The following is a 144,179-nucleotide window of genomic DNA, read 5'->3' as shown; positions in this document are numbered from 1 at the left end:
TATGCTCAATTCAAAAGTCACAGATGATGATGAACACAAAGTTAATGAACTATATCACTAAAAAAATAATTTTTAATGAAAAGATAAATGGAATGGTGTTCCAAAGACTTTAAAAGAACACGAGTTATTTATATTTGTGGCATAGACTTATAGTTGAAATCCATGCATATTCACTCCAAGTATCACTTTTACTTAGTTATCCAATAAGCAAACACTTCTAACACTCTTTAAACAAGGAGAGGAGAAATAAGACAAAATATGTTTACATTTTCTAATATTTTTCTAATAGTTTTTAAATTACTACAATGTTTTTTATTTCTGAAGGTATTTTCTGAGAGAAATGTTTCTTAAAATATCATGGATTAATTAACTTAAAGTTTATCTTAATTCCAGTTACTAAAAAACAAAATAAAAATTTCATGCTAAAGTTAAGCACTCATAACTAATTTTAGGGCAATTAATTTTCTCGGGAGAGTGGAAAACATAAGGCAAAAGTATCAGATTTCTAAATAAGATTTCCCAGATACTTTAATGTATACATTTTTAAGTGTTTTAATACAAGAAAAAATTAATCACCATTACATTAGTAGACTATGTCTGAGAACAAATATTTTTTTTTGAACCATATAGGGACTGCTAGTTAGGAATCAATTTATCTCAAGGTTAGTGAAAGAAAGCCTGTAGAATGAGCCATAACTGCCAAGATATCATTCAAAATTTATATACTTGTAGAATTCATATGAACAAAAGACAGGCACCACTATGAAATCCTAGAGTTCCTCTATTGTATACCTTCTAGAATTTCTCATAGGGCAGCTCTGTATTCAATGAAGGGTTTATTAACTGAGAGACATAAAGAGAGCCTTGGAGTAATTAAGCAGTTTCACCTACAGTGTGGTCTGGTGACACAAATAAAAAGGTTTATAGTCATGGTTTTTTAAATTTTTTTAAGTCCCAAAACTTACTAATAGTGAAAGAAGAATATTACAGAAGTTTGATCAAGTGCTAAAAATGCATTATGAACACAAGTGGCAAGAAAACAAAATGTAGGTCAATATAGATCCACGTTTAAGGGGAACCTATAATCATAATAATAAAATATATGACTACAAGATTGTACACGGAGATCTGTGGGAAAATATACCATTAAAAAGTGAAAATAAAAATGAAATGCTAAGGAGAGAAAAAAAGTAAAGTCCTCCTACAAACTTAATGCGCATAAAATGCTCAAAGTCTAAAAACACCCATTTGATACCACCTTTAAAAATTTAACAAGTTACCATGCAAGTAACTTGCAAGACAATACTGCAAGAAACACAGCTTGAAGCAGGATACACACACAAACACACACATATAAATAAATGGTAAAGAAAGTATTCCTTAAATACAATCATGTAAGCCCACTGTAAATCATGTGAAAAAGCATAAAGAGGGTGAAAATTTTCCTAACAAATAATCAAAATGACAGTAGTGATATTGCCTCTTTAGGAAAGACTCCCAGGAACCAGGTCCATTTAATATGCTTCCTGGGAAAAATTATCAGAGTTACCCTCTACCTGGATGAGGAGTCAAGAAACAGTCACAGGAAAAGGAAGACTTAGAAACAGGTGCTTAGTCTTTTAAGAATAAAAGGCAAGGACAAAAGGAATGCCCTACAGAGGGCAAGTTATAATTGTCATATAAATATTTTGCTAGGTGCTATGCTACAGTGCCTTCTAGTTTTTGCCCAGAATGAAAGCCTAAGCAATGCCCTTACCTACAGGAGAGTCTGACGACATTCACAAAGATCATTTTGATATAAAATGCAGAGTCCACCAAAAGTTGGTGATACCATAGAACTCTAAAACAGAAGATCTATCATATAGCATCTAGGCCTAGCCTAATGCAGATTAAGAAATATAAATGTAAAATGTATTTTAACAACTTTAAGTGTTTTGTTTCGTCTACCTGTTCCCAAAACAAACCAGGAGTCTTTCTAAAAGATAAACATCAACTATACCGTGTCCAATAATAATGGAAATTAAAACAAAGGAAATGTATTTTAACAGATACATGTACACATGCTATATATATATATATATATATATATATATATATATGGACCATCCAAATTAACTGCCCTCTACCATAAACAGAAAATGATTTAAACTAATTATAGGAACATGAATCATGTGCAACACAAACTGTCAATATGAACAATTGAGAAAAACGTTGAGTGTGTCTACTCTACAGCAGCTCTGTATGTTTAAAAATTGCATTTCTTGTTCAAATCTCTCCCTAAAAAAGATTCAAACTGTCTCTGAAAAAAGGCACATTTTTAAATCCATTGAATATGGCATGATGATTATGATGTTGCTGAGTTGATGACCAAGTGACACATCTACCATGGATTTATAACTGGCACACATAGTTTTCAACCACAGTAAAAATCTATTGCCCCCTATTTTTAAATTTGTCCATTCCATTTGAAAGAAAGTAATATTTACCATAGGGAATCTGTCCAATTGCTTTACAACAAAAAGAAGAAATAGAATTCTACAGAATTTAGTACACTGTTGAGCACGGAGGCAATTCCTCTCCACGAACTAAAAAGGTATTCCAGAGCCAGAAGTTCAGGATAGTCCACATTTTAAACCTAAACATATAAATGAAACTCCAACACTAGGCCAAAAGCAGGGTTAACACTAGTTAAGTCCACATGGCATGATTTTTTTTTTTTACCCTGTTTAAATTTTTTTTAATGTCTATTCATTTTGAGAGAGAAACAGAGCCTAAGTGGGGGAAGGGCAGAGAGTGAGAAGGAGACACAGAATCTGAAGCAGGCTCCAGGCTCTGAGTTGTCAGCACAGAGCCCGACACAGGGCTCGAACCAACAAAGTGCAAGATCATAACCTGAGCCGAAGTCAGATGTTTAACCAACTGAGTCACCCAGGTGCCTCTTACTGTTTGTGTAGCAGTTATCTTGAAGAATCACCATGAAATTCTCATTAATTCACTTTGGTAAACATATATGGTTGATACACATTTCTCTGTGCAAGTTTATGGTAACATACACACAAAATTCTAAATTCTTGAGGCTCAATATAATGTTTTTAAAAAAAGAAAATAGGGGTACCTATGTGGCTCAGTCAGTTAAGCGTCCGACCTCGGCTCAGGTCAGGATCTCACAGTTTGTGAGTTCGAGCCCCGCATCGGGCTCTGTGCTGACAGCTCAGAGCCTGGAGCCTGCTTCGGATTCTGTGTCTCCATCTCTCTCTGCCCCTCCCCTACTCATGCTCTGTCTCTCTCTCTCTCTCTCAAAAATAAATAAACATTTTAAAAAAAGGGAAAAAGAATTAATTTAGACTCCTGAAAAAACTTATGAATAAAGGTTTAGGAAAGCATGTAAAGGAATCGAATTCACCTCAAATTTTATTTAGAAAATAAGAAAAATCTAGGGAGCCCTCATGCAAGCAGTAAAAGTAAGTCAGTGTTTTATTTCCAGTACCAAACTCATGCCTTCAGAGAAATATGATAACGCACATTTTTGACCAATAACACAAGTGGTCTACTGATTTTAATTACTAGTTCTTTTTTCTCTTTGCAAAAAAACCCCCATAAATACATACAAGTTACAAGCCCACAGACAATGCTTTTGGTTATTAACAAAATGAAAATGTTTTAAAAGTTTCTAGAAGGGCTTATTTCAACTTCTAAACTTATCTTGCCACAAAGCAAGCACTTTGTGGATGGGCACTGATGTGAGCACCCTACGTGGAGGAGCACTGCCTGAAGACTTCCACGTTCTTAGATATTTGCTTCCCATCCCAAGTTGTCCTTTAAAATCCTCTACATTTACTACTGTTTCCTCCAGCCCATTTGGGAATCTAATCTCACTTGCTCCCCATGTTACTTTCTTCTTCTGATAATGAATGAAAACACACTCTTCTCTCAGTCTCTTCCCACCTCGGGGAGAGCCTTCTCGCTCTCCCAAAAGGTCTTTTTTCTTTCCCAGCATTTCAGCCTGGGTGTTCCACATGGTTCCATCTTTAACACCTTGCTTTTCTTCCTCTATCCACAAAGATCTTATTAATTTTCCTCACTTCAACTATTATCTCTAAAAATCCAATTTCCACCTATAAGCTGAGATAGTCAGGGTCTCTGATCAATTTGCTTCTCTCACATGGACATTGGTACTCAAAGTCATTATTCTTTCAACTCAAATCATGTGAAATATTTACCAAAAGTTCCTACAACGTCAAGTTATGCAGCAGATTAAATTCAAGTAAAACATGTTTTCTTCTCACAGATTTCCCTATACAGTAGTAATGGACTTTGAGTTCACACAGTATTGTGTTTAAGCTCCACTATGAATAATTGTGTGCTACTTAATTTATCAGAAATTCAGTCTCCTTGTGAGAATATTAGGTGTATACTATTATACCCACTTTATAGGACTAGTGTTCAAATGAAGTATAATAACGGATGTTAAATGTCTGGCACACAGAAGAGACTCACTAAATGTTATTGCTGCTGTCATTATTATTAAGATTAACTTCTACAATGACTTTTATATTACAAATATTTTTTTGAGAGTTGATGATGTGTCTTTAGACTGCACTTACAGCAACCTGTTAGTCATTTTTATTATCGCTATGACATGAGATTCTAAACCACAATAAAAGGGAAGAGTGTTGAAAAACAGCTCACTTGTACTGGGAAGTTAAATAAACTCCCATGTTTAGAGTAAGGTAAAAGGTAATGCACACTAAAACATATGTAGTTTCCAGCACAGCAATTAACTAGCTGTATGACCTTGTCAAGTCACCTAATCTGTGTCTTAGTTTCCTCATCTGTAAAACACAAGTCCAAATACATGAGCTATATCCTTGTCATTTCTTATCTTTCTGAGGTACAGTTATTTATTCTTCTAAATACAAACTATAGTGAAGCAAGTTATAAATACCAGTTTTATCTCAAACAGGCTTATTCAAAGACAAAAGACATTGCTAAAATGTTTTAAGTAAAAATTAGCTCATATATGCAAAACCCTACATATGATGTAAAATATTAAGTGAGGATTCAAGAAAATCTTTATTTTTAAAGAAAAAATGGACACATTCTAATTTTTTTCTAGTTTGGCACTTCATTCATAAAATACATCAACACAATATAAAATCCACACTGAAATATTCTCCAACTGCAAACTACTATTTGTTTTGAACAAGGAGCCAGTGTTTCACAGTTTAATATCAACAACTATCACTAGGTACATAGACACTTGCTAGGAACTATGATAAGCACTTTACATTCATTAACTCATGTAATCCTAAAAAAACTATGACGTAAGTAGTATTTCTTGTCATTTAACATACGAGAAAGCTGAGCACCCCAAGTCTGACTAACTCCCTTAAAATCACACCAGTGGGAGGAAGCAAGCTGGAATCTTCAAGGCTCCTAAGTATTTGCACAGTTCACTATAGAGCCCTCTCCCAGCTAAGTTCCATGCACACTATATACACAGCTCTACAAAATAACGAAAGGATAAAAAAGAAACATCGGAAACTTTAAAAGAATAAACAAAAAATGACTTCCATGGAAAAGAGAATGAATGTGCTGAACAAAAAAAGGAACCCACCTTCATGGCCTATGACAGATCTCGAAGTTGTCTGAAAGCTAACAATTCCCGCCACGTTGTCATTGGCCAAAATATTCACTCTAACAGTGCTGGAGCTGGGCAAAATTCTACTTCCCCCTTCAGTGTACACCAAACTAACTATGATGCTTTCATCATCCTCTGGCTCAGAATCATCCAAAATGGCTAAGACGGCCGTCTTTTTGGTTTCACCTATTAAAAAAAAATTAGTACAATAAAAACCGAAGTAACAAAATCACCAACATACAGAATTCACGAAAGTCCCAAATTACTTCCATTTTAAAAAGGTAAGGGGCACCTGGGTGGCTCAGTCGGTTAAGCGTCCAACTGCTGATTTAGGCTCAGGTCATGATCTCACCATTCATGAGACGGAGCCCTGTCTTGGGCTCTGCAATGGCAACGCGGAGGCTGCATGGGATTCTCTCTCTCCCCCTCTCTCTCTGACCCTCCCTGCTCAAGTTCTTTCATTCTCAAACAAACATTTTTAAAAAGTTAAGTAAAAACATGTAAGTGAATATCATGAACAGTATTAGTGCCACTATAAGCAAAAGTTGTATGTTAATCTGTATATCCTTTCACATATAAAACCCTGTAAAATTTTATTAACATGGACAGATTGCGGAGAAGGACATTTTGAATTATTGAAAAAATTTTTAAAGGGTAGAATTATTTCAAAGAATCACAGTTTTATTCCTGGTCTTTGCCTAGAACAATGACCTAGCCAGGGAAAGGATTTCTAAAGCATGTTCTTTCAGAAACACCTCTCTCTCTAGGTGAGTGGAGTCTCATTCTCATTCTGGCATTGCTGTGAATAATTTTCTTTAGGTAATCGAGCCAATACCTCCCTAAAAGACTAGGAACACTTAGGAAATAGCAGTCAAAGAGTGGCAAACAGAAAAGGGATGGCAAATTCTGAGTGAAAAGAACCAGCCTGAATGAGATGAGTCTTTGGATGACTACATGACAGCATCAAATATCAGTTTCCAAGAGGTGGGGAAATGAAGGAAAAAGGCAAAAGAGGAATTCAGAGGGCTGTGTAACAATGACAAGGCTCAAGCAATCTATTTTCCCATTTGCACTAGGATCCCACTAGTGTGCATGAAGCAACACTAAACACCTCTAAACATGACACGGCTTCTGCAGATCAGCCTATTTTCCTCCACCTAATTCTTTACCACTTTCTGGAAAGAGGATGAAAGGGTGAGATGAGAAAAGGCAGGAAAAAGGAGAAAGGGGATACGAATGCATGTTCTCTCATGACCCTGTTGCATTTCATCAATTCACAGTATCATGACTGCCTCAAGAGACTACAGATTATCTAAGAATCTGGGTTAGATATTAAATATAGTCCATTTTGTGTGATGCTAAAATTATAATTCAAGGTAATACTAACCTAAAAAGTATATTACTTTTTAAATTTTGGTGGGGGGAGAATGAGTGGAGGATGGGCAGAGTGAGAGGGAGAGAGAGAATCTTAAGCAGGTTCCTCATCCAGTGCAGAGGTGAATGTGGGGCTCGATCTCACAACCAAGAGATCATGACAACAAAATCAAGAGTCAGACGCTTAATCCACTTAGCCATCCAGGCGCCCCAATGCTATTACTTTATATAACTTTCTCTGTAGTTACTAAAGCTGCTGGAAAATCTAACTTTAAATTTTCATCTCCAGTCATCCTCATTATGTTTTCATTATTTCCTTTGAAATAAGGAGAAATGTTACCAATTACCAACCTGCGGTCCCCACTCCACCAAGCATATCATATTCCATTATTCCCAAAATCATTTACTAGGAAATAACCATTATAGAAATGTGATGTACTATTTTTAAATTTTACTTTTAAATTTTAATAATTTACTTTTAAAATTTATTTTTAAAATTTACTTTTAAAATTTATTTTTAAAATTAAAACATAATGCTTATTAGATATGTCAAAAAGTATGCTACATATGCATCATGATCATAACCTCCAATTACTGTTTCTAAAAACAGTATATGCAAAAAAGTTAAACAACAAAAGATGTAATCAATTGCTCTAATACATGGAATTGTGAATAGTATTTATTTCCTTCTTTTTTTTGTATATTGTGAGGCTTTTTTAAGTGTCCATTTTTTCATTCAGGCAAACTCTATGCTAAAAACTATATGGAATCTATAATTGCCCAAATCAGGATTTAAACAATGATCTTAATAAAGATATCTTTCTCCCACCCAAAGATAATTATTTTAACATCTAAACATTCCAAATCTAAATATCATGATTCAATTAGACCTGAAAAAGAAAACCCATGAATCCAACCCTAATTCTAATGTGTTGGCCAAGTTACCTATAATTATATTGTTCATGAAAATTTACAACAGTTATCCCATCCAAGCCTAAGAACATTATTATAAGTTGTTCTATCACTAGGCTTAATTTAATATGAATGAAGTCATCAAAGTTCATACTGTTTATACTTACAAATTATTTTCATTGAAAATCCTCATGGGTAAGAAGTATTGATAGATAGGAAAATGAGTATTAACTGAGAAGCTTTTTAATATGTACTAGAAAAATCAGGATAAATCTTCATGCCTAAATAGTATGAAATTTGGTAATTTCCCTTACAAAATTAGAACTTGCCTTAGAGTTGCCTGTTTCCTTAAAGGTACTGCTGTAACTATAAAGGAATAAGATACACACATTCCCTGAAAATCTTTTTTGAATAAACTAAAAGAGATACAAGTCACTCTACATATGCCATGTCAACTACTAACAAGCTAACTTCTTTTTTAAACCATACTGCACTTTCATATATTAGCCACAATCTACACAGTAAGAATTCTTATGAACATTACCATAAAAATTGACTAGAATGACTTTACCGGGGGAAACCAAACCTCATTTAGAACCATCACTTACCTTCAGCAAAAGTCAGAATATCTCCAGCACCTACAAAATCTAAACCTTCAGTAGCAGTTCCACCAACAACATGCCATTCGACTGTCACCTGACCTAAGCTGCCCCCCGTCCTGAGGATCATCAGCTCTACTGTGGTTTGGGGCTGTTCCTGAACTTCGACATATAAGCCATCTTCTGAGGTATTGGGACTAATACTGTAGATCACAAACACTCCAAAGGCATCACCATTTAATGCTATGACAACTGTAGAAGTATTTGGCTGTCCTATGGTTGGTTGGTTTTCAAAACTGGCTGTGATGTTCATGAGGTGAACTTCAAGGAGAGAAATTAGAAAACTCTCATCCATCTCTGGGAAATCATCAGGAAGAATAGAAACTGTGAGATTTGCAAATTCATCACCTTCCAGCATTATGGCCCATTGCCTTGTCACAGGCTCATAGTCACTCCCAGCCACAGCCTGACCACTAAACAGAGATGCTACCCTTGTCATGTTTTTCCTGTAGGTCCAGGAGTCTGAGATGTTAACCAATGGACTGATCCATGATGTCATCCAAAAACAGTGGGGGCCCTCAGAAGCACTGAAAAATGAAAATGCCAAGCATGCATGTTCTTTGAGACACAAAGTGGCACAGGTATACTGGGGTTCCTCCATTGCAGAGACATTCACCCAAGTTCTCCACAGTGGGTCAGGCACCCCTTGAATTGGCGATTCATAGTAGGACAGTAAATCTTGACCTTCCTCCACCGCAAGAGCCACTACATCAATATCAGAAGTACTGTAGAACAACAACAGCCGACCAAAGTGCCCTCCGCTAAAACATGGAGTGACAATTAAAAGACAGGTTAAGCACTCAAAGCAATCTGTGGATTAATTAGAAAAGGAAAATACTGACTGGAGTTTTTACTTTTTTTAAGTGTAAAAGTAATAGTACAAATGCAACCATGTTTCTTAATTATATTTGTCATTCAACATTTTACTTTCTCATGTAAGGGAATCCTGCTGGTTTGCAATTAAACAATAGTTACTCTTAACCAAGCTATTCAAAGATAGCCAAATCATATCCATTTCAGAATTATTGAACAGAATTAGAAAATGAATTTTCATTACCAGATTTCACAGAAACAAAGTAATAACGATAATGGCATGAGTTCATTTTAAGGAAATGTAATTACTTGCCACAAATTCCCAACACCTCATTTTTCTATTTCTGAAGGAGCTCGGTGAACTGTATGCTGCCTCACACACACACATGCAGAAAACACAACCACTTCATACAGCATCTGAATATTCTTTAATTTGGAAGCTAGTTGTATTTAAGTTCTAATTCAAAAAAACCAGAGATTAAAGCAGTAACTTTCTGTGGTTAGAAAGCCCAATGATGTATAATCTATTATCCATTTCACTAAGAATAGGTATGATAAATATATTGGGTTCTTCATATTAATAGGCATAATTCAATTAACAAATTACCATAACCTAGAAAATAATTTATATTTTATAATAACCACAAAACCTAAATTATTTAATTGCACAAGAGGTCACTTCCTACCACCCACAAGCCCCATCCCCCCCACAGACAGAAGCCATTAGTTCATATACCTTCGCCTGACAGTTATGTTAGCACAGGAACTTCGCTCCAGAGGCTCTTGAACACGATAAACCGACTGAACAAAGGCTACTGTACCATAAGGATTATCATTGGCAGGAATAATAATATTTGCCACTCGATCTAACCCAATAGTACCTCCACCAGAGGCATCAGTTAGCTGCACTTGGATAACCTAAAAATACAGTGAAAATTTCCTTAACAGAATCCCAGTTCTGAAATTAAAATAACAATGATGCAGTGGGAGAGGAGGGGGAATCAAACATATTATCCATACAAAAACAAGGACAAAATATAATGTAATATGAATGGACTCAAAGAAACTCCCATTACATTTATAAACCCAACATGTAACAGAATAATCCATTATCAACTTTTAATAATAAAGCACAATTATATATAATAAACACAGGATACTTAAATTCCTTAATATTCAGCAATATAATCTTGGGAATCAATTTTTAGATCCTTGTTTATAGTTACCATTTCAGTAATACATTTTATGTTCATTATATACATTTTTTTTATTTAGGGAAAATATTGCATGTATGTTTTATTAAGTAATCTATTATGCTTTATTTTCCACATTATCTTAAATGGAAATTCTCTAACAAAATGTAAAACAAAAGACATCATATCATAATGCCACCTAATTTAGAGAGAAGGAAAGAGAAATGTTTTATCTGTATTAACTAATATCCAATATTTTAGAACTGAATAATGACATAATTATCACTCAAGTGAAATGTTATGGACTTCCTTTCTATAAAAATCTGATTCTATTACAGAATAAATGCCATTAAAAGTAATTTAATGAGACCTAGGCTTTAATAATACTTGAATTTCATAATATAAAATTATCTTTAGCTAATATATATTAATAATGAACCAACTTTCCCACTGAGGCTCTATTTTTATTTGCCACCTAGCTTATTTACCATGAAATATCAGGTAGATATGTCTAACGTGGTATCTGCCATATACTAAATTCTCAAAACTATTGAAGAATAAATAAAGAAGTAGAAAATCAAAATCTAAATTTAATTAACATCAACTGGCTAGCACTCAAGCTAAAAGGGAATCTAGATACAAACAAATTAACAGTTTATATGGAAAAATGTATAAATATACATGTTAAATCTATAAATATGTATATTTAATCATTCAATGAAAATGTTGAAAATACAATGTAATTGCACAAAAAACTTATAAAATTCAATATGTACAAGAACTTTTTCTAGAATATTCTTGCTTTTGTTATCTGTAAAAATCACTACCATATTTTGAAAATTCTTGTAGAAATAATTAACTTGACATTCTCTATAAATGCCACAATAAGAGCCATCTGTTCTAGTCACTATAAGACAAGGTATGATTTACAGTGTCATTCTATACTAGCCATTCCTCTCACCTCTTCGATCTCCGGAACGTCGTCAGCCAGGACCTCTAACAACAAGGTTTGAATGGTTTCCCCAGGGGCAAAGGTCACATTACCTGAGACAACTTGCAGGTCACCAGTAGCAAGCTGTCCATTAATGGTGGCGACCCACTGAACAGTAACATTGCCGAGTGTCCCAGAATTTCGAATTATTGGCAGGTTTACCTTCACTGAGTTAAACTCAGGTTCCTCTACAATAAGTTTAGTAATCTGAAAACCTGAAGGGCAGAACAGAGTTCATTTCAAATACAAAGTGAAACTGAGGCAACACAGAGCTAACCATTATTACCCTATAGTTGATTCTTTTTTTCCCTTAAGCAGTCTTTCAAAATTTCCAAATTATTGTTCTCTATGATAGAAACAGAAACCACAAACTCAGGATCCCACAAGGCCAGGCATATACCAGTCATGAGTGAAGTGGGTCTACTAAGTTCTGTGGCTAATTGCACAGCAGAAGCCTGGATCAAAGAGGCAGCTGTTAGTTTGTACCCACAACTGATGCTATGCAGAAGGAGGCTCAGTGTTGTCAGATTTCCTGCTAATCATGAAAGCCCAGAAATCCAAACTTTTGTGTAAATTTCTGTAAGTTAATTTTTGAAAAAATTGTCTAAGATCCACAAAACACATCTCGAGGTCATATCGGACTTAAAAGCCTAAAAGTTTGTCCCTTACATATTTATGCTAAGACGTTGATTCCTTTTAATAACCACTAAGCACTGCGAGTGAGGGTGTACAGGTATCCTATGTTATCAGTAACAGCAGGTTAAAAAGAGAAACATGATCAAATTAATCCTAAGTCCCTAAAAAGAAAGAAATGTATGATCTATATCAATGAGTTAAAACTAGTTTGGTTACCAAATAATCCATAGGGGTCATCAGAGGCCTCAATGATAATGATCGCCTCTGTTAACACCCCTAATTTGGCTCCTCCTGTTGTCTCATTCAGCAGTTGCACAAGAAAAGATTCTTCCAGTTCAGGGTAGATGTCATTAATGATGTATATTGGCACAGCTTTACTGGTTTCCCCTTCTAGCAAGACCACATCCGATGAAGCTATGCTATAATCTTCACCTATAAAGATAAATAGCAAAATGCTAAGACAATTCCCTAATATGGTAATAAACATGCCATATACTAGTGAAATATTATGATGTATCAAATTTCACAGACATACTTGTAAAGCTTTTTTAAGGACAATGACTACATATACTCTAAACAAAATGATTTTACCTCTCTTCCCAGAAAAAATGGGTTTGAGATCATAAAATAATGAAAAAGACCTCCAAAAGATGTTCAAGTTTATCCTTTCCCTTTTAGTAAAATGCATACATAATTTCTTCTATTTGTCACTAGACATAAATGTCAATACAGACAAAAGAGATGATATGGCTATGGACTCAGACAAAGATACACAGTTATCCATTACCACAAGATAACCCCTTATCTACAAAAGCAAAAGAAAATGTGTACAATACTTTTAAAACGAAAAAGAGAACTAGAATCCTGACCTCACTAGAAAGAAATTATACTGGGTACAGATACAGGCATGTCTGCATTATCAATGTTACCGCTGGAAACTATGGGCTTTCCTATAAAACTGGATTAAAAGCTGCTACTGCATACTGCTCAGGATGGCAGGAGCTTTGTTCCTGGTCAAAGCCTGGGTAGGGAAAGGGAGAGTCCTCTTATGAAGCCTAAGGGCTAATTTCCTAGAACACTGATTCATCCCCACTGTTTGTCAAGATGTAAGGCCCTGTATAGACAGTCAGGTATTCCTCAGTCAGACTACCTAAGATATACATGCGCACATGCGCACATATGCACACACACATGCATACACACACACACACACACACACACACACACACCCCACTTAGGAACTAAGTGGGCCTTGTTTATTACCTTTTCAAGCAAATATCATATCCAAATGATTTATTTCAAAAGGTCAAGCATGTTATCCTGTCCATTCACACGCCCGTTCCTCTGAGTGCATGCTAGAAAGATTCTAACTGAATAGCTCTCTGGCAAATCTCCATCTAGATGCTATAACCGCACCAACAAAAAAGGCAGTCCCCTAATGCTTGCATTTGGCAATGAAATCATTTTGCTTACCCAGAATAGTTAATGCAAGCCATTGCCTCTTCCACTTCTTCATAAATAAATAAACAAGCAAGATAAATGGGTTGAGAGTCAAGACTGTTGCCAAGCACTGCAATCATGTGGCTGCACATTTTATCCTGCATTCCTCAGGATCATTTACACATGAATCCCTTTCAAAAAACTAAAAAGTACACATAGAGAAAGCCTAACAATATTTTCCTTAGTTTCCTTTTCGTTGGTACGTGCATATTTTGGTCATTTTAACTTTAAAGTTCATATATAATTTTGCTAACATTTCTCAAGAATTCTGCAAAACTGGTGCCATAAATGCTAGATAAAAGCTCTACATTTATGCCTTTAAAAAGATGCAAGAGAACTATTGTTTTCTAGTTGATTTTTCTCACTACATCTCTAAGTGGCTTTGTTAATTAAGAATATAATTTCCCTCTAAAACACTTCACTGCTCCTTGGATGTCTCTTCTCACCCGCCACTGCAGTTATTGGCACGGCTTTAAACTTCACAGAAACATCTGCAAATGCTCCTCCTGCTCTAGTCACATTGATAATGGGTCCAACGTGATTTTCTGCCACTCGAACAACTGGTGCCGAGAGCTGAAGAGTTCCAAATGCATCGTCATTGGCAATGATGATTAGATGAGCAGTGGTTTCGACCTTAGGCCCAAGGCGTGGGGAATTTGGAACTGAAAGAAGAAAAGCTAATGTATCAAAATTCTACAAACTGGCCAAAAGTTACCAGGAAGCCTCAGCAGCAAGATCAGCCAAATGAGAGCTTCATTTGGTATTTTCTCTACTATGTATATCAAAAAACATTTACTGACTCTTATGTACTGGCACTCATCTAGACACTAGGGAAACAAAAATAAATTAAACAGAAAGTCCCTACTCTCTTTTAGCTTTACATCCTAGAGAGATTTTTATTATAGAATCTCTAGCAGAGGAATAGTCACCCTGCAGGAATAATTTAATAAGTATTGGAAATTTGTCAAAAGGCAAAAAATGATTCGAGTGTGACTAATCATCACTTTGCATAATATTAAAACAGATAATGATGACACCTACAGAATTATGCTCTTCTAATTAGTTACCAGCATGCCATAAAATTTTTTTAAAAACAGCATTTCAGTTACAAAATTGAGTAGGAAAGTAATTAAGCTTCGTGCCCTCAAAGACCAGCTGCAAATCATCATTCTCTAATTAAATTACTGCCTCTCTGTGTCCCTGTCCTTGCTCACAAACCTGTTCCTCTCTGCCCCCTCTCAGTTAACACTCACTCAACTACCTTGGCCAGAAAGCAGTCAGCCTCAATGCTGTCTAACACTGATTCAATCAATTGTGCTCAGTACTTTCAAGGCTTTCTTCTCACTTGCCCCTGATTTTAAACACAGGACCTTCCACAAACCCTCCCTAATTTATTTTCTAGGTTCAATTTCAACCAGCACCCTTGACAAAACTACATAACAAGAGACCTTTCAACACAAACGAAGCATCAACAAACTCTTATTAGCAGTAAACAATTTTGAGTTGGTAAACTCTCTAACGATTGTAGTACTTGGACATGTGTGATAATAATAAAATTTAACATTTTCTGAGAATTTAATCTAAAAACAATAACACCATTTAATTTCAGTGGTATAGGCCGAGACCATGCTAAATTGTATCACAGTTAAAATCAAAATCAAAAATAATGATTTATTGATAATGAATCAATATAATATAATTAAATTCAACTAGATTAGGCAAGAATTTGCCTGGCATTGTTTTAAGCATTTTTCTTGTATTAAGTTATTTAATCCCCACACTCTATGGGGCAGCTAACATTGTCCACATTTTACACATGAGGAATCAGAGGCACAAAGATGGGGAGGAAGTCACATATCACGCTAGCACTTGGCGGACACATCAAGAGGCATCCTGTAAGGGGCTGTCTAAATCTCTCATTCCCCACAGACAATTCCACATCAAACCAGGTATAAAACCTTCAATTACCCACAACTGTTCATTCTGCGCTATGCTCTTACCCACGTGCTGATCACCTCTTGTCTTACTGCTCTCCTCAAAATTAATGAGTATACGCAGAGCACAGCAAGAGAGACCCTGCTGGGTCCTACACTGATTTTGTCTATTAAAATTTAGTCACTATCACACAGATTTGCATTTAATTGTTCTTTAATTATTTCACATCGTATCTTACACCTATTGTGAGTTGCCCCAAGTACGCTGCCTGGTTCCAGGAACATATCAAACATAAAACACATAGTGATTGTTTCTCCCATCCTACAGCACATTGATATTCTGCATATACCATGCCATTAACAATAATTGTTCATACCTACTGAATGCTTACCAGGTGCCAGACACTGTATTCATTTTCACATACATGATTGTATTTCAGTCCCATGGTATTTCTGTACAATAGGTAAGGAAACTGGGGGCCACAAAAAAATTATGCCCAATAGTTCATTGCTGTAAACTGGAATATAAGTTCTCTTAACACCAACGCCCAAAGCCCTAGCTACCACTGTATGTGATACTCCCTTCCAGGTTTATTTCTATCGTATTCAATAAACTGTGAGTTCCTTGAAAACAAGGCATTTTTTAAATTCTTAATTAATAAGATTAATCACTGGGTTGTATTACAAATTTTAACTAATCTTAAATCTTAAAAAAAAGGGATGGGGTATTGTGTGAGAATTTTAACCTTGACTGTAATCTGAACATTTAATGTGAGCAGTTGTCCTATAAAGTAAATTTCCTTCTATAATCCTGGACTACAATTACTTACATTGTGGACAAGAATGCTGCTCACAATATAGTATACCCATCCAGGTATTACAGTAAGGTGAAGAAATTTATTTATGAGAAAACTTAATTTATATGGCAAAACACAGTCAACATGTAGCTCTTGGAATATTACTTTTGGAATATGTAATTCCAGCTTCCTTAAGAAGGTTTTGTTTTCTTATAAATATTGCCGTAAAACTGATGTTAAATTAATATCAAATTAATGTCACTAATCTTCCTTGTTCCCTTATTCCAGGAATTCTAGATTTTTCTCTTTATTTAAAAACACGTTTCTAAAAGTTACATGGCCGCTTAGAGAGATATTAACACAATAACCACTTTCAGGTCCGCAAGCATCAGGCATGCTCTCTACCAGTAGCCACCAGACTCTCTACAAAGCCACTGAGCCACAACCCCAAGGGGAGTGGCTGCTACTTTTCAAAAGAAGTTGCTGCACCAGATCCTCTGCCCAACGTGCGTCACTCCTCATTCTTATCCCCAACTAGTGCCTTCTTCTCAACTCTCAGTGACTCACAAATTTACAGGATTTCTTACTGCTACACAATCCTGTCCCCCTCCCCTCATACAGTTGCTGGATCTACCTACTCATCACCAAAGAGGCTACATGAGTTAGGGAATCTTCCAGAGTGGATCAAAGTGAGGGAGGCTCAGGATCCTACTTACTACCAGGACTGTCCCTGAAATCCCCAGATTAATTCTAGAATGATTTTGAAGCTGTAATACATAATACAATAGTACTAAAGGTCACTCGCACAGGACTACATAGAGGCTTTTAAAAATTAAGTCTGGGAACATTAGAGACCTGTAGAACATGACTTCTTGTTTTCAAGTGTCCCACTTCCATTTGCCTTATAGATCAACTTTTGTATGATGATGCTTTCAGAGTCAGAGCTTACTATTTTTAGAGAATTTTCTGCTGTACCCAATTCTTAATTTATTATTTTAGGATTCTTACCTCAATAATAATAATAAAAACACACTAGTGGTTACTTACTTGGGCGATTCTGTACTTTCTCTATTAAAGTAGAGTTGAGGAGTTCAACAAACACAGACTCCGACCTTTCTGGTTCATCATCATCCAAAACTGAAATAGTTATGGTTGCCTCACTCTGATTGGCTCTGAAAAGAGCAAATCCAGAAGCTGGCATATAGTCTCTTCCTTGAGTTGCTCTGGCTATACTGGGTGGAAAATAAGGTGGTTTTTCCATATCATCCAGTGTTGCATATGTGACTATGACTTTTCCCATGAGGCCTTTTAACCTTATCACTGATAGTGTGATATTCTGGGTTGCTTCTTCAACTTTGATAGGCCTATTTTTCTCGGAAAAGATGAAGACCCCACAAGGATCATCACTAGCCAAAACTGTTAATGTGGCATTAGTGTGAACTCCCAAAGAGCCACTGGACACACTGATGATTGACACAGAGAAGGCCTTATCCAGTTCTGGATCTTCATCCGGAAGTATTTCCACTGTGATGTTGACACTCTTCTGCCCAATCTCAAATGTGACATTGCCAGAGGTGAAGGCAAGATCGCCATCAGGATCAGAGTCTATGCTCCAAAGCAAAGTCACTTGAGACAGAGCTCCATGGTTTCTCAGAATCTAGAAGATATTTAATGGTAAAATGTATTAAAAGAGGGATTAAAGTGATTGATTTAGAGGTTTTTAAATATAGAATGATAGCAGTATACTCAATTTTTATTTTATTCTTTATAAGTTGTTATCAATAATATAAGATTCTAGGGGCACCTGGGTGGCTCAGGTGGTTAAGTGTCCGACTTCAGCTCAGTTCATGATCTCCCAGCTTGTGGGTTTCAGCTCCACGTTGAGCTCTGTGCTCACAGCTCAGAGCCTGGAGCCTGCTTCGGCTTCTGTGTCTCTCCCTCTCTCTCCCCCTCCCCCTTCTCATTCTCTGTCCAAAAAATAAATAAACATTTAAAAAAAGAGACTATAAGATTCTTGATGGCAGGGAAGAAGTACTACCCATCTTTGAAGACCCTCAGAGAGTCAACTTAAAAAGTGATGTTGCATGAAGCTACAAATTGACTGAATATTTTTAGCTTCTAACTAAACTACCTACAGCTGTATCTTTTCTGCAATATTAGTAATGAAGCAAATGTAATTAATAATTTATTATATATGTATATATTTTTTTACAGTTTATTTATTTATTTTGAGAGACACAGAGAGAGCACAAGCAGGGGAGGAGCAGAGAGAGAGGGAGAATCCCAAGCAGGTTCCATACCACCAGTGCGGAGTTCAATGCGGGGCTCGAACCCACAAAATGTGAAAACATGACCTGAGCTGAAATCAAGACTCAAATGCCCAACCAACTGAGCCACCCAGGTGCCCCTATAATTTATTATATTTAAATACACTCATGAATATTTTTGTTTTTACTGCAAGATGGTATACGCTTCATTGTAAGGAATAATGAATGATATTTTCTGAAAAGTTAGACAAAAACTCATTTCGGAAAACAAATTATTTCCTTTTATCTTCAATGTAATATGGAAAACTCACCAAAAAAAGTATTTCACCCAAGGTTTGATAAAATATATTTAAGAAGAAATGCTTTTGCCAGTAACATGTTAAGAAGAGTAAAGAGGTTTAAAATTACTCCAAGTCCCAAATAATAATTTTTATTTATACTTAAATCTGAATGTTAATCAGAGTAACATTCAAGACAACAATTTTATAAAACTTGATCCCTTCTTTTCTTTTTTTTTTTTGAATAATTAGTTATCCTTTCTAATATTGAATATCTGCCACAAGAGTGCTAAGGGATGTATTTTGAGTGATCTTTCTTCATTATTTACATAAAATTTGAGGAAGGTGAGCAAGCTTCTAGCTCATGCCAGTTGTTTAACAATAGAATTCTGCTTAATTCCTAACTGGAACAAAGCAGTGTAGGAAGTACACCTACACACACACACACACACACACACACACACCCCATAGAGAGTTTTCATTATTAGTGCTGTTCATAAATGTTTTGGATTTTCTTTCTCTTTGGGAGAGAGATGAGATAGGATTGCATCTTTCTACCCGTTAACATTAGGCACTGCCATGTAACTTGCTTTGACCACAAAAGTGTAAATGGAAATGTTATGAATCACAAGAAACTATAAGAGCCAGTATGAGGTTCTCTACATCCACATTCCCACCCCTCCCTACAACCCTCCCACCCCACCAACCACCATGAAGACAGAAGGACTCACTGAGCTGTTCCCTCTGTATCCTTGATCCCTCAATGACTGACAACTGCTAAGTTAAGTTGCAGATATACCATGAGTGGAAAAACAAATCTTTGTTATATTAAGCCACTGAGCTTTAGGAGACATTTTTTACCACAGCCTAAGCGAATTAGTACAACATCTATATAAAATATCACTTGTATAGCTCCACTATATTCCTTAAAGATTTATGATTCCTCAGAATCACAAGATAAATTTATATGCAAAACTACATAAAAAGACAAATCTTTATTCAAATCCCTATTCAATGATCAATTTGTACTGTATGTACCACTAGGCTCATTCCCCTCTACCTAAAAAGGAAAAAAAAAAAAATAACATAAAGGACACCTTCATAATACAATAAAACAACTTTAAAAGAAGACAAAGTGGGGGCGCGTAGGTGGCTCAGTCGGTTGAGCATCTGACTCTTGGTTTTGGCTCAGGTCATGATCTCATGGTTCATGGGTTCGAGCCCTGGGTTGGGCTCTGCTCTGGCAAGAAGGAGCCTGCCTGGCATTCTCTCTCTCCCCCTCTCTCCACTCCTCCCCTGCTCACACACTCTCTCTCTCTCAAAATAAATAAGTACACTTTGGGAAAAAAATAAAAGTAGGCAAAATGTCTAAGGCTGCAGGGAAATAATGTACTCACATTTAATGTAACAGTGCTGTACCCATCTTCTGGTTCAGTTCCACTGACAAAGAGTGACTCAGGGCTAAATTCAAATACACCATGAGCATGGTCAGAGGCTGCAATTGTCACTAGAATTTGTGAAGCCACTCCTAGACTGGCTGCATGAATAAGTTCCAACAAATAGCAAGAAAATGTTAATAAGTAATTTGCAAACCAAAAGAAAAGCCAAGGAACAACTTTTTGAAAAGAGTTGTTCCATTCACTGAGTACGTTCTAATTTGTTTTAGAAAGAAAGGCAGACACAAATGGTTGCCACACATATTCACGCTTTTATGACCTTTCTCTATTTTGGCACCAACGTGATATACAAGTGCTGTATAAGCACTTGGAGATGAATAAGGAAAACTTGTTTTTCTTTTTCTCTCCTATGAAAGAGAACATTCTTCCACACGGAGTATATGAGGAAAGTCTCCCACAACCTTTGCTGACCTCAGAAGAACATGAGCCAAATGACTTTTGCCTTTATGAAAGAGTTTCCCTATGATTTTCATCAATCTGGCTAAACAGATTCTTGGTTTCTAGGACTATTTTTTCAACATATTATAATACTACAGATCTACCTCTCTTGGCCCCAAATATTCTAATCTTGTAACTAAAGAGGTGCCAATATCTAAAGAAGTACTGAATTATTTCCTAAGAAGTATGTTCAACTTTTATGTTGTATTAATATAGGCAGACAAGAAAAAATGAGGAATTCCAAAAGTAACAGAGTAATGAAATACAGTGACTCCACGAGGCATTGATGGAAGTTAGGAATGAGAGGGGTAGGAACATGAGTTCTGACCCTAAAATATAAAACCTGAAATTGTGAAAAGGAACATCTGAAGATTAGAAAGAGTTCTCCCTCAAGAAATATGTATTCTATATGTTTTCTCCCAATACAAAAAAAAAAAAAAATGCTGAATCATGCTGGCATATGAATCTACTTCAAAGGCATGCTCTTTTCAGTATATCCTCCCAATGATTGGCAACTAATTCTCCCCATTTATTGCCTCCTTAATTTCTTTTTCCCATATATTTTGATTAAATGCTACATACAAAGACTGCTGGTTTTTTTTGCAAATAAGCATGATACATTTAACATGAAAATATAAATGTTCTATTTATCTCTTTTTAAGTATTCAAAGCTATACAAAAGATTTTCAAAAATCATTTTATAAATGATATTCAAGCAAAATTTCTATTACAAGTAGAATCAGGAAACCGACTGTATTGGGTTCATACAAAGAAAAGTCTGGGCTTTGGAGGCAGGCAAGAATTTGATTCTGGCTTGATCACTTGCCTAGCTAGGTAACCGTAACACAGAGCAAATAATAGTTCAAAAAGTTGCTGTTATGGTTAATGAGAAAACATGTAAAGGACCTGCACATAGTAGGCGTAAATAATTGGTTAGTATTGTTGTCTCTGCAAAGTTAAAATGCAGACTAGTACAGGGCCTTGGAACAGCTGCTTACCATGTTTGTGAATAGTTGGAAGGAAGAATTCCATGTCCCCGTCACCACTACCACTGCCATCAACCCTAAAGAATTCAGTCACTTCACAAGGAGACAAAGAGACACACACACCCACACAATACACATTGACACAGTGAGAAAATGGAGAGCTCTTAAAACATATCCAGAAAAGAGGAAAATGTAGTAATATTCACCCAATGACATGCATTCTTCCATAAAAAATAAATTATTTTAAATGGTAAAAGTATAATATTAGTCAAGCTACCAATTTATTAAAAATTCATCCAGAGCTTTAGGAAATATTCCATGTAAATAAGTTGTAAATTGGTATTTCTCATTTCTGCCAACTTGACCAGTTTTCTTTTTAAATCACTTACTTAAAGCAATGTATATTGTTTTTAACATTTTAAATATTTTTAAAATATTTGTGGTTGTGTATAACCACAGTTAGGCCTATACGACTATGACAGAGTCACCTTACCATACACAAGAATCAAACTCAAAATTAGGGAAATGCGCCCAACGTTTCCCTCCAGCCATACGTTCAAATTCCCACTTTATTTTCCATCCTCAGACTTGAGCACCCTTTTGCCACTGACATGGTAGAAAGAAGCCTCGGCAAGTGGTGTAAAACCGTCTACTTCACACCTGGCTGTGAGAGATACCCACTGGAAAACCTTCAGCAAGTCATTAAACCTCTTGGTATCTCAGTTTTCTCACCTCTAAAATGTGCTGCTTTATACAGAACTGTTGTAAAGACCAAACAAATAATGTAAAGAATAAAGTACTTCAGCAATATGTAAAGACTATGATAAAGAGAAAGTAGTATTACCTTCACTTCCAATACATCTTATACCCCCCTCATTAATTTATCAAATGTTTACAAACAAAGAAGAAAGGAAGGGTAGTAATGGTAGCAGTAGAAAAGAAGAGGAGTAAGAGAAGAAAGTCCACATCCATACCTATATGCCTGACTGACGTGCTATTTTAAAATCTGCCCTGCTCTTCTGTTCCTCCCCTCAACAGGAATGGGATACACTAGACATGAGAATTTACAACATCACGCATCTGAAATCACCTTAGAGACTTAAGAGACAAAATGAATTTTAGGGAATATCCAGTGCATCCCCTATATTACCTACACATCATGAGAGATGGTGAAGTTCAACACCAATGTACCCTGAATAACATAAAATATCTATGTGGGTGGCTATCAAAAGAATTTAACTCCCCACAATACTGCACTTCTTAGGCAGTCCCTAGCTATGACTCAGAATAGAAGCTGGTACCTAGATCCCTTTACCTCCGATCCCAACTCACTGAGGGGAAAATGAGACTGTCTGCCACTATTGCTTCTAATGAGAATGCAAGACTGGTTTTCAAGTGAGTACCCATGCCCAATTAACATGTAACAGAACAGTGCATATTCTAAACATATGGGGAGAAGTTTCTACATAAAATCACTATGGTGACAAATATTACTTCTGAAGATATTTAATGTTACTTATTAATCAATAATGATCACTAACATTTTCTCTATTAAATACGTACTACTGGCTACAAGGGATACAAAGAACAACTTTTCACCTATTTTATAGTGACCTCTAATTAATGAAGTCCTGTCATGAAAATAATGATTCAGACATGCGAGTAATTGTCTCTGGAGGACAAACAAGGCTGGCATTTTTACATGTCGCTCTCCAAAAAAGGCCATTCAGCATATTTATACTGTTCTATGCAGTCAACCAACCTGTGGCACTATTTAGTCCCTTTCCTGGCTTGGCCTCCTTTGCTTTCACCCTGGGCTTTGTGAACACAGGGAAAGGAAACGTGGGGAAATCCTGCATACTTACTCCAAAGTCTCATTACACAGTAAAAGACAATTTTAATATTTCTATTTTACTCAATCTCTCCCTTTGGATGGCTTATACAGTATTGTAACTTTCTTCACTAAAACATGAAGATAATAACAAGATGATAATACAAGGTTTTGTAACGGAAGAAAATGTCCTGCTGATTCCATACCAACTCTCAATTTCTTACATTTATAAAGGGAATATGATGCACATCATATATATTCTATAACACCCCAAGCAGTACCTGAATATCAAATACATTAACACTTCTGCAAAGAAATCTATATAAATAGTTCATCCAAATGGGATAAAGACTATAAATAGCCTCTCTCCAGTACAGATGGGTTTTGCCACAAAATGAATTCTGACTCCAAAAATCTATGAAAATTGGAGATTTTGAATATCATAATTGAAGACAAAGTACTGCTGACCTGTTTTATTGATAATCACCTCATAATAAATTAACTGAAAGGACTAGTTTTTACCTGGGCTACATGTGGAAATAGCTCTGAAGGAGCTACTATGAAAATCCAAAAGTGGGAGAAAGGAAAGATGTGATTTTAGGGGCACCTACTACAAATGACAACTATGATTTGGTGAATGAGAACAATTATACTACTTCATGCTAAAAGCACATCTACTTTAGGAAAAGACCAATGGGTAATAAAAGGGGAAAAAACAATACGAACAGATGGTGTCCTTACAATAAACATTAGAAATATTAACTCAGAATTAACCAACCTCACAGCAAAAGTCTATGTAAATAAAACTATGAGTTGAATATTGATTTCTAAAACCAATAAATATTCTAACTTTATGTGGAAAGATGGAAATTTTCTTTTTACCAATAAAAGAAAGGGACTCTCCATCAGAAACTGCCTACCATACAATTATTAGTATATTAGTAATTATTAATCTTCAGGGTGCTCTTTCCAAAAACTAGTAATTCACTCATTTAAAAAAAACGTTACATTGATTCCAAGGATTGCATTTCCTTAATAGAATCTACTATCATCAAGGTGAATGGACAAGCAAATATATGACACTTTTGAGTCACCAGCTTACCTCCTCCCTCCAAGTTCAATAACTCAACTTTAAAAGATTTTTCCAATTCAGGGACAGAATTATCAGTGATGTTAACAGAAATGTATTTGTATCTTTCTCCTGGTTGAAATTCTAAGGTACCAGAAACACTCTGAAATACAAACAAAACATTTATCCATTAGATTATAATTATTCTGAATATTAATGTGCACAATGAGTATTTACTATGTCCCACATTGTTGTAAATACTGAAACAGAATAACATAATAAGAATATAAACCTCAAAATCCTTAGGTGGATATGGATAGTGTTCAATACAAATTCTAAACAAATATTCTCCACAACTAAATAAAGCAGACAGATTTTTATTTCTCTTGTTTAGCTATTCATCAAAAAGATAGTCAAGGCAAATGAGATATCTGAATATGTGAAAACCACAAATTCCTAAATTAATTCAATGCACATGTCTCTTGACAAGTATATTTAGAGCTATTCAAATTATATCATTGAGTAATGTAATTACTCAGTGCCTAACAACAGCATTTTGGTGTTTTCATTCTGAGAATTTCTCCAAACAATAAATATCCGTCTATTGGGCATTAACATTTTCTTGATTGTACTTGCAACTGCAATTCGTCATACAGATAGATCTCCCATCACAAAAGTTCACATACTACAGGAAAAACAAAAAGTTATTTAAATTCAAAGTCTTACGGTCCTTTTTTACTCCCATCTTCATTATCTCTTAAAAAAAAAAACACTGTCCCCTCAAGACATGAGAATACACCTTAAAGTTGTTCAAATTTTTCTAGTGTTAGTTTGCATGGACAAACTATATTACATTCTCAGGAGCTATTAATGGCCTTAAAGCTAAATTAAGAAACCCAAGTACCAATTTACTTACTCATTTATTTACTTTTTAAAAATATTTACCAAATGCACAGCATGTACAATGGCACCATTTTAAATGCGTGGAATTCAAAAATAACCAAGACAAATCTCTAGCGAGATGGAGAAGATTCTATCAGGAATGTTAACTGTGTAATATAATAATTCAAATAGAATAACAACAGCTGTAAAATACATATAGTTTGCTCAAGAAGGAAGTAATTAACTTTGCCTAGAGGGTAATCATCAATAGAGTAATTCTACAAGTGTTAACAACAGAGATAATATTTGACTGTCTAAGGAAACCATCTTTTAACTTGACCTTTGTAATATCCTACACAATTAGCCATTAACTCTCCAGAAATATGTTTTTCTCTGGTATTCCATATCACACTCGCCATTTTTCCTTAACTTTCTAACTCATCCTTTTTAGTATTTGTTACTGATTTTAACAGTCTCCTTATGACCTCTAAAAACTGCTGTTTATTAGACTCTCTCTAGACAAGGATACCATAGGCTTAGGCTTTTAATATTATTTATATGCTCCCAACTCTTAAATTCCTCTCTCCAACCCCTATATCTAGACTTAAATCTTAATGCCTACTTCAAAGTTTTCTTATAATTTCTGTCAGAATTTTTAAGTCACAATTTTCCCTTAAAAAAATCTATGCCTTATCCAATCCTCTCCACCATACTAAATTATATAGCAGCAAGTTGTTCATGCCCAGAACTAGGGGGTCACTTTTGACACCTTCTTCTTTTTATCCTTTACAATAAACAACCTTCACGTCCTGCCATTTCAACTCTGACACACTTCTTGAGACCACCTACTTCTTTACATATACATCATGATCTACCTAGTCCAAAATACTAACACCTTTCGCCTTGTTTAGAAAATGGACTCCTTACTGGCCTTTCTGCATCCAGTGCCTATATCTTCCAATCCATTCTCCCCAGTTCAGTTTCATAATCTTTCATAAATATATAACACCTTTCAATTACTTCTCCTTGCTATTAAAATATAAGGCACAAATATAGCATGAGATCTAAGGCCTAGGAAGATTCAGGCCCTTGTTTACCTTATCTTTTATCATGACACCTATCTGTCCACATTCCAGAAACACTGGTCTTCTTTCTGCTCCTCATTAGGGCCATTTAACCATTTTACTCATGCCATTTTACCATGAGATCTCAGGTAGTTCTTCCCTCCCGCTTCACCTAGTTTGCTAGTTTTCTCCTCTTTAAACTTCAGAGCTCAGCATAAGTATCACTTCCCCAAAAAAAGGCCACCTCCACTACCCTATGTCAATATCCACTTCTCTCCCATACCAACCTTGAACATTTCTGTAACTGTGATTCAGTCATTAATTAGCTATTTAATATCATTCTCAAGAGCTGGGAGTAAGCACCTGGATGGTGGGGACCACGTGTACCTCAATATAAGAGAATAAACTTAAGAACAGTGATATCTGATATGCAATTGTCTCCTCTTCAGTAGAGGATCCCTCCTGGCACTTTCCCTCCTTCCCCGACACTTGCATACTCACACACACAGCCTAAAAAGTCTTGCTTTTATATGCTAATGCAGACCAGAAAGAGCTAACCCATCATAGAGAAGTGAAGAAGTTATCAGGTTTTCAGGGAAAAGCAAAGATTACAGTTCAAAGTGAAAACCAGTGACAAACAGGACATCCAAATACCCTAAAAATCATCAGAAATGTCTTCAAGGGTAGTAGTTTTCTGACTGTCATGAAATATAGGGGCATAGGTTTTGCTTTATTTTGTTTTGGTTATTAAAGAAAATGATAATCCAACTGGAGATTGGGGATTTCCAGAATAACTAGAAATTGGAGACCACCAATATAAGGACTAAAGTATTTCTTTAAGAGAATGCAGAGAATATTAAGCTAAGCTGTAATGTCTTGTGGAATATGTTATATATCAAATTAATTAAAGATACAATAAATGTCAAGGCAAGAGAAATAGAACTTGCCCAAGAAAAAGAGTCTAAGAAAGAAGAAATCTGAGAAAACTTTGCCCACTGGACTACAGCCAAAATTAATTGAATTCAATTAGGCAAGGTTTCTGAGGTTTGAACAGAAAACTATATACAAATTACTGAACTCCAAACCATTGTGCAGGTCTTATTAGGAAGAAGGAGGGAAACTAATATTAAATTTTAAATTTTTTTTTAACGTTTATTTATTTTTGAGACAGAGAAAAGAGCACGAATCGGGGAGGGTCAGAGAGAGGGAGACACAGAATCTGAAACAGGCTCCAGGCTCTGAGCTGTCAGCACAGAGCCTGACGCGGGACTCGAACTCACGGACCGCGAGATCATGACCTGAGCCAAAGTCGGCCGCTTAACCGACTGAGCCACCCAGACGCCCCTAATATTAAATTTTAAAAAGAGGACTTTTTGGGAAAATAAAGTTGTTGAAGGATAGAAAATACATCCTGAGAAGTACAGCCAAGAAGAAATCATGAGCATTTGCTTAATATGAACGAACTGGTGATAATAAGAATAGGCAGCGGTAACAATGTCACTGTGTATGTGCCATGTATAGTACATGACACTTAAAATGCTGCCATCCATCCTCAGAGCAATTCTGCCCAGTAGACATGGTCTCCTCTTAATGATAAGGATACTAAGGTTAGGAAGATTTGAGGCTCCCAAGGTCACACATTTAGAAGACCAGTTGAAACCCAGTCTGGTCCAGCTCAAAATCCCAAGCTTCTGTTTGCCAGTGCCACACTACTTCTCACTTGGAGAATAATATAATTCAAATGGAAAAGACATGGATATACAATTTCTTTACAATTTTGGACCTGTTTGATGGAAGCATACAAGAGGGTTTAAAATGTTTAAGGGACACCTGGGTGGCTCAGTCAGTTGAGTGTCTGACTTCAGCTAGGTCATGATCTCACAGTTTGTGAGTCCAAGCCTCATGTCAGGCTCTGTGCTGACAGCTCAGATCCTGGAGCCTGCTTCAGATTCTGTGTCTCCTTCTCTCTCTGTTCCTCCCCTGCTCATGCACTCGCTCTCTCTATCAAAAATAAATAAACATTAAAAAAAATTTTAAATGTTGAAGAAAGACGGGTGCCTGCATGGCTCAGTCAAGTGAGTATCCAACTTCAGCTCAGGTCATGATCTTGCAGTTCTTGAGTTTGAGCCCCGCATCAGGCTCTGTGCTGACAGCTCGGAGACTGGGGCCTGCTTCAGATTCTGTGTCTCCCTTTCTCTCTGCCCCTCCTCCACTGGTGCTTGCTCGCTCTCTCTCTCTCTCTCCCTCTCTCAAAAATATAAACATTTTTTAAAATATTAAAAAAATAAAACGTTTAAGAAATAGAATTTTAAATATATACCCTATATATCAAAATCTGTGACATTAAAATAAGTAATATAAGTGAACACTATGACAAATATAAGACACAAGAGAAATTATCAGTATGAGAGCTACTTAAGTGTCAGGCGTTAAAGGACTGAAGTACTTGAATTTGTAGAAATCAACAGGCTAGAGAGCAATCCATCAGCGCTTATTTTGCTTGTTGAGTATAACAGGGGACCAGTGCAAGTCTCTTCCACTCCCGCAAGGGAAGGACTGAGTCTCTTTGATAAATATGGCTTCCAAATGATCAAGTGATTTACCTGATAGTCCTCAGGACTAAATGCTGTCAGTGACACCGTCCTAAATTCCGCCAGAACCCTCCCCAGGAGTCCTTGTGCCCGGACGACCAATAGTCTCACTTCTCCATCTTCCTCCTGCACGGTGACGTGAGGCATGCTGCTTGAAGGCAGGGTCATCGCGTCCTCAGGCTCAGGGGGCAGCCCTGTGGAGAACTGCAGCAAGCCTGCAAGACACAGAGAGCCATTCTGACCCCAGTGATCTGTGGAAGAATTTCTTCTGAAACATCTTCAGAATTCATCTGAAACAATCTTGCACAATTATTTTGGCCACCAGAATAAAATTCGGAGGGCTTTCATTTAGAAAGACTTCACTGAAGATTTGATTAACATGCTTTTGACACAGAATGTGTTAAGTTTTCAATATAAGTTAAAATTTTCTTTGTCTCTACCCAAAGAATCTCTAGAATATTTGAGTCTCTAGAATTCATTCTTAAACTTAGAGCAGAACATGATAAATGCCTCCCTAAAGGATTTGCAACCCATTTAAGAAAAATTTAACTGTAAAATCTGAGTTCAAGAGCCTCTCAGGTTCCCTACACAGAACTGTTACTAGTTTTTCTTGCTTTATGCCCCCCAAAAAACTATTAATTTTCAATATAGAATAACAGTCTCTATTTGTTAGGACGGATATCTGTGATAACTCCACAATTAAGAAAATTATCACTTTGCAGCACAAAAAGAAATTAATATAAACAGACAGTGATAACTTCACTTCTTTAAGACAGTACAATATAAATTACAAAGTATTTCAATTAATTAGTTGTTAACATATCACTAGAAGATAATTTTTTAAATAAAAAAATTTTGAAAGCCATGAATGAAAGTACTTTTTTTGTTTTAAATAATCCTGTATATACCTTTCAAAATATATTTGTAAACTTCAGAAATTGATCTTTGTATTTTCTTTTATAAACAATGTCCCTCAAAATGGCAGCTTAGAATTTCAAGAGCCCACAGGTTAGAGGACCCAAAGGAGTTCAATTGCAATCATTTGCAAAATCTCCCTTCAGAAGTTCTTAACTAGACCAAATATACCCGGAGAAGAGAGCATTCTTCTTCCAGGAGGGCTTGGTTACCATATGGGTGATCACTAGCTTTGATGGTGATATCTGTTGTTTCCTTTTCAGGGTCTATGCTTGCACCACTGGTGGGGATGGATCCCAGCTTCCCATCTCCAGGAATTGCAGAAACCAGCGTCACACGGAAATACTCATTAAGCTCAGGAATATCATCATCAAGAACATATATATTCAGAACCTATAAATGTAAAAATCCAGAGGCATGAAGCAATGAGGCATACAGAAATGACTTACCACTTACCAGAAGAAAATAAAATAGCCAATTAAGTTATATTTAATTGAAGTTACTATGTAACATGATCCACTTCCTTTTTAAAAAATGTTTATTTACTTTTGAGGGAGAGAGAGACAGAGAATGCAAGCATGCATGCACAGGTGACCAGGGGAGGGGCAGAGAGAGAGGGAGGCAGAGAATCCCAAGCAGGCTCTGTATTGACAACACCTAACATGATCCATTTATTAAACATTAAAACACAGACAGAGAAGGACCAGAGAAGTGAATTCTTAAACAATAATGGGTGTCGAGTATGAACACTTTCTGTCTAAAAATATCATATTGAGGGGCACCTGGGTGGCTCAGGTGAGTGACCGACTCTTGATTTCAGCTCAGGTTGTGACCCCAGGGTCAGAGGATCATGCCCCACGTTGGGCTCTGCACTGAGTGTGGAGCCTGCTTGGGATTCTCTCTCTCCTTCTGCCCCTCTTTCCTGCTCACATTCTCTCAAATAAAAAAATAAGTAAAATAAAATAAATAAAATGAAAATACCATATTGATGTATTAACATCATACCATACATGACATATTAATGTATCAATGTAATATCATATATTGCTTGTACCAACGACAGTGGTATGACCAACCTCAGGGTACAAAGTTCATAAATAAGGAACTGCATGTTATCTGATGGGATGTGCAGGGGGCAGTTGAACGGACAACATATACATGTCTAGTTCCTGCCTAAGGAACACCTGACATTCTTAGTAGTAGAATTTTTAAAAAGAGATTCAAAATGGACTTTGAAAATCTGGTGTAAGTAATCTTTCCAAAAAAGTAGCAATAACTCAAGCCAAGCTCTACAAAATTTAAGTCAAAATCTGAAGTGAAAAAACAATTCCCCTCCCTTTATTAACTGAATAAGCATGCCGTGACACCCACAATGTGCCAAGATTGGAAAATGCCCCAATCCCAAAGAGGCTCACGGGCTATTGTAGGAAAGAGATGACAAGGAAAACATTTAAAACAATGTAAACTGCTAGTTAGTAGGTTACTGGTCTGGTTTTGAATCATTAAATATAGTTATTATAGTATTTAATATATTCCATATATTAAAAATGTAACAAGATATTAATCGATCAAATGCAATGTAAAATGTCATAATAGGGTTATGCACAAAGTACACATAAAAAGAACAACCAACTTTACCTACTAACGATTTTACAACAGACACGTTTTAAGTGTCTTAATGTGTTAGTTGTGGTTGTAAATAATAATGGGAAGGACATTCCGAGTAAAAGAAACAGCACTTGTAGAGGGAGCCGATGTGAAAGAATAAGGCATACAGGGAAACTGAAATTAGACCACCATCACTGGTGTGGGAGATAAGGCTAGACAGATAATTAGCTCAGTTCAAAGGGACCTTTTATGCTAACACTAAAAACAATTTTGACTCTCAGGCCCACAGCACCAGCAGGATGGGCAAGATGGAAGTGCCATATTCAGTACAAGAAAGCCCAGTTGGGCAGAGCCCTGAAGGCCAATACTTTTGAAGACACGACCTGTGCAAAGGGAGGTGTGCTGGAAAAAAGGGGTCGGAGCCAAACAGCCAAATTCTGCCATCAGGAAGTGTGTCAGGGTGTAGCTGATCAAGAATGGCAAAAAAAAAAAAAAAAAAAATCACAGCCTTTGTATCCAAAGATGGTTGAATTTTATTGAGGTAAGAGTTTTAGTCTATTGTAGTTTCTGTTCTTAAGATATTTTCTCCCAGTTTTTTTATATAACAAACGGGTATTTTTAGTGATAGTTGCTGACACCAGAAGTAAACTGTTGATTCTGTTCCAGGAAAATGATGAAGTTCTGGTTGTTGGATTTGGTCACAAAGGTCATGCTGTTGGTAACATTCCTGGAGTTTGTTTTAAGATTGGTGAAGTAGCCAGTGTCTCTCTATTGGCCTTACACAAAGAGAAGAAAGAAAGACCAAGATCATAAGTTTTGATGGTGAAAACATGACAGTAATAAATTTTCAAATGCCAAAAAAAAATTGGGACTTCATTCCACAGGCAGTGGAGAGAACAGAAGAATCATAAGCAGGAAACGGACAAAATGAGAATTTTGTTTTAGACTCAGTACCAGGGCAGAGTGTAAACAGAGTGGACAGGGCAAGAAAGGATGCTAGGGGCTGAGACAGGAGGTGAATGATGAGAGAGAATGAGATTCTGAATAATGCAGTGACAGTGGAGATGAAGAAAAACAGATGGATTTGAGATTTGTTCTAGAGATAGAAGACCCAGACCCTGATGACTCACTTAGCATAGCAAGTGGAGAACAGAAAGGAATGAAGAGGCCTTCCTGGTTTCTCCCAGAAAGAAGGGTGACAACATTCTGACAATGCACTCTCACTCCAAATGCAATCTCCAAAGTACTAATCTTTGGGCTAAAACCATTTGGAGGACTTTTTTTTTAATGTAGTTTTTCTTAAGAGTTTGATTTAGCAGGTCTGAATTTGGTTTTAATGTTCATTTTAATCAAAATTTTAAATAAGAAATTAACATATGGCACAGCCAAAATACTCAAGGGGAAGGGCAAAAATGATACCTACTACCCAAATCATGTCATTGTTCCTAAACTAAAAATAACAATATGCAGTCTGAAGATTTCAGATATCTTGCCCCTACAAAGCAAAGCTAACAAATGTTGCTATAAAAAGTAACACCAAAACATCACGATGTCTTACAAAGCCAGATTAAGTGGTTGGTGTAGATCTAGCAGACATCGTATTATAAACCAACCCCACTAGTCAATGTTACTACTTTGCAATAAAGATCACTTATTGCTTAAAGAAACTAAAAATTATAGAAGAAAATATTTTAAATATAACTTCGCAAGAGCTTATTTTCCAGAATCTGATTAACTCTTAGCTCTTCCAAAATGTGTTTATAAAACAATGGTTTCTGGTTATATTTTCACTTCATAGTTGGTAAATTTCCCAAGGAAAATCTGGGGGATCAACTCTGTTTTCCAAGTAGAAACATAAATAAGTGACTAAATGCCACCATTATTACTTGAGTAAAAAAAAAAAGAATACTTTAAATCCAGAAAAGTAGTGAAAAAGACAACATCAGATTAAAAAACAGTTCTTTAAATAGCATTGTTAGCCTTATGAAAACTTGCTTAGTTTTCATAATTTTCCTCACTTTACCAAAGAATCAGCAAAATATTTACCATGGATCTATCTGCAGCCTGTTATTGGAGAACTTTTGTTATAAACAATTTAATCTCCTTCTTCCCCAAATTATAGAGATTTGATCATTCTTTAGTGTTAACTCTTTAAATCTTAAGCATATTTTAAGTCTTCCCTCAATTTTATCTTTTCCAACCAATTAACTCCTAAATCCCTTAGATATTTCCTCAAAGATTATATTTGCAAGCCTTAAGTTATTTTACTATGTATCAATAATGACATATAAGCTACTTACATTTTTAATGAAAAATTATACTGATGTGAATATTCTAACATGGTAGACTAGAAGAATGTTTTAAAAAATTCTGATAGAGGGGGTGCTTGGTGGCTCAGTCAGTTGGGCATCCAACTTCGGCTCAGGTCATGATCTCACAGCTCGTGAGTTCGAGCTCAGCGTCGGGCTCTGTGCTGACAGCTCAGAGCCTGGAGCCTGTTTCAGATTCTGTGTCTCCTTCTCTCTCTGCCCCTGACCCGCTTGTGCTCTACCTCTCTCTCTCAAAAATACATAAACATTAAAAAAATTTTTTAATTCTGGTAGAGGACACAGTCTCACCTCGATGTCACTTACAAGAAGTGCCATTTATTTCTGGAGCACCTATTCAGAAATGAGACGATAGTTCATGGAAAGTTTTGATAAAACTTGAGATCACTTGTACTTTCAAAACAAAGAAAAACTACCTCATTTTTTCTATGTTTAAAAACAAAGTGAGATTATAGTTATAAGAATTCCTCATTGGCTGATTAGAAGAGTACCATTAAGATCTCTGCAGTTTCCCATTGTATCAGTAGTAATAACAACAACAACAACAACAACAACAAAAAACCCACAATGACAAACCTTCAAGTTATACCATTTTTATTATACAGGAATTAAAGAAGATATAAAACTATAAAACTATAATAATACTATAATCATTCAAAACCTTTAGTTTTTATTTTGCATAAATAAATTAAAAAAACATTTTAGACCATGATATTTACCTAATTACCTGAATACTTTACATCGCTTAAACAGCAAGAAGTTGCAAATAAGTTACAGAACAAACAGGAAAAGCTTTCCAGGAGACTTTCAAGGAAACAAGGTAGGGTTTACCTCAGATCTCTGCCAAGGAAGGAACGTGATAGTTCCACTGGCATTAGCAAAATCATCAACAAGGTAATTAATGCCTTCAGATCCGATCTGTGAGATGGTATAAAAAACATGCACATAATCCAGAGCTCCTCTGGTTCGTTCCACCACACATGAAATGGTGGATCCCTCCTCTGCAATCTGAAATTGAGCATAAATTATTTATAAAAACATACCGATTTAAGTCAGTGATAAAATTATAATGCTTTCATGTAATTACCATAAACTTAATTCTGTAACTTTCTAACACTCTGAGGAAGCTTCTCCATTCCTCCAGACATAGTTATGACTGCTAAGAAATACTCAAAACCATGCATTTTTGTCTCACACTTTTAGAGATTTTATAAAAATACAAAAATGCAAAATATGAAAATTACAACAATTATAATCAGTTAACTGTACATGTAATCCATTCATTGATACTTCATATATGCCAGCCACTTTTCTGGATGCTATGGTACAAAACATCTATTAAAAAAAATTTATCCGACAGTCTCGGATAAATCTAAAAAGGAAGACAAACTCAAAGTTTTAGAAGTTGAACACGGACAAGCCAAATGGGGAATAGAAGTGTGGGGTAGAGGGTAGAAAATGACATGAGGGAGAACATTCTAGGCATGGACATAAAAAGTAATAGAGTGGATTTTATGAAATCATTCTGAGGACAGCACAAAGTGACAAGTGGCGAGAGCCTTGAGAAACGTCTGGTGGGAAGACAAATGTCAGGTCAAGGAGGGCATTTTCTATTATGCTCAATATTTTTTGATAGTCATATATACATATGTATACATATATACATGTATACACATGTCTGTATGTATTTTTCATATGGAAAATATTTTTATCTAAACACTTAAGATAAATGCTTAAAAATTACATGAAGTTAGATCTTTTAGAATAAAGTCTTGATGCTCTTAAATTCTCAGTCTTTTAATTCAATTTTATTTTTATGTTAGCAAGCATATATACAATTCATAGAAAAAAGAACCAAAACTAAAGGAATAGAACTCAAAATACAAGTTCTAATTTAGATGATGTCACTCTTTTTCATGTCAATCATGATCACCTCTGTCAGCATAAGATAGAGTCATTTTGGTGCCAACACTGGGGCTGGAAAGAAAAGATTTAAAATGTATTCACAAAAAGGCAATAGTCAACATAGTTATCAATGAGTGTGGAAGCACCAAGAAATCCTGAGTTTCACCAACCATCAATACCTCTGCTTCAAAGGGTAACAGCAACCCTAGTGCCTCATAGTAAATAAGACTAAGCATTTCTGGGACAATACTATAATTCTTTTATTTGCCTGCAGGCCCCCTGGAATGAGAAGCCCAAAACTACAGGTGATTGTTCAGCAGAGCCTCCAGTGCGACTCCTGGTGGACAGCCCCTCACCCAGACAGAGCCAGAACTTATAATCCAACAGAACCTAAAGCATGAGAATGAGAAACACAAATTCTAGCAATTGGTGACTGGGAGTGATGGAGACAGGGCCACTCTTACTTTCTACCTCTTGTCTCCTGAGCCCATGTAGCCTAGGTACTGTGGACACTGACCAGTTATCAGCCACTGGATACATACTAGATCACCCCCACCCTACAAGATGTGGTCCTTGATATGGCACCTTAGCTGAGTCTTTATCAGGCCATCCCACTATTGTAGTAAGCCAGCTGATTCAGGTGATGTGGTTTATAGTAAGGGCAGGGAATCCTAGGACTGTGTGCCCACTGTTACACCTCCTTCACATAAAACAAGTCCCTCTGAGGCAGGCTTCCCAGTGGACACAGCAGGCATTTTTTCAGCCTTCAGATGATGGTCTGGTAGATCTACTAAGAACATAAACTCATTAGGTAAGTATTAATTCCAATAATAATTCCAATATAATAATAATATAACTCCAACATTAATTCCAATATAATAATAACAATAATAACAACAATAATAACTCATTAGCTAAGGTAAGTATTAATTCCAGTAATTACTCACTCTGGAGTAAAACAGCCAGATTGGGATCAAGCTACCACTAAAGAGCTTATTGGAAAGCAACTACCTTTGGTCTTTGCTGCTTGCTATTTGGGCATTCAGCAACGAGAGTTTCTAGATCCATCTTGTTAAGAGGGAGCTCATAATGGGGTGGCTCAGTTGGTTAAGCATCTACTCTTGATTTCAGCTCAAGTCATGATCTCATGGTTCGTGGGATTGGGTCCTGGTTCATTGGATCGAGTCCTGGTTGGTGGGATCGGGCCCCACACCAGGCTCTGAACTGACAGCATGGAGCCTGCTTGGGATTGTCTGTCTCTCTCTCTCAAAATAAATAAATAAACTTAAAAAAAAATAAGAGGGAGCTCATGCTGTCTGGCACATGCATAGCCTCGATTCCTGCCATCACTCTGTTAATGGCACTGTGCTGGCAGTGAAGAGTCTAGTTGACATCCAGTGGATGCCTCATCCTAATTTCCCAGTTGTTGAGAGTCTTTTGGGAAATGTCCCCTTACACTTAGTGCCCATATCCTTCTATCTATTAACATGACTCTTCCCCAAATTTTCTTGTCTCTAGTCTTGATGAATTTAAGTCCCTGCCAGACCACTATGTCATTAGCACTGCTCAAACATGTACTTCATAACTTCAGACCATTTCTCCCTCCACATAAAATGACTAGCTAAGTGGGCTGGCTGTTTACTGCTCTGTCCTCATCCTTCAGAGCCACTCCTGAATGGAGCAACAGAGTGGTGGTAGCCCACTTTCAGCAAGCACCAATACATCAAGACACGTCAGGCTTGTGTAAAGCAGGCTTGATCTTTCCACCTCCAACAGTTAGTTACAGGCTTTACAGTAAAGGTCAAAGAGTTGACTGCTAAATATGCTCAGTTTGAAATGTCTACTACATATCCAAGAGATGTGTCAAGTGAGCAGCTAGAAAAATGAGTCTGGAATTTTGGGGAGAGGCCAGGGTTGACATTATAAATTTGGGAGGCATCAACATATAAATGGTATTTAAGGCCACATACAAATGGTATATACATATAACATTATATAAATGCTACTTAAAGACTGGAAGAGATGACAAGAGAAGTAACTATAGATGTAAAGAAAAGGATCAAGTATGGTCAGTTATGCTATAACACTGGTTTTGAAATCATAAAACTATTCCAATGCAACTGACCTATCAGAGAGCATAATGTGAATAATCCATAATCTGTTATGTGGACTTCACATTTGCTTATGTGATTTCATCTATAAGAAACATGGTGAACACAGAAAACTGCGCTGACCTGAAACAAGTCATGTGGAAACACACAAACACCCCTGAAACATCAGCTGCCTCAGTGCAACACGTGTGTTGCTAGCCACACTTAACTGCATCTAATGTGGCAACTTTCCCTTGGATGTCAGATAACCCTCCTCTCACTTCACAAGAATACACAACCTGCAACTGTGTACTGCTTGCTTCTTCAAGCAAACAAGGGTTTTTCCCTAGGTATACACCATATTTCTTGTAGTATATGAGTATTTCACATTTATTGTGTGAAACTTTTTTTATTGATTTCCTATCTTTCTTTTTACATGCCACTGACCAAGTTTTTGAGTAGTGTTCTCCTAACCCATCATTTCCTTAAGTTCTGTGTTTTCCTCATCCAGTTTGGCATACTGCAGTGATTTTTAGGAGCCCATCTACCACATGATGGAAGAACTGACTGCTCTGAAGGTGGGGCGCTCCAATCCTGAGGCTGGAGAGAAGGGGAAACAGAAGAGACACCCAAGTGCTCAATACACATCTAATTTAATTCCCACCTGCCACCTAGACATTTACATCAGCATTTTCATCACAGCCACTGGTACATAAATGTGTGATGAAAAGAGTATATGGCTTTAAGGTCAAACATTCCTAAGCCTCTTCACGCTACCATTTATCAAACATCTCAGTCTCAGTGATTTCTTCTGAAAATGAGTATCATAATGTCTAATGGATCTGGGTGATTAAACAAATGTCTTAGAAGGTACCTACAGGAATATATTAAGTACTGAAAATTTTTTATATTTTTTCTCTTTAACAAACATACAGATACACAATTCCAAAAAAAAAATGCTACATTCCCATTTTATCAAGAAATATATATGCTTACGTATTGAAAAAAGTAAATCCCTATACATTTTGATTCCTATCACAATGGGAACACATTTGCCCCAAATTTTAACCAGAATGAACACTCTGAATAAGCTAAATTAATAAGCCATTAATCCCAACATATGAATTTCATATTAATAATTATCCCAACATATGAATTAATTAATCCCAACATATGAATTTCAAATTTTCCCTTTTTAGCAGGAGACAAAAATGAAATGGATCCAAAGATGCACTCAGGACTCTGACATATTTCCTTACAACTACTTACTTACTAAGTCTAAGAGCATTACCAGGCAGCACCCAGGACTAAGAAAGGAGCTTTTTACTTGTAGGAATCACACAGGGAAAAGCTATTTAACCATGCTTTCATTTGGTAAAGCCCTAATCAAAACCTATCAGCTACTATTTTCAGGGTTTTTTTTTTTTAAAGAAAAGGCTATCCATATTAACAATTTATTCAATAAAGTAAACTATAAATCTCCAGTTAGGGAAGAAGCTTCAAATGTCAAAGGTCCATAAAAAAATCACCTCGGATGCTTGGTAAAAATCCATTTTTCATACTTATGAATTTACAGACAAATGACACAATGTCTGAGATTTGCTTTAAAAATGACTTCAGCCCAAAACAAGGAGATGAAATTGGCCAAAGTCTGATAAATGTTGACGCTTAGGTGGTGGGTCACTGGGGTTCATTATTCTGTCTTCTCTTATTTTTATGTATGTATGAAATTTTCCATTTAAAAAGATTTTTTAAGTTCAGGGTTTTGATTCCCATCTCATCTCCCTGCCAGAGATTCTGATTCAGAAATGGAGTCCTCTGGGGCGCCTGGGTGGCGCAGTCGGTTAAGCGTCCGACTTCAGCCAGGTCACGATCTCGCGGTCCGTGAGTTCGAGCCCCGCGTCAGGCTCTGGGCTGATGGCTCGGAGCCTGGAGCCTGTTTCCGATTCTGTGTCTCCCTCTCTCTCTGACCCTCCCCCGTTCATGCTCTGTCTCTCTCTGTCCCAAAAATAAATAAAAAACGTTGAAAAAAAAATTAAAAAAAAAAAAAAAAAAAAAGAAATGGAGTCCTCAATCAGGAATGGTGCCCAGGAATACGCATTAGACATTTCTTATTAAGGTCATCGTGCGCAATCCCTGGGAAATACTGAACCAGATGAAGGAATTATTAATACCAGAAAATAATGAAGATATGAGAATAAACAGTTAAAATAGTTTTTCTATTAAAATATTCAACTAACTGACTGTGGAATCAGGATACGAGCAAACGTTTAGGCCAGTATACGAGAAGCATAACATCAAGAAGTAATCATCAAAAACCACCATCACTCAGTTTTTCACAATAAACAGCAGTAGCCACTACTATTTCCTCTTTTGAATCAGAAATGTGCTCAATCTTCAGAACTACAGAAGAGTAATTACAAAGGTTAACAACCAGAAAAGTTTTTGAAACATATTTTCCCAGAAAAAAATAATGCACTGAGCCATAATTTGGCTTTCTGTATTGGAGTAGAAGATTAAAGCTAACACCTAATAATTACACATCCAATTAATTTTTTATTTTGTTTCACGCTTGGGTGAAGATCTATGATATCAGATTATATCAATATCACTTATATCTAAAGGAATCTATTCACATAACATATGGCAGGCACTTAAAAAGAAACACAGTCCAAGTTAAGTAATATTCTCAGTTCTACAAAGATCCTCTCAAAATATCTCTAAATCTATTCTTAGGCTGAGTTCATAAATATAAAATTTAATCCAAGTATTAGTTATAAAAATAAAATAATGAGACTAGGAAGTTCTATGAATCATTATGAAAAGTAATCTCATTACTTTATAATTATCTGATATACAAGACTGTAGGACATACAAAAATAGTGCCAAAATAAGGTGCAGAGAAAGTAACATTAAAGAATACACAGAATACCAAAATACGGGTGGAAAACATGAGAATGTGGTTGCTATGCTACAGATCCAACAAAACTCAGTCATCTGTTCAGTATAGACAACACCTGGAATACAGAGAACTAGTTGGCATGGCCCCATCAGGGCTCTCCACTACATACAGGTTTATTCATTCTTTCAATTACAATTTATTAAGCACCTGCTACTTAGTACAAACAAGATGGCATACCAGGCTAGGCAGTAACAAATCACAAAATAATTATGATCTCTTTCAATATGCCAAGTATAGACCATGTCATGTTCTACATTTTTTCATTATTTAAGATGTGATTATACTTTCATTTTAACCTTCATATTATTTTATTTCATATGAATCTATGAAAATGTAAAAGCATAACATAACTCATAGAGAAGTCTTTAAAGATCGCTATTGCCTTCAACATTTTTGAAGGGATAAGAAAAAAATTAACTTTTCAATGTCACCACAATAACACAATAGAGAAGAATCTACAGAAGTGACAGTGGTTTTTATTTCTAAAAATGAAGCAAATAGCCATAAAATTTAAACCCTGCAGACAATTCCAAGCATAGAATAAACCAGGGGTTCTCACATAATTTTGTTTCATTAATTCCTGAACACTCATAAAAATTTTTAAGAACCCCAAGGAGCTTTTAGCTTATGCTAGTGAAATCTGCTGATATTTACCATTTTACAAATTAAAATTGAAAAGAATTTAAATATTGATATAGCAACTCATTTTAAAATAGCAATAATAAACTCATTACGTGCTAACATAAGCAACATATTTTATGTGAAACAACTGTATTTTCCAAAACAAAAGAAATTAGTGACAGAGGGGCATTGTTTAAATTTTTGTAAATCTCTTTTAATGTCTAGCTTAATGGAAGACAGCTAGACTCTCATATCTCCTTCTGCAATCAATTTCTCTGTTGCTACTTGTTATTTTGGTTGAAATATATGAAAATAGCCATCCTCACACAGATATGTAACTGAGAAAGGAGGAGGATTTAAACAGTCTTGGCAGATAGTTACGGATATTCCTCCTCCACATTATACCAATTTGACAAGTGGTAGTTTCTTAGAGTTGAGCTGCAAATGTAAAATCGTACTCTAATACATTAGAACCCGTTGATCTACCTGCACTTTGAATTACAACTTCAGCAAGCAATCAATTAGTATTACTGATGATGATAAAAATACTTCATATTACTCCTTAGGAGAAATATGAAAAGATGAAAAAAAGATGAAAAGATGAAAGAATTCTATACTTATAGTCTTAATAATTTCAGAAACGCAAATTCTATAATATTCCTGAGATTCCAATGTTCTTTTAGACTCAACACTTCCCTTTACTGTCTAAATTTTACTCTTTCCAATATAGATATATTCTATTTCTCTCTCCTTTGGGCTTGGAGAATGTTTTCTTTTTCTTTCCAGAAGTTCTAATAGTATACATGTTGCGGCTTACATTGCGAAGTTCTCTCTTCTCCAATTAAAGACTTGACTGGTCCTGTTCAAATTTTGAGATTTCTATGAACAGGCAAAGCTATATAACTAAGTGGGGGCAAACCCACACCAATGCAATCTATCAGTGGGACTTGTAAGACAAGCCAGCATTGAAAACTCCAGCATTGAAAACTCACTATCATAGCCCACAAAGCCAGAAAAACAATCAAAAACTATTCCTCACTTGGGGCAGATTTTTAACATTTATGTATTTTTTTTCCAGTTTGGTTGTTTATGCAGCTAACTGAACCTAAATGTGTTTGTTGTTTGAAGTATATGCCTTTTTAGGTCTTAATTACTAGAATACATTCGTAAATTCAACAAAGACGTATTAAGTACCTACTATAATCCATTCTAGGTGTTGGGAGATACAATAATGAACAATAAGACCTTATTACACTCAGGGTTCTTTCATCCATATGGTGGAAAGGGCTAGCCAATAAATATATGAACTTATAAATAACAAAGGGAATTTAAGAGTGTAATAAATATTATAGAAAAATTAAAACTAGGTGAAGGGATGGAGAAAAACTGGTTGGGAGAAGGAAGGGGGGGCTACTTTAGATAAGAAAGTCTTCACTGAGAAAAGGTCTTAAAACTGAGATTTGAATGACTGATTCTGAAGATCTAGAATGGGAGTGTTCCAAATAGAGAGGCTACAAAGCCCTGATGCCCAGAGACTGTAATTGAAGCAGGCAAGTGTGACTGAAACATACTGATCAAAGAGGAGTCTGACCAACATACTGACCAAGAAGCTAGAGCCATAGGCAGGTGCTGAGTCATAAAAGGAATTAAAGGGAAGCTGATTTTACATGGTACCCTAATGGTTCTCACGGTCTGATGGAAGCCACCTGTCTTTTTAAAAATAGAGATGATAATATTAAAAACACAGGGGGAAAGACAAAGGTTAGAAGTCACAAGACAGATTCAAATTTCAGTTCTTCCCACTGTATCTTAGAAGAAAAAAAAGTAAAACTCATATTTATTTAGTGTTGGTAACTGCCAAGCCTTGAACCAGGTATTTGATCCTGTCTTATTTAATTCAAGTTAGGTTATTTTTTTCAGGTCCTCTAACCCTCAGTTCTTAACCTTATTGGGTGGTGAGAATAATAATCAATATTTGTTGCCACCGTATTATGGATTGTCAGAAAGGCATATCAAAAACTTAACATGTAAAATTCTTTAATGATTGAATATCTATTTAAAACTATTATCATTATAGGGACGCCGGGGTGGCTCAGTCCATTAAGCATCTGATTTCGGCTCAGATCATATCTCACAGTTCACAAGTTCGAGCCCTATGTAGGGCTCTGCACTGACAGCTCAGAGCCTGGAGACTGCTTCAGATTCCGTCTCTCCCTCTCTCTTTGCCCCTTCCCCACTCATGCTCTCTCTCTCTCTCTCAAAAATAAACATTTAAAAAACATTTTTAAGTATTATCATTATAGATAAACACAATTCTTTTTAAATTACAGATTTGTATGACATTTCTCCTCCTTAGTCTAAGATATTCTGGTATTTCTGGTATAGAAAAAGCCCACTATTTGAAGATCTCTTATGATTATCACCAAACTAAAGAGCTGAGAAGGGCAGTAAGACACTCCTCTGAGAGCTAGGCTCCCCAATTTGAGCTAAATCGGGCCTATGACCAGGAGACTGCTTTTCACCTGGTATTAATTCATGGTTTTCTTAATTGCTTCAATTTACAAAAAAGCCCTTCTAAATCTACAAGCATCAACTTGCAAAGGAAAAGACTCTTGTTACTTGGCATCCTTTCATGGGCATGGAGCTGTTGTTGTCACAGTCAACACCTGTGAAGTGGTGTCATGAGATCTCACATTACTGAACAGGAAACCAAGATGATTAGAGATCTTTGAAAACCTGGAAAGAACTGATAAGGACAGTAAAACAGCCTAATGAATTAAAGCTGGCCAAGAAGGGTGATAAGGAAGGCATTACACCCAACATGGAAGAATGTTGTAACTACTCACACATACATTTCACATGTAGAAAAAAAAACTCAAAAAATCATATTTTAATAAAGTTTCAATTACTATTATTCATAGAAGCTTTCAATATGTATTATTTCATTTACCTATGTAGTATCCAAAGAGTAGACAAAGTACATTACATGTGGAGTATTCTGGGCCTTCTGTGAAATACATTAACTTTACAGATAATTGCTCAAGTTTCATTTGTTAATTTCTTATTACTTCTATCAGCTGATAAAGCTTCTAATTCAAACTGTGAACTTATAAAAGCAAGGACCTTATACTTTACTTTTGCAACCACTTGTTCTAGCATACTTCTGGGCTTAGAGTAGATACTTAAGCACATTTACCAAATGAAAGAAAGGCTATCCCCAAACAAATCTACCTACAGTGAACTTTTAACTCCAAAATCCCCCAAGCGCACTACTTACCTCTGGGATACAAGTTCCTGTGAAACCAAACAAGCCATTGGCGTTGTCACTTTTTTGTATTATTAATCTTGCTGTAGTATTCTCTTCAGAAATGCGAGATCCTCCATATACAGAGACTAGTTTAAGAATGAATAATTCCTCTCCCTCCTCTTCATTATCATCTCTTGCAGAAATAATGAATGATTTGTTAGTTTCTCCTTGTCGGAACTCCAGATATCCAGAAACAGGATGTAAATCACTCTTGGCTGGCATAGCATGAAGTTCATAAATTTCTTCAACAGTCAGTTTCCGCTCATAGGACCTCACATCCTGCATCAAACCTGTAAATCTGTCATTGCCATTCATTCCTGCCCCAATCCTCAGCATTCCAGGCCCTGCAATTAGAAATGGGTTTAAACACGACAATATCCACTACTATCCTGTACCAAATTACAAAGTGTGATTCAGAAAGTGGAACAATTTTGTTAAGAGGTTTTATTAGATAAATAAAATACATAAAGCAAATATAATCAAATGAAAGCTCTTTTCTGATATGAAAACAGAATCTAATTGCTGGGATGTAAGATATGTTACACTAAAGGATATCTTGTACATGTGTGTGTATATATGTGTGTGTATGTGTTTATGTATATGTGAGTGTATACTTATATAGATTTTTCTTCCAGAAAATTTTAAAATCTCCTTGCACATCTAAGAATGGAACAATTCAGTCACAATTTTTTTAACTGTTTCTATTACTGTTGTTTGAACAAATCAAGGCTTAATCTGTTAGAAAAGCATCCTGAGTCAAATAAAGCTGTGAGAATTCAACAAAAGTTTTCACAGACCAAATAATTTTACACCAATAATTAATGCAAAGGATATAAAAAAAAAAAAGTATTCCTCCCCAGGAACAATATCATATGCAAGTCTTACAGATTTTTTCATGAAAATAACAACATGAAGCTCCAATTATATTACTATGTATCAATAATCATGACTATTTCTTTAAAGCTCTCCCTTTTCGAAAATTCACTAGTTCTTATTTCTTTACTTATTCCCTCTCCAATAACTCAACTAGGATATTTATATAAGATGACAGCTTGGCAGTACTTTGGGAAAAAAGTACAAGTAATACTGTTTATAAAAATCATCAACCAAGGCAGAACCCAGGTAGTTGTTTTAGGGCAGTCACAAGTATCCTGCAATTATTATCTCAATCGCCCCTGCAGCAGTTCTGGACTAACTATATAGTAAAGAGAGTGAAATATCTATGACAGGCAAAGATATGATGAACACTAGAAACAATACTGGGCAAAAGAAGCCAGGCACTCAAGTATCCACACTGCTCAATTGATTTACATAAAATAAAAAAATAGGAGAAGCTACTCTCATGCTCTCAGAAATGGCAACAGTAGGTGGACAGGGTGGTGAGTCAGTGACTGCAGAAGGGCTAGAGGGGTTCTGGAATGCTATTTCTTGATCTAGTTAGTTACATGGGTGCTGAAATTAATGAATTTAAAGTTTTAAAACTTCATCTATCTGTACACCATATGGAACATATACTTTTATGTATCTTAAAATACCTAACATATACTATAGTTCATTAATATATTTTAAATATATAAATACTTTGAAATTTTGTTTCCAAATTACAAATTACAGAAACAATCTAAGTTCCTTGCAGTACGCTAAACAGAGAAAAGAAACACCAGCTCTTGATCTCCCCAATCCTTCCCACTCTCATTCTACCACCATGCCATCACCAGATGAATCAGTGGTAACAGACATATGCATATATTCACACAATCAAAAGGGGATTGATTTAATGCTACAGAATGCTGTAAGCATAATCCTTGGAGGTGAAATCAGTAGCGTGTGCATGTTGTTTCTTTTGGGCATTTTTTTTCTACTAGAAAAAAAATACAACCAGATACCCAATGCAAGGAGGTTCAGAAGGAAAATAGTCTAATAAGCTACAACCATATAAGCTGTGCTCTACTTCCCTACTAATTAAAAAATAATCACATCCTAGGATGGAGGGGCTGGGAAAGAATTGGTGATTATAATGGAAATAACCAGTATTTCTCAAAGAAACAATACATAATGCAGATTGAAAACCACAAAGCCTATTTCTTCAAAGCTCTCCACAGAATTCACCAATTCACCTACTAAGACTATAAACTTCTGTAATTGCAGGGCATTTTAGAGTAATTTTTCTCTTTCAACTCCTCCTTAACCTTACACCCAACACCCTTCACCTCCAGCAATTCACCAAGCAGCAGTTCCCCAAATTCAATAGGCTGTTTCATGTTTCTATACCTCTGCTCTTTTTTCTACCTGGAATCATCATGCCCCATCCCTCCTACTGCCTATGGGGAGATAAATATTCTGCCTTCATAATTTTTCTTTCATCCCACAATATCGAGGTGATCTGTTTATACATACACATCTCTCTCCCAGAGCCTATTTTAAGTACGTCAAGGATAAAGACTTTCCCTGATTCGTTTCTGCAACACTCAGTACAGAATTTATGGTTTTGGTAGGCATAGCTTTATTACAGAAATTAAACCAATACACAAGCAGATTTTTAAATACCAGTTGGCCTTTGTAAGAAATCAAAATTTTTAAAAATTCAAAATTCAGTGTCCTAGTCAAAGATGACACTCACCATCAATAATGGCTTCTCCTTTCAGACTCTTGATTCCTCTGGGCATCGCATTTCCATCAAGGTAGAATTCAATTATACCATCATCCAGGACAATGAGAAGATGAAGCCAAACATTTTCTTCTAAATATTTTGTGACTGTTGTCTTGGCAATATATGTAGCATTGGAACCCAAAGTTTTGTAATGAAGAGAAAGTGTCACATGGGATTCGTTTGTTTGAATTTTTACCCCATAGTAGATGCTTCCGTTACCATCATCCTTTGCTATAACAAATCCATTTGTATTGGCATCGGGGATTACCCAAGCTGAAAACGTAAAGTTGGCAATTGAGTTGTTCTTGGAAGGATGGTATTTTGGATGAACAGTTCCAAATGCACCCTCTACTCCACTGAAGTACAAAGCATCTGTTCCACTGTGGTGACGCCGCATGTGCGGCTGTAAATGCACAGTGCTGGGGAAAATTCCAACTAGCAAAAAATCTATCATTGGGGGCAAACCATCAGTGAACTCACTGGACAGTATTTCCCAGCCTACTCGTACATCACCAAACACACCCTGCTGCCTCAAAATGGTAAAATTGGTAATATAAGACATATCGTCTTCTGACAGGACATCTTCTGCAACTTCTCTCTCTAAGCACTCTGGATCCAAGATGAAAATTCCAAAGGGATCATCATTAAATGGAATCATTACTGTCACCTGGAGGTTGGTTCCTGCTAGTTGGCCCCCAGGACCTGGAGATCCACCTGTAATAAGATTGACTTATAATAAATAAGAAATCAGAATCTGAAGTACTTTCCAGTATGAGGTGAAGACAAAAGGAATTTGACTAGCAAACTTCTGGTTAAATAATATAGTCATTAATCAATGAACAACAATGTCACCATATGTTTTTAACCACATTTTCAGAGGTATTTTGGCTCAGAATAATTTCATTAATAACCAAAAAAGCATGAAAAGAGAATATTAACTAGAAAGTTTTAATTCCTGTGCTTAAAACCACAAGTAATGGGGAAACTGATTGTCTAAATTGTTTCAATGGCACAAGACCAAGGTTTAAGCTACCATGAATCTGTACTTCCTAACTTCCATTAATATTTTGTTGGAGATACTCTATTTAGTGAGGAAAAAATCTATTTAAGTTTAAGAATGAATATAAGTCTCCATCCATAAAACTTAGCCAAGCCAAGACCACAAAATGAATGTTAAAAATAATGCTTCTATCAAAAAGGGTATTTTTGACATTTAAAGTTGGACAATCAAGATACACTTACTTTTTCATTAATTGTATTTTTGGTACAGCTCTAATTACTTATGTATAAAACATCAAATTTAAGCAATAAAATAAAAAAGGTGGAAAAACACAGCACCTGAAATGTTTACAAGCTTTAAAATATAAAATTCATTGAATTCAGGAATTTTATCTGGAAAAGCATGGAGAATTATTGGTTTGGCTTCTTCACCATCCATAAAGTTAACAATCCCTGAAGTTTCATAGAACTCCTGTCCAGGCTGCAAAGCAGAATCATTCTCAAACAGCTGCCAAGCCACAGAAACATTGCCAAAGTGTCCGCGATGCCTCAAAATCCTACGTAACAAATTAAAGAAAATTAATTTTTATGAAAAATATATAAGTAGTGAATTTAACTCCAGTGATAGCTTTCTGTGTTATCTCAGCAATAGACTTTTTCTATTTACCATCTTTAATATAAACCAGCCAGCTAATCCTTAGTGAGAACCCATGATTAATCTCACGGTAAGAGAATGAGGCAGAACTTTAAACGACAAAGAGAAGCCATCTTAAAAGTCATACTCTTCAAAGTACAAACTGAAGGGTAAATTCTAAACCCCATCGAAAAATATTTACAGAAGAACTGGCAAGAGTTCTTCAAAAGCAAAGGATGGGGTGAGGGTAGTCACATATCATTTGAAAGAAGAGTTGCAGAAGACCTTGGATAACTCAAGTCTCTCAGTCCTGATGATGGAAGCTGAGGTGAGGAGGGTACGTATAATAATTTCTGTTCACCAGCTAAAGTGTTGTTTTTTGTTTTTTTTTAAACAAGTGGCAACACCATAAACAAAGCTTATAGTTCATTTTGAAATTTTGAAATTTTGAAACATTAATAATATTTCAAATTTGTGCATGCTTAAAGGTTTTATTTTATCCAATTATGATTTTACCTTATTCAAATATGCTTACCAAAATGCATTAGTCTTTCCTTCTTCTACTGCTTTGTCTATGGGCTCCAGAGAAAAAATGCCATTTGGGTCATCATTAGCTTCAATTATCACTGTAGCTATTCCATATTGATATACTACTGTATCACCTAAATTAAAAAAATTAAAATAACAAAGAAGTAGTTAACTTGCTATTAAATTCATATTTAAAATTAAGGAAAAGTTTATAATGAAGTTCAAATTTCAGCAAGAATTTCCACAATGAAGGTCATAAATAAAAGAGATGCCTAGATAAGTTTAATGTGACTTGTCTTTGTGGAAATGTTTAATTACAGAAGACCTACTTCACTGAAAAACATAGAAGATACTTTTCTTCACAACAGGAATATTGCTTTAGTACTTTAATTAGAAATCAAAAACACAGCTTTATGTAATTCACATTTTTGAGGTATATTCTTTCTTTTCATAAAAAATGGGAGGATTACCCCATAACATAAAAATATTCCTGTTCAGGGGCACCTGGGTGGCTCAGTCGGTTGAGCTTCCGACTTCGGCTCAGGTCATGATCTCATGGTCTGTGAGTTCAAGCCCCGCGTCGGGCTCTGTGCTGACAGCTCGGAGCTTGGAGCCTGCTTCAGATTCGGTGTCTCCCTCTCTCTCTGACCCTCCCTCATTCATGCTCTGTCTCTCTCTGTCTCAAAAATAAGTAAACATTAAAAAATATATTCCTGTTCATATTAATTAGAATGGTCTGAACATTTCCCTTTTTAATATTAAAAAATTTTTATTTTAGAGAGAGTGCATGAACAGGGGAAAGGAGTAGGGCGGAGGGGGGTGGAGAGAGAGGAAGAGAATCTTAAGCAGGCTCCTTGCTCAGTAAGGAGACGGTGAGGGCTCAATCCCACGACCCTGGGATCATGACCTGAGCTAAAATCAGGAGTCAGATGCTCAGAATGAGCCACCCAAGGCATCCCTTGGGCATTTCCCTTTATTTATATTTATTTTTTTAATATTTATTTTTGGGAGAGACAGAGAATGAAGCCTCGGGGCGGTGGGGGAGGGTGTGGGAGGGGGAACGACAGAGGATCAGAAGCAGGCTCCACACTGACAGGAGCAAAGCCAATGCAGGGTTCAAACTCACAAACTGTGAGATCATGACCTGAGCCGAAGTCAGACACTCAACTGAACGAACCACCCAAGCGCCCCGTGTATTTCCCTGTAAGTCTCTGTTTTCAGGAAGCAGTTTGATCTGGTCATACACAGAACAAAGCAATCTTTATGGTGTTGAACTTGATTCCTCTACTCCAATTCCATCCAAAGTATGTCAGCACTGTTATTGCCAATAACATTCTCATTATTTCCCAGAGATCTAAAGCTCTTTTCTGTTCCTGCTGTTCCCAAAGCAAGCAAAATCCTCCTTATCTTTACACTTGTTACTCCTCAGGACCCGGCTCAGGCGACACATCTTCCAGGAATTCTTCCTTGAATTCCAAAGTTAAGGTAAGAGAAGTTCCACCATGTTCCTACAGCACTTCCCACTTTGTCAGTGTATCATAACAATCATAGCATTAATTTAGTACACACACCCACACACACATACAATTCTACTGTGAGCTCCTTGGACAAATCCTTCTTAATCAATTCCATGCCCTGAAGAGTAGAGTTCCAGTAACTGGTACACAAAAGTTATTTATGAATGTTAGCTGAACTGAAAGAAATAAAACTTTTAAAATCAGATAAGGGCAACATCTAAAACTAAAATTATAGAATCAGAAATTAAATGCAGCAGACCAGCACATTAAAAAGAATTTACATCAATATACAACTGTACTCACACTTACTTTGATAATTAACCAATGGAAATAGGGAAAAAATACTGTCTAGTAAAATAATTGTACAGAAAATGCTGACAATACAGAATAACCAAATACCTCAAAATATCGAATCATAAAAATCTAGGAAAAACAAAAATAATAAAATCTAATTTTGGCAGGATACTGATGCCATGTGCATTTGTCATACAACATATCACACGTGGTACTAAAAACTCATTCCATCCCTCCACAGGGAGAATTGACAGTATTTAACAAGGGCTCTGAGCATGGCCACATCCTTTGATTCAATAATTCAATCTTGGGCCATATACTGTGAACAGTAACTATCAGGGACAAATATCCATTGCCAACACTAGGTCCTGTTAGAGATGCTACCCATCCAGCCCTCCTACCGTTGATCCCTTCAGGGCTCGATGTGTTGACATCATAAAAGAGGAGAGAAGAGTGGAAGAGAAAGAACTAAGAGGAGATGTAAAAGCACAAATTATGTCATCCAAGTCTTCATAGCTAAAGTCACTACGTCCTCAGATGCCATGACATCTGGGAAAATATTGAAAACAAATGCAGTGGCAGTATACCTCAGGCCAGTCATCCAGTGACACCGCTTCCTCTTACTTGTTCTCTCTCCAAATATCAAAATATATTTCCCCAATGATACATTTTACAAAATAAACACAGTCATTTCCTTGCATAGTCATGTTACATTCTCTATGTAAGAGGTTTGGATGTTTTGGGGCACCTGGATGGCTCAGTCGGTTGAGCATCTGACTCTTGACTTTGGCTTAGCTCATGATCTCACGGTTATGGTATCGAGCCCCATGTTGGGCTCTGTGCTAAACATGGAGCCTGCTTAAGAATCTCCCTCTCTCTCTCTCTCACTCTCTCTCTCTCTCCCACTCCCCCATCCCTCCCTCTGCCCTTCCCCCACTTATGTGTGCATGTATGCTCTCTCTAAACTTAAAAAAGAATAAAAAATTAAAAAGAGGTTTAGATATTTTGATCCACCATAATCATAGTGACATTTTGTTCCTGACAATAGTTGAACCCCAGTGACATTTTGACCCCAAAGATTTTGGGGATACAATAATTTTCCACAAAATGACACCAAATTAATAAATGGAATTAAGAACTTATTTCTACAGCAAACTATTAAGACTATGTCATTTCTTCATCACGACAGCAAAACTTTTTCACTTTTACATCACCAAAATTATTTTTATCTATAGCAATTTCTTTCATTTAAATTTTAGGACAATTAATCAAAATGTTTCTGGTCTACATAATACCTGATTAATAATTGTGGGGGTTTTCTGTAACTGTAAAATCTATTTTGTGGACATTACTCTACAAAGTTAATTTTTTCCTCATAAGAATTTTTCATTTTTACTTTTTTGATTTTCTTATTAAGCCGGGTGAAAAACAAGAAGGGAAACAGGAAGAGAGACACAACTGAAGAGAGATAAAGATAGGGAAAATGACAGAGAAACACAGCATAAACAAAAAGTGATCTCTTTCTTTTCCTTTTCTTCTTTCTGAGTATTTCAGTCCAAAAGACACAAGGTAAAGCACAAGGCAGGCATTCACACTAAGGGCAGACGGTTATGGCACAACAGTGACCGGAGGCCATCTCCACAGAAGAAAACCTTGGTGTTAGATGTTGGAATCTGAGGGGAGTGGGAAGGCATCCACACAGGGAATTGGCCTAACATAGGAAGCTAGAACCCTAAAGGGGTAAGAAAGGTAACCTCCTCGTGTAAGGAGGATAAAAGAAGCAACGGGGAAAAGTGGTTACAGAGGGAATTAATCAAATAAGTAAATATATTAATGATAACAGCTTCTAAAGTTAACAGTATCAGAGAAAGAAGGGACAAATATGGAAGGAAAGAAACCTGGAAGCTTATAACAAATCATTGAAATAGAAAAAGAAATATTGGTATGAACTAATGGTTTTCACATAGTTGGATACAGAATTACAGATAGACAAGTGTATGTGTATGTATATAGAAATAGATACATAAATACATGCCTAATTTCTGTACACAAACAGGGCCGAGGAGGAACATACGCTGAGAACAAATATGCCCACCTAATGCCCAGATTCTGGTTTCTAAGAAACATCCTTCACTGAAAGAAACCAGGCTTCTTGGAGAAATGACAAATTTCAGGGTTGTCACAGGAAAAGTATAAGATGAGTTTATAACAGCTTGCTGTGCCAGGAAGTAAGAAAATGCTCACAGAATAATATGGAATATGTCAAAAAGACAAAAAAGTCATCTCAAATAGGCTACCATTAGCCAAATCTGGGAAAATCTGACCACCAAAACAAATAATGACAGTGAAATATAACCCACTGTATTAAAATAAAATCATGAGTCAATACTGATATATAGATCAGTGAAAAAAAATGAAAGTTTGGTGAGTTACAGGATATTTACTAAAGTGTGTTCCCCACAAAAATATTTATTAATTACAAAGAAGAAAGTACAGTAGAGAAGCCTGGCAGTCACCACCTAAATTATGGTCAAAGTAAACACTGACATCAAGGGACAAAAAACAAAATCACGTGTCAACTGAAGAGATGGTTAAGAACACAGTATAACTTCTATGAAATTCCTGCTAACGATGTAAAACCTGAAACTAGTAATGGGGAAATATCAAACATAAAATGGGCGATGTTCTACAAAATAACTAGCCTGTAATTTCTATATTATAACGGTCATAAAAGTCAAGGAAAGACTGAGGAGAACTACTCCAAATTGAAGAGATTAAAGAGACAGGACAACTAAAATCAACGCATGATTTATGAAAGGATCATTTTGCTAGAAAGGACATTATTGGGACAACTGGAGAAATCTGAATGGGGTCTGAGGCAATGACTACATTAATGTTATATTAATGGTTATACTACATTATGGTTATATTGTGGTTATGTAAGAGAGTGTCCTTGTTTGTAGAAAAAATGCACTAATGTATTCAGGGGTGATGGAGTATCCTATCTTCAACTTATTCTCAAAAGGTGCATAAAAAACTAGCTCTTTGTACACTTAAAAGAATAAATGTAGAGGGGCACCTGGGTGGCTCAGTCGGTTGAGCGGCCGACTTCGGCTCAGGTCATGATCTCACGGTCCATGAGTTCAAGCCCCGCGTCGGGCTCTGTGCTGACAGATCAGACCCTGGAGCCTGTTTCGGATTCTGTGTCTCCCTCTCTCTGACCCTCCCCCGTTCATGCTCTGTCTCTCTCTATCTCAAAAATAAATAAACGTTAAAAAAAATTTTTTTTTAAATAAAATAAAAAAAAGAATAAATGTAGAAACAAGCTATAGCCTCACCAATTGACTAAAGGTAATATCAGGACCCAAACAGTGGGGTCCAAACATCCTGCTTCATTTATGGTATAGAGAAGAAGAAAGAGCCTATCTTTTCCTTCTTGCAAAGTACCATTCATCATGGCTATACCTTCAGAGAATTATCAAACAGCCAATTGTATTCAGCCATCTACAGACTGCAGCTTCCTGGCCAGTATGTCCAACGCCATGCTAGAATGGCAAGGGGTTACAGATACTGATTCCCTAAGCCCTTGGGTTACTAAACAAGGCTGAGGGTAGCTTTAACTAGAAGATTTCTATTCCTTACATAGTATCACAATTTTATACATGTGCCACATTGTGAAAAAAATTAAAAATAATGCCACAGAGTATACCAGGCACATGAAGATTCAACATGTATATTCTTCATTCTTTCCCTCAAAAAAGCAATAAAAGAAACAATTCTGCTCTTGAATAGTCATAGACGACAGTTACATACTTAATGTCATCTTGATAAAGGTACTGAAACAACAGATCCGCCATAAAAATGTAATTTATTTACCTGTTGAATTAAAGAGGATTATATAAAAAGACTCATCTGTTTCTGGGATATCATCTTCATTAATGAAGACAGATATCCTCTGCTTCCTATTTCCAACCGCAAAAACGAGCACTTCTCCCTTTTCAACAGGAACAAAGTCTCCCTCTCTTGCGGTAGCCTTCCCATCCATGGTAGCATATTGGACAGTGCAGGCAACATCCACAGATCCATTTCTGACAACTGTAAAGTTAGCAGTCTCACCTTCCTGAACTCTCACCACACGAGGTTCTGAAATATTTATGAAGAAAAGAAGGAACATGTGAGCTTTTCTGATCCCATCTACATATTTTCAAATCACTTTGTTTCTCCCTGCCCAAACAAGAACTGTCCTCCATTGTATCTTTGCTTAAAGATTCAACTCTATTGCCAAGTCCTACATGAAGCCTCTTCTGATTACTTCTAGGTTAGTAACCTTCCCCTTGCCTTCATTCCTACAGAATTCATGGTCTTCAACTCTCAAGCTGTCAGTAAATTACATGCTGAATCCTCTGCCTACTGTTTCATATACCTCATATCCAAATTCAGATTGTAAGTTCCTTGAGAATAAGCCCAGCTATCTTATGTTCTATTTTTGCCACAGCAATTAGCAGAAGGCTGAACACAGGACTAATTCATTATGTACATGTTATCTGAATGTTAAGAATAGTAATCAGTAAAATTCAAGAGCTTTAAAAGGTTCCTGCAGTTGTAAATTGAATGGCTTGCAGAAAAAGGTTTAAGAAAGAATTAGACACCAATTAAGCTCACAAATCAAACTAAAAAAGGTCAACTGCAGAGAACAAACCAATGGTTCCAGGAGACAGAGTGGGAAGGTGGGGACTGGGGATAAAATAGGTGATGGGGATTAAGGAGTGCCCTTGTCACAATGAGCATGGGGTGTTGTATCCAAGTTTTGAATTACTATATTGTATACCTGAAAGTAATATCACACTGTACGTTACCTATACTGGAATTAAAATTACAATGAAAACTAAAAACCGTCTAGAGTCCCCAAAGAGACTTCTAAAGAAAATTAAAATGCAAAAAATAGGGAATCCTTAATTTACAGATCCAGTAAAGATTAGTTATTACAGTAAGTGAGCATCCATTAGGCAAATAATACCCAGACCCTGAACTGGCTACATTGTGTACTGGAAGAAGTTTCATGAAGAGTGCTCTTTACTGCACAAAGGCAAAAGAAATACCTTGGAATCTGAAGGCAGAGGGAGAACAAAGCTAGTAAAAACAGTACTTGTTTTATTGTCTTTTTCCTTCCGACAACCTTTAAAAACATTTCTTAAAATATCAAACAGATTAAATAATGATCATTCAAACAAATCAAGAAATCATATTTAAATAAGCATCAGTTGTGCTTTCTTGAAAATGTTCAGTTAAAAACGTTACTGAAAACATATCTACCTACTGTTTAAAAAGATGTAAAGTCACTCAAAAAAGACAGAAATACCACCTGCAAAATAAATGGGGTCATCATTTCTTCTAATCCTCAGAGTTGCAGTAGTTCTATTTCCTATCTTAGCTCCTCCAGTGGCATTAAGTAGAGTAATGGTGAATTCCTCCATTTCCTCTGGAATCTTGTGGGAAATGTTATACGTGTTTTAAGTCAGGTGATTTGCACAAACAATTCTATACTACAGTCCTAAATTATGTTTTATCTTTTAAAAAATGACTCTATTAATGGCAGTACTAACGTTCACTGCCATCTGAGGCAGAAGCACCCTAATGACTCAAGTAGGATTCAGACCCAAAAAAACATTTTAATATGCATTTCATCCAAACAGCCATTTTATTCTAACTCATAAAATTTAATAGAAATCCAGTTATTTTGTTTTATATATGCTAAAAATATAAATAATACACAGCTCACATTATTTCTATAAGAAGATATGTGTCGTTTACCAAAAAAAAAAAAAGCCAGAAAAATAACTTTTGGATGCATTTAGAACAGAGGTCATAATAGTAACAAGAGTGTGGCTAGCTCTCAAAGGCCTCTCACAAACCTTACTGAAGCTTCACCCATAAAGACCTCATTCCCATGTCCTACCAAGATGAGATTCCCTACCATCTCTGAGTCTATATAAATCCATAGGTGAACACCATTTCTCTTTCATTTCATCCATGTAAGCTAGTGTTCTCTGCATCCTAAAATGGAAGCACGTTGGAAGTCTTTCTCTCAAGGAACAAGCCTGAGGGAAAGTAAACAGGCTTCGTGACTGTTTAAAGCACAGCTCAGCTCAGAAAAGTCCACTCCCATTGTTACTAAGTTCTTTCTCTTCACTACCAATAACATGAGCACCACTCTGGGTCCATGATCCATCTGGTCCTTTGTTCCGATTCTGAGAATGCACCAAGAGCATACTTAATAGATGGTACACCCTTGTCTTCAAAGGCCCAAAGCACAAGCGGCACATTTAACCTCAACCTAACCTCGACACTTGTGCATGTTACTGGCAACCGTGAGTTCTAAGAGTTAAAAATGCCTTCAGGGAAACAAAAAGTATTTCTCTTTTGGTGTCTATTCAGACATTATCATGCCTGCATTCTTTTTGACATATTTTCATGACAAGATGTATTGCCAGATGATTAATTATTAAATAAAAAGTAATTATTAAGCAATGACAACGCATAAAGAGAGTTAATATATGCAACATTTACCTCATCTGGAAGGGAATAAATGGTGATATTTTTCGAAAATTCCTGATCTCCAAAGAAAATAGTCCCTTGGACAGGAAACACATCTTGTGTAAAGTCTGGACAAACCACCCATGATACACTAACAACACCAAAGTTGCCTCGATTTCTTACTACATCATAAACAGCTGTGAAATACAAATGTGTATAATATACATGAATATATATTGAACACTTATAAAATAAGTAAAGAAACTGCTTAAAAAACAAAAGTAAATATAAGACCTCTTTTTAATAAAAGCCAATCATTTGCTTACATGGGTTCAAAGTATGTATCTAAATGTGGTAACCTAGTTTTCTTTCTGCAGGTATAAAATTTGTGCAATAAATGGACTTGATCTTATTTACCACAGTTCGGGGATTTAAAAGTCATTCATCACAGGGAACAAAATGGTGATTAATCAGGTTCACCTATCATAAAGTTCTAAAAGGATATTTGCTAAAGCTGCTAGAGGAAGCTGTACACTCAAAAGTAGTTTTTTCACCTACACAGACGCTGCTCTAAAAATAAGCTCCTTCTCATTTCATGCCACTGCACTTAGCTCCCAAGCACTAATTCTCAGTTTTAAAGTCTCTCCTATTTGAATCCTATCGTTCGGATTCTACCACATGTGGTTAACTGAAATCAAAATATAACTGAGACCATCATTATCATTACATCATTATCATTACAATACTAAGGTAAGAAATAAAAATAGGAATCCTAAACCTCATTTTTAAAAACACCAATGTCTGCACTACATGTAATTTTAAGGCAGATGGACAAGTAAAAATAACTATTTGCTAAAGAAATAAAAGAAAAAGTGGTTAATTTCCTCTTTAGTAAACAATACTAGAATATGAGAAGCAGAACAAATTACCACTATAGGTATCGTCTCCTTTACTTTCATTGATCATAACAATTAGATCATCAGAAACAAACTCTATAATCCCATGAGGATCGTCGTTTTTTAGAATCGTTATGTTGACAACCGTGGCACTTCCCAACTTGCTTTCCCGTTCACCATGGCTGCTGAGGACCACCCAGTAGTGTTCATCCAACTAAAGTGAACATGTCAAATTAGGAAAGATATAAAGTTCAAATCTTCAAAGCAAATAAAATACAGATAATCAGGAACACTACTACTACCTATTTTTCAGAAACATACCACTCACTGAGAAAACAAAAGAGCTAATACTATTTCTAAAACAATTGTTTAACATTCTCCTGTCGGGTAAGGGAGACATCAGATATAAAAGTACATATTGTCCAAAAAGAGAAAAGAGAAGCCATGAGACTATACTGAAACAGTAAGAAGACTTGGACATATCACTGATGATCTAGTCATTTAAACTAGCACATGTAAATAAAATAAAATTAATTTCAAAGCTACATACACACTGGTGTGCAAACATGCTGGAACAATATGTGGTTCCATTAATACAAAACTTAACTTTATTTCCTTTAAAAATGTGATTTTACAGAAACACTTCAAACCCATATTATTACACGTTCAAACAGGTTACATACAATAAGGCTTAACATAAGTAAACTTATGAAAACCAATCACTGAAAGTTTCAGATCATTTGATATTTCTTTATGTAGGACAAACATACAATTCAAAGTTGAATGAATCTTCTTTTGCTTTTTAAACTTGTTTTTCTTTTCTTTTCCAAACATAAATACTTCTCAATCTTTTCTTGCTCACTTCCATTCCTCTATCTCCTTGTCAATGTTCAAAATATCTACACTCATAATGTACTAGATACTATCAGCTTTCCACAAAAGCACAAGAAAAAAAATCCTGTACCTCTGGTATCCCATCCAATCTTGATAACAATGTGATTACGATCTCTCGTTCCCCAGGTTTAAATTCTAGCACCCCTGTGTTTCCGTAGAATTCATTGCTATCTCTCGGCTCTACTCGGTAGTGTAGAAACTGCTTAACCAGAGCTCCCCTGGATCGGGTGATATGGAGCTCTACAGATTCCCCTTCCTTAAAAAAAATGAAAATCCACAAAAGTTCAAATCCATCAAGACTGTTCTCCTCGAGCTGTGAGTACAGAATAGATGGAAGTTTCTTTCATACTTACTTTTATAACATAGGGTCCTCTAGATGTAGGAGAAAATTCAAAAACTCCCCCAGGATCATCATTTTCCAAAATAATTAGGTCACGGCTAGTATATCCAGATTTTAGCACTTGATTTTCCACACTGACCCTGTAAAAGGCAAAGGGGAGAAAAAGGCATCCGCCACCTATAATCTTACTTCTCAATTTTGTAGCCTGACTTACAATATTTACAACACTTTCAGAAAATGAATATGAATGTTACTAGGAGTTAAACTGAATTTAAGTGTATTAAAATCACTTAGGATCAAAATAGTTTTACTCGTAACATTTATGGAAGAATTTCTATTTCTGAATTCTTTATATCTTTCATATTTGACTGAAATCGCATGTTGCCTAAGTACACCAAAAATACAGTAATCAAAGGCAATAAATATATTTTTATAAAGTACCAAATCTAGAAATTTGTTCACAGTTTTAGAAAAATTTAATTTGTAACATGTAGCTAGAAAATATATTTAAATAAAATTGTTTTGACTTTACATACACTTGAATTTTTTTTTTAAATAACTCATGACATTAGATTATACTAACTAAATAAAAGTTGGGTAACTGCATGGGCTAAAGCAAACCATACAGATAAAAAATAAATGAAATTATGATTAGATTTTAGAAATATTTTGTGACCTTTCATATGGTTCTATTCACTTCAATTTCAACCTCATAATTTTTTGTTATTATATAAGAAAATATAGGACATACACCAAAAAATATGGAATAGAATGGAACTGAGATGTATGACTTGGTAAACAATTCCAATACATCTCTCAAAAGAACATATTTAAAACCAGATTATTTTTTTCATTTCTGGTTTTTATGCTCAATGTGTAATTAGAATGATCAAAGGGACTGGGAGGCAAGGCTCTGGGGGTTTAAAAGCCAGCATACTCTGAGAATTCTCAATCCTGCAATCTGCTCTAAACCTTCCCAAATGTCACTGTCTGCTAAACCAAAAAGTACTCATGATCAGACCTCAAAATTACAATGAAGCCACAATTAATACGTAGAAAAGACAGCTCACTTCCAACGTAAAAGAGAATCAGAATTAACATTCTTCTCTAGCTTTTGGATATCGGACAACCAACACCTAGCATACTCATGGCCACAGAAGAGACAGTCCAAATAATAGGAAAGCTATTTGTTATATTGTTAATGCAGTCATATGATTTTCATAACAAATCTGCCCATATTTCATACACGCTCCTCTTACCATTAGAAAATGAAACTACACACAAAACATGCACAGGCATCAAGCAAAATTTCTCAAGACCTGTGGTCATGCAGAACCACGCAGAACCACAGCCTTGTCCAAAACAATGGGTGGAAAAGCAAAAGGTTGAAAAACCAAAACCAAAAACAAAAAACAAAACAAAACAAAAAAAAACCCAGTCATTATTTTGTACACTTACCCAAAAAACACGACAAACCTTTTGGTTTCTACCCTGTCAACACAGAAAGAAGTATGGGAGGGACGAAAAAGGAGACAGAGACACCATTTGCCAAAATCTCACTAATACTGCTAGGAATTTGAATGACAGAGTAAAAATAAAGCTAAAGAAAGCCTTTCATTTTTCCCCCATGAGCCAGTAATGTACACTTTATGGGAATTCTGCACATTGGTTTCTTTGCTATTGACAAACGCTAGCAAGAGGTTCAGCAGTTCCCACTTGGGAAGGATGACCCCATGGCCAGCCAGCATGTCAACACCCATTGAAGACATTCCTTTCCAGTCCTGCTCCAAGGCGCGGAGGCCTGCCAAGCACTGTGCATGCTCACAGACCGCAGCAGCTGAGCAAATCTCATTCAGCCTGACTTATAATTACTTAGTAGCTTTAATGAGGTTTTTAAAAAAACAAAAATCTTTGTCCTCAGATCTGAAGCCAACTGTTCTTTGAAAAAATTAAAACTCTATAAGCAAAGAAATACATACCTTTCCCATTTGCATAGAAATATATTCAAGAAGCCATAAGACAGCAGTTTATCTTTTAATTTTGACAACTATTACTTACAAAGAACTTAGTATCAGGAAATCTAAATACTTTCAAATTTACAATGTATTGCATTTTCAAACAGCCTCAAAAAACACATGTCAACATGCACAACACAAGGGCTTCATTTTTAAAGTCAAATAACATTGTAAGAATGGGGTTATACACCACATATACAAAAAGTTTTCTGAAATAAATTGGAAAAATAATTTCTTTTTCTGATTTGGGGAAAACTAAACAGTAAAATATTTTTTACCTGATAAGATATTGAAAGCATCATAAACTGTTTAACTCCAGAGCAACTTTTATCTGTACTACAGAGAACTTGTATTTGAATTTGACTTTAGAGAAAGTGTATAATGTACCACAATAAAGTGTTAATTATTTTTGTTGCACTATTATATCATAACGTAATAATACTTACTACCATTCATTCTTTCATTTTAGTTTTGTTAAAAATTTGCAAAAGTGAGATGGTTTTGGTAAAATATATTATTTCCAATCAAAGATTTTATTCTCATATTTATTTAATTAAATATGTCTTAGAACACTCAAAGGTACTTTGCTCATTCTTGTTCATGCACAACTAATACAAGTAAGCACTAGTTGCTAATTGAATTAAAACATTTTAATATAAAATTGAAATAATTTCCTGTATTTGAAAAGAGAGGAACTAATAATTCCTGAAATTCTCTACTCCATGATTTGTACTTCTTGTGTATTGTTTTTGCCGATGGGAGACAGAGAAATAAACACATAAAAATTATATTTAATTAAAGGTTTATATTATAAAGTTAAAATTGACTATTTTGATGGAATTATAGTCACTATAAACTTTCAGAGATGAAATTTAAATCATTCTTCAAACATTTGGCCAAAGTGGAAACTCATTAACAATTTCTATGAACTGCTATATGTCTGGCTTATAACTGCTGTTCACTTTCTTTCAGTTTATTTTTGAAGACTGTCTATTGATTTAAGAAGTACTCAAACCTAACTAAGAGAAAAAGAATGTAAGTGAAAAAATAATCATTTTCAGTTTTCACTTACATTACATTTCACTGATTTTCTTGAGTCATTTGAAATACCTTTCCATAAGATTTAATGTGAAATACGTATTTAAAACATAAGTCATTTGGACAGTGTGAGTGTTGCATTTGGTTTTTGCTTTTTTGTTTGTTCACTTTGTTGTTGTTTTGTTACTTTTCACGTAAAAAAGTACACATAAAACGGTTATGAAAACAAAATGCATAGCAGACATTCTGTAAATTTATTCCATACATTCTTATTTTTCCTCAACATAAAAATAAAGAAGAGCTACTAATCAGGTTTATGGAATATGTTTACACAAAATACCTACAAAGAAAAACCTAATGGTAAAATATAGAGGATCAGGGCTTCCATAAAATAATGATTACTATTTCACTCCTGATTCATGTAATATAAGATAATGCCAATTAAATTTATCTGTGAATTTTATTGTTTATAAAATATGAATTTTACAAAGCCCTCCAATCACACTAACCCCCTCTAATATGTATCAACTTTAATATAGGGAGTTACAGTACATAAGATTGATCTTGATTTTTTTTAATTAACTGACATCAATTAAATACAGTATTCTTTTTCATTTTTGGAGATTTTTTGAATTGCTTAAAAAAATTCTCTTTAGGAGACTGTAATATTTTCCTAATACCAATTATCCACTGAGAAATATTAAGTAAATTCTCATTATTACAGAAGAATACCTCTTAAATTTGTACTTTTGATTCTCTAAAAATATAAATACTATTTAGCGTTCACATTCTATGCTAAAAGAGAATTTCATTATATAAAGATTAACGCTTTCTTTTTACTCACTCAAAATAAAGCTCTAATCCTCTCCCCTGTTGAAAATGAAGCCAACAGAGCTGTTTGCTTAACCTAACATTTTAGATTTGTTGCTGCCTACTTTTTTAATATAGCAACATATTAGCTATGCTTATGATGTATCTGATACCTTTCATAAATTTTCCCTGTAATGTTTCCTCATAATGAATAGCAGGGTAAAAGTTCACTATGTCATAACACTCATAGTTGCCATCAACAAAAAACAAAACGTCAGAAGAGTAGCAAAATGTTATCCACTCAGTTTTTTCTTTTTACTTTATATGGAGGAAATAATTAAAACAAAAAATTATTTCAGAGACCTTGAACATATAACATATACATGTTACTAAATAAACATAAACTAAATGGGTTATTACCTGTCTAGAGAAAGTGTTACCGTCTCATTCATTTCCGGTGTATCATCAGCTTTGACCGTAATGTTGATTGTTGTGTCACTTTGCCCAGATAAAAACACAACAGAGCCATTAAAGGGACCTATATCGTCCAGGGTCACTGCTTTTGAATTAAAGCCAGAGAGCTTCAAACTCCAATAGACAGTAGCCTGGCCATCAGTTCCATCTCGATGTAAGGGAATGTAGACCTTATACAAAGAAAAAAAATGGAACAATTTCTTCTGAAACATATGCTAACAAATTATATAAGCTTTCAGTTAGGGCATGCACATGTTATTATGTGAATTATGAATATATGCATTCTGCATAGAGAAGCCAACTATTAGATGACATTAAAAATACAACTGAACAAGCCTTCTGTTTAAGCATAAAAATAATTATAGATATAGCTAATTCTTATTAGTATTTGCTAATCAAGTTTATCTACGAAATTGCTCCCACCCAAAAGTATCCCTAACCTGGGATTTGTCTTAATAAAAAGAAAAATATTTTAAAAGTCAAAAAATCATGAAAAACAGAACAATCTGCCTGAAGAATACATTTCCACTGCAGTTTCTCTGAAAAAAGAATTAACGTAATATCACAATATAAACTGAAAAATGAGCTTTTGTAAGTACAACTAGAAAATTATGTGAGAGGCATCCTAAAATGATGAGGGCAAAAATACAAAGTAATACCATTAATAAATGTTTCTAACCCACACAATAAATGCAGTAGAAACAAAATCAGATACTCAAATCATAATTCTGGGTTACTCTGGACAAGTTACTTAACCTCCCTGACCTCAATTTCCACAAGTGAAATGAAGCTAGAGTTTCCCTATTTTGTAAGTTTGTGGAGAGGATTAGAGTGCCTCTCCATTGTAGGATCTAAATAAAGGATACCTATTATAATAATTCTGAAACAAATTATATTTGGTAGTTTTAAGTGTAGTATATTTCAAATATACATAATAAAAGGATAAATTATAGATAATGATAAAGTTTTTTCAAATAAAGAATATAAATGAATACTTGATGGTAGATATGCCATTTTTTAAGCCACTAAAAAAGGTACTTTCTTTGTTCTTTGCTTTTTTAATACATCTCATCTTGAAAAATGGAAGATATTTTCCTCACTAACCATTCTGCTAATTTGACTAGCAATAGTCAGGGCTGGAGACTAGGGAGCAAAATAAGATATTTAGGGAAGACAAAAAAAATTAACAGAGGGCTGAGCCTTTTAATCACCCTGAAGAATGGGTGTGGCCTGGGCTACAGATGAAACACAGAGAAACAGAACCAAGGGAAATTTCCACCCTTTCTGTTTCCCAGAAGGAGAAGAATTCAGGTTCATAGAGCCCAAAATTTTCCCTCAAAACTTACTTCTCTCAAGGGAAAAATATGAAATGGTACAATGACAGATGAATGAAAGAAAGCAATCCACTCTTTAATTTTTTATTTTTTTTTTTAGTTTTTAGAAGGAAACAGAGTATTAAGAAAAAATATAAAAAACCACAACCATCTTAAAAAATTAGCTTCTCTGCCTATTTATAGAATGAAATATACAAACAAAGGAAGTTGCAGACACCCCATTTTGACATGAGGCTTTGATAACAAAAACAGTTATCTTCTTTTCTGATCTGAACCCCAAACTACTTTAAATCAAACAGAAGTGTGAGAGACTTGGAAAGGGTCTCAGGGATAGACTGTGACTCAGAAAATGGTAAAGCTGAAGGTTAGAGCCATCCCTGGATAGATGGCAGGAAAATTCAATTAGGGTAGGGAGCAGGTAGGGGTGCTGAATGTATGAGTATGCTTTTGTGTGTGTGCGCATACACAAAAATGTACCCATATATATATAATATAAAATTCCTAGGATTTGGCATTCCACTACTTTACCACCATCACTTCCATCACCAAGCAGAGAACCCAAGGCAGCCACCCCAGTCCTGCCCCAGGAGGCAAGCATAAGGAATGCTAAGAAATGGAACAGGCCAAGGATACCTGAGGTACACATGACTTGGCAACAAAAAAATATATTTGGCTATCACTCTGTCAAATGTCATAGCACTATCTAAAAGTAGCCAAGTCAAAATACTCAATTCTGGCCATGAGCGATTAATTCTAATTTTATTTTTTCAAATATGGCAAAAGATGATGGAAAATCACATCCTCATCAGTTATTTATATCAAATGACATATTGAAGACTTGCTGCAAATGCTGGTGCTTTTCAAGATCTGTTGCTTTTGTATGTTAATACTAAAAAAAAAAAAATAGTGTCTGTGCATTATCTCAAGACTCATTAGGCCCCATCAATGAGAATAAGCCTACTTACCACTTCAGCAGCAGAATCTTCTGGTTCATGCAAAATGATTGGAAGGTTGCTAATGAAGCCAATTTCTCCATTTGCAATGTCCGGAGTAACCACTAAAGAAATATTTTGGATTTTCCCAAATCTAGGACTTATAGGTGGGATTGGGGGAATTATGTTCACCAACTCCACAGTTTCCAACTATAATAAACAAAGAAACAAACACAATGAAAAATTTTAAAGAACAGAAATTTTTAAATTGAAAAAAAAAAGTCATAATAGCATGGGGCACCAAAGTAAATACAGCTAAAGTTCACAAATAAACTTGGCAATTTCACCTCCTCTTTCATTCACCATCCTATTTCAATCTCCTGCACTGGCTTCTTGGGCTCTTTTTGCTCTTCAGTTATTATTCCCCAAGGTTCTTCCTAAGCCCTTTATCTTATAATTTCATACACTCTCCTTAAAAATCCCTAGATCTCTCCTTCAAATTCTAAATCTTTATAATCAACTGTCACAGGACATCATCTAAATGTCACACAGACACCTTATAGACAGAATGTCCAAAACAGAAATCAGTATCTCTGTTCCATGTCCCGTCACCACTAACATCACCAACACTGCCATCTTCTTTACCTCCTTATCACTTATACCCAACTATCTTGACTTTAAAGCCAAATAGAGTTGCCCATATCTCATTCTTCTCTTCCACTCACCACACCTCCAATCAGTCACCCACTCCCCCTTCCCTGACAGAGAAAATTCAGTATCAGAAGATCATTCAGAACTCCAAATGTAACTTAACATGTCTTTCTGTTCAAAGAAAAACAGCCTACATATAACACAAATTATCCCTGTATGTACTTAATGAACATGGCCACTAGAATAACTTTCATGGTGTTCTTCTCATCTAGAATGGCCTCTCATCATCTCACAAGTCCAAAGTGTACCTACTCTTAAACACCAGTTAAATCTCCCTCTCTTTCCAGAAGATTTCCTGGTATCTACAGTCATCTTTATTCTATCTCTTTCTGAATTTCTACTATTAACCTCACTAAACTTAGAACTTTATCATAAATTTCACATGTTTCTTGCTCATCATTTTATGCACTCCAGACTTTTACTTTCCAGCAAAGTCCTTGTGAGTCTGTGGTCTTCTCAGCCTTTTCCCAGCCATGACATAGACCCAAAACTGCAGCTGAGACACAGTAAATGTTTGTCGACTCATCCCTCCAACACAGAATGAGCTCTATAGGAATCTTGGTATATTACAAACCTTCAACATCTTAATATTCTAACTTTCCAAAATTCAGCTGATCAACCCATGCAGTGTTCACTTGAGAAGTATAGGAACAGACAATCACTACAAGACTGGAAAAATCATAGAGATTTTAAGTTGAAAAGCAATTTGGAACTTAGTAAGACATTATGGACCACCCACTCTATAGAGCCCTCTGTTAGGCTTTGTAATGTGGAAACGATGTGAGTAAGTACCACCAGAAGAGACTTGCAATTTAAGATGATTTTCCACAAGTGGACAGGACTAATTCTGATCCGACATACAACCTCACATTTTATGATAAACAATATATATTTTATAGAGCAAAAGTAAATGCCTTTTTTAAATGTCATACATTTTGTTTTAAAAATCACATACAGGAAAACAAAGATAGGAAAAATTCCATATTTGGTAAATAAGTCATTTGAGTAAAAGAAAACAAAGAAATCAGATTGACCAATTCTCCCGCAAATACGGTATGTAGACTAATTCAAGTAAAATAGAACATGTAATTCTTTAGTATACTGCATTTACTTTATAAAATAAATATAATGTAAAGGTAAACAGTAAAAGCCACATAACTGTCATTCTTTCTAGAGAAAAGGATTATATATGTGCACATATAAATTACTATTTATCTTAAAAAATATCACAAAGAAGAAACACATAAAATTTATATATTTGAATCACATATAAATATAGGTGCATTGCTTGAAGGCAAAGATGTTTCTAAAATATATGGCCATGTGTGAGTCAGCATGTGTTTGTAATGAACAATCTCATTCCCATACGCTCAGAAAGAGCTAAACTAATAATACTGTTTATATCAAGAAAAAAAAACTCAATGTATTTTTCCTTCAAAACTTTCTAAAAAGAAGGAAAAAAAGTCATAGCTTACATTTATCAAAAAAGCTACAGAATTCATTCTAAATATAATATTTTTGAAAACACAAAGAAAGAAGATACAGAAGGCTATGAAATGAACTGATCCAAAGGAAAATGCTAATTTTCCAAGGCTTATTTCCTAGTCTCTAAGCCTTTTTGTCTGGGTTCCTTAAGCATCTGCTAAATCAAACTGCCCCATTCACAAAGAGTCGTTCTTTGCTTTCAGATGGTTTGCAACTGGGACAGCACATTAGCAAACCCTAAGCCTGCCAAAAGTTGTATCTCAGACTAATGTACTCAGCTGAGAGGGTTGGTGAAGAATGAGGAGCTCATGTCTCAGATTCTCCTTTCTTCACTTTCATTCAACTTTCCACACAGAGTCTGATGCCTCCTATTCTTGAGTTGCTCATCCATTATGTACTATACAAACTATACAACCTTCTCATTTCCACCAGCCTTCCACAACCTACAGCTGTTTTGAACCTTGAGGAATTGTGTCCGTGACTAATAATGTCTCTTTCGCCCTATAGTGTTAAATTAACTGTCTGTGCTGTAAGACCTTTGTTTTTTAACTGAATACAGAAGAGATAAAGAATTGAGTCTGGAATTAGTGGTGTAAACAGATTTCTAAACTGGCATCACCAAAATTCAGACATTATACACTTCTTCAAGCTTTTCCTTACTTTTCAAGTATCATGAAGAAAGGAAATTCTGTCATGTTCGTATGGAAAGATGAAAAATAGCTTGGATAATATCTGATCCAGAGAACGTTCTGAATAAGCTTTTGCTTACAGAGATTTTCTGCAGGTACTTGGATAGAGATATTGGATATTTTCAAAAGACTAAAAGCTTACTAATATTGGCACAGACCCTATATAGATATAGGGTCTATATCACAGTAAAAAACTAGTTTTGAGGAAGCATGAGGAAAAAAATCAGAAAGCTAAAAAGGGCACAGAAAAGTTGTCTACGACTCAAGATCAACTTTACTGCATCATCCGTCCCAAATTCAACTCCTGCCACTACACTATTACCATGATGCCAGGAGGACCAGGCCTCCATGAAAGCAAAAGTAACTGTGTAAAACTTCTGCTCATTTCACTTGGGATAATAATTCGGTTCACGTATCATTTGTGCCCTGTGCAAGACTGGGGGCAGACAGAGGGAGAACTGAATACTGACATACACTGAAACATATGTTATGAATTTAAATGTTTGTATTCCCCCAGAATTCACATATTGAAAACCTAATCCCTGGTGAGATGGCATTTGGAAATGGGACCTTTGGGAGATCAGTGGGTCATGGAGTAGAGTTCTTGTGAGATTAATGACCCTATATGAAGGGACATCAAGGAGCTTGTTTCCTCTCTGTCCACTATGTGAGGGCACAGCAATAAGACACTATTAGTCTGCAAACCAGGAAGAGTGCTCTCACCAGACGCTCACCACGCCCAGCACCCTGATCTCCAACTTCCCAGACTCCAATACTGGGAGACATTTATTTAAAATAAATGTCTGCTGTTTAAGCCACCTAGTCTATGGTATTCTTTACAGAAGCCTAAGACAATGTCTATTAATAAGAAAGCTCTGAATCCAGACAACAACAGCAGAGAAGGCAAAGGACAGAGTTCACCCCAAAAGTGAAAAAAAAAACTCCATTAAATTATGAAATTCTTCTTGAGAGGTTATTATCGCCCAGAGACTCTTGAAAACTCCTGACTTGGGAAAATACTGCCCTAAGCGCAAGCTGGTGAAGTCAGTATGTATTTTCAATTTATTAGGACCAATTTTAAAAAGTTGTGACTGGGGCGCCTGGGTGGCTCAGTTGGTTAAGCGGCCGACTTCGGCTCAGGTCATGATCTCACGGTCTGTGAGTTTGAGCCCCACGTCGGGCTCTGTGCTCACAGCTCAGAGCCTGGAGCCTGTTTCGGATTCTGTGTCTCCCTTTCTCTGACCCTCCCCCATTCATGCTCTGTCTCTCTCTGTCTCAAAAATAAATAAACGTTAAAAAAAATATTAAAAAAAAAAAGTTGTGACATTTTTTATAAGGCCAAACTCACAGCTTTCTAAATGTATCTCTAAATGTGTTTTAGTGACTGCATTCTTGTCACTTTAACTTCTTGTTCAACAGGGCCAGGGCCACAGGCTCAACCATGCACTCAATCCACTTCACAGATCCAGACCCCTCCCCGCAATCTGGCCAGTCATATCACAAAAGCATCCCACAAGCCAAGGGGAGGCAGATACAACTGTATATAAGGCCATGTTCTCTTCACCCATCACTCCAAGAGAAATTCATGGATGCTCCGAAGAATGCGTTATCCTCATAGACAGAAGTATGCACCACATCATAAATACCCCATTTTGAGGGGACATAAAATAATAATAATAATAATAATAATAATAATAATACAGATAAACAGGCAGACTCTCATACCACTAGTGACAAAATTTCTGGGAATAGTGCCAAAAGGTCTCCCTCTGGGTACACATATTACAAAGAGGCATCCTCTATATACTGATAAATCATATATCTCCATAACAGGTAACCTAGACCCCTCCACTAGGAATCCTCAAGAAATACGCAAACAATGGGGTGCTTGGCTGACTTAGTTGGAGGAGTGTCTGACTCTTGGTTTCAGCTCAGGTCATGATCCTAGGGTCCTGGGATCAAGCCCCAAAATGGGCTATGCACTGAGCGTGTAGCCTGCTTAAGATTCTCTCTCTCTCCGTGTGCCCCTCTCCCCTGCTCACATGCATTCTCTCTCTCTCTAAAATAAAAAATAATTATTTTATTTTATTTTTTTTAATTTTTTTTAACTTTTATTTATTTTTGGGACAGAGAGAGACAGAGCATGAACTGGGGAGGGGCAGAGAGAGAGGCAGACACAGAATCGGAAGCAGGCTCCAGGCTCTGAGCCATCAGCCCAGAGCCTGATGCAGGGCTCGAACTCACAGACCATGAGATCGTGACCTGAGCTGGAGTCGGACGCTTAACCAACTGAGCCACCCAGGCACCCCTAATTTTAAAAAGAAATACACAAATGGGACAAGCATGAGCAGTGGCCCAGCTTAAAAAAAAAAAAAGACAAAAGTCTTCAGAATAAAAGAGTTATCCCACCAAATGCTAATAAGCCAGGTGGGACACAACCCTGCAGAATTCAGAACACCAAAAACATTTAAAAAAGCCTTCGGAGATAATGAGCAAGTTACCTAAAAAGGTAAATAACGTCTTTCCCCTCAAATTTCTCATCAACAACTGTGGAAGCTAAAAGACAATACTTTCTGAGTGCTGAAGAAAAAATTATTTTAATCTAAAAATTTCTACCAAGCCAAATTAGCAATGTGAGTTTGAGATTTTGTTTTCAGCTGCTCAAAGACTCAAAAGTTTACCTTGCACATTCCTTTTGTGCACATGTATTTGAGGAAGATATACTACAACAAAACTAAAACACAATTCAAGAAGAAAAAGGCAAGAGTTCAGGAAAATTCAGGAGCTCGGTAAAACCCATCCCAAGTAGCAGGTGTGAAGCAAGCGTAAAAAGCAGTTAATATGGCTAATCTCACCATCCAACATATAAGACAACTGGAAGCTATAACATGGTAAGGATGGCATATAGAAAGTCAGCAATTACAAATACCAGAGAAAGCAACAATAAACCACAAAACAAACTCTAGGCAAAAATATGAAACCAGTTTAAATGTGCATGATTCAAAAAAAATTAATGGAATATGCTGTTTCATTTGATACATATTTCGGTTAGCAAAATGTGTGGTGACACAGGATTATAAACTCTTTATCCATCCATTCATACTATCTAATTCTGTATTAAATTTATTTACATAACCAAAATTTGATAAGCACCAATTTTATTGCTAATTTTCAGATGCAACCAAAACCAAATGCATGGAAAATGAGCCACAGTATCAAAAATGAGTGCAGATTTTTTAAATTTTGGCAATAAGGGGCGCCTGGGTGGCTCAGTCAGTTAAACATCCAACTTGAGTGAAGGTCATGATCTTGCAGTTCGGGAGTTCGAGCCCCACATCAGGCTCTGTGCTGACAGCTCAAAGCCTGGAGCCTGCTTCAAATTCTGTCACTCTCTCTGCTCCTCCCCGGCTCGTGCTCTGTCTGCCTGTCTCTCTCTCTCAAAACTAAACATTAAAATAAATAAATAAAATTTTGGCAATAAAATACTATTTTGGCTAATAAAAGAAATTAAAAAAAACACAACATGGAAGAATATGTTATGGGGCCCTAACTTCTTATTATTAAAGAGATGAAAAGCCAGAGATCGTATCTATAGTTAATAGACAAAAGAATCAGATTTCAGTATATTATTTAAAAATATCTACACAATTTTTCTCATATTGCTTTTTTATTTCTGGAATGCCTTCCCTGCAGCAGCCATCATGAAAAACAGTATTTATCCTACAAATCCCATTCCTATGTCACATTAGCCCAAATCAACTCCAAAGAATGGCAGATCTCTCACTCTATCTCCCCACTCCCTGGCCCTTCTTCATTAAACAATCTGTGCTACTCCATTGTGTCACCCATTATATTCTGACCTGCATTTCAAGTTGGTGTATTTTTATTATCACTTGATTACAATATTAACTTTAGTAGGATCCTTGTTGTATTCATTCTTTATATGGCTTGGGAACAGACACAGTCTCTCTTTGGACCCCCTCAACAAAATTTAGTAACCAATGGTAGAATCTCAACCATAAATAAGGGCAAGATAATGTTCAGTTAACTCTCTCACAGAGACAAGTACACGTGCAGGTTAGCCAAAGTTTAAACTGTTCTAATCATTAAAATACCTTTACTAGAAAGTGGGCCCCATTTTGAAGGAATGCATCATTTCTTATTGGTAATTTTGTAGTAACTTGGGTTTTCTGCTCTGGAAAAATGAGGTTATTTCTCCTGGATGTATTTAAGATGCCATCTTTTGCTCGCAAAGGGTCTACAGCTCCAGCAGGAATATAAAGTGCAGAATAAAACATGTTCACATCTCCTTTGGTTCCTCCTAGTCTTGTAAAACTCAGGGATAAATATCGTTCACCCGGGCTGCTTTCAATCTTCTGGTGTTCCATAGGAAAAAATATTATTAGGCCATAAACATCATCACTATCCTGAATGTAGAACAAAAGCTGCAGATAAAAATAAAATATTAAAGTACAGAATTCTCACGTCTGACAATACCAAACTATTTTCTAGGCTATTCTGATTTTTAGTATTTATTTACAGATCATGTTTAAAGATGGTCACTTTTTATATGTAACAGAGTAAAATATGAATCAAAAACAGATATGAGGGGCACCTGGGTGGTTCAGTCGGTTAAAAGTCTGACTTCAGCTCAAGTCATTATCTCATGGTTTGTTGAGTTTGAGCCCCACATTGGGCTCTGTGCTGACAGCTCAGAGCCTGGAGTCTGCTTCAGATTCTGTGTCTCCCTCTCTCTCTGCCCCTCTCCCACTCACAATTTGTCTCTCTCAAAAATAAATAAACATTAAAAAGAATTTTAAAAAATAGATTTGACGACCTTACTAATGTACTGTTCATAGGATCTTTTTGAAGAGTGAACTTCTTATTTACAGAAGAGACAATCTTGAGCAAAAGAAACAAATGTCATTTCCAAAACCAGTGTTTCTCCTGTTGTATCAAGCTAAACATAAAAGTGATTTGCGCATCAAACTAAGCATAAAAGTGATTTGTGTGACCAAATTCTTTGGCTCCTCTGTAACACAGAAATATTCACAGAAGTAAAACATAACAAGTGATCTACCTCTGCTGGTTCGCTCACTTCTGCACCTCCTCTTATAGTATGAGGCAGAATCCGAAGTAGATAAGCTTCTGCCTCTTCCGGAAAATCATCATTAATGATAGTAAGAGGAATTGATGCCAACATCTGCCCTTGTGCAAAATGGAGAACTCCGGAACTTGGTCTGATATCTGCTATTACCGGTGAAGCATCACTGCTATTCCGTGTCAATTCCCAGTTCACAGAAATATTCCCATGGGTGCCACCATTCCTAACCACTGTAATGTCTTCAAATCTAGAGTTTTAAAAGAAATATATAAGGTCACATATTATACTATGTTTCCCTTAGCTAGGTTTTTCAGTGTCAAACTGGCCATCAGATATTAGTAAAAGCAGAATCCATATCACAAAGAATGAATGTTTTTAATATGAGGGGGTAGATATGTAGATGTGTCCTCGGAATTTATCATAATGTGAATTCACTTGTATATTTAAATTACTCTGAAAATAAGAAGAAAAAAACAGCAAAACCATGGTGAAGAAATGGCACAGTTTGGCACTATGTCCAACACCACAAATACTAAATCTTGGATTAATATATTCAAATAACGTATTATTTTAAAATAATAAAATAGGGGCGCCTACGTCAGTTAAGCATCTGATTCCAGCTCTGGTCATGATCTCACAGTTAATGGGTTCGATCCCCACATCAGGCTGTCTGCTGTCAGCACAAAACCCACTTCAGATCTTCTGTCCCTCTTGCTCTATGCCCTTCCCCCCTACCTTTCAAAAATTAAAAACATTTAAAAAATAAAATAAGTGTAGCAAGGTTTAAAATCAACCATACCTTGATGTTGTATCTTCATCAATTACCACTGTCCTTTCAAACAAGATACTGTTGAATGAGAGGACTCCATAAGGTTTGTCATTTGGCTTAATTGTGACTTGCACAGTAGAAGGGCCTAAGAGCACAGCATCTCCCTGCAAGGTATCTTTTAATAATACAACATGAAATGATTCAGCAATCTCTGGAATGGTGTCATCAACTATGTGAAATTTTAGGTGTGATTCATGAATAAAAGGTGGAAAAACAATAGTTGTGGTTGGCTGAAGATCAATGAAATCTAAGTTCTGCTGGGCATGTGCTGTTGAATTCCCGGTTATAACAACATAACTGATTGAAACTTCATATTCATCAGATCCAATCAGATTCCCACTGTCATCTTTCCCACGAACCACTGGAATTATGAGTATGTGATCTTCCTCGGGTACCAAATAAACACTTTGAATGAATCTCACGGGACTATCATTTTTCTTAATGATTATCTCAACTGAGCTCCTAGAGATGTTGATCTCAGCTCCTCCTTCTACACTTTTCAGTTGAATCAAAAATATTTCATCATTTTCTGGTACCTGTCAAATAAATATAAACAGGAGCAAAAATATCAATAGCCAAAACATCTGCAAAGAAACCAAAGTATACAAAGTCACTATGTTTCAATACAAACATAGAAACAGAAATATTTTAACTGGAGGGAGGAAACAGAGAAGAAGTCTGTTTAATAGCTATATATTAAAATATTTTCCTAAGTTAAATAATATATTTTAGATAGGTAAAGAAAAGTTCATAAAGCAATTGTCTGGACAAGTATTAAAGTATAGGTATATGTCTTTAACTTTGACCAATCTCTACATAATGCTAATGATATGACAGTAAAACTGGACATAAAATTTTACTAGTTTTATCAGATTAGTAGAATCAAAAGCAGCATTGTGGTAATCTAATAATAAATATAAGAATATCTAAGAAGCTGGAATAATATTATAGATATATAATATCTAAGAATCTGGAAAACTACATTAAACATCACATACAAATGGTTAGTTTTCAACCATGTGAATTATTCTTGTTTCTCTCTAAATGGTTTCTAATTCAAGAGGTAAATGTACGAACCAATCATGATTTCCAAAATACACATCATGCCTCTCTGGAGAACAAGTTCTAAGAGTCACTATCATGCAAATGTTCACCTGGTTAAGGTGAAACTTTTTTTTGCAACTGCACAGAAATCTTAGGGATTTCTTCTTAGTATACTGCTTGAGCTTTTTCTATAAATTCTACATGATGGTTTGATATACATACACATATTTGAATGATTGCCAAGATCCAGAGAATTAACACATCCATCACCTCACATAGTTGACTCTTATAGACGCGTGGCTGAACACTTACGATCTACTCTCAGCAACTTTCAAACACACAACACTGTTTTATTAACTGTAGGTACCATGATGTACATTATCCTCAGAAGATGATCTTTTAGGTTTATAGTTAAAATGTATAATTAATCATTGCCCTAAATTATAACCTTTCCAAGGATCTAAAAACCAAAGGTTTTTATTAGTTTACATAACCAGATCAACTAGAGTTATCAATGCTAATACCACTTCACTTTTTTCAAGGAGAGAGTTTCTAATAATATCTTCTAATTCATTTGTTTTTATACTCTTAGGATTTGTTGTGATTTGGTTTCTTGATTTTTTTTTTTGGAAAGTAGAAGCATGGTTATAAATTCCAAGCTATTCTACTTTTTTCTGACAATACTAACATTGTTTCATTAAAAGTTATGTTTTCTCAATCGTGTCTCAGCTTTTTGGCTAAGATCAAGTGTAAAAGTTATGTTTTCTCTCATTTAGCTCACGGAGATATCCTTGCACATTATTGTTCAAAATCAATTCTCTCCCTAGTTAAGTTAGCTATCTCATTTATCTCAATCCTTGGTAGCTTCAATGTGAAATGTAAAAATAACTAAAGCTTTCCCATGAATGTGAACATTTAAAATATCCAAACAAGGGGTGCCTGGGTGGCTCAGTCGGTTAAGTGTCCGACTTTGGCTCAGGTTATGATCTCACAGTTTGTGGGTTTGAACCCCACGTCCAGAGCCTGGAGCCTGCTTCGGATTCTGTCTCCCTCTCTCGTGCTCTGTCTCTCTCTGTGTCTAAATAAATATTTTAAAATTTTTTTTAATTAAAAAAAGTTTTTAATTAAAATATCTAAACAAAAGGATATCAATTACAGTAGAATTTTCTTTGCTTTTATAGTAAAATACTTATGCTGGGTAGGTAGGACTATACCTACTCAAAACTGCAATCACTAACAAAAAACAATCATCAAGGTTTACCAAATACTTAAGTTACTGTATTACGTGTGGTTGGCAGTTATATTCAGGTTCATCAGCTTTTATATACACAATTGTGAAATAAATAAGGTAAATATTTACCAGATATCCACCAAAATGGCTATTTATAGCTAAAGTATACACTAACTAGTTAGTACAATACACTAGCTTTACATAGGACTAAGTTCTTGAATAATTTCAAATACTGAACACAATTTAATGCTTGACATAATGTTCTAACATGTCTATACTGCAGACAGAATCTCTGTCCCATTGAAGCATTTATATTATCTCACCTCATCGTCAAGTACTGTCAAGTTATAAACTACTGTTGCTCTGCCAGGGGGAAAGGTGATATTTCCTTTAACTGGGCTCAAATCTTCCTCAGGTGGATTTGGGCCACCCTCTACCTGAAAAGAAACACATAGTACCATCCATAAATGCAAAATATTTCACTAGAGTAAGAAAGCATTATTGTGATGTTAAATGACAAAAATCTGGTTTTTACTTAAAAATGTTTTATAAGAAGAATTATAGAAAACTGTATATAAGTTTGCCCTTGTAATTAATAGTCAAGGCCTGTAATTATAGATATGGACTATAATCACATTAAACTACATGATTTCTAAGAGTTTTCTCTTTTTTATTTTTTCAAGCCATTACATTAAACCTGAGAAAAAATGTATTCTTCCATGAGAGGAAGGTATTCAAAATTGGAAAATTCTCTTAAGTCATAGAATCACATGGCAATTCCACCAGTGACTGTTTAACACTGGGAAAGTATTCAGCAACTCCAAGCAGCACTTTCCCCATCTTTAAAATAATCATAATAACATACTAACAGGCTAGATATAAAGATGTAATAAAATCATTCCTTTTGAAAAATACTTAAGTACTCTGTGCCTGACCTCTTCTAGGTGCTAAGGATACAACAGTGAACAGGTAAACTCCTTACCCACAAGGACCTAACATTTAATGAAAGGAAAAACGGACAAAGAAATACGTATTTTTCAGATGATAAGTATTATGGAGAAAAAAAACTAAGAAGGGCACGGGGGAGACTGAATTCTGAGAAGAGATGCTGTTTATACGCTTAAGATTCTCTCTCGCTCTCCCCCCTGCCCCTCCCCAGCTCGCTTGCTCCCTCTCGCTCTCAAAAAATAAAAATAAAAATAAATAAAAAATAAAGTGATTGCACAGTACACTTACTTCAAAAGTCACAGTGACCATTCCATAAGTTCCTTTTTCTCTGATGAGAGTAAAAGGCACAGATTCATTTCTGCCCCTAGGTTCACTCACTGTGATTGAAAAAGGCTATCGGGAAGAACAAAGACAATCAGGCACTCATCAACTAGAGGTAGACTGGTGCAAAATATTACCTTAGAAATACTAAATTTCCACAGATAAATTAATTCACCTGGTGCCCTGAGAGTGCTGTACTTCCTAGCATTAATTAGGTGTATCTAATAAAAATGCTAAAAAATAATAGTGTAAAGGGAACATAAAACTATTCAGGCAAAAGTTGTAAGTTCTTGTTCTGGTTCCATCAACTAGCTGTTCTGCTGAGGGACCATAAAGATTATCTAGTTGAAAGACAACAAACTCAAATGCCCCAGAGACCCAAGAGGTCACAAAAACGAGATGCTTCTCCAGATGAGAGCAGTTCATTTGCAACCACCCACTGGAAGTACCACCCACAGGCCTTGCTCCCAACCACTGTTCCCTCCTCGGTGGTCAGCCTATCAACGAAAAGCAGAGAACTGCTAATGCTTTCAGGACATGATCACTGAAGCAAAGAAGAAGCCAGGACTTCAAATGCTGAAACACTCTGGCTTGGCTGCCTGAAACTCCAGCTAGAAGAAGAGGAAGAGGGAAGCAGCCAGGTGCATGGTAACTAGGGCAGCAATGCCCATCTTTCCTGGTGACACCAAGTCTCAGTGTTCCCATCCATAAACAGGGATAGGAATGCCTGTCCCAAAGACATCATACATCATCAGTGCTATCTTCATCATCAGTATAATCATCATCCAGGCCAGGAACCAAATCCAGCCTATTTACTAACTACTGTGAGCTCAAAAGCTAGTTAATTTAATTTTAACCACATGATGCAGGTGCCCAATCAGAGGCTGCCTGGCAGCACTGTGACCACAACAGTCAGGGACCTGTGACCAATGCAAAAGATTAGGGTTCATTCCCAGAAGCTAAGAAAAAAGAAGAAAAGAAAAGAAAAGAGAAAAAGAGAGAGAATAAAAAGAGAGAGAAAAAGAAAGAGAGAAAGAAGAGAAAGGGAGGAAGGGAGGAAGGAAGGAAGGAAGGAAGGAAGGAAAGAACCTTTAAACAAGTCAGTATGAGGATAGTGGGGATAAGTTGGGAGTAAATAGAAAAGAGAAAGGCAATAAGGAGAGAAATTAAGCAATTAAGTGAGCCTGCCTCATAATTAACTAATAATTCCCTATAATTTAAATAGAAATGACTGATTAATTAATTTAATTTTGTATATGACAATATAATGGAGGTCACAAAATGTCTACTACATTGACATTATCCACATATCTTTTTTAATAAAGATACTGCAATTAAAAGATCATATTTATCTATAGCCCACCTTGTTTCAAAGATAATTTAAGGTACTAAGAAAATGACATACATTCTACCAACTGCAGCAGCAATCTAAATTGGAAAATAAATAAAAAGCTGGGGAGTACCACATCATCTTTTAGTAATGATAATTAGTAACATGATTCAAAAAGACTCCATATCAGGAAGGTTATTATAGTCTAAAACTTCATGGTAAAATCCAATTGTACCCAAGACAAATTTTGTTTTATTTTAGGAGCTGGAAACAACTTCTCTCAGTGGGGGACCTAGCTTGTGGGTTTGTTTCTAAAGATAAAACTCTATGAACACAGAACTGGTCGGGAACATAGGAATCTGGCGATCAGAGAGAATAAAATGAACTGCTCAGCAAAACTAAGGGGGATGACAAGGAATTTTAACCTTTAAGAAATATTAATAAATGGGAAAATCTCAGTGTAGGGATTGAGTATAGAATTTTTAAGAACTATGTCTGCTACTGAATTTTCAGTTGACTGTACGTTTTTCCAGTATTCTTTCAATAAGTTTTTCTCATCTCCCAACTTTCAGAGAAGGCTGACAAACAAGATTTTCTTTAAGAGGCAGCTGAGAAAATCAAGCAAAAGGAACTAGATTACAACATCTGCTACAAGACTAAATGTTTGTGTCCCCACCCCCCCCCAACCCAAAGTCATGTTCAAACTGTAGGAGCAGGGCCATTGGGGTGATTAGATCATGAGGGCAAAGCTCTCAAATGGGATAAGTGCCCTTATCAGAGAGATCCCAGAGAGCTCCTTGCCCCTTCTACCTTATGAAAGCATAACAAGAAGACCCCTAGGAAGCAGGCCGTCACCAGACACCAAATCTGCTAGCACCCTGATCTTGGACTTCAGCCTTCAGAACCGTGAGAAATACATTTCTGTTGTTTTTAAGCCACCAGTCTACATAATTCTGTTACAACAGATGCAAAAGAATAAGACAACATCCAAGTTACAGACCACCAACGGAAGTAACGAATGAATCAGGTGGAATGATCAGCAGAAGAACAGGACAAGAGACAGCCAAGATCACATAGGCCTCCTCAATCTGGAGAAATCTCAGGCAGCACAAATGGACAGTCTACAGAATATGGGATATGGATGGAGTTAGAGCGAATTGTATTTATTTTCAAATGGCAAGATGATACCAGGTAATATCATGAAAAATAATTTAAAAATTTAGTAACTACTGTGGTGCCTGGGTGGCTCAGTCAGTTAAGTGTCCGACTTCAGCTCAGGTCATGATCTCATGGTCTGTGAGTCTGAGCCCCGCGTCAGTCTCTGTGCTGACAGCTCAGAGCCTGGAGCCTGCTTCAGATTCTGTGTCTCCCTCTCTCTCGGCCCCTCCCCTCCTCACGCTCTATCTCTGTCTCTGAAAAATGAATAAACACTAAAAAAATTTCTTTAATTTAATAACTATTATCTAGCAACCACAAGATTGATCAGTATGTAACCATACCATATTAAATGAAATAATTCCAAATGCATTGTCATTTGATAATATTGTCACAGTAACAGTCCTTGGCCATCCAAGCTTCACATTTGCTGAAGGTTTCTAAAATAAAAGCCCCAAGGTAAGTTAATAAATTAAAAATAAGAGGAAAAAAAGAATGATTTTAATAGAGTTTCTGTCTTTAAGTAATTGTTCAGACTATGAATAAAAATACAAGCATACTTTTAATGCAGATTAAGAAAATGTTTTCAAATTAAGTCAACATGGTAAAGAAGTCCCAAATAAAAACTTTTCAAAAACTTTTAAAAACGATTAATCACTAAATCATTACAATGATAAGCAAACACTGGCTAGTAATGCTATATTATAATTACTCCAATCTCATTACTAATATAACAGAGAAGTAAGCAGTATAAAATTCTATTCAAACGTGTTTTCTTCTCACTATAGAAGGTGCTGACACTTAAGAATTATTTACTTTATAAATTATAAAGCCAAATTAAAGATAAAATATTAAAACATTTTTTCTGATTAATAAGGGAAGAGTTTTCTACAACATTTCTATTGATATTCTACGGCAGCATAATATGCAAAAAAGTGATATACAAAGGCAAAACAGGATTATTTCAAGTATCATTTTCATAAAAATTTTACTCATACCAATATAATCATTCTAAAAAGAATTCTCAATGCCCCTCAGAAAAATTAACTACAGCAGTGTTAGCAGTCATTACCTCAACCTAATAGATCACGCCATAAAGGACAATTAAACCTTAGGCTATTCAAACATTTTTCCCAGAGCTACTCCAAAATGATTCTAAGGCACAGGGACCTCCCACTTCCAAGCCTGCTTTTTGTATCCCTCTCCTTTGAACTCAGAAGTCTCGGTCATTCTTTGTGCATCTGGTAGCAGGGGAGGGATAAAAGAGAAAAGAGCCAAAGGGAAGACAGGTTTTTCTTGAGCATCTGTCATGGCAATTCCTAAATAAGCTGAATGGATCCAGAAACTAACTGTAGAATCTTCTAAACAAGATTGTCTGAGGAAAAATAACCAGACCATGGAATTGCCAAAGAGACTGTCAGTTCTGACTTCTTTGAAAACCACCTCCAGTCTCTAGACTGGCTTATCTCTAGAGAAACAGATTTTTAAGCATTGTGAGGTTTCTGTGAGTTCAAGGTGGGCAGCAGGGGCAAGAAGGACTTACCTGGAATGTCAAGTGAAAAGTAAAAGTTTCGTCGGGCTCTGGCAAGTCATCGTCACATACTGCTATGTACACTGTTCTATTTGTTTCTCCAACAGGTATAAAAGCTGCAGCATATGTGTCAAAAAAGTCACCAGTGTCATCTCCATATAGCTATCAAATGCAAAACAGAGACAGTTCTTAGGACAACCAAAACTGATGCTAATTGGAGCCATCAACAGAAAACACAGTAGTCATCAACTGACACTGATGTTTATATAATGGATGTACAAAAACAAAACAAATATTTAAAAACCAATAAAAATCACCTTCAAAACACATTATTAAAAATGATTCTAAACAGAAACATTTGTTTATGCTCTAGAAGGTAAAGGAATCACGACACAGAAAAGTAATAATTGCATAGCAAGTATGGATGTGAATTTTTTTCTCTGCCTCTTGAATGATCTCAAGGGGATTACACCAAACCCGACAAAAAAAAAAAAAAAAAAATTGTAGCTAAAACTCCCTCAAAGAAGAAGTGGAAATAGCCTGTCAAAATACACCAGGAAAATAAAAATTACTTATGCTATCAGTTTCAAAGAAGTACTTTTTCCAGAACTTTCAAATGAAGTTTTATTTATATTTTCCCATAGTTCCAATAAAGACTCAATTCTTTCAGCATTCCAAATTATTACTCATCACAAACTTTTCCTTAAGTTTTTAAGGCTTCATTCTATAACATCAGCATTGCTAACAGATTTTCAAGGGAGCAGTAATGATGAAATTATAAAGGAACAACTTCTTGTGCAAATCTAAATGAGGTTTCTTTTGCCAAAGAACTCAGAATGAATAACCTATCTACTAGAAAAAAAAACATGATTTAGTGCAAATAAAAAATGATGAACATGTTTGGGAAATTACAGTCAATTTCTAGTTTTCATTTGTAAAAATAAAGGTTAAATACTTGAGATACCCGAGTAAGTTAAGGGTACTGAAAAACTTGTACTTATACCTTAATATAAAAAGTTGCAGTCTTTTACAAAGCATTAACTATCAAGAGCCACTGAAACAAATAAAGAGAAAAACACAGTAACCCAACCCCAAAAATCATTTAACTATTCAAAATATGCAAAAATCAATACATATGTAAACATTTTCATCAGAGCAGCATTTACAGCAACAAAAATTGGAAGCAACCTCAGTGAAAGCCAGGTGAAAAATAATTGGGAAATGATGATGCCACCATGGGGAAAAGCTGTGAAAAATGACAGAATCACCCCACAACATTCTTATGATACAATAAAAATTATGCATAAAAGGTTATCAACTATAATGTATACTCGTTAAAATGAAATAAGTAAATATATACACACATATTATAAATTAAAAACTAAAAGCAATGCACAAAGTTATAAAACTGGGTTTGTTTCATATTTTTTTTATATCTTTCTTTTCCTTTTTTATCTCTTTTTTACAATGTTTCACAATGTGATAATTTAACCCACTACTTCAAAACTTATTTTTGAAAAAAAAAATTCAAGTACTTTGGGCCTCAGATACAGCAATATCCTTAGTGGTCATATGACATTACTTTCTGGTTACACGTAGACACAGATATATGCACACTGAATCCATCCAATAACTAAACTGTGTGCAAGATAACCTGACAGTTTAACAAATCCTACATAACCTGTACCTAAGTTAATGAACTTAATTTCTCCCAAGCTTTCTGACAAAATTCACTTTTAATTTGCCATTACTTTAAAAAATTTTATGTATTTTTCCCTAAGCCACCTGAAATATATATCTGAGCAGAGATAACTGGAATCCAAATTACCCGAAGTAAATGTTATTTTACCTAGGAACACTTACTGATATCTTTGTTTTTTATTTGTTTTAAAATAAACATATGAACATTTAAAAATAATCAGTCTATATCTTTACTATTATTGGCACGTGCATATGCTAATTGGAGCACCCTATAAACCTACAGGAAATATGAATGGAATAGTGTACCTACAAATCATTTATCATAATGAAACAACTCAGAATCTCAAGTTAAAAAAAATTTAGGAAATATGAATGGAATAGTATACCCGAAAATCATTTATCATAATGAAACTACTCAGAATCTCAAACGGTTAAGAAAAATTCTTGTCGCTGAAACTAAGAAATGTCATATCATCTACTTCAGTAAGAACAGAGCTACATCATTTCTTACCGATACAATTGCGGTGACATTTGCTGGCTCTCCTATCCTTTCGATGACAAGACGAATAACTGTTGTACTTGTTTCATTAACTACAAATGTTGTCTGTCCGGCAAACCTTATTTCTGTTTCTCCAAACACATAAGGGATGAATAAAGCTGAGAGGAGATTTACTAATAAAGATGCAGAGGGCATCCCTATTAGGAAAAAAAGAAAAAAGCTTTGTTCACAAAACATACCTAATATATTTTCATTAGACCATGTTGCTACAGATATAAACAGAGTGAAGAGCTAGACGGTAAGGAACTAAGACATAAATACATCAAATATTAAACCATCCAATTTAAATATGGGATCAGAGAAATAAGTTTAAAATCACAATCTCTTCTATGATTATTTTTTACAATTCATAACTACTTTTTGTTCTTTAACCTATATAACAAGATAATAGTTATCAGTAGTCTTAAACTTATTTATCAAATTAGGGTTTTTAAATTTTTTGACCCTCTAATTTATCCTAAGAAAAACATAAATCAGTACTTTGGAAATGAAATTAAAGCCCATCTTCTCCCCAAAATGAAACTGTAAAATACAAGCCAACACTAAAAAATTATCAAGTCGATCAATGATCTTAATAGGGCCTCTTCATCTATTTATTTATCACAAAACTATGAGAGAACTCTTAAAACTGGGATATAAAAGCAGCTGAAGCTGAAACTTTATTAATAAATTGATTTCTTGGTTGTGTCTACCTTTTCCTGACATTTGTCTTACTTGAAAATGCTTTTTAAAATTTTTTAGTTATTGCAAGGAAATGCTAATGCTTTCAACATAAATTTCCAGGACCTAAATTTCTCCCATTCTACTACCTAAAATACTAACATCATTTCTTAGAAAATGTCTATGTTGCTTTAAAAGTAAATCTGGCAAAGTGTGTATTTCCTTCTTTTCCATAACTGTACTGTTTTCTTCTTACTGGAATGTGTGTGTTTATGACGCATCAATAGTGTTCCTACTTGCAGCCTTGTGTGATTCAAGTGCTTTCAAAAGCACAACAGTGCAGTGGCCTCTTGAAAGCAATGTTGTTTTGTAATGTAGATGTACCTCTAAAAATGTGAACAATTGATCTCACGGATCATTAAGATTCCAATGGATTATGTGACCAGTCACACGAACATAACAAGTTCATGTGTTTTAAAGGAGAGTTGCATTATGCACTCAGTGAGCCAAAATGCTTCCTATTACTCTTTACCTTGGTCAAGAAGTAATAAAATTTTCATGTATGTGGTACTGCCACATGGCTACACGTGGCTTTGTATTTAAAAACCACCAAATACATGAGATCTTGATATATTTTACTTTAAATTCAATTTTCTCAATCAAGTATATTCAAACAATGCAATCTGAGATTGCTTAATGACGTCTCATATAGTTAAAACTGCAAAATCCACAGGCAGGGATGCAGAGGTCAGATGGAGTCCAGGAAAGAGACATGGGCCAACAGGACCAGAGATTCTGGAAGACTAAAGCATTTTCTACACCTGTGCCTTCTCTCTGAGAATGTTTCACCTGCCATGGGGATAAAGGGACTTGCAAGAAGAAATAAAACTTCTCTCTTCCCTGACTTCTAAGGCAGTAATGTTAGCCCAAAGAAAGGAAATGAAAAGAATGAGAGAAAGGGAAGGAAAAAGGCAAAGCCTGAGTGAGGTAGGAGATTAGGAGCAATTCTGGGCCACCAAAGACAACTAAGATTTTCTGTGGAATTCTAAAGCCAGAATGATTTCACACCTCACTTATGACAAATAGTGGGAAAGAAATGAACTAGGAATGAGAAAGAGAATACAGAATGGAGGGGTGATGAGGCAGCGATGCGTAAGAAAAAGATCAACTGTGGTCTACTGTGATTTCGAAAGAAAAAAAACTCCTTGAACGTGAGCTGTGATAGAATTTTGAGCTGACAGAAGTAAGAGGACACCTGAAGTTCTGAGTGAGAAAGAGTGTAAGTGAATTACAGCACGACAAGAGGGAATCATGAACAGCTGGAGATGTAACTTCTCAAAATTTGTCCTCCACAAGAAACAAGTCAAATGTTTGTTAAAATGCTAACTCACGGACTCAAAAATTCTGATCCGGTGAATTTGATTGAGGCCCAGGAATCTACAACTAACAGGCAGCCCTTTCACTCTAAAGTAACTGATCCTTAACATACATTTTGACATACACTGAACTAGAGTGTGAGGAGCATGTTTTGAAATGGATGTACAACAGACCACATTTGGAGCTGTGAGTTAATTACTGAATTTTTCAATGCAATATGCATGAACTTACTACAGAATTCCCCACATATATTTCTGTGTGTGTTACTATATTATATTCTAGGATTCCATCTATCCTGAAGAAAAACTGCAATTACCTATAGAAAGAAACCAGAAAAGCTAATGCTTATGTAGTGTTGCTGTAGATACTTTATACACGATAACACGTTTAATCTTCACAACCTGTCTGTGAAGAAGGTACTAGTAGCATTAATCCCATTGACAGCTAAGGAAACTAAAGCACACACCATCTAGTTAACACACGCACTGTTATTTAGTTAAGAGGACAAGGGGATTTGAACCCAGCAGTCCACTTGCAGACTCTCTACCCAAAAACCATACTATATTGCCTCTTATATTCTATTCTTGCAAATCACACGTCACCATCTTGAAAAATTTAGTAGACTGCTTATGCTATATATTTTTAAACATTCAAATATTTTAAACTCATGCACCAAAACTACCAAAAAGCTGTATAAGTATCCTAAAAGTTGGCACATTATTATTCTAATAAACACTATATTTACTTAACAGAAACTGCAGTTCTCTTGACTACTTTAAATATTTAACAGCATCTTTTAACGTCAGGACCAATGAGTTCAAATGGTGCATTCTTGCAGTTTCCCAGGCAATTAGAGCTCCGAGATCTTGTGGTTAAGTCAGTAAATTCATTTTAAATTGGTGCACATCAGTGAGTTTTGAGATTATGTGAAATGAACAAACAAGCATGATTGGAAATGCCTCAAATTCTGTGACATCATTGATAATTGAATCTCCCCTGCTTTCATCTTTTCAACCTGTAAGAAAAGTTGCTGAGGCAAAGTTGGCATTCAATAGAAATTTAAAGATGAAGAAAAAGCTTTAGAAGTGAAGTTCCCATTAGAAGACAGGCATAATTACACAAATGCTGAAGTTTCTTTTTAGGGTAACTAGGTATATTCTCCTCTATCATGCTAAAAATCCAGTCTTTGGAACTCCCTATATTAAACTCAGAAGATTAGCATTAGTGACTGACACAACACATAAGTCTTACATCTATTTCAGGTCTTTCTTATTGGATTTAAGAAAAGTCTTACATGACCCATCAGACTACCTATTCTAAACTTCTTTATAAAATGAATTTCAAACAACATGTGTTTAAAGATGTGAACTCATATTCTGTCATAACTGTAAAAAAAGAACTTTAGCATTATGACGGCATTCCTCTCCTCTGCATTGGCATGATATTCCAATACTCAGATCCTCTCTTTTCTAACTACCGTCCATGTTCTCCTCTTACCTCGCTCAGTGTGATTCAAAGGAAATCAAAGCTGTTCCTGCCAAAGATCTCTTATCTCTGAATAGATTTCTTATCGTGTTAAAACAATATGAGATTTATGTTACTTTCTTGCTTGTTTCCTGATTTTACTATGAAATTTTGATAGTCCTGATCACACACAGGCACAAAGTCTTTAGTTTTTAGTAATCACTTTCAGCCTATCCAACAAGTCATCTAATTCCACAAAAAAATATTTTGAAATTAAAGTCAGGATTATATTAGAATAGTTGCTACAATGCAAATTGTTTGCTATCAGAAGAGCAGATTAAAATTTGGTATAACATTTGTATACTGAGCACCTACTATACATTGTGCAAACAAACACCCTGAACTAATCACTGAGGATATGAAGATCCACAAGATATGGTCCTTGGCTCCACGATAATCACAGCAATGGGCCAAAGTCAACAAAACAATTCTGAGAATCCTGCTTAAGCATAAGGATGCAGATTCCCCTTACTGCTGGATTCGGGATCATTTTGATTGGGGCCAGTTTCCTCTGAAGCCTGGAAAGGAAAACAACACAGCCAAAGACAGAGCCAAGAGGTAGAGAAGAGCCAAGTCTTGACAATCAAGCTTAGCTTCCTGAATCCAGCTTTACCCTGGCCTTTTCCAAAACTGGGCAATAAATTACATTTTTTGTGACAGCCAGCTTAGGCTGGATTTTTCTGTCGCTTTGCAACATCAATATTTATCCATTAATCTCCAATCTGTGACACTATGAATCCACATCAGGATATACCAAGTGGAAGATCCCTTCTCCTCTGCTCCGACATTCAACAGTCTTAGTCTTTCTAATCTTCTGTGAAAGGATACAACACTAGCTATCTTTCCTGTTCCCATGTAATTATTACCACCATCTACGAAAGCTTTCCTTCCACTTTATTTAATTTTTTAATGTTTATTTATTTTTGAGAGTGAGAGACAGAGTGTGAGAAGGGGAGGGACACAGAGAGAGGGAGACACAGAATCCGAAGCAGGCTGCAGGTTCTGAGCCTGATGCGGGGCTCGAACTCAAACCAGAGGATCATGACCTGAGTCGGACACTTAACCGACTGAGCCACCCAGGCGCCCGCCCCTTCCACTTTAAAACTGACAATGACTAGTAAGGAAATTTAGGACAGGCAGACAAACCAAAGAGGTCTTGACAATAATAGCAGGACAGAATACAACACTGACTCTGTTCTAAAAAGTTAATGCATTCTGACTGTCACAAGGAACCCCAATATTATGCTTCTTTAAATTTGCCTGGCATTAATTTTTTTCTCTGCTTTTTTCCTGAATGTCTAACTGTCCTTTCTCTTTGGAAAACCTACTGGTATTCACTAACTTTATTCTCCATTTGGGTCACTTAGCACACAATGTATTAAATGTCATATATTATTATATTATATTATATTATATAAAATAATTATATTATATAATATAATAATATAATATTATATAATATATTATATTATATAATTATAATAATATAATATTATATAATATATTATATTATATAATTATAATTATATAATATAATATTATATATTATTATGTCATTTATAAAATTAAATGTCATATATACTCCAACACAGTATGTCATACTAACCACAGAATTCCAAATCCTGTTTACCTAGGATATGACCTTCCTCCTATCTCGCCTCTTATTAATGGGTACCTTAGGAAAGGTAGCAAATAGAGTATATTTTGAGGAAATGGGAATAGCCTTCTATTTTAAGTTTCAATAACTCTGTAGAAATAGAATGGGATAAAGAATAAAATAAAGTACACAAATAAGAATCAGGACTCAACAGATGACAATATAAAGAAAAACATATTAAAAATAGATTTTGCTGATTTTGCAGTTATCAACTTTCTAAGAAAACTTTCAGTCAATTTAAAAGTTAACTTTGCTGGGGGCACCTGGGTGGCTCAGTCAGTTAAGCACCGACTTCAGCACCGACTTCAGCGCCAACTTGCAGTTCATGGGCCTGAGCCCTGCGTCAGGCTCTGTGCTGAAAGCTCAGAGCCTAGAGCCTGCTTCAGATTCTATGTCTCCTTCGCTTTCTGCCCTTCCCCTGCTTATGCTCTGACTCTCTCTGTCTCTCCCTCTCTCTCTCTCTCTTAAAAATGAATAAACATTAAAAATTTAAAAAAAAAATAAAAGTTAATTTTGTCTTTTTAAGTTTCAGAATAAACAAGGGTACAACCTCTACGAGTGATTGGACAAAGTAAGATGACAAACACTATCAGTGTGGAATTGAAAGGATGCATTGACCTTTTGTTTCAGCTGCTGCCTTGTCTGGGCTGTAGCAAGCATCTTCCCACGGTGTGACCACCAGGTAACTGATACTGAAAATATGATCCTAATGGCGAAAGGTTTTCTAGAATAGAATTACTTCAATTCTATTACATTTAGTAATGGGCATTCTAAAGCTATAGAGTTTCTCCTATGGAACAAGAGAAGTTTCATCACTCATATCATAAATTATTCAGCCTCTAAGAATTCTTAATCTGTGTTATTTATATTTGGGTGAGTACTACAAAAAAATGTTTTCCTTCCTCCATACCAAAACAAAATTTAAATTTGCAACTTTCAATAAAAAGTAAGCTGATGTTACACATACAGGAAATGTCAGATATTTTTAAGTGAAAAGGGGAGTAGTCTCTTAAAGTTATTTATATAAAGTTTATTAGCTTTACTTATTCAAGATTTTTATTTTATTCATCTTTAAATAACATATATATCCTGGCACAATATTAAGAAGGGACAAAAAAGGTAAATAATGAGAAGTAAGTCTCCCTCACACCAGCCCCCACCAGCCATATGCTTCTGCTACCCAGTCAATTACAACGATCAACTTTGTCTCTTCACAAGAAAGAATCTATGCGTATAGTAAGATGTATGTCTGCAGGAGAAAATTCCTGTGCCAGATTGTTTTCTTCTGCATACAGACTACAGGAATCAGCACATTTTCTCAAGATGGTGGTTAAAAGAGAGATAGATACTAGGGTTTGATGTAGACATTCATAATGCACACATATAATTGCCTCAACTACATGCCATCACAATTGCAGATCTCATCAATTAAATGATTGTGTCCACTGACTTTCATGATACCCATTGATTTACCCTCTAGGGTGAAGAGACATAAATCTGGCAACTTGTACTTTCCTAGACAAAACATTGTCAAGTCTTTATTCATCAGGACTTCTTCACCTCTACGTGTGAAACACAAAAATCATCCAGGGATCCCTTTGATTTTTTTCCCCTTTGATATGTTTGCTGATTCCATGTTTTTTTCTTTCTTGGTTTACTTGGTTTATTCTCTTGTTTTGATGGAGAGCACCCTCCAGTAACTTCCTAAGAAAGGCTGTGTAGAAATAAACCTTTTAAATCTTGTATGTTAGAAATTTTTGTGTATTAATCTTCCACTTAACAATACTTCTATTGGGTACAGAATTTCTGGTGAAAACAATTTTCATTATTTTCAAAGCCTTGTTCCATTATTTTCAAACTTCCAATATTGCTCTTAAGAAATCAAAAATCATTTTGATTATGAAGTATTGTACATGTTTATTTGCATTGTCTTGCCTCTGGAAGCTTTTTCTCCTTGTCCACAGTGTTATGAAAATTTCAAAGGATTTTTCTTGGAATGGGTTTATTTTTGTTCATTTGTCTGAGTACTCAGTCAGTCCCCCTTCAGTCTGACACTCATCCTTCAAATCTAGACATTTTTCTTATATTACAATGATTTCTCCTCTTTCCATTTTCACTGTTCTTTCATCCTAAAAACTCCTATTTTTTTCTTGATATTCTGGGATTAACCCTTTCATTTTCTTATCCTTTATTCTAATTTCCAAATCTTTGATTTTTTTTCCCTGAGAATTTAATTCATCATTAAATTTCAATTCTACTAAAAATTTTTTTTATTTATACTATTGTGCTTTCAATTTCCAAGAATTTAATGGTATCCTGTTCTTTTTCCATTAATCAAATACCTGCTTTTATCTCTCAGAAAGTATTAATTTTTTAAAACTTTTCTGTTCTCTTAATGGTCTCTGATACCTCTAAGTTGCTTTATTACTTAATCCCTGAGATCTATCTTCTACATAAAAAATTTCTTCATACCTCTGGTAATTCTTGGTTATCTGTATATGCTTAAAAGTAAGAGACTAAAATAATGATTGAATGCTCTGAATATATGGGTCTGTTTATCTGCCCCATGATTAACAATCAGAGAACAAAATGAAAATTCAAAGTTTTGAGCATATGTGGAAGAGTGTAGCTTGTTAACTTGGGTGAATTTGAGTAAACTTTTTATTAGAAATTTTCAATTTTGGTACCTTCAGAAAAGACTAAGGGCTGATCAGGTTCCTCAAAGGAAAATCTTCCATTCTACTATTCAGAAGATACAGATATAACTACGAAGATTTCAGGAACGAAGGGCAGGAAAAGGACTAGAGTCTCAGCAATCAGTAATCATATGGTCATCTAATTTCCTGTATCTTTAGGGATCTTCATCCTTCATACATGCCTCAGATCCCCAATCAAGAAACCATGTTTAATAGTTTCTGGAGGGTAAACAGTAAAGCTGCAAAGAGGTGGAGGTGGGGAGGAGGGGTTAGGAACAGTATAGAATGGATGATAATTCTAGGAATCTGACTACTCCTGGAACAGCTTTCACCCTATCTAGTTGTTTACCCAGCCCCACCCCCATAGTTTTAGAGGTACCTGTTGCTACCACTTCCTATACTTTTTGAGAATTCTGTGCAAACTGGCTATTTCTTGGCCTGCTAGCTTATAGAGTTAAGCTGCTGTGGGTCTGCTAAGCCAATTACTACTCATCCATCTGCCTTCTGGCTCAAAAACCACATTGGTATTGTCTCCTCTCCTCTTCTATCTTTGTGGGTTTATATAATTTTTTAAAGCCCTCTACTGTGAAGCTTTAGGTGGTTTGGGAAGACCCAATATTAAAGTGTATATCTAAAGTTTTTATTTTCTTAAATATTCAGTTATCACTTTAAATCCTGTCGTGGCTCTAAAAAAACATTGTGGCATCTCCCATTAACTGCTTCCAACGGTTTATTTTCATCGCCTTCATATTTTCAACAAATTTTTTTTTTTTTTTTTTTTGCTTTCACTCTTCCACCTACTTTTGTATCAGTCACACATTAGGAGCCAAAATGCCTGGGATCTAGTCCCACACTGGGTGATGCGTTCATTTCTTTTTTTTTTTTTTTTTTTGTATGTTTAAAGTTTTCCATGATAAAAAAAGCTTTTACAAGAAAAATCTTTAAAAACCCTTAAGTGTACTCAAAATAAAGTGCAAACTCCTTACCATGGACTGCAAGACTATCAAGTGCCACTCTCCCCCTCACTCACAGCCACACTGGGGTTCCAGATCCTTGGATGAATCAAGCCCTTTCTTACTTCTGGCCACAGCTGGTTACTCCCACGCCTAAAACTCTCTTCCCTCCCACCTTTCACATGATCCTTTCTCATCCTGTATGTTTTTGCTTAAATGTCATCTTCTCAGAATCATCTTTCTATTTTCTGTATGTAAAGAAATTTGTCCTCTGATATCCTTCTCTCAGCTTTTTGCTTATTTCATTGCACTTAATCACAATTTGCATTTATTCCACCTCTACCCTTAGAAGAAACGCACTCAGGACAATGACCTCACCCATTTTGGATACCTTTCGCATTTTCAGCACCAAACATGGATACAGACATAAGGGTCAACGATATTGATCATTTTTAAGAAACAGTATCCAAGACTTGGATACAAGGCAAAAAAAGGATGTGGCATGTAATTTCAGTACCACACAGACACACACCGATGCAAGATTTAAAGAAAAGTACTTTGTTCAACTCAACAATTCTTTACTATTGATAAAAGGTTTCAGACTTTGTGAATTTACATGCAAATCTGGAAATTTTCATGCAGTAAACATGCAAATAATTTTTGTCCAGTGAAAGAGATAATCCAGAGGCCATAGTTTTATTGCCCAGGAGGACAGTAACCAGTTTTATAACTAACCTAAAAATCTTATCCCAACATTCCTTTATTAATTTTCTTATAGTTAGCTCCTCAAAAGCTCTTTGAACCAGCATTAACACTTTCTTCGTTTCCTCACTAATGAGTTGAATAAAATCATTGACATGTGCTCGTCTTATACTTTTATGAGAGTAATATTTACCAGCTTGTGCAAAGTGTAATTCAACACAATCTCTCTCTTTTTTCTTTTTTCATTCTTTTTCTTTTTTTCTTTTCCAAAAGAATAACCATTATAGAACAAATCACCCTGGCATATGCATAGGACTCTGGTTCCACAACAACCATTTCAGTAAACAATTGTACAACTTGAACCAGAATTTCCTGGAAAAGTAACATATTACTAAACTTAGTAAATGAGGTAAGTAAATGCTTGATAGAAGACATAAAATCTTTTAGATAATGTATGTGGACTTCTGATTTCTGATTCCCAAAATATTTAAGCTTAACATTTTCCATGAGACCATACAGTCCCATTTGCATGAGTCATCAACTAGATCACAAAAGCCATTCAAAAGCTGCTCATATTTGAATTACAAATGCTCACCAAAAAAAACAGGAAGAACAGTAGGCAGAAGCTTCAACTCTAGGATATGTGGGGCTCTAGAAGGTTATAGGTTTCAAATGGGTTGTCTCTATCCCACTTTGCCAAAGCACAAAGTGAAAAATTCACTACACAAAATACTTTGAGGCAAATTCAGAAGCAATAAAGTCAGTCAGGATGTGTTCACACAGATTCCACGTCTGAGTGTGTTAAAGGTAACCCTGTCAAGGAGAAGACACGCTTGCCTTTTTTGCTCCTTTGAAATATAAGGATCATGTGTCCAAATGAAGATTTCATGAACTACCATTAGATGGCACCCCTCCATCTTCAAAAACATGCTCTCTAATGATGAAAAAAAGTCCTAAGAATTTAAAGATAGATTTTTGCCACTTAAAACTCTTTGTAAAAATGAAATTTGCAATTCCTCATAAAAATCAAAAGCAAAAGTCACAAAACAATTTTACCGAAATTAAGACTTCACCGAAAACAGCTATAATTCATTTGAACTGAGATTCAGTATTACCTTAAAAAAAAAATTCTCTCAGCCACTTTCTGTGAGTTTCTTTCTATTCTGTACCTATTTCTTGAATATCATTTGCATTCATTGGAGAATCCAGATGCTGTCATTTCTAAAAAAAAAACATTGTATGTACTCATGGCAGGTAAGGAAAAGAACAAAGTACAGAGTTTCATGTTTCATGCTGAAACCCAGAGGTTTCACACAGAGAGGTCTAGAGACATGTTTTTAGGCCAAACTGTGTTTACAAAATAATACTAAAAGAGTTTTTTCCAAGATTTAAAATTTAAGGATGTCACATTTTTAAAAAATGGGTTTCTAGATTATTTTGAAAAAACTGAGTTCAAATTTCTACATGACATCAGCTGGCTGGAGCTGAGCAGCCAACTGCTAATTAGAAAGAGAATTTGAACTCCAGTACCATGCCAATGTCTCCTCTAAGTGGGACCAAATAGAAAAGTAAAATATTTCTTATATTCATGTCATTCAAAGGCAGAAAAATACATGTATACATGTCCAGACATACATATGCACACATACACACCTTGCAGGCTGCCCCCTAGAGAGTCCCAGGAATTTGATTTTAGAGGACAAAGGGAAAGCATTCCCGGCAGTACCTACCTGGGGATCCTACAATATTTGCTCTGAATCCTCTAGTTAAACACTGCCAGTGCCCCTGGGAATGCTGAGCCCCCAGTCACCTCTAGTCTCTGTCTTCTTCCATCTTTGCCATCAATAGACAAGTTAATCCACCTCTCTGGGCCCTGAGTTCCCTCAACTGTTAAAGGGGGGGAAAAAGAACAGCTAAAGCACTGGGGTATTTGTGAAGCACAGAAAAATTCATTCCAGTATACCATGAAGTACCAGATTCCAGGCTCTGGACCTTCAATGTCCACATGGCCAAGAGACCAAAGGAAATAGGATTGGGCTTCTTAGACTGTCCTGTGTGAGGCTCTCCTCCCACCCATCCACTATCACAATAACAACATTAGAATGAAAGGATGTCTGAGGTAAGATGGAAAGAAACATCCAGAACCTAGGAAAGTTTGAAAAGCACAATGAAAACCCGCAATGGCACTTCAAGGTCTAAGGGGAAATGAATTACAACAATGTATTTGAAGAACAAAATGGTGGGATTCCTGATGTTCCTGGAATACTTGCAAAACTCAAACCAGGGGCACCTGCATGGCTCAGTTGGTTAGGCATCCAGGAAACCAACTCTTGGTTTTAGCTCAGGTCATGACCTCACGGTCATGAGACTGAGCCCTTCATCAGGCTCCATACTGGGTGTGGAACCTGCTTAAGATTCTTTCTCTTCCTCTCCCTTTGCCCCTTCCTCATTCACTCCCACTCTCTCTCAAAAACAAAAACAAAAAGCAAAAAAACAAACCTCAAACCAGAGTATCAGCTACCTCTACACACTATACCTGGCATGGAAAGCACAGGTAGAAGAAAGAGCTGGGAACTTAGGAAACGCCTACCTACCTGGTTCCACCTATCACCCCAGAGAGGGAGAACAATACTTTTCAGAGTTAGAAAAACAAGTTTGTATTCTATCTGTAATGACTTGAGGTTCCTCCTGAATAACAAAAGGGTATAAAACACAAAAGACAGACTACTGGGCCTAAAGGTGTTGAGGTCAAAACTACCGTCACAACGGTGCTGTAGCAGAGGATCACCACACTTAAACACCACAAACATTTATTTATTTTTTCAATTGAAATACACTTGATATATTGTACTCATTTCAGGTATACAATACAGCAATTCAATAATTACATACATTACAAAATGCTATGATAAGCATAGTCACTATCTGTCACTACCACAAGTTACCACAATATTATTGACTATATTCCTCATGCTGTACTTTTACATCTCATGACTTAAATTTTATAACTGAAGTTTGTACCTCTTTATCCCCCTCACCTATTTTGCCTATCTCACCATCCTTCTCCCCTCTGACAACCACTAGTTTGTTCTCTATGAGTCTGTTTTCAAATCCATATCTAAGTAAATCATATGGCATTTGTCTTTCTCTGACTTATCTAACTTAGCATAATACCCTCTAGGTCACACTGTCCTGAATACCAAGACTTCATTCTTTTTCATGGCTAAGTATTTATATTGCATATATATACCACATCTTCTTTATCCATTGGTCTAATGATGGATCCTTGGGTTGCTTCCATACCTTGGCTACTGTAAATGATGCTGCAATAAACATAGGGTGTTTATTTTTCTATTTCTCTATTTTTCTAGTGTTTTTGTTTTCCTTGGGTAAATACCCATTAGTTGAATTACTAGAGTATATGGTACTTTGTTTTTAGTTTTTTGAGGACCCTCCATACTGTTTTCAACAATGGCTGCACGTACATTCCCACAAACAGTGCATAAGGGTTCCCTTTTCTCCAAAGCCTCACCAACACTTGTTATTTCCTGTCTTTTTGATGCTAGCCATTCGGCATTTTTTCATACATCTGTTGGCTGGCCATGTGTGTGTCCTCCCTGGAAAAATGTCTAGTCAGGTATTCTGCCCATTTTTTCATCAGATAAGTTGTTTCTTTGAAGTGCTGAGTTGTAGGAGTTCTTTGTATAATTTTGTATATTAATCCCTTATCAGTTATTATCATTTGCAAATATCTTCTCCCATTCAATAGGTTGCCTTTTTGTTTTATTGATGGCTTCCTTCACCATGCAAAAGCTTTTCAGCTTGATGTAATCAGTCTCAATTGTTTATTTTTGCTTTTGTTACCCTTACCTGAAGAGACAGATCCAGAAAAACACTGTTAAGACTGATGTTCAGGAGATTACTCCCTATGTTTTCTTTTAGGAGTTTTATGGTTCTAGGTCTTACATTTAGGTCTTTAATCCATTTTGAATTTATTTTTCTGTATACTGCAAGCAAGTGGTCTATTTTCATTCTTTTGCATGTAGCTATCCAATTTTCCCAAAACCACTTATTGAAGATACTGTCTTCTCCCCATTGTATATTCTTGTCTTCTTTGTCACAGACTGACTATAGAAGCATGGATTTATTTCTGGGCTCTCTCTTCTACTCTATTGATCTATATGTCTATTTCTGTGTTAGTACCATAGTATTTTGATTACTACAGCTTTACAGCATATCTTAAAATCTAGTATTTTAGGCTTTGTTTCTCCAGCTTTGTTCTTTCTCAAGATTGCTTTGGCTATTCAGAGTCTTTTGTAGTTTAATACAAATTTTAGGATTTTTTTTTCTCTAATTCTGTGAAAAATACTATTGGCATTTTGATAGGGATTACATTGAGCATGTAGATGGCTTTGGGTAGTATGGACATTATTAATTCTTCTAATCCATTAGCATGGTATATCTTTCTATTTATTTGTGCCATCTTTGACTTATTTTATCAATGTTTTTAATTTTCAGAGTATAGGTCATTAACCTCTTTGGTTAAATTTATTTCTAGCTATTTTATTCTTTCTGATGCAACTGTAAGTGAGATTGTTTTTTTTTTTTTTAATTTCTCTTTCTGGTATTTCATCAGTAGTGTATGGAAACACAACATTTCTGTATATTGATTTTGTATCCCACAATTTTGCGAAATTAACTTATTAGTTCTAATAGATTTTTTTGGTGGAGTCTTTAGGGTTTTCTATATACAGTATCATATCAACTACAAATAGTAAGTTTTACCTCTTTATTACCAGTTTGGGGGCCTTTTGTATCTTTTTCTTGTCTGACTGCTATGGCTACAATTTCTAGTAATATGTTGAATAAAAGTGGTAACAGCAGGCATCCTTGTCTTCTTCCCGATCTCACCAGAAAAGCTTTCAGCTTTCCATTATTGAATACAATGTTATCTGTGGGCTTATCATATACAGCCTTTGAGGTATGTTCCCTCTATACCCACTTTGTTGACAGCTTTTTACCATGAATAAATGTTGGGTTTTGTCAAATCCTTTTTGTGAATCTATTGAAACAATCATATAATTTTTATCTTTCATTTTGTTAATGTGGTATATCACATTAATTAATTTACGGACATTGAACCATCCTTGTATCCATACACTAAATCGAGGCTGGTGGTGAATGAACATTTTAATGTATCACTGAATTTGGTTTCCTAATATTTTGTTGAAGACTTTTGCATCTATGTTCATCAGGAATATTGGTCTGTAATTATCTTTTTTTGTAGGTCTTTGTTGGCCCTTGGTATCATGGTAATGCTGGTCTCAAAGAATGAATTTGGAAGTATTCCTTTCTCTGATATTTTTGGAAATAACTTGAAAACAATAGGTATTAACTCTTTTTTAAATGTCTGGTAGAATTCATCTGTGAATCCTATACTTTTGTTTTTTGGGGGGCTTTCTGAATAGTGATTCAATTTTGTTACTAGCCATTAGTCTGTTCAGATATTCTATTTCATCAGGATTCAGTCTGGGAAGATATTCTTTTTTAAATGTTTGTTTATTTTTGTGTGTGTAAGAGAGAGACAGAGAAGAGATAGGGTACAAGCACACAAGCAGGGGAGGGACAGAGAAAGAGGGAGAGGGAATCCCCAGCAGGTTCCATGCTGTCAGCACAGAGCCCAATGTGGGGCTTGATCTCACAAACCAAGAGATCATGATCTGAGCCGAAATCAAGAGTCAGATGCTTAACTGACTGAGCCACCCGAGCCCCCTCCAGAAGATATGATCTTTATTTATTCATTTCTTCTAGGTTGTCCAATTTGTTTACATATTATTTTATTGTAATAGACTCATAATTTTTTGTATTTCTGTAGTGTCACGTATAACTTCCCCTCTTTCTTTTCTAAGTTTATTTATTTGAGTCCTCTCTCTTATTTTCTTGGTTTGGCTAAAAGCTTATCAATTTTGCTTATCTTTTCAAAGGACCAGTTCTTAGTCTCATTATCTTCTCTATTGTTTTTCAATCTCTATTTTATTTCCACTCTGACCTTTATCATTCCCTTCTTTGTACTAACTTTGGGCTTTGTTCTTTTTCTAGATCTTTTAAGTGTTCACAAACCTTTTAACAACCCAGCTTGTGCAGAGCCACCACTATGGTTTTATAACATGATTTTTTTTTCTCAAAAATTTTTTTTGATGTTTATTCTTGACAGACACAGAAAGAGACAGAGCATGAGCAGGGGGAGGGCAGAGAGAGAGGGAGACACAGATTCTGAAGCAGGCTCCAGGCTCTGACCTATTGGCACAGAACGTGACGCGGGGCTCAAACCCACAAACTGCAAGATCATGACCTAACTGAAGTTGGCTGCTTAACCAACTGAGCCACCCAGGCGCCCCTTATGATTTTTTTTTATTTTTTATTATATTTTATTAATCCTTTTAGAGAGAAACAGAAAGCAATCTGGGGAGGGTCAGAAAGAAGGGGAGACAGAATCTGAAGCAGGCTCCAGGCTCTGAGCTGTTCAACACAGGGCTTGAACTCACAAACTGCAAGATCATGACCTGAGCCAAAGTCACACGCTTAACTGACTGAGCCGCCAGATGCCCTATATCATGATTTTTTTAAATAAATATTTATTATTTTCACAATAAAATGAGAAAACCACAAAATATAGTTTGACCAAAGTCAATACTTTGTTTAGGTACCTAACGTCCTTTTTCTGTTCCAGGATCTCATCCAGGATATGTTCCATTTAGCTGTCATGTTTTCTTAGGCTCCTCTTGGCTGTGACAGTTTCTCAGACTATTTCCTTTTTGTTTTTTAATGTTTATTTATTTTTGAGAGAGGGGGGACAGGGGCAAAGAGAGAGGGGGACAGATGATTTAAAGAGGGCTCTGTGCCAACAGCAGAGAGCCCAATGTAGGTCTCAAACTCTTGAACTGTGAGATCATGACCTGAGCCAAAGTTGGACACTTAACTGACTGTGCCACTCAAGCGTCCCTCTCAAACTTTTCTTATTTTTGATAACCTTGATACAGTTTTGAAGAGTAGTAGCAGGTGTTTTGCAGAATGTTCCTCAACTGAGACTTGTCTGATGATTTGTCTCATAATTAGACTGGGATTATGGGTTTGGCAGGAAGACCACAGAGGTAGATTGACATTCTCATTACATGATATAAAGGTATGTACTATCAACATGACTTATCACTCCTAGCTGAGATAGTGTTTGTCAGGGTTCTCCCCTGCAATGTTACTTTCCTCTCTCTACCCTTTCTATAATATACTTTTTAGAAGGAAGTTACTACATGCAGCCTACTCAACCCTTTTTAAAATAACTGTATTGCTTTCTTTTAAAGGAAACAAGCTCAACTTCCTTCCATCCATCATCTACTTATTAAAAACTGTACCAACACCAAAACATTATGTACATTTTGTAATGTAAATCTATATAACATAGCAGTGGAACCTAATCAAAATATATAGGGACTATGTATGGCAGTCTGATAGAATTAATGGAATACAGAGTCACTATACCATGAATTTATGAAAAGTGCTGCCAAATGGTTATCAATTTCAGATTATGCTCCTCAATTTCTCTGAAGTCATATCTACCTAAACTCACTCTGTCTTCTGTTAATAAAACTCTTGATTATATTATCCCAAGTTGTAGTAATGCTTATGTGCCCTTATTTCCCAAGGTTCTAGCAACCTCCAACAGACACGTGATTTCTACCATATTTTTTGCAACCAGTTACTTCAAGCAATTGTAACATCTCCAGCAATATCACTCGCAAGCCATTTTCTAGCTTCATAGGGCCTACACCGTCACCAGAATTCAGACTAATGGACCGGCTGGTTAATGCCAATCTTCATGCTAAAGAAAATACATCAGGGCCTATCAGCTGTGTCCTTAGAGTACTCTGCTGCTTACTAGCTGGGCAACTTTAGACAGTCATTTAACTTCGTGAGTTTACTTCCTCATCTGTAAAATGAAGTAGTAAGACTACTGATTTTGGCTATTTTGGCCTTGGATTTATTTACCAAGTCCACAAATTTCCAGCTTTCTAATTCACCACTTTCTTCTTTAATCTTTAGCAATTTCTCTATCCTGATTGGTTTATTAAAATATTTTCTTAAGATTCATAAATTGATACTACCCAAAGCAATCTACATATTCAACATGATCCCTATCAAAGTAACACCAGCCTTCTTCACAGAGCTATAACAAATAATCCTAAAATTTGTATGGAACCAGAAAAGACCCCGAATACCCAAAGCAATCTTGAAAAAGAAAACCAAAGCAGGAGGCATCACAATCCCAGACTTCAAACTATACTACAAAGCTGTAATCATCAAGACAGTATGGTACTGGCAGAAGAACAGACACTCAGATCCATGGAACAGAATCAAGAACCCAGAAATGGACCCACAAACGTATGGGCAACTAATCTTTGACAAAGCAGGAAAGAATAAACAATGGAATAAAGACAGTCTCTTCACCAAGTGGTGCTGGGAAAGCTGGACGGTGACATGCAGAAGAATGAACCTGGACCACTTTCTTACACCATACACAAAAATAAACTCAAAGTGGATGAAAGACCTCAATGTAAGACAGGAAGCCATCAAAATCTTCAATGAGAAAGCAGGCAAAAACCTCTTTGATCTTGGCCACAGCAATTTCTTATTCAACACGTCTCGGGAGGCAAGGGTAACAAAAGCAAAAATGAACTACTGGGATCTCATCAAAATAAAAAGCTTCTGCACAGTGAAGGAAACAATCAGCAAAACTAAAAGGCAACCGACAGAATGGGAAAAGATATCTGCAAATGACATATCAGATAAAGGGTTAATATCCAAAATCTACAAAGAACTTATCAAACTCAACACCCAAAAAACAAATAATCCAGTGAAGAAATGGGCAAAAGACATGAATAGACATTTCTCCAAAGAAGACATCCAGATGGCCAACCAACACATGAAAAAATGCTCAACATCACTCATCATCAGGCAAATACAAATCAAAACCACAATGAGATACCACTTTACACCTGTCAGAAAGGCTAACATTAGCAACTCAGGCAACAACAGATGTTGGTGAGGATGAGGAGAAAGAGGATCTCTTTTGCATTGTTGGTGGGAGTGCAAGCTGGTGCAGCCACTCTGGAAAACAGTATGGAGGTTCCTGAAAAAACTAAAAATAGAACTACCATACGACCCAGCAATTGCACTACTAGGCATTTATCCACAGGATACAGGTGTGCTGTTTCGAAGGAACACATACACCCCCATGTTTATAGCAGCACTATCAACAATAGCCAAAGTATGGAAAGAGCCCAAATGTCCATCGATGGATGAATGGATAAAGAAAATGTGGTGTGTGTGTGTGTGTGTATATATATATATATATATATATAATGGAGTATTACTCAGCAATCAAAAAGAATGAAATCTTGCCATTTGCAACTACGTGGATGGAACTGGAGGGTATTATGCTACGTGAAATTAGTCAGAGAAAGACAAAAATCATATGTCTTCACTCATATGAGGACTTTAAGAGACAAAACAGATGAACATAAGGGTAGGGAAACAAAAATAATATAAAAACAGGGAGGGGGACAAAACAAAGGAGACTCATAAATATGGAGAACAAACTGAGGGTTGCTGGAGGGGTTGTGGGGGGGGGGGATGGGCTAAATGGATAAGGGGCAGTAGGGAATCTACTGAAATCATTGCTTCACTATATATTAACTAATTTGGATGTAAATTTTAAAAAATAAAAAATAAAGTTAAATCAAAAAAAAGATTCATAAATTGAAAATTAATTTAGTTTTCATTATTCCTTCCCTAAAGCTATGGTTTTGCTCCAAGTGCAGCTTTGACTGTATCTCACAGGTTTTGATAAGCTGAGTTTGTGCTGTTGTAGTCTAAAAAGTTTATTACTGCAGATATTAGTTTCTTATAATGCAAGTATTGCTTAGAAGAGTTGAGGTTTCTCTCATTTCCAAGTAGAAGAGTAGTTTTTTATTATTTATTTTTGTTTAAACAAAAAGTAAACTTTAATTTTGTTCTTAACATTCTGTTTTCTGGTGATTACTTTCACTTATGAACTCTGACACAAAACAGAATTGTCTGTTTAACAATGATACATGAAAAAAAATTTTTGTTCTTTGGTCTTGCTGAATTTTGTTAAGGTAAAGTAGTTTCTTTAAAGTAACCACACTGGCTAAATATATGATATTCAGATGAATTAGGTAAAGTGCTGGACAATCACTTGTGATCCAGCTAAGTAATTCCTCCTCCATATTTGCAAAATACTTATGTGTCATACAATCTACTGTCACTGCAGGGAGCCATTTTCCTTTTATTTTTTAATACTTATTTATTTTTGAGAGACAGAGAGAGACAGAGCATGAGTAGGGTAGCAGCAGAGACAGAGGGAGACCCAGAATCCGAAGCAGGCTCCAGGTTCTGGGCTGTCAACACAGAGCCTGATGCAAGGCTCAAACCCACAAACCATGAGATCGTGACCTGAGCTAAAGTCAGATGCTTAACCAACTGAGCCACCCAGGTACTCCTAAGGAGCCACTTTCCTAATTTAAACAACATACTTTTTATTCATTTTTATTTAAGTAATCTTTACCCTAATGTGGCATCCAAACTCATAACCCCAAGATTAAGAGTTGCATACTCTTCTGACTGAGCCCTCCAGGCACCCCTAAACGAAATACTTTTTAGATATTCAATCCCTTCACTGGACAATTTTCAAATTTTCCACAGGGCCTCAAAAACTGTACAAAATTCTAATATTAATAAAAGCCTTAATTTGAAGCCAAAATATCTGAACACCCTTTACTTTTTCCCCAACTTCTTTTTTTTTAATTCGTATTCATTTTCCTTTTTTTTTTAAGTTTATTTATTTTGAGAGAAAGAGCAAGAGAAATCATGCTAAAGTAGGGTACAGACAGAGAGAGAAGGAGAGAGAGAATCTCAAGCAGGCTCCACGCTGTCAGTGCAGAGCCAGATGAGGGGCTCAATCCTACAAACCACAAGATAATGACCTGAGCTGAAATTAAGAGTTGAAGGTTTAATCAACAGAGCCACCTAGGCACTCCTACCCCAACTTCTATAATACTCACGGCTTTGAAACCTATAAAACCTATGCTTGAATTACAAACATTTCCATCCAAGGAAGTTTGAAACCAATGACCTTACAATATCATTTCTCTATCTGTCTCATAAACATTCAACTTGTGAGAAATAGATTTACTGTCATTTCAGTATACCACAATGCTTTGTCAATATACTTGTATCCCTAAGGAAAATCACTGAGATTGAGTTTCCCTTGCTGTCCAGTTACATAAGTAGTTTACAAATAAAAATTGTAAGATAAAGCCTAAAATCCATTTTTGATAAACCTCTATAATGCTTGGTACGATTACAGAAGTACCTCTACCCAGCAGGTCAAAATTTCCGAATGCTAAAACACTCCACTGACTCAATTAAACCCTGGTAAACACGCTTTGAAAGTGCCACTAACTCCAGAGCAAACATTTCAGGCTGGTTTTTTGTTGTTTTTTTACTGATAAAAAAGTTAATAACATCTATCAGAATACTCAAAAATTCTATGGCAAAGTTTGAAATCTTTCTGGTTAAGGAAAGCATAGGAGTTTATCAGTAACAGATCACTGGAATGGGTCTGAGCTGTATAAAACATTTTACAAGATGTTGTGGTTTTTCATTTTATTTTTTTCTGATTTTTCATTTTAAATAAGATATTTGGTAGGTTTGACTTAAATTCATCTTTATAGAAAAGCAAATGCCTAATAATATATTGGCTGTACTCTCTCTTATTTTTTTGTTTTATAACTATTATCTGTACTTTTCTCATAACATCTACTCTAACTTCTCTTGTTTTTTTTGTTTGTTTTGTTTTGTTTTAATTTCTTACTTTAAATGTCCACTCTTCCAGGTGTTTCATGGTCATCATTTACTGCCTACACATATTACAAAGTTAAATGTTTTTCTTCTTTTCTTCCTCTTAAAAGATAGTGTTTATTTTTGTTGTTTTAAATGTAGTCCAAACTCTGTTTTAGTACTATGCTGAGTGATGACAGGGTTAAATTTGATTAAAATTTTCTTATAGCTGTGATGTAATGAAAAATATTAATTCCTTGGAATCATCAGTCTGTAACAAGTATGAACTAGTCCACAACACTTACGGTTCAAATATCTCACCAGGACATTATTTCTCCAAATTAAATTAAATTCTACTCAAAACACCTTGCATCACGCTGGAAGGAAATCCAGCTTTACCTCTTGGAGGTCCCTTATTGCATGCTCTAAGAATTCCAGTGCCATATGCATTCCTAAAGGAGGTATGGTATCTCCCAGACAACAGTGATCCAGCTGCCATGGAGCCTCAGCACCCAGTGCCCTGTCTGAACCCGGTCCTCCTCCATCTGCCTAGGCCTGCTGGTGTATGTGGCCCTCACGCCACACTGACCTCAGCTCCTGGCATACGTCAGCACTATCTTTCAGATGAGGGCCACACAACTGCCTAAACCACTCTTTAGTGCGGTCGTCAGGCCACACTGTTCCTAATCAGCTCACTCAAGCTATAGAGTTTAGCGCAAAGCCCTTCAAGAGCTTAGTCTTTTCGTTCATGCACACAAGTTTTAAAGAGCTTAAAGTAAACCCATGTGTGGCATGTGGACCCTACTGACAGTCTTAGCTGTGGCTGTATCTAACATTCATTCATCATTCGGCAACATTCAAAAAGTACTCGCTGAGTGTCTACAATGTGCCCACTGTCTAAGGCCTGGACACGCAGCAGTAAACATGACCAAAATCAAGACATTAAAACAGAATTTCATCTTGAATAAGTTTTTTTCCCTAGGTAAAAACAAGTTAAATCCTCTCTATATCAGTTTTTACCTCCCAACTGTACCCTCCAACAAAGATATATGAACAGTTACTGGGAAATGAATTGTACACATTTATACATGAGAAATCAATGTTTATTCAGAATTCCCATCAATATTAACTGTCCACTTCTGAACGTTTATATTTCAGAATTTTCCTTCCCTCAGAATTCTCTCTTCCTCCATCTCCATAGACTGTCTCCAAAAATGCAACACCCATACTCCTAAGAGTAACACACCATCCATACTCTAACTCATTCTTTCACGTTTCTTGAAGACTTTATTCTCTTTTATCTCTCTACCTCTTCTCTTCCTCTTCTCTCCTCCCTCCCTCCCTCTCTCCAGTCTTCCCGGTCTTTCAAATTCAGTCTTCTTACCTGCGAACAATCCCACAACCTCAGTCTTGCATCCTCTTCAAGCTTCCATCTCAACTCTATCCATCCTTTCAGTATTAAATTTAAACTTTCTGTCTGAGAAATCTCAGCTTTCCCTAGTCCCTATAAAAAGACTTTAAATTCCAACTTTTAAACTTTCACATAAGCTCTTAGAAGTATGTTTTCCAAAGTGTGTTCTATGCAAAGTTATGCCACATTTTGGCCAAACTAAACACAGTTTGTGAACTATGTTTAGGAAATAATATTTGTATGGATACAATATAAACTTTCTTAAATGTTCAAAATACTTAAAGCAAAAACAAGTACTAAGAAGGCCTAAACACAGACTTAACTTTAATCCATCATTTTTCAAATCTATAATGACCACAAAGCAATTTTCCCCTATTGGTATCTACTTACGTCCTTCAGAACTAGACTCATATTGTCAACTACCCAGACACTTCCATGTAGCTACCCCACAGTATCTAACAAACTCTTTTAACTACAGTAGGTAATAATCCTTGTTTTCTAAATTTGTTTTAATGTTTATTATTTTGAGAGAGAGAAAGGGGGGGAGGGGCAAAGAAAGGAGGAGACACAGAATCTCAAGCTGGCTCCAGGCTCCGAGTTGTCAGCACAGAGCTTGACATGGGGCTCAAATCCACAGACGGTGAGATCATGACCTGAGCTGAAGTCGGACATTTAATCAACTGAGCCACCCAGGAGCCCCAATAATCCTTGTTAAATAAAGCCCCAATCCTACATGTGGACCTCAAGACACTCTCAACTAACTGCTGGGTATCTCCATACAGATGTCCTACCAGTCCCTCAAACATGTCTCAAACCAAAACAAAATGCTATACCTCCCAACCTACCCTCTTTCTCTATTCCCTGACTCTACATCCATATAGTGGAGATGAGTTGAGTACTGCTCTCTTATAAATGACTTATAATATTATTTTTTTTATCTACAATTGCATCAAAACTGCAGTATATTTTGGTCTCCTTAAGAAGGGGTGTTATGCTTTATCTATCTTTGCATCCCCCTCTGTACCGAGCCTAGTCCCATTCCAAATCATTAATTAAAACTTTTTTTTAATTTTAAAAAAGAAACTGTGTTACAGAAAATTATAAACAACTGTTTTGAGGTCGTATGGCCTAGGTCACATCCATGCTCTGTCCCTACCATCTGTGTTAGGTTGGCAAGTGGCTTAGTGTCTCTAAAAACTCAGCTGTATCTCTAAACCTCAGATTTCTCATGAAAATGTGGGTTTAAATCATCTACTTCAAAGGGCAGTCATGAGGTTTAGAAGAAATAAGATATGTGACACTCTTATCACGCTGCTTAATGTTTACTAACCAGCCATAACTCACTCAATTCATATTAACAAAACCAGTTTCCACAAGCACTGTCAAGAAGTAGGACTCTAGGAAAAAATAATTTTTAGCAACTTGCTCCAGCAATGCTTGTCTTAGAAGAAGCCAACCACAATGTAGGATATCTACCACGTAAGACTACCATACCTTGAGGAAGCCCAAGCTAGCCACTTGGAGGACCTGCATAGAAAGAGATACTTGGACAACTGCCCACACATGTCATGTATAGACATGACATCACAACCCAGACATGGGACTGATTAAGCATCAGATGATTTCACCCTCAGCAACTCACTGGTTATAATTCTATGGTTGGCCCCAAGGAAGAAGAGTCCAGCTAAGCCCTTCAAACCCCAGAGCTATATGAAATCAACATAAATTAATTTCAGCTACTAAATGTTGGGGTAGTTGATTTATGCAGAAATAGATAACTTGAACATTTCTTTTTTGTAATTTAAGAAAGATTTTTGAGAGAGAGAGAGAGAGAGCAAGCAGGCAAGAGGGGCAGAAGGAGAAAGAGAATCCTAAGCAGGCTCCATGCCTAAGGCACAAGGCCTTATCTCACAACTGTGAGATCATGACCTGAGCTGAAATCAAGAGTCAGATGCTTAACCGAATGAGATACCCAGGCACCCCTGAACATTTCTGTTCAGGATCCTGACATTTTAATATACATTAATTTCCCAAATCAAACATAATGCATCCCTTTAATTTTTATTACATAATTACTTAATATAATGAAGAACATATTATGAAATATCATAGGTTATATTTTAAATGAATTTTATGATGCAATATGTTAATCTAAAATAAAACACATAAAAAGTAAATACTAAATTATTTAAGTGTACAAGTGAATATACACTTAGAAAATGCAGGAAGAACGGTGGTCATCCTTAGGTAAATAAGTTTCAGGCAGTTTTGCTGTTTCTTTACATCTTCCATGTTTCCCATAGTCACTTCACTGAATATGTTATACTACAGTCACTCCTGATACTGTTTTTTCAAAAGCAAAATATGAAGAATTCAAACTCTGAAACTAAATCCCAAAACTAAAATTATGGATGTAAGTCCTCAGAGCTTAATCAGAACCTAAGGATTACATTCTTAGAATCAGAATTGTATGAATGTATTCTCAATCCATGATCAAAACTGGGAACTTCTAGATATGTTTAGTACCCAACTGTTTGTATAAAATAAAAAAAGCAGAAATATTATTTAATCAAAATAAGAATACGAAAAAATCTCTCATCATCTTTTACTTTTCCTAAACTGTTTTCTTCTTTATCTTCCATTCCTCAATTTCTTCTTTCAGCTGCAATGCATTCCTCGAGGACAGAACACAGTCCTCCCCATACACATGTATCCTACATCCTTCTATGAAATTCCTCATACCTAAAACTTAGCTTTGAAGAAAATTCACAAGTGAAAAGGAAGCTTTTAATAGAATTCATTGTGTGCATCAACTACGCTATCTTTCATCTCTTAACTCTGCCTTAGGAGATCTGGTGTCATAAACTGAAACAAGACAGTTTTTTTCTAAATATGCAATGACTCCCTCAGACTTTCTTCTTTCATTAGTTTGCCTTTGATGAATGTGTTCAGGGAACAAAATACTTTGAAGTTATACCACCCACTCTGTCCTCACTTCTATCAAAGTAAGTGTGACTTCATTCAATCATAAAATTTCAGCTAATCAACTGGCTTAAAAAAAAAAAAAGATCTGTATAATTTTCCTCTGTATTTTATTACAATTCATGCAAGATAATTTTTTGTTTATTTTTATTCCTCCAACTTTAACTCGATCTTATTTTAAATCCAGAATTTCACTTAAGTTTAACAACACCAACTGCGAGGGTTGAAGGTATCCGAAGGTTGGTAGACTAAGAGTGAAAATTTTATAAGAACTGGCTTACTTGAAAGTCTCTTCTAACTTGGACTTGCTTTCCCATTATCAGATCACACTCCCACTCTAAATATCTCCCATTTCCCTAACTCCAGTTACTTTCTATAACTTAAAGTATTCACCTGGGGCTTAGGATAAACTAAAAGGATGGTAATAGGAAAAGTGACTAAAGGGTGCCTGGGTGGATGAGTCAATTAAGCATCCAACTCATGAGATCAAGCCCTGTATGGGCGCAGCACTGACAGTGTGGAGCCTGCTTAGGATTCTCTCTCCCAATCTCTTTGTCCCTCCCCTTCTTGTGAGCATGCATTCTCTCTCTCTCTCTCTCTCTCTCTCTCTCTCTCTCTCTCTCTCAAAATAAATAAATATTTTAAAAAGTGACTGAAAGGGCAGATAGTCACTTCTTTTTTCTTCATTTTAATTTTTCTTTTTAAATAGGCTTCATGCCCAGGGTGAAGCCCACTAAGGGGCTGGAACACACAACCCTGAAATCAAGACCCGTGCTAAGATCAAGAGTCAGACGCCCCAAAAGACTGAAACACCCAGGTGCCTCCACTTCCTTCTTCTTAAGTCAGAAGAAATAAGGCTTACTGATGCCACATTCATCTGGGTTTTCCTTCTCACTCACTAGATACCCTTCAGCCTCTTTGCTGGATCCTTGTCTTCTTCCTGACCTCTGCATAATAAACTATTCTAGTTCTCAGACCCAGACCTCTTCCCCACTAACTCTTACTGTGATCTCATTCACCTCACTGCTTTAAACATAATCTTCTAAATTTACATCCCCAGGCAAACTTCTTCCCTAAATTCCAGACTCACATATCCAACAGACTGTTTGACATCTCCTGGTGTTGATCATTTTTTAACCTAATTCTTTTTCAGAATATGTAACACATGTACATAAATCCAAACTTAAGCCTATATAACGAGGTATATTCAGATAGTTCTCACTTCCATCCACCTATTCCTTTCCTCTCTTCTATAGACAACCATTTTTACTAGCCCTTGATTTATGTTGCCAATGTTTCTTTTGCAAAAATAACTCTATATAGACAAACTGAAATAAAGCAACTATATATCAAGTAATGATAATAACCACACAGACAAAAAAATTATTTCTAGTGACTCTAGAACATAGTATTTTGACTATCTGACCGTAGTAAAATAAATACTAAGGACAAATGCAGCTGCAAAGAAAGCTTATACTTCATCCAATATTCTTACTGTCAGTGACAATCAGTATTATTATGTTTAAATTATATTTTTATATTATAGATTATACATTTTGGAGCCACATTTTATATGTTGTGGAATATATCTTTTGAAAGTATACATGTTTACAAGATAAAAGAATAAGTAATTACATAAGACAAAAGACAAATGCCAATAAAACCAAAGAAATTGTGTAAAGTATCTGTAAGGTTAAACTTAAATTCGACATACCAATATTACTTCATAACTTTTTTTCTTTGTGAAATACGCATATCCTGACTCTATCAAAAAGGCTTAGAGTGGGGCACCTGGGTGGTTCAGTCAGTTAAGAGCCTGACCGGCTCAGGTCATCATCTCGCGGTTCACAAGTTCAAGCCCCACATCGGACTCTGTGGTGACAGCTCAGAGCCTGAAACCTGCTTCAGATTCTGTGTCTCCCTCTCTCTCTCTGCCCCTCCCCCACGTGCACTGTCTCTCTCTCAGAAATAATAAACATTAAAAAAAGGTAAAAAAAAAAAAAAAAGGCTTAGAAGTAATGACAACTCAGTAACAATGCATCACTGGTACTCACATTTTTGTCTCTAAACACCATTCTCCAGTAAAACCAGGGTTTCTTATAGGAATAACTGATGTCTGGGGACAGAAATATGTGAAATGAACCTGAACATCTTGGAGTAAGGAAGTTATTAAAGATTAATGAGGTCACACCAATGGGACAGAGGAACATGAAAGGGCTCCCATTTGCCAAAGATTAAAAGTTTTGTGAATCTAGAAGTTAACGATTGCAACTCTTTGAAACATACTCAATATATAAATCCTTATGTTCATAAGGATACTAAAATAAATTAATTAAATAAATAAGTAAATCTCACTGGTTACCACTGAAAGTAACTAGAGCATCAATGGCTTATTCTGAAATTAACATTTAAAAGGGAACAATTAAATATTTATCCTGTCTATCCTGGGTAAACTCCTTTTCAGGGTAACCAAATAGCCTAGCTCTTAAGGAAAAGTTCCTCCTTAAGAATTCCAGCAAATGTGGCAAGAAGAACAGAGTTAAAAAAGCACATGTTTGCAACTCCTAATAAAAAAAATTTTTTTAAATAATCATTTGTGGATGAAACAAGCACATAAAAACAATTCGAAATGAATCAAGGACTTGAACATAAGACCTGAAACCATAAAACTCCTAGTAGAAAATATAGGGGGTAGGGTCGTTGTCAGTCTTGGCAATGATTTCTTGAATTTGAAACCAAAAACAAAAGCAACAAAAGCAAAAACAAGCAAGAGAAACTACATCAAACTAAAAAACTCTGCAACACCAAGGAAACCATCAACATAATGAAAAGGCAGCCTGCAGAATGAGAGAAACTATTTGCATATTCTATACTGATAAGGAGTTAATATCCAAAATATATAAAGAGCCCCTACAACTCAATATCAAAAGACAAACAATCTGATTTAAAAATGGGCAGAGAAACTGAATAGACATTTTCAAGAAGAATACATACCAATGGCTCAAAAGGTACAGGAAAAGGTATGCAACATGATTAGTCATCAGAAAAATGCAAATCAAAACCACAATAAAATATCACTTTCCTTCTATTAGAATGGCTGTAATCAAAAAGAGATAACTGTGCCAACAAAACCCTACCCAAGTTGTAGACTTAGGACCAAAATAAATAGTTATTTTAAGCTATTAAGTTTTAGAGTCATTAGTTACAGCTGCAGCATACAGAATGTATGGCTCCTTTCAAATAACAGTGTACAAAATTAAATACCAAATTGTTAGAGGCTGTTATCCCCTCTGCATTCTCTTGCTTTCAACCTTTCTATGTTCTTTTGCCTAATGCATATTCCTTATAAATAACACGTAATTGACTTCTATCATTTTTGGTCTTCTCTGATAATCTCTGTGCTCTTAAGAGTTTAATTTATATTCACTTATAGTTTTACATTTAGATCTTTTTCTGCTATTTTATTTGTACTTTTTGCCCTGCTCTTACTCAGTTTTATTTTTTCTTCTTTTGTTTCCCTTTGCTGTGCTTGTGGATTGATGTGTTTGTTCTTTAAAAGATTTCATTTTTGTCCTGTAAACTTAGAAAAGTTTAAAGTTAAATATCTTCACCTAACTATAGAACAATGTAAGTATCTTAGAATACTTAAAACCAGTCATCTGTCACACAAACCCCACTAACATGCTAATTTTATAACATAAGCTGTACCTTATTTTGCTTCACTCTTAATGTATAACATTAGAATTACAGGTTTTAATCATTAATATTCTTTGTTTATCCAAACGTTTACTCTCAACTTCAGTCAACATTCCTCCCATCTTAGACCCTTCTGGGCTCATTTCCTTCTTTCTGAAGTTCATGAGATAACAGGCAAATCCTCCTGAAATGTTGCTGTTGTCTGTTAGAGACAAAACAGACTGGAAGGCAAAAAGCATATAAAGACAGTCACTATAAAATAACAAAATGTCAAATGTCACATGTCAAATCTGTTACCAGGGGATAAGCTAAAACAGAGCTTCAAAATATGTAAAGAAAAAACTGCTACAACATTAAAGTGAGGGATTTTAATATTCTCTCTCTCTTTTTCTGTAGTTAATATATCAAGCACATAAAAATTAGGAAGGATATGGAGGGTCTGAACCACACAGTTATTAAGCTTAATCTATCTGATGGGCATACAGAATATAACCCAACAATCAGAGAAGACAATGTTGTTTTGAGGAAACAAGAAAGGTTTATAAAACCTGACAAAAAATTCCAACATTGGATAGCATCTAGCATTTGTGTTCTGAATAAAATAAAATTCATTTATGAATCAACAACACCAAAAAACAAAACTAAAGCAGCATCACTTGGAAATTTGTTTTTAAAGCCCTAGAAAAACTCATGGGTCAAAGCAGCAATTACTACAGAAACAGGAACCTGAATGATGTAAAACCTAATTGGAGGGATGAGGGAGGACTTCCCTAAGGAAGTGCTTATATTAGAAAATAAAACAGCTGTAATATTAATGTCCTAAGGATCCCAAAGAAGTCTACAAAAGTAAGAAAGAAAAACAAATGTTAGGGGCTGAAGCCTGAGCTCTGGTAGCTTCAAGGTAAATTTAAACCCTCTTCAGAAGTCTACAGGAGACATAAGGAGCAAAGGAAGAAGGTATCCTTTATGTAGCCTCATCATCAAAAATTTGGATTCCATGTGTGACAATATTAGCTAATAGCAGCTAAAAGCTAGGCTATTCTAATTCCTTCACATGTGTTAACTTCTTTCATCCTCAGAGCAACCATTAAAAACGTAAGAGAGGTACTATTATTATGCTCATTTTCTGATGAGGAACCTGACATACAGGCTAAATGTATTTGTCAAGATTAGACCTCAGATATTCAAAGCGAGGATACAAACCTAAGCTCTCAAGGTCTAGATCCCATGCTTTTAACTACATACCATGTTAATATTCTCTATTAAGAAAGGAATGTTGCTCATAGTCATGTAGAAAAGATCATTTTAAAAGTCACACTACCTATACTTCCTATCATAGAAACATGCTATTAAATGACAAGTGCACATCTTTATTCTCTTCTCTCTATAATCAAACCTAGCCTATTGGCAGCACCGCCTACTCACCAGCACAGTCTAGTGAACAGACCAGCCCTATACCTAATGCTTAATGATGTAATAAGAATGGTCATATTATGCACAATTTCACACTCACAGTGATCTTCCATTTGCAAGGTTATTAGGTGTCGGTGTAGATTTTATTTGTGGCTGACACAATCAATACTCTAGTAAGAGCAGAAGCAATGAAAGAAGGCAGTATGCAGCCCTAATTCTCTCCATGGTTACATTCATCTCCTGTGTTGAAAGATATGAGTTGGGGAGGGAGAGGGGAGGTGTTAGCTCCCTAGAAGAGTAGGGTTAAGAGTTCTATACATGGTGCCAGTGAAATCACTGCGATTTTAAAATGTGAAAAATCACTATAAAATATGAATTTTGAGCTCAGTAGCTACAATAAAATGTAAAAGGAGAAATCACCAACTCAGTATGTGTTTCAAGTTCATGGCAGAGTGCTTCAGTAAACGCTGAATGAATGAGTGAATGAATGAACAACCCCCAATACAGTGTCACTCATGAATATTAGGGAGAAATTAAAAAAAAAGATGAAGTAAAATCCCCTAAGCTAAAACAGCTTCTGGAAATTCTATTAACTATATTATTTCAAGGTCTCAAATAGCAGGTATAGAACTGACTTATAAAAGCTAAGTCATTCTAGTCACCTAAAAACAAGAACAATTTCCTAAGTTTGCTGACTTTCTCCAAGAAATGTACTTAAATGCTATGTAAAACGGCCACTCAGGATCAAATTGCTTTGCAAGGGTATTTAAAGACTACCTCGAATTATTTATAATTTTGGTAACAAATGTTCAAAAGAAGTGAAGTCCTCCTGGTTGAGGTTTAGAAATATTTTTATTAGTGTGAGGTTTTCAATGCCATCCTACCTGATGAAACAGATTTATTTATATTAGGAAATCTAAGATAAGGAGTTAATTCATTTTAAAATTAATAGAAATGTTTTTGTGAAACATCAAAAAATATTAGATTATGATCATTGCTGTGATTATTAATGACTGGACAAGTTTTGGGCATTAAATTGAAGATCTGAGTTTGTTGCTGTTTTTAATTAATTTTGTTGACTATTATGAATCTTCATTTCATCCACAAAGTAAAACAGTTAATAACTTACAACCACATGGTTATTAGGATTCCATGAATTAATTCATGTGAGCCTATGCTGCAATTCATAAGGTACTAATGCAAGTATAGTTTTTTGTTTTTCTTTTCAAAAAAGTTTAAAATGTAGGGGTGCCTGGGTGGCTCAGTGGCTAAGTGTCCGACTTCGGCCCAGGTCATGATCTCGCAGTTGGTGAGTTCGAGCCCCACATTCGGCTCTGTGCTGACGGCTCAGAGCCTGAAGCCTGCTTCGGATACTGTGTCTCCCTCTCTCTCTGCTCCTCCCCCACTCACACTCTGTCTCTCTCTCAAAAATAAATAAACATTAAAAAATTTTTAAGAAAAAAGCTTAAAATATTTTGCCTCCACCAAAATTAGACAAACTTAATCAAATTTATTTGTTTCAATTTGTTCATTTTATAAAGTACATCAGACCTTTCAGGAAACTAAAGATTCAAATAAATGTATAAATGCACACACACATACGAGAATTATTGATTATCTGACAAACTAACATTAGTGAATTGGACTTGTCTTTTATTTACTTAAAGCCCAATTCTCAATCAAGGGATTTATTGAATTACCCTCATTAATGAAATAACATTTTAAACTTTCATTAAACTGGCTTAGAAGAAAAAATATTTTTTTCTCATTTTGGTTGTTCAACCAGTATCATTTAGATGAGTTCCTACCGAAAACACAGAAGTCATCAGAGAATTGAATTCAGTGTGTATCAGACAATATCCAGTCACATTTCTGACTTTAGTATATCCTAGACAGGTTAATCATAATGCCAACCTGGACCACACTTCTTTCGTAGGAAAAACTACAGCCAGTGGTAAGGGAGAAGTCACTGGCAGCAAGTTGTTCCTTTACTTTGTTTTCTCACCATTTGGTCATGTCTTAAATGTCTTAGTTAAGTGGCAAGGGTCTATGCAAGGAGAGTCCCTAGTTACAAACCTTTAAGCCATACCTCACACATGTGCCCCATAATGTGACCCTGAGCTTAAAAGCATGTATAAAAAGAAAAGGGAAAAGTGTCTTCTGAATGCACACTGGCTATTTTATCCACTGTCCCAACTGAGCCAATAATTCCACTCCTAGATTCAAGAGAACTGAAAATATACATTCACACAAACATTTATATACAAATGTCTGTCATACAATAGTCAAAATAGAAACAACCCAATGTCCATCAACTGATGAATGGATACAGGCATTATATTTACATATACATATAAAGGAATATTACTCAGCCATAACGGGGTGCCTGGGTGGATCAGCTGGTTAAGCGTCCAACTTCGGCTCAGGTTGTGATCTCATTGTTCGTGAGTTCAAGCCCCACGTCGGGCTCTGAGCTAACAGCTCAGAGCGTGGAGCCTGCTTCAGATTCTCTGTCTCCCTCTCTCTCTGCCCCTCCCCCGCTTGTTCATTTTCTCTCTGTCTCTCTCCCTCCCTCCCTTCCTCTCTCTCTCCAAAATAAATAAATGAATAAACATTTAAAGAAAGAATGCAGTAGTGATACAAGCACGATAAACTTTGAAAACATTATGGTAAGTGAAAGAAGGGAGACACAAAAGGCTACATACCGTAAGATTCCAGTTATACGAAATGCCCAGAACAGGCACAACTGTAGAGACACAGACATTAGATTGCTTGCCAGGGACTTGGGGGTAGGAGAGGATGGGGAGTGAAAGCTACTAGATACAGAATTTCTTTTTGAGGTGATGAAAATGTTCTGGAAAGATGGTGGTGACAGCTGCACAACTCTGTAAATACATTAAACACCACTGAATTACCCACTTTAAAAGCTGGGGATTTTTTTAATGAGTGAATTATATCTCAATGTTTAAAAAAATCTAACAAACCCTGCATTTCCAGCCATCTCTTTCTCTTCTTTCAACCTATGCACTCAAATTGATCTAATGTGTATCTAGGACAAGACACCTGGATCACTCCTCCCTCTGCGCCTCTGACCCAAGCTATTCCCTGGGCTCTTCTCTCTACTCTCCACTCCCTTCTCCCCACCACTCTGCAACATCCAGATCAAGTCCAACTTTTTCCACAACATTTCCCATCCCTAGCCAACTAGTCTGCCAGAGGACAGATGAGCCTTCTTTATTTCATCTGTACTCACCAACACTGCTGAATTTAGTTGAATATTATACAAATGACTCTAATTATAGCTATAGATAGGGCTTTCTCTCTATAACACAGGTTGGAGATATAAAAGGTAATGTAATTCTTTCATATACATTCTCAAAATTATATTGATCATTTGCCAGGCTTATATCTAAAACATTTCTATTATGACTCCTTTCAATGAAATGTTATTTGAAAAATGAAACATGTATTACTTTATTTCCCAATATTTACATAAGTACAACTCTGCAAAAACAGCACTGCATAAAAAGATGAGCTAAACTGAATTACTGCCCTATGACATGGATTAAAGGATAATATCCTTCCAATTATCCTAACAAAAGGATTATCAAAACACAGAGTGGTTCCTTCTGAAGAATATGAGTTTACACAGGAAGTATATTAATATTACCTAATTATCAGAATTCATGACTAAAGAAGCTAACAAAATCTTACCTTCAGTTAGCACACAAATACAAACCCCTGAATTATTTCCACAATATACTTCAGAGCACTTGATCACGTGTTACAATACTAAAAAAAAAAAATCTTTTCTTTTACGCCTATTCCCCACAGAATTCTTTCTTGCAGAGAGACAGCAAAGTCAATATTAACAATTAAGAACTGCTTCTTCTTCCTGAAGCCAAGAGCACACTGTATACACCGTATGTTAGGTAACTTGACAATAAATTATATTTTTTAAAAAAGAATTGCTTCTTCTCTGTTAATTTTGAGTCATCTCCCTTAATTCCCTCTATATAATATGGATACCCTCTGTTCACTGGGCCTACTGCATGCAGAAATAAACTATTAGGAGTGCCACACAATGCCTTTTTTTGAAGTTGTATTTTGAAGCCATTCCATTTGAAGCTATTCTGTATCTTTCAACCTGTGCCACGTTTCAATAATGACTATTTAATAATTACAATCATCCCCTTATTAGCTTGGCATTTCATTTTCCTTGCCTTATGGCACCCCACAGTTGAAGGCAAGGAAAACTCTGTTGATTAGTTACTTACGACCAACAACAATAACTATGCTGGAGAGAAGGCTACTTGGAGAGGATTACATAAGAGCTGGAGCTCAAATGCCTCAGACAGAGAGCAGCAAATTATAAACCCAAGTACTTCATTGCATGTAACCAAATTGGCTAGTTGAAATGCTAATTGCCTTTCAGCAAAACTAAAGACAGACAGGGGACCTTGTGCTTCAGAGAATGAAATGCATTTTTACTCCACTTCTGCACTATTGTCTTGCTGAGAATCATTTGAAATCTATTCATAAAGGTAGTTCTTTCCCTAACCTTTAAAATGTGGGAAATTTATTTAGCCCCTACCAGCATCTCCAATGTGCTGATGTGCCAAGATGAGAACAGATGGCTGGATTTAAGCCATGTTAAGCCCCTAATAAAGTAAGGCATGAAAGAGTTCGATGTTCAAATATATAGCACAAATCAAGAAAATGTGCCCAGGGAAAAGGAATTTTGAATAACAAATAAACATATAAATTAAAGTCATCAAATAATATAATCTTTAAAATGTGAGTATTCTTAATGTAATTATACTCAAATGCATATAAAAATAGCTATCATAGCAAAACTCAAAGAGACCCCCAGTCTCCCTTTATACCTAATAATTTTGTATTAGTTCAAAACTCATTTATGGAGAATTATTCCAACAGTCAGTTTTCCCCCTTTATATGAAAAAGAGTCTATTCGGGTTTTTCAGAATGCTGAATAAATGAATGAGAAATGTCCTATCAGCATCCTGCCCTCATTCTGAGGTATAGCCAGCCTTACGCCTGACTGCATCAGAAAGGGCCCCATGACCACCTGCCCAGCAGCTGGGGGAGGGACTTGGTCTGGTACATTTTAAAGTGTATAATGTGTCACAGTGGAATCAGAAAACATAGCTTTTGTATTACCCCAGCCTCCTGTGTCCCAGCTCCACCCTTCTCCTCCTCTACCACACCTCTATCAGGGCAACAGAGCTCGGGTGCTGTGGCCTCTTGTGTGGCCTGACATCCTGACACATTGGGGAACCCTCCATACATGCAAAGATGCCTTTGTGAAGGGAGAAAAACAGGCATGCATGCATGGAGAAAACAACTTTCTGTACTACTTCATTCTGAATGAGACAGTCTTTTTATCACTTCTCAATAAGTATCTTTACTTAACGTCTGAGCTGCCCGGGGGTGGTAGAGTACTAGGACTAAGTAGAGCTTTAAATCGTAAACAGTTCCAATAAATAATTCAACAGGAGTTATGGGGGAAAAAACAGCTTTCTGGCTGGATGTTCACCAAAATCCTCGGACGGTGGAGTTCTGGGTGATTTTTCTTTTTTCTGTACTGTTTGAATCTCCTACATGATTCTCTATTATCTTTACAATCAGAAAAAAGACATTATTTCCAAGTCAAAGAGAGAGAGAAAGATGTACACTCAACTGCATGTAATACTAAGCTGTTTGACTTTTCCCACAAAATCAAGGAAATGCCCATCCAAACCTCTCTGTGGTAACACACCACATTTTATGATCAAATTAAGCAATCATCATCTAAGGAGCTCAATATGCTTTAAAAGCATCTGTAAATTATCTGGTTGCGCTCTATGTGAAGTAAAAGTAATAACAGCACACTGCTTGTACTGCACAGATTTCTGGACGCGGTGTATAAGACAATGAGCTATCACAGGTAAATAGGTAACAAAGCCTATAAGAAATTCAATATATTAACCACTTGGCTAAACTCTAAGAGATACTAGAAATATATATAATATAGTCACTGGCCTCAAAGATTTACTACCCTAATTGGGCAAACTTGAAATTTTCAGGACAGAAATATTAAACCAGTGGAACAGATACACACACACACACACACACACACACGCACGCACACACGCACACACACAAAGCATGAGGCAGTATTTGGTTGCCTGTCAATAAATCAAACACATAATGACTAAGTTATGTACTTATTTATCATGCTTCTCACTTATCAGTTTATGGGAATATCCAGGTGTCTAAAGTCATAAATGGGAAAAGAGAAGATGTGACTTTAAGTCTCTCAACTTTTCTACGTTTCAATTTCCCCAAACATAAAATAAAGGGGTTGATCCAGTTTGGCTCCAAATTTCCTCCCAGTGCTTAAGGATTGCAATGGTGTATTCACAGCCTATGACTATCTTACCATTAAAGGACCATACACCTAATTTAAGGACAATGTATTTTCTTTGCGGGTCCTCCCAGGTCACAGATCTTTCTGCCTCAGTTCTTTCATCTGCAAATCAGGATAATAATATTTGATGATTAAATAACAAAGCTTCTCTTTTTAAAGGCCTAGAATTCCTGTCTTGGAATGCACTTTCAATAAATATAGCATGCTATTATCATTCATTGTGGGCACATGAACACAAGAGTTTAGCCACAGCTCATTCGGCTGTATATACTCTTTTTCTCTGGGTGTAACATGGCCAAGGGCACCTGCAAGTAGAAAGATCTCTTTAATACTTTAACACTTACCTTACCATATTATTTCTAATCATTATTTTCATTACCATGAAAGCATTTGCGTTCCAAATACAACTCATGTTATCATTTTCTGATGATAACTGCAATTGGCATTCAATATTTGATATATATACAATATAAAACTATAATTGCTCTTATTAAAACACAATAAATGTTGACTGATGCATTATTTCCATTTCTGTAGATATCAAGATTCAGTGTTGTTCCATAATTTACCTTCACCACATTATGGACTTACATTTTAGTCAAAGATTATTTCTGAGCTGATGTTTATAGGTGGTTTCAGCTTTTAATCATCACATGCAGTATAGCAGAGATGCTTAGAGCATTCAGGAAAGATCCTTCATCCAACTCTAACTGGGGAACTTTGGCAAGAAGTTTAAACTTTCCATGGCTTAGTATCATTATCTGTACATTGGGATGATACTATTTAATTTATGGTGTTGTCCTGCGTGTTAAATCATCTATATAAAGGGCTTCTCAGAATTCATTACATTACATTCAGTATGGGGTGGCTGCCATCATGATTCATCATGAAAATAACATGTTTATTTTTAGCATATGCATGCTGGCTACTTTTTTTAAAAGTTATAATGTTGGAAAAAAAAGTTATAATTTTGAGACCCATCATTTCAGCCTGAAATAACTCTTTTCAATCACCAGGTCTAATTCATTTATTTTGTAAATAAAGAAAAATCAGGCCCAGAAGGATGGATGAACGTCTAAAGTCACTGTAAATTAATGGCAAGCCAAGACTCCTATCTAATTGCATATATTTAAAAGATTGTATTATATCACAGTTCAGAGTGTATTTGGCACTCCCTGTAGTAACTCACCAAAAAATTAACTGTTGGTGTTCATGTGTATCTTGACTAGAATATCTTTTTTTAGTGACTTTTTTTTTTTTTGGTTCTATCTAGCTGTTTTGATAAATGACACACAAAGGGGAGGAAAAAGCACTTTAGTAATTTAAGGTAATAACTTCAGAAGGAATTTTCAAATAATGCTAAGGTATATTTTTTTGAGCTTTATCCTAATGGTTGGTAATTATGCCCTCTTAAGATGTGATATGAGTAATTTCTAAAAGAGTCTGCAGCCTACATATAAACACATTACACACATTTCCCAAGATTGTGGATTTCATGAAATGTTAAAAGCTGGTTTAAAATAAGAGTTACAACGAGTAAGTTAATATTGCACCTTAAAATGAGTTTTTGTACCTCATGAACACTAAGCAAAATTTCTTAGTTTTAATTTTAAGGAAAAAAATCAATTTTAAAGTAGTTGAAGACATTAAAAAAGTCTAAGCTTTTTAAAAAATATATTATCCTACGGCTCTAGGATAATTCCAAACTCCCTGAAATCAACATATCTCACTGAAAGTTCTGGGACCTAGTGGTTATTTTTTAACATAAGACTCCTTAGGTTTATTCCAACGTTCCCATCATTAATTACTGCCATTGATTATTAATTATCACGGCGCGCCGTTCTCGGTCTGTTACTTTCAAAGCGGATTTTTTAAAATTAAAGCTAGGGGTTCGGGTTTCAAACAGGCAGAAAGAGAGAAACTTTTCCATCTGCCCATCCACATCTCACCTTCTTTGAGATCAAACAGTTTGGAAAGGGGCGGCTGGTAGGGACGCCAGGTTCCCTGCACCGCCGCAGCCCGGGCAGAGCGGACGCCGAGGCTCTGCGGGATTAGCCGCAGCGCGCGGCGCCGGGTGCGCGCCCTGCCTCTCGCGCCCACGCCTCCACCTCCCGCAACAGGTGCGGGAGCAGCGACCCAGCGTGTAGCGCGTACCGCGGCGTTCCCTTCCAGCAGTGGGATGTTCGCAGCACCATCCCCCAACCACAGCCTACCTAGCCCTGGGGACACCGACATCCGCGCGCGCCCTGCGGTCGCCGCCGGTCCCTTTCGCACACCGTCGTTCTGCCTCTCGCTCGCGTCCCCAGGCTTCGCCGGGGCTGCTAGTTCTCACTCCCGCTGTGGGGTCAGGACGGTGGCTCCATTCTCCTCCCCTCTTTCTCCTCCCCCTCCATCCTCGATCTGCTCCAATAGGACTCGCGGCTCCCCGGGCTGCGCTCACCTGACCAGCGGAGCGGGGGTGGCTGCCCAAGGCAGCGCGCCCTCATCTGCTCAGCGGGCAGTCAGGTCCGGGCTCCGGCGTCGAGAACACCCTGCCTTGGCCATCCCTAATGGTCTGTTCCGGCAGTGAGGCGCCTAAGCTGACCTGCCTGCGCGCCGGAACCCAGGAGTCTCGCCTCGGCTGGTGCAGCACAGCGGAGGGCACGGTTCGCGCCTTCTAGTTGTACCCCTAGACTAAACTTTCTAGTTTGTCCCCTTAGGCACAAGGACTCCCGCCACCCCCAGACTGGCGGGCACTCCGCCCTGGGTACTCCACTGTAAGCCATTCCCGGTTTTCTTTCCGGGGAGAAAACCCATTTACTACTGATTCCTGTTCCTTTCCTGACGATATTTATTTAAACTTTGACTGAAGTACCCCCTGAGATGTTCAAATGAGAATTTGAGCATTAATTGATGAAACATTAAAAATAAGCACTCTACACTTACATGTACTTATAAACAGAGACTAAGGTCAACATCTAGGTTAATTATTTGCCTCATTTATAAACGAGGGTTAATTCCTACCTCATACAGTTGTTAGAGGGATTCGATGAATGAGATCGTGTGTGAATTGCAACGCTACATCTCACGCGTGGTAAACCCCAACAGAGGTTGGCAATTACTCCCAGAGTTTAAAAGTAAAGCTCCCAAGGTCAGACCATATCATCAGCGCGTGCAAACGCCCAGCTGCACCAGAGATTTTTAAAGTACGTGCAGCATTCTTAGAAGTTTCAAATCAGGGAGGAGGTTAAAGATTAGCAATTAGCAGTCCAACACCATCTCGCCGCTGATTTTATGGACGAAAGAAATTAAAATACACGCTGACTGAATAGCTTAAAGGAGGAAAGAGAACTAGGTCTTACATCTCCTAATTCCAAATACAGGGCATATGGGTACCCTTTGTAATGAATCTCAATAGGAATAGTTACTTTGAATTGCAAACTGCTATCCAGCAGTACTGATTTAGAATTGTTATGGGTTGTTGCTGAACATCTCATCTCACAGCTGCAACAGTCAACAAACGGCTGGGCACTAAACCCTTTTTCAGGCAAAAGGGTTCTGACACAGAAACTGTGTAGGAACGCAAATACTGCACTTGAAAGCGTAAGAACAGGTAGTGAGAAGAGCAACCTAAATGATCAAGGTGATTGAATAGCTTTCCTATGATGCTCAACTACAAAGGGGGATCTGGGTCTAGAAACTGTAAATCCATGGGGTATAGTGAAAGAGTCGACACTGATCTTCTTACTATAACCTACGGTAAGGAAACTGAAACATGGAGACAATTTATAGTCAAAACAGTGAATCAATTATCCATGCAGTGATAATGTGAAACAGAAAAATGTAATATTAGAAAAATGTTCTCTTAACATTGTTTTAAACGTGTGTTCACTATTAATATGCCCCATGAATTTACAGCTTGTAGATTATTCAATATTCTGTATTCAACCCACAGTTGTATCATTTTAGTCATGTGCTTAAAAGCTTTATTTGTGACTAAATGTTACTTTAGTTTATTAAGACCCTGATAAAGTCAGTGTCTATCAAACTACTCTGGCTTAATCATTGTTTCACCCAGTCCCATGATTAAACACATTCTCCACGACTGGACTTATTGAACATGCATTTTCACTCTGCGTAGGATACCACCTTAGGCATTGTGATGGATTGAAATGAAAATTTACACCCACTCTCTTTCTCAAAGCTACCTCAGGGAACTAAGTAATTCATTAACAATTATTACTGAGTGTTTAGGAAGCAGAAGACACTGGAAGACACTGTGGGAAAAACAATGATCCCTAAAACACAACCCTAAGTTCACTGAACTTGCACTCTCTAGGGTGAAAGTTTAATGAACCCAAATAGGAGAAGACGCCAGGCAAAAAATGAGCATCCCAGAAAGTGCTAGAGATGTTCCAAGAGGAAGAGATTATACAGAATGGTGAAAGTTTCTCCAGAGAGCTGATGATCTTCGCCTTGAAAAATAAAACTCCAGGAAACAGAAGAAGTGGTATTTTTAGCACAAGTATGTGACAAGGTGGTGTAGATGCTATCAAATGCTGAAAGTTTTCAATGGATGCTCAACATACTTCAATCCAAACTCCTCACAGGGACTAAAAGGCCCATATGATTCTGCCCCCACTTTCCTCTCTAGCCTCATCTTATACCATTCTCCCTCTTTTCACTGTACTCCTATAATACTGACCTTCTTTCTGTGGCTCAAACACATCAAAATCACTCCTGCTTCAGAACTTAGGCACAACTTTCCCCTCTGCCTGGTACATGTTGATGGAGATCTTCATATCGCGGCCATCTCTGTCATATCCTTCATTTGAGGGGTAGCTCGACTATCCCTTCCTCAGAGGCATCTGCCCTGACAACATCCACAGGCACTCTTACCCATTCCCTTGTTTTATTTTCTTTATATTATTTACCCTAATAAATAGCTTATTTTCTTATTTAGGTGTTTTTGTCCACCCACAAGAACAAAAGCTCCATGAGGGGTTCTATGTCTCTCTCATTCACTACTCTATACCTAGTAGCTAGAACAGGCTCTAGAACATAGTAGTAGAAATTCAATACATCTGGAAGAGAAGAAGGGAGGGCAGGCAGGACTATACAATAGAAAAGGGTTCTGCGAAGAACCTGGAAGGCTGTCATATAAAAATGATTGCCAAAGCCTGGGGTGCCTGGGTGGTTGGTTAAGCGTCTGACTTTGGCTCAGATCATGATCTCGCAGTTTGTGGGTTCGAGCTCCATGTTGGGCTCTGTGCTGACAGTTCAGGGCCTGGAGCCCGTTTTGGATTCTGTGTCTCCATCTCTCTCTGCCCCTCCCATGCTCATGCTCGCGCGCTCTCTCTCTCTCTCTCTCCCTCAAAAAATAAACACTAAAAAAATTTTTTTAAATTAAAAAAAATATTGCCAAAGCCTACGTCCCTGTACTTCACAATTGAATGTAAAAAAAAAAAAAAGACTAATCCTATATTAAAATACAAATACAACTGAATCAGATGGAAACATCTTCCATCATTTACAGCATTGAGAGATTTTGTGCTTCAAGTCATACTTTGTTAAGGAAAACAGAAAGGAAGTAGATTCCTGGGCATGTGGATGTGGGAGGTGGCAGGTGTTGCTGAGGTGTTGAAAGTTCTGAAGACAAAGGTGGCCTAATTCCTAATTCTGCTTCAATGCAGAACTGATGGAGTGTATTTTTCCCTGTAGTAATCTCCATCAAATCAATTTTCAGTAACTAAATTTCACGGAGTAAAAAGTAATTAGTTTCCTTAAACTCTATAAGGAAAGAACTGATGTCACACAGTTCTTCCTTCTTCAAGTTAGTTAGCCCTGCATACTCAGTAAGCCTTACAAATCTCCAAAGATCTTTGCAGTTCCTTGAAAAAGCTATTTCTCATATTTGACATTCTGAGTTCAGATATCTAAGTTTAGGCACACATAAGGGAATTTTATCAAAGGAACAAAACCAAGTTTAGGCAGTCTCCAGTTTGCTAAATTCCAAAGAAGTAGACGTAAAATGTTATCTCAAGAGTGCCCAAATCTGTCTGCCAGAGGCTTCTTCTGTTTGGGCTCCAGATCTCAGACAGGGAACAAATTAAGACTTGTCAAGAGTTTGCCAGACTTGGGCCCCTTTTTCTCTCCACAGTCCCATCAGACCTGCCTAGGCTACTAGTGTCCCATCTCTCCTCCCTTGCACACCAACATGTAGCAAAGTTCTCAATAACAGGTAGTGTTTATTATCTTAGCACTCCATAATGGAAAAACAGAGCTTAAATCCAAGTTCTCAAAGATCCTGGGTACATAGTAGTAGCTCATTAAACATTTGTTGGATGAATGATGTGACTAGACAGGTAAGTGAGGAGGAAGCCCCACTGTCAGACCCAGAATTAAAATTTGTGAGTGACGGTGATGACAGCACAGGGCCTGCTTGGGATTTTGTCTCTCTCTCTCTCTCCTCTCCTCTCCTCTCGTCTCCTCTCCTCTCCTCTCCTCTCCTTTCCTCTCCCTGACTCACACTCTTCCTCTCTCTCAAGATAAATAAATAAGCTTTTAAAGAAAATTTAAAACAATGAGCCAAAGAGAATAATTCCTGCCACAAGGGAATTCGAGGATCCATTTAATAACTGAGCATACTTGAAGCTGTTATTCTATTTCTAGGTCAGAAAAAAAAAACCAAACATTCTTGGGCCTTTTGGAAATAAAAAGCCTCAGAAAGTCTGAGTGATTCCTTGTGAACAGTGTCTCACACAGGGCTACCCTTTAGTGTTACTACCTATTTGAACACTACTACAAACTGATTTTCATTTAACTGATCTCTTGCTTGCTAATACATAAAGGCGCACAGCCTCTGAGCTGACAGACCTTGTTTTTCCTCTTTTTCAGATTCTGCCATAACCCTCCTCGTTACAGTGCATATTTGAAATAAATGCCTATTTAACCAGAAGCATTATTAGCCACACAGAATATGAACATGGACAAAATGCAGAAACTTTCTTAGCTGAATTTGCTGTCCTATTCCACAAGAACATGTTGTATGTATTCTAGCCCTGATTCTTTGCAAGAAATCTGGAATGTTCCACGTCCTAACTCCTCATTTTTATAATGTGCTGTTTCTTTTTTCTCTGCCTAGCTTATGATCAATATTTTAATCTGAAATTCACAACATCTGTATATTAAGATTCTGGCTAAACCTCTTGCATGCTCTAATCCAAAATCCTTACCCTTAACAGTCTTGCCTAGAGTTTCTCATTCTCACCGTCTTTGAAAACAACAACAAAAAGGAAAGAAAAGAAAAAAAGAAACAAAAAGAAGCAGCTAACAACTATTATCAACATATGTACTAACTGTGGCTTCTGGCTTACTTGCTGTGAACATCTTACAATTTTATAAATCAACGTACTGATTGGGCCATCTCTCCTAGAAGTGGTGAGTTAGTGCAAGCCAGGACCAAAGAGATAAGTACCTGACTTTTTTTTTTTTTTTAGTTTATTTATTTATTTTGAGACAGAGAGAGAGAGAGAGAGAGAGAGTGAACATGAGCAGGGGAGGAGCAGAGAGAGAGACAAAGAGAGAGGGAGAGAGAATCTTAAGCAGGTTCTGTGCTGTCAGCCCAGAGCCCAACATGGGGCTCAGTCTCACAAACTTCAAGATCATGACCTGAGCTGAAACCAAGAGTCGGACACAACCGGAGCCACCCAGGAGCCCCAGTACCTGACTTCTACAGAAAGCTGCTAAACACCGACACCAGATTCTGCCACCAGGGCTTTTTGAGAGGTAAAATTACAATATAGCACAATCACCTACCTCCATCCTCACCCCAGAGGGAAAGAAAAATCAGCCATGAGACAAGGGAGGGTCTGGCTTTTCTCTCTGCTCCTCTCTGGAGAGGGAGGCCTGGTAACTTATCCTGCTGTTGACTACTGGTTCAGGTCAATAGGTTCCTTGGTCTGCCCTGACCCTACCACTAAGAGGAAGGAGAACTGGGAAAGAAAGATGCTAGGCAAGAGAGAAAGAGTGCAGGTTAGCAGACTCACTCTCACCTTTGTATGAGAATGTATAGATCTCCTACAGATTGTGATACCATAAAAGCTGCAGTCTAGCATAATATTGCTAATGCTTGACCTTAGAGAATAGCCTATGCAGTGAGACGATTCCAGAAGCAAGAAGTAGTGTACTTCCAGGTAGTAGCTGAAAAAGGTGGTTAAGGAAGAACCCACTTCAAGGAATCATGCAAAGGGGAGGGCTCACAGAATGCACTGAACTTACTCATGTGCCATTGAGAAAGTTAGCATCCCAGGCACACAGGGGATAGCTCATCTGCATTATCCAGAGATCAGTTACAACCATAAAAAAGGGCACTGTGCCCATAAGCAAAGAGATAATTGTCCTTCTATTCTCCCTCTCAACTCTCAGTATTAGAAGAGTTAAGCCCTGAAAGACAGCCAATTCCTAACCACTAAACAACCAGTGAGACCCAGAAGAGTTAAACCTTGAAATGGAGGAGGTGAGAGAGGTATTCTAAAATTAGAATCACCACACACACACACACACACACACACACACACACATGCATGTGCACGCTGCACACGTCAACAACTAACCATGCCTCCACCCCATTTCAGGTAATGAGCAGGAGAAAGCTTTGGATATGATTTGAGATTGCCATACATTGAAGTTGTGGAATCACCCCCAAGACAGTGGAAAAGAATTACTTACTTGACTTGGAACAGATGGGGAAGAGACTGGAGACAATAATATTTTCATGTCCATGTTTTAAGCTCATGTTTGAACCACACTGAATTAAACCCCCCAGTCAACTAGTTAGATAGGCATTTTGAAAGTATATACTGTGGGCTTCATTTTGCCAAGCTTTGTAAAGGGCAAAACTCTTAGCAATTAAACCATAAATGTGGGATGTTTCCTTGGAAAATCACTAAGCCCGATAAAATAGTAAAAGACCTGAGTATTATCATAAATAAACCAGTTTAAATTTGTTTAACTCGCTGTTTTATTTGATCACAGAACTTTTTTTTTCTATATGATTTCCATTGATAATCTTCAAAATACACTTTTGTTCCAAGAAGGATGAAAGCCTGGCTATGGGTCTAAAATCAACAGAAAAACGCAGTTTTTGGGCAGTTAGTGGAAAGAGACTTGTTTCTTTCGGGTTTGGGATCCTTACAGGTTGGAGCCATTCTTTCCAGGGCTGCAGGAGTTGTGCAACTAGTGGAACGCCTCTGGAGTTGTTCCCACCAATGAGGACCCCATGAAAAAAACAGACTTTATGATAGGGTTGAAAAGCTGGGGGAGGCTTGGAAAAGTGAGAAGTCCTTCTAGATGACAAAAATTTTATATCAGAAAAGAGCTTAACATTGGAAGCCTAGAAGAACTGGAAGGTTTTAATCCCATGGCTCCTGACCTGAGAGGCATTTTTCACATCTTCCTATCAATGCAAGACTTCCAGCATCCAACTTCTGCAGTTTGAACACTGATACTAAAGCCCCAGGAAAACAGACATGTTTACAGTTGTTTGAGGGAGGAGCCAGGACAAAGGAGAATGGGCTCACACACAAAAAGGACTGGCACACAGCTCCAGCAGGAGGTGATTTCACATCCTTGGAAGGAAAGAGGAGCATGTCAAGCCCTGGTTGACTCTGGTTTGGCAAGTTGGGGCCACTGACCACTGGGGCCCAAAAAACTATACAATAAGCCAACTGGAACAGGCTGAACAGCTCACGGGAGTCCTGGTCTCCATATTTTACTGTCTTGCCAAAGCCTTTGATTTTCCTGGACCTTTTCTAGACTACTTATGAGTTATCTATAGGTGAACAATTTGTTATAATGTGTCATGACCGTTTTGAAATCTCTAACTTCTGTGTCAGAGGCTTCTCAGTCCTTACATACATGAAGTGTAAAAAGAGTACTTCCTCCTTAACTTAAGACTGTGGTTTTGACAAGGTAGGGGTCAAGCCAGACTCTCACAGACAAGAGAAGCTGAGGTGACATTTTAGGATTTTAAACCAGATATATGATGACAACAAAACAAAACCCAATAACAACATGAAAACCTTTGTATCATTTGTTATTTGTGTGTGAAATTAATATTTTATTTTTTCAACATTTTTATTTTTTATTTTTGAGAGACACAGACAAAGCATGAGTGAGGGAGGGGCAGAGAGAGAGTGAGACCCAGGATCCGAAGCAGGCTCCAGGCTCTGAGCTGTCAGCACAGAGCCCGACATGGGGCTTGAACTCGAGAACCTCGAGATCATGACCTAAGCTGAAGTTGGACGCTTAACCAACTGAGCCACCCAGGCGCCCCTGAAATTAATATTTTAAATAAAAATGTTAATTTTTTGTACTTAGTTATGTCTCCCTTTTAGAAATCTCTATAATCTTGGGGTGCCTGAATGGCTCAGTCAGTTAAGCAACTGACTCTTGGTTTCTGCTCAGGTCATGATCTCATGGTTTCATGAGTTCAAGCCCCACATTGGACCCTGAACTGACAGTGTGGAGTCTGCTTGGGATTCCCTCCCCCCTTGCACTGTCTCTGTCTCTCTCAAAATAATAAATAAGAACTTAAAAAAAACTCTATAATCTCAATATTTAATTTTTCTAAAATTAATAAGTAAAAAGCAAAGGATGAATTAAGTATAATTTTTATGTTCTATTGTAAATCTTTTGAATCTTTATCTTCCTAAATTAAAAATGTTTTCCCTGAAGAAGTCTATTTACAAAACATATCTGAGATTTTGTAAAATCAGTAGCACATTTTCTATTTCTAAAGCCGTAGAAGACCAGAAATGAAAGCATTTTCCTATGATTGGGCCCAGATGATGCAAAGAGATACTACAGTGTAGGTAAATTGAGCAAACTTAGATAAATTTATTACTCTTTCATACTTCAGTTTCCTTGTCTATAAAATGGAAATTCTTATGATACCTACTAAATAGAATTGTGCACAGATTGAATGACATAGTAAATTCTGGTACATAGTAAGATTTTAATAACTGCCTGAAAAACATTGAAATAAAATAAAAAAAATTATTTCCTTTTAGCTGTATTATAGTACAGTTGAGAAGGTTTTTCTTCCAAGTTAACCATTCCAATAACAACAACACCACAGTGGTAATTATATATAAATTAATTTATAAATTTATAATTATATATTTCAAAGTTTTTTCCCATTAAAATTTTTTTTAATTTTTTAAAATGTTTTTATTTATTTTTGAGACAGAGAGAGACAGAGCATGAGCAGGGGAGGGGTAGAGAGAGAGGGAGACACAGAATCTGAAGCAGGCTCCAAGCTCTGAGCTGTCAGCACAGAGCCCAACGCGGGGGGCGAATTCACCGACTGTGAGATCATCACCTGAGCTGAACTCAGATGCTTAACTGACTGAGCCACCCAGGCGCCCCTCCCATTAAAATTTTTAAGCCATTTCTCTTCATGCTATAATGTGGTTGTATCTGTCTTTAACATAACTAGATCTCTTTTATACTAGTAAGGAAACCCATACATATGTATTGTTAATAGCTCCATCAAATGAATATTAAGATCAAGTAATAGCCAAGTGTACATATTGCTTTGTAACAAATAGTCCCATCTCTTTATAAATTATAAACATATGCAATAATAGTATTTTATTACAGATATTGTATCTTATTTTTATTATGGCCATATGCAATATTTTATTACATTATTTAGCAAAGAATATATTTAGTACAATTTTATGTCCAGTGGGAAATATTTTAATTCTTAACTTCCGAAGTTAAAAATATTTCTTTCTCAAGAAATCTGTTTATAAAACATTCACCAAAAATGCGACCTGAGACTTTTTTAGATTAGTAATAGTTTGTATTTCTTAACAAGAAATATTTGTCAGACAGTTTTTCTATTTTAAAAAGAATTTCTCCATAAGTCAGCTATGAATGCATATGGAATCTTTAATCCTTTAAGAGCAGCTAATTAAATCTTTCTTTCCTTAGTTGCCTCTGGGATAGGCCCGCTGTGTGTGGTACTTCCCATGGTTGGTCATTTTGTTTTAATGGCAGGGGGAGGAAACCAGCAAAGCGCCGTAACCACACTGCATATCAAAATGTCACCATGGCAGCATTTGTCCACTTGTCAGAGTCCTTCTGAAATGACTCAGCCATTCATTTTGTTGAATCAATATTAAAGCTTTTGAGATTTATTACTTGAGGTTTGGGAGCAGGCGAGGCAAACAAATCCTTCATTCCTAACATTGAGTTCTAGTTAGGCCAAGATTATGATTTCTGTCTGCACATGAGGATAGATTGTAAGGTTTCCACTACTTGCATAATTATCTTGTAATAAGCTTGTATTTACATGTCTGACAGTACAGTGAAAGAAGAATTTAAAGTTTCCAAAAACATTCTGTGGGCTGTGGTAAACTTACCAAATGCTAAATTCAAATAGCTAATTCCCTGAGAGGTGTCAGGGAGGAGGGCAGAGAGGAGAGATGTAATGCTTTTGATATAAAATCTTTAAATCTTTGATTTAAGATTCTTTAAATTCCACTTATATATATCCCACCTTGAAGCATAATTAATAAGAACCAGGATAAGCATGTTATCTATTAAATCTTTCTATTTAATAATGTCCATTGACTAATACTTTCTCCATTCATCAAATATAATATTCTAAAATTGACTTTTTCTACTTAAAAATACCGAGATTTCAGGGTGCCTGGATGGCTCATTCGGTTAAGCATCCTCTTCGGCTCAGGTCATAATCTCAGGGTTTGTGAGTTCAAGCCCTGTGTGGGGCTCTGTGCTGACAGCTCAGAGCCGAGAGCCTAGAGCCTAGAGCCTAGAGCCTAGAGACTAGAGACTAGAGCCTAGAACCAAGAGCAGAGAGCCTGGAGCCTGCTTCAGATTCTGTCTCCCTCTCTCTATGCCCCTCCCCCCACCCACGCGCACGCTCTCTCTCTCTCTCTCTCAAAAATAAACATTGAAAAAATTGTAAATAAATGAAAATACTGAGATTTCTTCAAAGACAGTTTGATAATTACGTAAGTTTAGTTTCTGGTGGTTTGGGTCACAAAATGAGCCTGCTTTCTCAATCCAAGCACTCACTGGGTGTATTTTCAGTTATCACTGTACTAAATTCAGTGCAGAGCTCACTGATCCTATCCAAAGATGAAACTGTGAGAACTTTTCATAAGTATAGATCTGTCCGATGAGTTCCTGAAGTGTCATTAAAGCTTCAGTGACAAATCAGGCCAACCTAAAATGAGAGAAGGCAAGCTTCTCTTCAGTGTTTCTCCTTCAGATCTCTTCCCAGAGCAGAGGAGTCTTTCATTTAACATCCCATGATCTAAACCAGTCCTACTGGGAACTGCACAGGATGCTGCAATGCAATTATCCTCAATGGGTTGAGTCAACACCAGATAACATGATGAAGTCATCTGTGTGGGGTTATAGGATCTGCTCTCCCAGGACCCCCAAACTCTACCAAGGACTTGTGCAATCTGAGGTAATGTTTATTTTACCAATGGCTGCAAGCAAACAAAGCCACTGCAAACAAAGCTCCCACTGTCTATTTCCCACATGGGTGAGAAAATCAAGCCCAGTGGGAAGAGATGTTTGACTGATGGTATGTTTGGGCATCATGCAGGGCCTTGCAAACTTTATATATGTAGGGGTGCTTGGTCCACTTAATGCAGACATCTCTGCCATCAGCTTTAGACTTAAGTTCAGATTTTCTACCTTTCCAATGTCCAATAAGCTTTCTTAAACAATTTAATGCAACCATGGCAATTTCAAATCATACTGAAAGACATGTAAGAGTACTGTCTGTAGTTTCTGCCTAAGGTGATGAAAAAATTTTGGAAGTAGATAATGGCGATGGTTATACACCACTGTGAATGTAATAAGGGCTACTGAATTGTACACTTAAAATGGTTAAAATGGCAAATTTTATGCTCTACTTATTTTACCACAATTTTTAAAATTTTATTTTCTTATATATAAAAAGCTGAATGGCACATTTTAAATGAGTGAATTGTATGCTATGTGGTTTAAGTCTCAAGAAAGTAGCTAAAAAGAAGAAAAAAGAGCACTCTGCAGAAAGCTTTAACGCTCTGTCTGTAGCTTATACATAAGTCAGGTCATAAGTCAGAAAACTTATACTGGAATTGTCTCACTTTTCAGAAAAGCAAACTCCTTTTTGAGTTTTTTTCTTTGTAGGGTTCTGAGAAAGTAAAAAGGTTTTTAAGACCGTGCTTGAAAGAGTACCATGCAGACAAATACAGCTTTAGCATTCCATTAGAGCAATCCCACATGGAATACTCCCAAACAAAATGGAGTTCTCTAATACTTTTTAGTTTTTCTTTTCTTTATGCTTTTCTTTTTTTTTCTTCAAAAAAGCAAGGAAGTGCATTGTGAGTATTTCCTACAAGAAATGCTGAGCTGGTTAATTTCTGATAATTATAAAATCACGGGTGGTCACTAGTTCAAAGAAAATCTTCCCCAAATAAAACCAATTATGAGCAGAGACTTTAACTGTGTTCCTTTATCCGCTGCCAAAATGCAGTATCAATAGAACAGAATGTGAAAGCTGCAGCTTTGATATGAAAGGTACTGAAAGTATTCATCTTTTGGTACTTGTTCTGCCACCATATGGAATGGAATAAAAGGAAAAAAGAATTATGCAGCATCAACTCGAATTATGCAATTGGAGAAAAGGAAAAGCAAATCATAACCAGATGCATCTATGCATACATTTTATTATAAAAATTTTCTTTGATATCACCAGGCACCCAATGCACTCTACTGGTAGTGTAAAGTAATTGAAAATAATATAAAAGAAGAACTGGGACTAACATACATTATCATTCAAATGGAAAAGCATTTACAGCAGAGAAATGCTATCAAAGATGTCTTTAAAACATTAATATTAGGCTGAACCACACGAAATTGATATTTTCTTATGTTAAAATGGTCAAACATGGGCAAAATGGTTGAATAACAGCAGTTTCGTGTGATTCAACCTAATACATAATTTTCCTCATAATTTCAAATAGCCTGTTCTCTTCATCATCATCACTCAGTAGAATAAAAGACATTTATTTAATTTTATTGTTTTTTGTGATTTATATAATTTTAAGTTATTTAATATTTTTAGCCACCTCATGTGGAATGAATCCATAAACACATGAGTCAATTAATGTCCCTTTTCTCCTCTCAATGAAGACATTTTTTAAAGTTAGATATACCAAGATTTCTCACTCGTCAGTGTGTTGGGGCCTATTCTCAGCCAGTCAGGAGGCACTTCAAGGGAAACCCTTCCTTATTTGAGATGATGATAGGAGGGGGATTTTCTTCCCCAGCCAACTCTGCTTCTATATCCCTATATCCCAAGCTAAATGTCAGGCATCCTTCCTTGGAGATTGGAGAGGGAGGTCTAGGGCTGATGGACTAGAACTGAGTGAAGCTTGATACTAATGAAACTAGAAGCCAGAGGCAAATCCTACCTATGGATGATCATCCTATCTACAATCAGAAACACTGTATTTCCTGCAGGATCTAAAGAGAAAGTGCTAGAAAGAGAAGGTAAGTCAAAAAAAATTAGAAGCTAGTTCACCTTGGGACCAGTGTAGAAGGAAGAGCAGGAGAGAGGGAGGCAAGAAGAGACACAGAATGGGACTGAGTTGAAAGAGAAAAAGAATTAGGCCACTGAGGGATGCCCATATCATCCCTAACTGAAATATACAGCACTCCAAGTGGGATGAAGAAATGGACAGGCACTCTACACCAGAGCGCAGCAGCCAGAGCAGAATCAATACCCAACCAAATTGTGGGGCACCTGGGTGGCTCAGTTGGTTAAGGGTCCAACTTCTGCTCAGGTCGTGATCTCACAGTTTGTGAATTCTGGCCCCACATCAGGCTCAGTGCTGACAGCTCAGAGCCTGGAGCCTGCTTCAGAGTCTGTGTCTCCCCCTCTCTCTGCCCCTCCCATGCTCATACTCTGTCTCACTCTGTTTCTCGGTAATAAATAAACATTAAAAAATTTCTTTAAATATATATATTATCCAAACAAATTGCAGTTGGCTCCCATGGGAGGGGCAGAATCTGAGTGGCATTACTGAAAAAATTTCATGTTGTCAGTGATAATCTACTCCACCCAACAGTTGGAAAGGTTCTGTTTGCAGTTCACACAAAGGAACATAATACAATTCTGCACGATTTCATAGGACAATAACCATTGAACAATGTCTCCTAAATCAGAGTCAAAGGTCAGAGACACTCTGGTAGTGAGTAAGAAAGCAGTTCTTTTCCAGTGTTCCACATAAGATTAACCTGAGGAGGAAATACTGGAAAGGGGCTCAATATCTAAGAAGCCAGTTTACTGAATTAACACAATTCTGTTCTATCTTATCACTGACTCATTAAACCTGCGTTGTTCACAATTCTTTTTTGTGCCCAGGATGAGATTTTGGGTGGGCCCCATGTTTCACATTCATTTTCAGTTACAGTATTAAAAAATAGTCTCATTGTCAGATAGTACAAAGCAAAGCTTACCCTCCCATTTAAGTTTTGTGAGTCAGTTCTTCTTTGGCTTGAGCCCGATCCAGTTTATAATGCCTACAGTGAAGAAGGAGGACACGGTCACTCATTTTCTCTACTCCTTCCAACTCCTCTACTTTTCACTATGCTCTTTAATGGTTCCTTCAGGGTTGAGAAGCAGACAAGGAGATAGAGGTTAAAAAAAGGCTCTTTTCTGAATGAATTCTTTAGAGACTCTCATCTATGGGGATACCTGACACGGGCTATGTTTCCCTGGGCATACCACTGGTAGTTAAACCTTCCAGTCTCTATTTTCTGGTAGTCAGCCAGGGTTGCTTCCTCCCTCCAGATAGGTCTCTTGGTTGTGGTCTCTTTAGACAATTAAGACCCGTCTGATACATTTTCAACTGACCCTCAGAATACCACATCTTTCCACAGTCATTACTCTAACTGTAGGGCAGGGTCAAACTCACCTTTTGACTTTTTCAGGATGAGTCGGGTACCAGCTCCTCTATTCCTCAAACTCCAAGTCAAGCTCTCCAAGTGATTCTCTGTTTCTCCACCACTTTTGCCTAGAGGTGGGAGAGGTAGAAGGCAAAGCACAAGGACAGCTCTCTCCAAAAAAATTCTCACTACAGGCCTCGAGACCAATCTCCTAGCCTTATATACCCTGAAGGTAGGTAATGAATCAAGAATCTTTAAGTTGCTGGGGTGCCTGGGTGGTTCAGTGTGAAGCATCCTACTTCAGCTCAGGTCATGATCTCAAGATCCATGCATGAGTTCCAGCCCCGCATCAGGCTCTTGTGCTGACAACTTGCAGCCTGGAGCCTGCTTTGGATTCTGTGACTCCCTCTCTCTCTGTCTCTCCCCTGCTTGCTCTCTGTCTCTTTCTCTCTCTCAAAAAATAAATAAGAAACATTTAAAAAAATTTTTAAAAAGAGTCTTTAAGTTGGTTATCAGTCCTTTACAATGTAGCAAATGGTTAATCTTGCAGATTTTGGAACCACTGAGTTCAGAACTCTGCTCTACTATTGCTAAGTGACCTTAGACAAGACACTTAATGTCTCAGTGTCCTTATGTACAAAATATTGAAATCTGTAAAAAGTAACAACAATAGCCACAGCCTAGGTTATTGTTTCTTAAGAAATTTTTAATGTTTATTTATTTTTGAGAGACACAGAGTGTGAGTGGGAGAGGTGCAGAGAGAGAGAGAGAGAGGGAGACACAGAATCGGAAACAGGCTCCAGGCTCTGAGCTGTCAACACAGAGACCAACTGGGGGCTCAAACTCAGGAATGGTGAGATCTTGACCTATGGCCAAAGTCAGATGCTTAACTGACTGAGCCACCCAGGTGGCCTTACAGCCTCACTGTTTTAAAATTAAATACATTAAAAGAGCAGCTCTCGGTTTGGGCTCAGGTCATGATCTCATGGTTTTGTGAGTTTGAGAACCACATCAGGTTTGCACCATGACAGTGTGGGATTTCTCTCTGCCCTTACCGTGTGTGTGTTCTCTCTCTCAAAATAAATAAACTTAAAAAATTTTTAATTAAATACTTTAAGTACTTAGTTGCCTGGTCATCAATAATGAAGCAAACAGACAAGGGTGCCTTTTGATCCGATGCACTGAGAAGTACCCAACATCACCAATGTAGGATTCTTGCCCAAAAACATTTACCCTGAATGTAATCATGAGGAAATAATCAAACAAATTCAAATTAAGGTGCACTATGCAAAGTGACTGAAGTCTAGATTTTTCAAAAATATCAGTCACATAAGGCCAAAAACTGAGATGGAAGAGGGGAGCGTAGGAACTTTCTGGGGAAAAAACAAAAAAACCCAAAAAACCACCAAAAACTAAAGAGGCATGACAACTAATTCAACCCAGAAACTTTAATTAAATTCCGGGTCTCATTTTAAAATAAATAAATAGGGGCTCCTGGGTGGCTCATTCAATGCAGAGCCTGCTTGGGACTCTCTGTCTGCTTCTCCCCTGCTTGTATTCTCTCTCTCTCTCAAAATAAACATTTAAAAAAAAACATGAAAAATAAAATAAAATAAGTAAATAAGTACAAAAAGGAAACCAGATAAAGAACACAATCAGGGCAATCTTGGCTATTTAAATATAAACTGAATATGTGAGAATAAGATTTTATCAGCATTACACTTGGGTGATGGTTATATTGTGTTTTTGTACAAATATGTCTTTGTTCTTTGGAGACATATGCTGAGGTATTTGGGGTGAAGATATCTGTAACTTATTCTCAAAATATTCCTCAAAATAGTATATTACAAATTAAAATGATAGTGTCATACACATAATAAATCTCTTAGAATAATACCTGGCGCATAATAAATGATTTTGTAAGTGTAAATTAGGTATTAGCAAAGAAAACTAGACAATAGGAAAAATCTTGTTTAAAATTATTATACATTCGTCATTGAATTAATGTACTGAATCATGAATTTCCCTTAAGATCCTCTTCACCTACTGCTCACCTTTCTCAACCCCCCAAATACCTGTCTTTCTTTGACTTCCCCACTCCTCCGTTCAAACCACGTCTCCCACTAATAAGCTAGTTTCCAACGTTCTACCTTACATTGTGGTAATATGATTAGAAGGATATTTTTTTCGAGTTCTGCTTTAATCTGTAACACTTAGGTTCACAATGGACTTATATTAGAAAATCTTTGGACCTTAGAATTCACACTGTAACTTGGCTTAAATAACTTCGAGGCTTTATCATATAGCACTGCTTAGGGGTTCTCAGATTTTTTTCTTCATATTTAAAAATTTTTATTCTATATAATATCGCTGAACTGATTTTTTTGGTCTTTCTTTTTTATTTTTTAAAATTTACATCCACATTAGTTAGCATATAGTGCAACAATGATTTCAGGAGTAGATTCCTTAATGCCCCTTACCCATTTAGCCCATCCCCCCTCCCACAACCCCTTCATTAACCCTGTTTGTTCTCCATATTTATGAGTCTCTTCTGTTTTGTCCCCCTCCCTATTTTTATATTATTTTTGTTTCCCTTCCCTTATGTTCATCTGTTTTGTCTCTTAAAGTCTTCATATGAGTGAAGTCATATGATTTTTGTCTTTCTCTGACTAATTTCACTTAGCATAATACCCTCCAGTTCCATGCACATAGTTGCAAATGGCAAGATTTCATTCTTTTTGATTGCTGAGTAATACTCCGTTGTGTGTATGTGTGTATATATATATATATTTATATATATATAAATATATATATAAATATATATATATCACATTTTCTTTATCCATTCATCCATCGATGGACATTTGGGCTCTTTCCATACTTTGGCTATTGTTGATAGTGCTGCTATAAACATGGGGGTGCATGTGTCCCTTTGAAACAGCACACCTGTATCCCATGGATAAATGCCTAGTAGTGCAATTGCTGGGTCGTATGGTAGTTCTATTTTTAGTTTTTTCAGGAACCTCCATACTGTTTTCCAGAGTGGCTGCACAAGCTTGCATTCCCAAGGGGTTCTCAGATTTTTTAAAGTCAGGACTCCTTTAGTCTCTTAAAAACTGAGGACTCAAGCTTTGGATTATAGTTGTAATAGCTATCAATATTTACAGTATTAAATCTAAGAATGATTCAAAATATGTACGTATTCATTCAATTAAAAGTAAACTCATTTCAAGCTAACATCAATAATATATATATTTTTTAAATTTTTTTAATTTTTTTTATTTATTTATTTATTTATTTATTTATTTATTTATTTTGAGACAGAGAGAGACAGAGCATGAACAGGGCAGGGGCAGAGAGAGAGGAAGACACAGAATCTGAAGCAGGCTCCAGGCTCTGAGCTGTCAGCACAGAGCCCGATGCGGGGCTCGAACTCACTGACTGTGAGATCATGACCTGAGCTGACGTCGGACGCTCAACCGACTGAGCCACCCAGGCGCCCCAATAATATATTTTTATGAAAACTGTATTTCCCAAAACAAAAATATTTAGTGACATCAGTGCCATCATTTACCATTTTCCAAATTTCTTTGATTACTTATTACAGCTGTATTTGTTTTGTAATCGTGGTAACATACATATAACATAAAACTTACCATCTGTACCATTTGAAAGTATACAATTCAGTGGCGTTTAATATGTTCACAGTGTTATGCAACTCTCATGACTACCAGAACATTTTCAGCACTCCAATAGGAAAACCTGTAGCCATTAAGTAGTCACTTCCTATTCCTCCCTTCCCCAAGCCCTTGGCAACAACTAATCTGCTTTCTGTCTCTGTGGATTCGCCTATTCTGAATATCACATATAAATGGAATCATACAGCATGTGGCCTTTTATATCTGGCTTCTTTCACTTAGCGTAATGTTTTCAAGGTCCATCCATGTTGGAGCACATAGCAGTACTTCATTTCTTTTTGTGGCTGAGTAATATTTGATTTTACGTATACACGACATCCTGTTTGGAGTGTCTGTGTACACCACATTTTGTTTGGTGTGAAGTGGCATCTCACCGAAGTTTTGTATTTCTCTAGTGACTAATCCTGTCGAGCATCTTATGCTTGTTGGCCATTCATATACTTTCTTTGGAGGAATATCTATCTGTTCAAGTCCTTGGCCTATTTTTTCATTGAGTGTTTGTCCTTTTGTTGTTGAGTTATGAG

At 36.3% G+C, this 144,179-nt stretch overlaps 4 protein-coding genes across 4 annotated transcripts; all 4 read right to left on the bottom strand.

The window, feature by feature from the left end:
- Positions 1-13,965: 13,965 nt before the first annotated feature.
- On the bottom strand, positions 13,966-17,727 carry LOC125934290 (adhesion G-protein coupled receptor V1-like). Its single transcript, XM_049647558.1, has 2 exons — positions 17,498-17,727; positions 13,966-14,381 (listed from the first exon to the last, which is right to left on the bottom strand). The coding sequence occupies exons 1-2, from the start codon at positions 17,709-17,711 to the stop codon at positions 14,128-14,130; spliced, it is 468 nt and encodes a 155-aa protein (XP_049503515.1). The 5' UTR covers positions 17,712-17,727; the 3' UTR covers positions 13,966-14,127.
- An 11,424-nt stretch (positions 17,728-29,151) lies between these two features.
- Positions 29,152-37,136, bottom strand: LOC125935242 (adhesion G-protein coupled receptor V1-like). The gene is made up of 4 exons (XM_049648895.1): positions 37,080-37,136; positions 34,995-35,171; positions 30,441-30,621; positions 29,152-29,528 (listed from the first exon to the last, which is right to left on the bottom strand). The coding sequence occupies exons 1-4, from the start codon at positions 37,134-37,136 to the stop codon at positions 29,152-29,154; spliced, it is 792 nt and encodes a 263-aa protein (XP_049504852.1).
- Positions 37,137-44,959: 7,823 nt separating this feature from the next.
- On the bottom strand, positions 44,960-48,448 carry LOC125934289 (adhesion G-protein coupled receptor V1-like). Its single transcript, XM_049647557.1, has 2 exons — positions 47,669-48,448; positions 44,960-45,392 (listed from the first exon to the last, which is right to left on the bottom strand). Exons 1-2 carry the CDS (start codon positions 48,354-48,356, stop codon positions 44,986-44,988), a joined length of 1,095 nt encoding a protein of 364 aa, XP_049503514.1. The 5' UTR covers positions 48,357-48,448; the 3' UTR covers positions 44,960-44,985.
- A 550-nt stretch (positions 48,449-48,998) lies between these two features.
- ADGRV1 (adhesion G protein-coupled receptor V1) lies at positions 48,999-125,227 on the bottom strand. Its single transcript, XM_049648893.1, has 19 exons — positions 124,942-125,227; positions 85,528-85,712; positions 83,328-83,477; positions 82,129-82,224; positions 79,267-79,371; positions 78,354-78,467; positions 75,726-76,291; positions 74,903-75,179; positions 73,938-74,267; positions 66,971-67,147; positions 64,618-64,841; positions 60,348-60,474; positions 60,065-60,250; positions 59,134-59,314; positions 58,238-58,401; positions 57,033-57,156; positions 55,547-55,813; positions 49,867-49,993; positions 48,999-49,254 (listed from the first exon to the last, which is right to left on the bottom strand). The coding sequence occupies exons 1-19, from the start codon at positions 125,225-125,227 to the stop codon at positions 48,999-49,001; spliced, it is 3,942 nt and encodes a 1,313-aa protein (XP_049504850.1).
- Between the last annotated feature and the right edge of the window lie 18,952 nt (positions 125,228-144,179).

This window comes from Panthera uncia (genome assembly GCF_023721935.1).
Source record: "Panthera uncia isolate 11264 chromosome A1 unlocalized genomic scaffold, Puncia_PCG_1.0 HiC_scaffold_17, whole genome shotgun sequence".
Classification (NCBI taxonomy): Eukaryota; Metazoa; Chordata; class Mammalia; order Carnivora; family Felidae; genus Panthera; species Panthera uncia.
The sequence above is the reverse complement of the archived record's forward strand: the minus strand, read 5'-3'. Positions and strand labels throughout refer to the sequence as shown.

What these genes read in the sequence shown, in the direction of transcription:
- LOC125935242 (XM_049648895.1), bottom strand. Translation starts at nt 37,136, where the DNA reads ATGGATCTAGAAACTCTCGTTGCTGAATGCCCAAATAGCAAGCAGCAA. An exon ending in GCAAGCAGCAAAGACCAAAG is followed by an intron (nt 35,172 to 37,079) that starts GTAGTTGCTTTC and finishes GCTCAATTTCAG; the next exon opens with ATTGCAGAGGAGGGATCCAC. An exon ending in AGCTAGTGATCACCCATATG is followed by an intron (nt 29,529 to 30,440) that starts GTAACCAAGCCC and finishes TGTGTCTTGCAG; the next exon opens with GCTTGCTGCAGTTCTCCACA.
- LOC125934290 (XM_049647558.1), bottom strand. Translation starts at nt 17,711, where the DNA reads ATGGAAAAACCACCTTATTTTCCACCCAGTATAGCCAGAGCAACTCAA. An exon ending in GAAAGTACAGAATCGCCCAA is followed by an intron (nt 14,382 to 17,497) that starts GTAAGTAACCAC and finishes TTCTTCTTTCAG; the next exon opens with TTCCAAATTCCCCACGCCTT.
- LOC125934289 (XM_049647557.1), bottom strand. Translation starts at nt 48,356, where the DNA reads ATGATTCCATTTAATGATGATCCCTTTGGAATTTTCATCTTGGATCCA. An exon ending in AGGAGAAGCCATTATTGATG is followed by an intron (nt 45,393 to 47,668) that starts GTGAGTGTCATC and finishes TTCTAATTGCAG; the next exon opens with GGCCTGGAATGCTGAGGATT.
- ADGRV1 (XM_049648893.1), bottom strand. Translation starts at nt 125,227, where the DNA reads ATGTCGGTGTCCCCAGGGCTAGGTAGGCTGTGGTTGGGGGATGGTGCT. An exon ending in GGGCCCACTTTCTAGTAAAG is followed by an intron (nt 67,148 to 73,937) that starts GTATTTTAATGA and finishes TGTTTATTATAG; the next exon opens with TTGGAAACTGTGGAGTTGGT. An exon ending in GTAACACTTTCTCTAGACAG is followed by an intron (nt 60,475 to 64,617) that starts GTAATAACCCAT and finishes TGCCTTTTACAG; the next exon opens with GGTCAGTGTGGAAAATCAAG.